The sequence below is a fragment of the Xiphophorus couchianus genome, chromosome 5 (genome assembly GCF_001444195.1).
Source record: "Xiphophorus couchianus chromosome 5, X_couchianus-1.0, whole genome shotgun sequence".
Lineage (NCBI taxonomy): Eukaryota > Metazoa > Chordata > Actinopteri > Cyprinodontiformes > Poeciliidae > Xiphophorus > Xiphophorus couchianus.
Window position 1 is genome coordinate 5,628,682 of NC_040232.1, and position 128,380 is coordinate 5,757,061.

Genomic DNA, 128,380 nt, shown 5'->3' on the forward strand with positions numbered 1-128,380 from the left:
CCTCTTTGTTCCTCTTACTCCAGTTCCTTTAAGCTGCTGTACCTGCTGCTGTTCCTCATCACATCCTTTCTGTTCTACCATGGTTCGCTATTTTCCTCCAGGCACTAAATGCAGCTGTTTAGAATCTACATAAAACAGGGTTATATATATATATATATATATATATATATATATATATATATATAGTTCAATGACTTTCATCTTCAAAAATCAGTCAGCCCCATAACACCTTAAAAATGTATTCAAAGAAGTGAATACCTTCTTTTTATTGGACAATCAATTTCACATGTTAAAAGCAAAAAGGTTTTTCTATATTTCAAACTTGGAATAAAGGCAAAGATGACGCAATGAAAAGATTAGCAAATACCAATGTCTAAAATGAAGAATCAAATATATTATTAATGAAACAATATCTGTTCACACCTGAATAATAATAAGAAGAATTACTTTATTCATCCCAGCAGGGAAATTATTTCGCAGTTACAGCAAGAATTTTTTATACACAGATTAACACACACACGACGGGAGCTGCGTCTGCAGGCAGCCAGCTGAGCCGGCGCCATTTTAAGGTCGTCGGGACCGGGAGTCGAACCCGCGACGTCCGCGTCGAGGACTAAGGCCTCCAAACGTAGGGCATGCTAACTCCCTGCGCCATCACAGCACTAAGAAGTCAACACACTTATTATCATAAGGGGATTTATTTTGCACAGAAAACAAATGTTCATTTTCCCCATATTTGGTTACCTGCTAAAAGCAAAAATCTTTATAAAACTAGCTGGCGCCAGGAGGTTCATTTGTGTGTACAGATAGATAGCTTGAACTACTTTTAAGTACCGTATTCACATATAAAGTCAAGTTAAAACACGACACAATGTCGATTGGGAGTCAGTATGTGGATATATTGGCGCATTGTTTGTCGCAGACTTTAATGCACAGGACCCTAAATCCCAATTTATCCCATCACTCAAATCTCCGCTTTTGTCGAGGTGTCTATAATCATTTGAAAGGCCAAAGCGCATAAAAATGTATTTGTTTTCTTAGATATATAGCAACATGAGGCATCAGCGTTTGAAATAAGCAAAATAATATTTATATAAGAACATACATTGACAGACAACGAGCATAACAACCAACAAAATCATCTTCATGCTTTTTCACCTGCATAGTTAAGGATTTACTTTGACTTGAAAAACAACCTAAGATTTGTTGTCAGTGAAAGTTCATCAGTAATATTCAATAAATATGTTTGTCTGAGGCTCGTTTGTTAGATGTTTTGAAAATAACAACCTTTAAAGAAATTAAAAATACTTTTTATTAAGCCCAGACTTCTGTATTTGTTGTTGTTTTTTATTGGTCTGATGTAATACTCTAATAACAAATGTCATGTTTTCTTGAGCTGCAAGCAGAAAATCACAATGGACAGAAATAAAGTCTTTACAACGAATTAATTAAGTCATATAATGTGCTTTGCTGAGTGAATTAAGTTACTAAAATAAGTTAACTTTTCAAATGTGTTCTTATTTATTGAATATGACTGTTCATTAACTGTTGGGTAGGCTGTAGGTTTCTGTTTTCTAAAGTAAACAACACACATAAATAATCAGATCACATCAATCAGTCAGTGTAATGGTTTTATTAGAATCTTGCAATATTTCTGCAAACACAAGTATGGCAATATCTGCATTAAGATATACAGTAGTATCTGGTTTCAAAAATTGCTGAAGGAGGTTTGGTGAAGGAGGTTCACTGTATGTTTGCTAAGAAAACTTGTACTGAGTAAAAAGGTATTTTTGGATCTGGAAAAAAAGCATTTCTGTATATTTTTATATATATATATATATATTTATATATTTATTAATAAATAATGCACTGCCATGGCCGTGGAGATATGGCTTAGACTGTCTACACCCGATTCACAACTCTGAAAAACGGCAATGACATGACTCCATACACACAATGACGTAATAGTGTCAGGAACAGCAGTTAGACTAATCGTGAGACAAACAAGCCAAAAAAGGAGAGTGAATTTAGAAGAGGACTGTTCAGAAGACAATGCAGCTCCCTGGAGTTTTGGGAAAGTTTTATAGCTGGCAGTAGGTAATGACTGATGACCAAAAAATAAACTGCACATTAATCAGCTTCCCTCTCTTGGAACTAGTTTGACAGTTGTGAATATTCTTGTTTACTTTTTGCTGGAAGTTGAATGAGAGTGTCAATACAGCTCACAGGTCCGTCTGCTGACAGAGAATTGCACTTACTTGCAGAAGATTTTCTTTTCTCTCACTTTGTTAAAGTGACAGTTGGAAATATTGAATTACTAACAATGCAGCTTGAGCACAGATAGATTTCCATGCTCACTTATTTCCAACACTCCCCGTGTTCCCGGTTCAATACTTTGCTGTCACACTTTAATCCCCCCACTGTTTGTAGCTCATATTTTGCCAGTAAAAATGTAAAGAATAGTTTGGGAAAAATTTGAAGTGTGGATTTTGTGGATTTGTCATTAGTCAGTATGTTACCTGCTGAAAGCTTTCAGAACTATCTCAGTTTGGGGAAACAGAAGTTCCCATGAAAGAGTCCTACTAATGGCTAGTCCAGATTGAATTTCTGCTCCAATCTTTGTGCTTTAAAATTGTTGTTTACTCTGAGATGTTCAAGTATTTGTATTGAACCACAACTATGTAGTTTTCACAGTCTGGGATAAACAAATTTAGAAAACAGTCAGGAGCAATCACAACTGTTTACCTGTTGTTCAGTAACAAAGCTTTGACATCTCAACATCCATTGATGCAAAACATATAAATGAAATGATTTCTAAAGTACTCTACACCAAAGCAATGCAACATATCTATAAATTATGTTACACAGGAACTTGAAATTCTGTGTTTTACCCAGCAGGGTGAATTGGTTTGAAGTTGTTTTTGTCCTGCTTTGAAGCTTCAAATAAATGTGGCTGAATAAGCAATTCCAGATACAAAATGAATCGCTTCACATTATTGCATTTGACATTTTAATGGTTGTTTTACAACTTTGCTTTGCATTGTATTTTTAAATTTCAATGAAATTATGGCAAAATTAATAAAACAAACTGTATTTTACTGTATTAATATAAACAGGAACAATATGTGGTTCAAATTGGACGACATTTTCTTTAAATGCTTTTAAAGTTAGTAGATACTTCCTGCATGTCTTTAAAAGAACTGATTATGTTCAAATCTCATGTTGTGAAGCATCCATCGCTCAGTCAGTAAAATGTGTTTCTTGAAAACATTACATGGTCATTTGAAATCTATATGTTCCTTAAAAGTTGTTTTTGAATCCACTTTCAGACTCTTTACTTAAGAAATTAGCTTAAGTTTCTCCCAACAGAGATTATCCAGATTACCGTCTGCTGAAGGTAGATACTGACTATAACTCCACAGACATAAAAACATAAAAAAAATAATAAAAAAATCACAGTTTTCCCTTTCACGTTTTCAAATAGCCTAATTTACAGTGTGAAGATAATTTTGTGAACACAATGGAATCAAACATAAAATTTATTTTATAACTAGAAACATTCCTATAATAGTTGTTTTTTATTAGTTTGTTTTTTCTTAAGTTTACTCACAGCTCATAAACATGTCCTATAATGAGACATCCAGTCTCACTTGGAGAGGTTGCAGAAGTTTCAACATCCTGCATCTACCTTTCTTTACGTCAAATTATTTTCTTTGATGGCCAAACCTTCATGCACATTTCTTTTCAATTGATAATTTGCAATAAAATAAAATAAATAATAATAACGCCAGCACAAACTTATGTTGAAGTCAGTGATTCTGTGTTAATGTGTTCACCTGTTTATATTTCAGTGCTAAAAAGTCAATAACTTCCTTTAACATGTCCCAGTTTCAACAGTATGTGACTCCTTGGTTTTTATTATTATAGTGCTTGTCATCTTTGTCACCATGGTTACGATATCAGATCAACAGCAAAGAGGATCCCTTTCTTAATACAGCTTGTTAGAAAATTTTTAAAAAAGTGCTTTTGATTTTTTTTTTTTATTTGTTTAAGGAAACAATAATGAAGAAAATAAAAAAAGCAAAATAAAAAATGTCCTCAGTGAGTAGATAATAAATGTACTCTCTCTAACATTCAGGTAGTATGCGCCATAAGTCTCTCACAATATATGATACATTCATTTCACTGTGCCAACCCTTACTCTGCGAGCCAACAAACAGAACATGGCGAGTGGGAAACACATTTTTTTTCCAACTGTTTAACAAGATGGTTAAAGTAGAAATGTTTTATACTACACTCAACATAAAGACTTGCCTTATTATTTACAATATATACTGTAAAACTGTAAATCAGGTGAGATAAAAAGGCACAAGTTTCCCTTTTTTTAAGTACATGTAAACATCTCATCAAAAAGCATGCAATAACATTTTGTTTTACAAAAAGGATATCATTTTTAGACAAAGTACTTAAATATTGTTTTCCTGCAAAATATAATTCTCTCAAAAATACTTTCCCATTCATTCTATGAACTGTTAGACATTTTTTATTCTTTAAAAAGGACAACAAAAGGGGGGCAAAATAAAGGATTAAATGAAGCCTTTCTGGAAAGGCGCTGAAAATTATTGCAGTGGAGAAAAAACATTGAAATAATATTTCTGTAGAGTATAATGAAAGGGGGGAAGTTAGCCCCACATTCTTACCCAATATATTTTTTTCCCATAATTTATGGAGAAAAAAACCCAACATGATGACAAAATTTGACACATCCACCTCTGATCTCCCAATTTGACAATAATAAGAAATAAAATACACAACCCTCTCCCTTTTCTGATCCCTATCATTAAAACTATATGTACTACACCTCCAAAGACAAACAAATTCTGGCTTCTGTTTGCCTGAAGATGAACTTCAACTCAGAACAGAGCTAAAAGTCTGGTGGAACGGTTCCAGAGCCGACCCAAGATTATGTGGGGCCAGAAGCAGAATTAAATTTGGGGCCCCAAATTAATTTGTCTGGTATCTTCATTTGGTTAGGCAGCTGCCAGAATCCTGCATTAAGTGAAGGTTCATTGCTATTTATTTATTTACAGCTACGGTGTTGATGAAAGGTGATTCCCACACAGACACAAGCAGGAGAAATGACTGAACTATGGTAACTTCAGTCACGCTCTTCAAAACTATCAAATTTTATTATTTTGATAGAACATATTCATATGTCAAATTAAATTAAAATGAAAAATTTTAGTTCGAGTAGAGATGCACCGATCAGATTTTTGTGGCCAATTTCAAGTTTTTGTGAAGCTCTGACCCTTCGAATACAATTTTAATTGATTTTGGTTTCTATTGGATAAACTTAATCACCACTCATTAATTATTTACCTTAAGAGCAAAGGAACCACCTCAATAGTTGAGAGGGCAGTTGCCCTAAACCTGATTTTTAAGATACAGATTTAATTTTAGCCTCCTAAATGTACGATTATCAGTTTGCTTTGTAACAACAGCTTCCCTAAAATGTGGATCATTTCAAAAGCCGACATTTCCAAAACTCACTGTGTTCCATGATAGAGGCTGAAAGCTACAAAGGATAATAAATCAGAGCAACTAGGCTACACCACAATCAGTCTTTCTGTTATCTGTTTAAATTGCTCTACTCGTTTAAATTAGAATTATGCCTAACATTATTGACATTCTTATCTTTAAAGTGAAACATTTCAATGTTACCTATATTTTTCTTCTAGCTGATGAAGTGTAAGAAACATTTTGAAGTGGCCCAGTCAAAGTCCAAACATGAACCTGATAGAGGGAGCTAGAGATTAGGGTGATGGCAAAGCTGCCTTCCAACCTCAAAAGACACTGAGCATCAAAGAGAGATTTTTTTTTTTTTTTTTAAGTATACTCATTTGACAATGTTTCGAATATTTTGTGAGATACCCATCTAATTTCCAAACATTTAAAATGCCCGTTGTGCTTCTTTAAACTACTACAAAATGCTAATGTTGAGTTTTCTGTCCTTAGTACACCCTTCCACACCAAAGGGTGTTGTAGCTTGCGCAGTCCAGTAGCATAGCATGTTTGCTGACCCAAAAATGATCTGATGTTTTAGTTTCCTGATTATGTCCTGTCAAGTTAAAACTCAGCTGATGGTCGGTGCATCCCTTTAGTGAATTAAGTCACTGATATTGGGGGCTGCTTAGCTTGCTTAAGCCTTGGGCCGGCTTTGAGAGGTGCTGGTGCTCTAATGCAGCACACCAGCACCAGGCTAAGTGGCTAATATTATGCTGTCTGATTTTAGGCTAGGTGACCATGCAGAAATCTCTCCCTCTGTTATGAGAGTTGCTTAAAGGAACAAACAGTCCCTGCTAGCTGCGCTAATGCATCATTTTACATTGTTCCTCCTCTGTGCAAATCTAAATGTGGAAACAGGATATGGTTAAAATCTATGACATGTGTGCATAATAACCTACACTGAAAGAGCAGATAAACTATTCACATGCTGTCTGAGAGAGAGAGATAAAAAAAAATACACACAAACTTCATACACACATGTAAATACACACTTACAGGGCACAATAACTGGATAACAATCACGCCTCCCCACACACTTGTTACCTTCTCTGTCGCTTTTCAGTAGCATCATCGTAGTTTTCCACAACCATCCGGAAACCAGTGGGGTGTGAGACTATTAAATGGCCCAGAAGACCGTAGTGAAAGTAATACGACTTGGCCCAAATATAGGAGGAAAAAAAGAGGAATCTACATTGGGAAAACTGACCGTTTGAGCAGAATAATCTGTTCTTCATTAACACGTACCTTAAAACATCTTCTGTACATCAACTGAGGAGAATGGTGTTAATACCTGTACAAACTCGCTCGGTATTGATGTGTTAGCTGTAAGCAGAGTAATGCTCCACGTTGGATAATATAAACTTTACAGAGTATGTGTGTTCAGACTTTGAGTCCATATATATTGTAGTGTCTGGGCTGTCTATTTGTTACTGTACATGTTACGTCTCGCCTCGCTTTGTAGAAATGAAGCACCTTAATGTAAAATGACTGGCTTGTCAAAAAAAAACGAACCCTTCTATAAAATGCTTTTTTATTGTCTCTGGGAAGAGTAGATAAGTGTTGGTTCACAAAGGGCTGGTTTAGCTTCATTGTGGGTAAAAACAGACATTTGGACAGCTGCTCTGGAGATAACACAAATGACAGCTATTACTGTAGATTCACCTCAGTCAAATCCATTATCAGTCGACTCTTACTGAAATTGTTTCTGTAAATGCATTATTTCATCCTGCAAAATTTTTTTTTAACTTTGTTTATTTTTTTTCTGCAGAAAAGGTAAAGTGTTGCATCAATATATAACACAATGTCTCTGAAGTAGTCACGGGAGTTTCATGTTCAAGCTTTCTTCACACTTGAGAGATATATTCATTTCAAAACAGCTCAAGCTTTGGACTTTTGCATAATAGTCTTGATTGTTTCACTACAAATATTTAAACTTGTGTATGTGTCGATGTCATTAATGGCCGTCACGATGCAGACTTGTGAACCGAACTTGGACTTGTTAGATCTGATGTCGTCATTTAGCTTATGATGATACCTGTATAGCCCTTGGGTTATCTTCACAGAGGCCTGCAGCCTCCACATGAAGTCCTATGCTGCTACACGCAGAGCTAACTTACTAGTCTAAGCAGGATATTTCCAAGTGTGATTATTCTTTTTAAGATTGCATAAGCTAGATTTAATATTTGCAATTTAAGAAAAACAACAACTTTTCAGTGGATTTGTAAGGGAATCTCAATATAGTGCAGGTGGAGGGCATTTACGGGAAGGCATGTAAGTGTGTTAATTTTCCATCTACTCCTGTGTGAATATATTCTAGGTGATGTATGGCTTTATCTCCACAGAATACTGTTTTCATCTTTGGGGCAGGGTTGCATGGGTGTACATCAGGGTGTTTTCGTCAGGTTTGTCAAAAGTCAATTTCGGCGTGTCGTGCTCGATGTCTCAAACTATTCACAGCTCTAAGATGCTTATGGCGACTTCAGGATCAAATCCTTCTCCTCACCACTCCGCTCGACTGCGATCCGAGGCGAGGATGCCGCCTCAGAGGGTGGCAGGGTGAGGGGCCGATAGATCAGGCCTTTCTTGCGCACGTTCCCTTCCCTGAACCTCGTTTTCTTCTTTCTTTCCCGGTTCTTAATGCCACTTCTGTTCCGGCTTTGCAGCGAGTCACTTCTTGTGGAAGTAGATAGTGTGAGTAAGGCCCGACTCCACCTTTGGTATCTGGTCACTGATGATCTCAACCAACATTTCGGGGAACTCCACCTTCAGGGCCTGCGACTCACGAAAGGTGTAGAAGCAGAAGTCCAGCAAGTTCCCAACGAGCTGCACATCACAAACACACAACTTAATGAAAACAGAACTCACTTTCTTAAACTGGCCTTGCAAAGATTTTATTACTGCTTAGATTTTTTTTTTAACATTGTACAACCCAAAATTTTTTTTATAAATTTAACACAAAATGAAGTGTAATGATACTTAATGCAGAAAATTTTGTAAATTTTTCAAATCTCTTATAAAAATTTAAATGTGTGGCATGCGTTGCCATAATTATGAGAATAAAGTTATAATATTACAAAAATAAAGTCTTATGATAAAGTCTAAATAACATGAGAATAAAGTCAGAACAATAGGAACATACAGTCAATACAGTTTGAATATTAAAAGAATGAAATTTTAATTTTCTGAGATCTACACAAAAAATTATTAAAAATATAAATGAGGAATGTTTGTAAAGCTTTGCTTTGGAATCGGTTTTCCAGTTAGGAAATACATATCAGAATTAAATTACTGTCACCAGCATGACTTTAACCCTTTCATGCATGAATTATGATCCTTTGTGTCAGAATTTGTTTTCCATTTTTTAAAATTTTTTTCTTAAGGCATAAAAAAGGTAGGAAAGTTTTTTTGTAAAAATAATTTTTTATTTTTTTTTTATTTTTATGTGATCAATTGTAATTTTGTCCAAATACAAAGTTGTTATTGAAAAATACATCAGTAGTATTGTTCTTAGGGGTTATCTGATGTCACAATATGTTTTTTACTTGCAAGAGTCGTCTACAGTAGAAGGAGGGACCGGGTCGGTTCTCATGCTTTTTTGTCTGTCGGCCATATTGTATTTAACAAAAATAATTTCTTGCATTTGCAGCTAATGGCCAGTAGTTGATGGTATATTTTATGATGCATTAATGTCCACTTCAGTGGTCTGTGTGCATTTATAACATAAAAATCCACAGGAAGCACAAGGAAATGGCTTTTAGATAGCTGTCCACTGTAGTGACCACTATGCATGAAAGGGTTAAAATGGTTGTGCATACATTGAAGAGAGAACAAGATGGACTTGCCAAGTACGTCACATCACATCCTGATTATTTTATTTTTCACCTTAAAACAATTTTTTTCTTATACTTTTACGCTTTTCTTCTGGCAATGTTCTATTTTTATTTTGCTAATAGTAAGAGTTTGTTCTCATAATATTATGATTTCACTCTTGTAATGTAAAAAAAAAAAAATCTTAATCTGGTCCTGATACCCCTCTGTACTCTAACACCCTTAATTAAATGCTGATTTTCTTTAGGATTTCCCAAACTAGTAAAAATCTGCCTGTGTGTAATTTAACCTCAGCATGAATCCAGCTGTTCTGCGTTAGAGAGAATTAGTAAACAAACAGCAGCATGAGGGCAAGTAACACAGCAGGCAGGTCAGGAGGAAAGTTGTGGAAAAGTTTAAAGCAGAGTCAGGTTAGAAAACAATATCCAAACGTTAAACATCTCACAGAAACGGAGAGGCAGACAACTCAGACTACACATCATATACACTGCAAAAACACAAAATCTTCCCACAGATTTTTGTCAAGTTTCCACTGCAAATATTTTAGTACACTTGAAATAAGACAAAACAAACTTACAAGTTACTTTAGCAATAAGTAGGAGATTACCTCAAGTCAATAATTTGTTAATATTAATAAAAAATATGTTCTAATCCAACTTGGTGAATTATTTCACTTATAAGAAAATTGTCTCATGTTAAAAGTGAAATAATCTACCAATGGAACTAGTACTTTTTCAACAATATTAAGGAATTACTGACTTACAATAAGCTCCTATATCTTGCTGAAAAGTTACTTGCAAGTTAGTTTTGTTGTATTTTATGCACACTAAGATATATAAGTAGAAACTATCCCAAAAATACCTGGTGAGATTCTATCATTTTACAGTGTACAAACCTTACAGTAAAACATGGAGGTGGCAGTGTCATGCCATGGGCATGGTTTTGACCTTTCAGCAGGACAACGATTCTGAATTAGATGTGCAAGGCAGGTAGGGATGTGACTTGCAGCTGCAGTTACAGCAAAATCTGGTTCTCCTAAATGTTGACTCAGTTTGGCTAAACTTAAAAAATCAGATTTTTTCTTTTGTTAAAAAAAAGGAAATTATAGTTGATTGTTTCTCTATTCCTCGATTACATGCTACCTTATTTCTGTCTATCACATAAAAAATCCCAGTAACTTGACAAAATGGGGAAACATTTAAATGGTCTGAACACTGTTGCAGGGCAGCTTCTTGTCTTTATTCGAAAACAGGAACATTTTATTTTATTTCTCCCCGTTCAGGAAAATTTCCTTCATTGCTCTATTCTGTTGACCACTTGGGGGCAGCACGTTTTTTTTTTTTTCTCTACCCAGCTCTCCCTGAGAGAAAGGTCATTCTGTCAGCACAAACCCCAATTACTTAATCATAAGGCTGAATTAATTCTGGTCAGTTATTTTTATGACTTCCCGCTTGCTGATCTTCACCTCCAGGCTTTGCTTTTGCACCAGCCGACCCCGTGCATAGAAACGTGACTGTCATTTAACACATTTCCCACAGTGACACCTCAGCGCCCTGATCCAATAAACTGAGAGCCGTTATCGATCCTCCTCTGTTCCATTCACCAATACAGCGTGGCCACTGCCTCTTCCAAGATAACTCCGCCTTCCCCCTCAGGGATGCAATTATCCTCACTGCAAACCACACAATGCTATTGAACCGCTAACTAAAGCATTAACCAAAATCCACTATGTTGCCATTTTACTCAACTTTTCCGCTAAGAGCAGAAGCCCGAAGTGGCAGCAGTTCAGAAAAGAGGGGCTTTGCAGGGAAGCGTGTGCGGCGTGGACTGGGTCAGGGGAACTTACATCATGCATGGCGTCCAGCAGCTTGGTGAGCTGGAAGAAGCGCTGCCAGGTTTGGCCGGAGTTGTTGGTCGCCTTTCCCACAGAACGCCGCAGCTCCTTGATGTAATTAACCCTCATCTCCTCGAATGCAGCCTGGTTCTTCAGACCCTCTTTGGGAACTGGAATAGGAATATTATTTGGACTTAGCAAAAAAAGCAAAAGAAAAAAAAGATAACACTTCCATACTGCAGCATTTTAATAATAATGAAAAAAGCCTTAATCTGTACGTTGTTGTTTGACGTGTGTCAGGATTACTTTTTTATCAAATAGCTAAAAAAATTATACTTTCAAAAATTTGTTTGGTCAAAAAACAGACATTTGATATTTTTACCTGTCATCTCTGGTAAAACAAATATTGTCAAAAAGAGTACAGCCAAGTACAGTATATATTCAATGGAAGCTGAGTGGAAGAAAAAAGTGTATAAAAAGCAAAAAGAAAAAGAACTAGACTGGTGCTTAGTGGTGCGACAGACTGGCAACCTGTCCAGGGTGACCGCGCCTCTCACCCGAAACATTCGCTGGAGATGGGCACCAGCACCCCTCCCGACCCCACTAGGGACAAGGGTGTTACAAAATGGATGGATGGATGGATGGATGGATGGATGGATGGATGGTGCTTAGTGGTTGGAAATCCTCTATTCAGGTGAAAATTAGGCATTTCGAGAGGAAGTCAAGATCTCAGAGTGTAGAGGAAAAGAATCCAAGTTGACTGAGGTTCAGTGTGAAGTTCGTACAGTCAGTGATGACATGGGGAGCCAGTCATCCACTATGTTTTCTCAAGTCTCAGGTCTAAAGGTAACCTTAGAGCACATCCTTCCTCCCTCTGCTGTTGAGGTTAATGGGCTTTCAGACGTCATTTTCCAGCAGGACTTGGACCGGCTGCCAGAAGAACCAGTACCTGCTTTAATGACCGAAGTATCACTGTGTTTGATTTGCCAGCACACTGGCCTGACCTAAACCCCATCGAGAGCCCATCTGCGCACAAGATGATAGGAGAAACTAAACCCAACAATCCAGACGAGCTGAACCCGAGCTTCTTCAACATCTCAGTAAATTCACATTTCTGTAATAAACACAGAGATTTTTTTTTCAATTGAATCTTCAAAAACACTTGAGTGTTATTTTAATCTGTTTCCCTCATAGAACAGGTTCAAAACTTCACAAATTCAGACATTCAGAGTTTGGAGAGACCCACTGCTTCAACCCTCAGCTCCTTAAGATGTCTTCAAATTACAAAAAAGAAAACATTCACATTTGAAAATCCAAATTTTAAACAACATGGAGTAAGCTTGATACAGCTTAGAATTGGCTGGCAAGCATTCGCTTAACACGATTTGCAGAAAACGGGCCAAGACATATGCAGCCACCAGTGTGCTCCTTTAATGGCGGGATGTGGAACTGCGTAAAGGGTAATTAGAGGTGCTTGGTGAATTAGGCTTCACCTCCCACACGCAAGCCTGATTTAGGGGGCATTTTCTCTCTGTTGGTGATTTAAGCCTTTTTAGCAACTCCCTATTATCACATGCACCATTTCAAGCTGTAATTAGTTCTCCAGTTTACATTTATGAACAAATTCATTCACTGAAAGTTCTCAGAAAACAATTATGTAAATCTAACTGTAAATCTTTTTGAACTTAGGCTCAGTTAGTGAACAAACAACTGCAACCTTCGCACTAAAGTTATTGGCTCAGTGCAAATAATGCATTTACATTTAATCAGCTTTAAAACAGGACAAATTCACTGCAAAAACACAAAATCTTACCAAGTTTTTTGGTCTAGCTTCTAGTGTGAATATCTTAGTACTCTTGAAGTAAGTAACTTTTCAGTAACATATATTAGCTTATTTTAAGTTAATTACTTAATATTGATGAAAAGGTGCTAGATTCACTGGCAGATTATTTTACATTTAATGTTTCCCATGTTATTTTGTTTACAGAGACTTCATAATTCATTTGATTTGTTGTTTCTTTTCTTTTGTTAATCTATTTTGGATATTTTAAATGTGGTAAATGTTCATAAGAATTAAAAGTTTATTGATCTTTCAGAATGTGATATTGCATTATTACGCAAATACCATTACATCACTTGTAAATGGTCTCAAAACAACAATATTATTGTTTATCGCAATAACTTCTGGGATCATTTATTGTCCAGCAAAATTTGTTATCATGAAAGACCAAGTGGAAATCTTGACTTCTTAATTGGAATGTTGTTAGCTCAGTCTGTTGTCTCACCCAACGTTCCGATTTCCAAGGTAACTTGAACGCAGCGTTAGTCCCTGCTGGTCCAACACTGGATTGCCTGATCGGCATGCAGCCAAGTTCTCCAGAGTCCTGCTAATGACCTCGTTATTTGATTCAGGTGTTGAAGCAGAGACATATCTGAAAACTGTGGGACACCTGCTCTCGAGGTTTGGAATCTGACACATAATCAGCTTCTCATATGAGACCCACATATGTTCACATGTTGGCTGAGGCAGAGAAGGCAAAAACTGAAACTATCCACCAAGATGCAACAGGAAGTAAACACAACGCACCGAGACAAACGCTCAAACTGAAACCTACAAACCCGTGGCAATTGTGTTTTGCACAGCAGACTGCACTATTCTCAGCTCTAATGGGTTGAAAGAATCGACCCCAACACACACACATCCAGTCACAGACGGTGTTAAATTGGATTATATTCTTCTGTACTTGTAAGTATCCCGTGAACCTCGGGTGAACTAAAACTGCTTGTAGAAGAATTTACAAAATAACACAACCGAAAGGACGTGTTTGAATTGCAAGTCTCAGAGGATAAAACACTGTAACTGTGAAGATGTGTGCTCTGTTGCCTTCTTCCCTCGCTGTGTTATCCTTTTCACTGTTTCTTTAACACACAGACACCTCCAGGCCTAATGTACATGGAGCTGAGAGCAGATAGAAAAACAGATTGTTCTCCTCTGCGGAGGCTGGGAGTCCTGCGCTACATTTCATGGCTGACATGATGAGAACGTGCTAAAACTGAGGGTCACATTCGGACCTTTTGTTTGTCTCTCACTGACCCAAATGGACCTTGCTGTGAAAATGGACTGGCATTCACAGGGTTTCTCCACATGTGGCCCAAAAATAGGGCATTTGTATAATTTGGTAGTAAATGGATTTTTGTTTCTGCATTACCCCTTCAACAAGGCTGTAGTTCTTATTTATCGACATTCCTGTAGGTCCAGTGAATTGCTTACTGGTTTTCATAATGGGCATAAAGGCCATTAATTTTGGGGTTTTAATGATTTCTTTCAATAAGCAGTGATCAAAGTTGCAGGGTGTCTGAATGTGACAGAGCCGGGGCCTTTTAACTTTTAGTATGTGATTAGGATTGACAGCTGCTGGTGGTTTCTATTTATCAGAGTAAGAAGGATTTGTTTGACAGCACTCATTTGGATTTATCACTCAAAGCAATAAAAGCACAAAGAACCACAGTGTAGATCTAATAAAGAGAATTTTATTTTTACACAAGATGGAAAAGCCATCTGAACTGCAAGTTAATTGGATGTGATATTATTTGGCAAAGCTTTATGCTGAACTCTAGAACTGTGCGTTTCATAGTGGCAGCTCTGATTTGTTCTTTTTGTGACTTTAATACATTATTTTTGGTAGAACCATTGGTTTTATGGACAAATTTTTCCTTTGGTTTTGGATATTGTGAGCTGGATGGATTTTTACTCTTACTTGTTGTTATGATGCGTAACTGTGGCAACAAAGTGTTTCTTTTAACTTTTTTTTAAATTATTATTATTTACAACTGGAGCAGGTAGTTAGCATCCCAAAAGCTCAAATAATACTTGAACTACAACCCCAGATCCCAGAAGAGTCTAAAAGGACGTTTTGAGGATGCAGAGCAGAATGAGAGGGAGGAGGTTAAAAGAGGAGGAAGTTCTTACATCGATCATGTCCCAAACTCTTACGTCTCTCTGCCTGGCATTCTAACCAGACGACCAGACAGAGTTAAAGTGGAGCAGCAAAAGCAAATGAGAAGGATTAGGAGTGTTTGTTAATAACCAGTGGTGTCATCCAGGACATTTTACTGTGTAATATCATCTTTTTTCCTGTCATGATAGTCATAATACTGTCATTCAGTCAGTGTCTTCCTGCACACACCATTACCGTCCGCAAAAACTCTTTTAGATGACACGAGTAACAACAACATTTTATTTTCCTTTGGGATAAATATTATTTTCAAATTGAACTGAGTTAAACAAAATTTCTTTAGAAGAAAGAATATTGGTTGGGATATTGTGAAACACCTGCATGATTCGCCTCTGGGAAGTCAGTTTTAAATCATTGTGGACCAAATCATTACCAGTTAAGAAATGAAGCTGCTCAAAAATTTACACCTTCAAGCACAAGTAACATTTGTTGCTATCCACAAGGAAAAGCTAAATGTTTCTACCCGAATCATGTGCTGGTTAAGGCCATACAGAAGACAAGTGAAACTCCTCAAAAAACAAAAATGTATTAAAAACACTAAAACCCCCCCCCCCCAAAAATAGTCGTACTTAGAGTACATAGCAATACTTCATTCTGCAAACACTGAAAAACCTACCATGATTTCTAGCAAGATGTACAGAATAGAGAAGTTGCTTCTTTTTTTTTAAAGGGTGATTTTCTTCTCGGTTTAATTACTATTTAAATGGAAACAGATTAAAAAACTGGCTGTGATTGTTCACTTCATACTATGTGATTTTGAGTGATTTTATTAGCAGGATTGTTTAAAGATCAAGGTTAGAGACCTAATGGAAAACAAACTACTTTAATCAATACCAAAGAAAAGGTTAGTCAATTATCCAGACAGAATGTATTCAGAGTCAAGGGCATCTTCATAAAATATATTTATACAAACGTCAGTTGGATTGTAAAAATCAAATTAAAACTTCTGGGGGACAAAACTATTGTTTGTTTGAGGTTAATGCAGCTTTATGTTGCATTATTATTCCACTCAGGAGAAAGAACAGTTCAAACAAAACATTAAAAGCCAGCAATTAATACAACATTCATGGTGACGATGACTTGTTGTAAACCTTTGACCTTCAGACTGTATGTGCACCTGAAGCAAAGGAAGAAATGTTCCTTTGTAAACAGAATAAGGCTGCAGTGTAATGCATGTAAGAGACAAGATCAGCTGTGTTCAGCAGTGAATGTGTGATGATCAAAGCTCTGTTGAGTCCAATAAAGTGCCTGAACACCTGACCCACCTGCTCTTAGCCTGATTAGTAAAAAGCACAAATTCAAGCACACGAACAAACCAAATGAATAAAGAGAATACTTTAAATGCAGACCCTCTGTGTTTGTGAGGAGACGAGGAGCTTAACTGGTTTGAACAGGCCACTGCTTTTGTACCAAATCCAAATAGGGTCATAAGACACCGCAGGCTCAGTGAAACCTTAGCCAAGGTCACAGAGAAATAACAGCCCTTGTCTCTTTTCTCTTTATCCCACTTTTCCTCTTTGTGTTTCGCTCGTTCACCTTATGTAGCATACAAATGTACTTTTACAAGCCCGCCCAAAGGCACACACACCAGCCCTGACTGTAGTGCGTCCTCAGCTGACGGGTTTTGACACCTCCTCTGTAAACAATGTCCAGCTATCACATTTGAACAAGGGCTTCCTACAATGTCTGCAGGGGAACCAAGCCAAACTCCTCTCCAGTACCAACACTTCGTCATGCGGGCTTTGGACCATCGCAGGATGATTATTTTCCTCATCTTAATCCCTCAGATTTCACAGTTTTATGATGACTAAATTTGAAATCACAAGTAGGGCTGGAACGATTCGGCAAATTATTCGAGTATCTCAAGCATTAAAATTTCTTGTGAAATTTTACTAAATTAGCTCACTGTGTTCCAGCCAGATGTTTTTTGGGTTGCAGAACACTCTCACTTCCACCAATGAGCTGTTGATGAATGCTAAGTGCTATTAGCAGCTAGCTATGGAAAAAAATGGAGAGGGAAAGAGAGCAGCGGCGTCAAGAAAGAGGCAAAAAGTGCGTGTGCAATGTAAAATTTTGTCATTGGGCATGATAATTTGTTTTAATTTTACTTTTTATTGTTTTCAATTTTTGTCTGTTCGAAATAAATAAACTAAATTATATTAAAATGTTAATTAACAATAAAAAAAAAACTGGTACCAGTTTAAAACACTTCCAGACCTCTGGCTTTGCTGCCTGCATGCTTAATAATGTAACTGTCTTTCCTTTTTTTTTAGTTTTTTCTTAATATATTTTAGCTCTATTTTGTTGCTTGTTGAACTTCCTTATGAAGAAAAGTAATGGCGTGGAAAAACATAGTAGATTAGAAATATCAATTTTATAACAAAGCTCTTTCATACTTCAAACTTTAGGCTGAAATTGTGTAATATAAAAGACTGTTTACTAATTCCTAATTTTATGTTTGTTTTTTAATTGTAAAAGTTAATGTGAAATGTTTAACCTTTTGTTGTTTTTGCACTTTAAAATACTTTTTTATACTCAAAGCCTGAGACTAAAATGGTTGTTTGAATGTTATTTTATTTTAAGCAATAAAATGTGTTCTTGTTTAAAAAAGGAACCAAATTGTTTACTTACCAGCGTTTTCTCTATCATGTAATCGTTTACTAGCATAAGTAGCTACTGCAGATTATTCAATTTGTCATCAGAATAATCAATAGATACTCAATTACTAAAATAATCTTTTACAGCAGCCCTAATCTGAAGTAAAATTAACCGTCTGTGAAGCACCTCCAATCCCCCATTTTCATTCTGCATCCACGCCTCTTTTATCTCCACTCGCTCTTTCAGAACTCCAGTTGGGGTTTTAAGGAAGTGCAGAAAAATAGCAGGTCTTGAAGCTTTGCCTGGCGCTTGACTAGCCTTTATTAAGTGCAGCGGGGCTTTCTGGAAAACCTCCAGAGAACCAGTGAGGAGAGGAGAGGGAGGCCACGGCAACAGAAGGAGCCGTTCTGCCATCCCGCTGCACTCATAGTCTTTTCTTTCTTCCTCCCAGTTCATGTGCACCTGTTCTCATTTACTAACACTAACTCATCTTCTGAACCGGTGTTATTTTTCATGTTTATATATTTTAGCTCCTTAGTTTCTTTCTCCTAATTAATCTCTCCCAAAACTTAGCACTTGTGGTTCAGTAAAGGCCACATGCTACCATGACCAGCTATAAAAGGATAAAAAAGATGTTACATTCAAATATGGCAAGTCTGTAACTAAAACTAAAAAATATTCAAACATGGGGGTGCTGTGGTGGCGTAGGGGGAAAGCACGACCCACGTTTTGAGGCCTTAGTCCTCGTGGTGGTGGTCGCAGGTTTGATTCCTGATTTCCCGTCAAACTACTTTCAAACAAAGGCCACTACAGCCAACAAAACCTTTTAAAAAATATTCAAACATGATATTTTGGGAAGAAAATGAAAATACAGCAAATATAACTGGATGAAATGAAAAATGCTCTTAAGGTATTTAAGATTTTGAAAAGAAATGGGAGTCATGACAACAGAAAAATAATAGTCAAAGCAAGAAAAGGTAAAATACTCCACAGCAATAAAGGACACTCATCCCAGGATCAATGATGTTGATTAAGTTGTACAATAAAGTGATAAAATAAATACAACAAAAACTGAAGAAATTGTTTCAGGAACACTATTGGATTCTCATAAAGTTCCCATTAACATTTATAATGAAAAAAATCTATCACTCTTCTCATGGAAAAAACATACTGAACCTGTCTGTGAAAAGACAAAACAATGGTTATGTTTCCCTTAATAAAGAAATTATTCCTTTGTTTTATACCTTGGTGATAATGAGTGTTTATCCATTTTGTAATACCATAGAAAACCATAAAAGTCTGAAAAACTGCTCCAACAAATGAAAATTTGTTCTACATTATAGGTATTATTATAGTACAATTCATACAGTTAAACTGTGAATACTATAATAATATTGTGAGATTAGACAAACACCTCGGCCATGCTATGAACCATGAATACCGACAAAGAAACAGTTCAATTAAGTGAGAATGCCATGATCTGCTCATCTTACATGTCTATTTTTTATGCTGTTGGTGTGTAAATGCCATCTTCATTCATATATCTGCACTGATCACCGATCTTTAAAAAGTTTGACCTGCCGACTAAAATTTTGTAGCTCAGATTTGCTCCAAACAAGGGGAATAACGACATATTCCCCCTGTTGCACATTAGTTTACATTCATTCAAAAGGACAAAAACCCACACAGTATTTAGGCTACTATGAGAAAAACAGGACAAAAACTCACGTTTAGCCTTCAGTATTTCTGTCTTAAATATACTGAGGAGAAAAGTGAAATACCTGGACTAATTGTCACCCTAAATCTTGTACCTGACATTAACACATTGTGGCTTCTGCAGGTGAGATATAACAGCACAAAGTTTGCCTAATTTACATCTTGAAATCACAAAGTAGGAGCAGTGTTAGTGAGAGGGAAGGAATTTGTGCCAAAACTTCTCTTAGCTTCAGGCTAAAGCAGACGCAGATAATGAAGGACCAAGTTCAACATAACTCCCAAAAAGTTCTAAAAAGAATATAGAAAACTATTGGAAATGGTTACATTGTTATTCTGTGATAAAAAATGTACAAAGATGTGCAGTTTGGCACATTTAGCAGCAGTAAGCATTGTCACTTGAAAGCTTCCAACCTCTTGTGTTAGATTGATTTTAACAAAGTACTCTTGTGTTAATAGTTAATGACCTGCATCAGACTATCCACAGATTTGCTCACCTTTTTGCACTCATAGATTGTTTTACTGTTGATTTAAAATGAGATGGATGAGAGTGCTTATAAACCAGTGCAGTGTTGAAGGATCATTCTTTGAAATATTACCCTCAATCAATTAAAAAATATAAATACCACACAAACTATAAAAGCTTAAAAAAATAAAATAAAGTAAAAAAGTCAGGGTCCTGACAAAATTTCAGTCTGTATTTGTACAGACATGTAGCAAATAACATGAGGCTTGCAGCACAAATGGTTCAACAAAGTGCAAACTCAGTAAAGCTGAATACAAAATGCACTTTACACATATTTATTTGTGAAAATTGTTGGAAAACCTCAAATCATTTTGCTTTCACCTCCCAGCTATGCATCTTTTTGTCTGTCACAAAAAAATCCAATTTTACATCTTGAACTTTGTGCTTCTAATGTGGCAAAAATATGTAGAAAAGGCACAGTAACTAAAACTCTTTCTTTTTTTGCCATTTAAGACATATTTATCTATTATAATTAAAATGACAATAACAGTCACAAAAGAAGAAACTTTATCTGAACAACTCTGTTCAAATATGGCTTCAGAGTTTGTAGGTGCACTTTGGCAGGATGTGGCATCAGGATGAGGCTTTCTGTTGGTTAAAATCAAACAAGAGCAGAAAACCTTTCCGTCATAGAGTGGCAAAATGTCGCCCTTTCCTTTGCAAACAGCTAACGTTTCTCTGCAACATCAGCTCTGTTTTCACAGGTTGGATCTTTGTTAACGGATTACTACGAATGAGATTAAAGTGTGACCTCACAGACTTTATAGAAGCATGATAGTGGGTGCAAGAAGAGCTGCTCCTGCCAAAACTGTCTCAGGTGTGCGCTGGAGCAGAACACCAAACACCTTATCAGTACACTTTCTATGTGAACAGCAGCCTTTTGGTAAAAGCAAGGTGGGAGTTTTTTTTTTTTTAACACAGGCATCCAAATTATAACTGCTCTAATTTTATTCATAAAGTTGAGAATTTTTTTTTTTTATAAATAATTATGCATAAATTACATACAGAGACATTTTTAGGCATGATTCTGCTAAAACAAATTTAACTTGTTTCATATTCAACATTGTGATTTTTCTTCTTTTTCTATTTTGGTAAAGTGGGATGCACTTGAAGCATACACCAGAGAGAAGTGGATAACAATTTTTTTTTTCTGAAAGCATAATTTCTTCCACCAATCAAAAAGCTGCAGACGATCCTCGTGTTAGACAATATGTACACTGTATCGCTGAAAACATTCACTAACCAGTCCAAATGATTGACCTCAGGCGTTCCAATCCCTTCCATTATGACAGGTGTGTGACATCCAGCATAGGGCTGCGATTATTTTAGTAATCATTTATTCTACAGATTTTTCATTCAACCATTTAATCTTTTTTATACAACATTACAAATACTTTAAAAGCTGCAAATAAACAATTCAGTTCATTTTTAAAATAAGAAAATAAACATTTTGTTGTCTAAAAAGCCAAAACAGAATTTCTTTAATGAATTTGAACTGGGTGAAGCTAAAACTATGTCACTTAAGGAGTTTTGGGCAAGCATCTTTACAGACAAAGGACTTTTTATCTTAAGTGCGAAATGTATATACATATATATTTTATACAGTCTGAATATGTCATGATTTTTCAGCAAATGGACCCTTTTTTGAGTCTGTATACTACAGTTAACAATAAATCAATTAACACATTATGTCACCTTTCTAAAATAATGGTCAAAAGGGAATTTGGCAAAACAAATCAACACCTCTTTTTTGCCATAAGATGATTTAGTCAAAAAGTAAAAACACTTCTGGCAAAAAAAAAAAAAAATGTCTTAGGCCATTATCTTAGGAAGGTGGTGATTATTTCAATAACTGTCATGATTAATCCGATAAACATTTCAGTCCTATTACAGCACCTTTCAAGTAGAGATGTAGATTGTTTCAACAAACTTGTCTGAAATACTGAATCAAAGCAGCCCAGTGAATTTCAGTATGGTACCATGACAGGATGCAATAAGTCCAGCTGTGAAATTTCCTCGTGACTAAATATTTCAGAGTCAACTGCAAATGATTTTATAACGCAGCCGAAGGAAATGGCAACAACAATCTCAGATGGGAGTGGAAGGATACATAAAATCACAGAGAAAGGTCAGTAGATGCCGAGGGTGTGAGTAGGCAGAGGTCACCAACTTTCTGCAGAGTCAATCGCTAGAGACCTCAAAACGTCGTATGGCCGTCAGATAAGCTCAAGAAGAGTGCACAGGGAGCAGCTTTGTCCACGCCGTACATCAGCAAGTTCAATGCAAAGCGTCAGACGCAGCGGTGTGAAGAAGTCTAGAAGGGTTTTAGAGGAGTGATGAATCAAGCTCCTCTGTCTGGATGTAGCTGTTTCCAGAAGAGCTGCAGCAGTCTGACTGCTGTCAGGTGTAAAGGTTGGTGAAGAAGGTATTACAGTGTGGAGCTGCTTTTCAGTAAAGAGTAACTTTATAGAATAACATCGATATTACAGTATTCCCTCTTATTCGCGGTTCAATATAAAAGTATTCACCTATTCACAGATTTTTCTGTGGAATATTACTCCAAATTATTTGTGGAAAATTTGCCTAGTTACAGATTTTTCATAGAGCATGTCTAAAATATTCAAAAGAAAGGTAGAGTAACTTGGTACAATCTGACTTGACTCGCTATTGGCAGCTAATCCAGCAGCGCCTTGTACTTTGCTTGGTGCTGATTGCTGTATCCTCAAGAACAGAAATAATAAACATTGAAGATATTAACATCTGCGGTTATGTTAAGACAGTTTCCACTGAATATAATGCATATTAAAGCAAGTCAAGATCTTGATGTGGTTTGAAATCAAATTTTGATTCCTCTGCTTTAGCTTCTCAACCTTTCGTGGCTAGCTAAGCAAAGTGGGTAGCATCAAGGTAGCCACGCCACCTGCCTTACATCTGCTTAAAAAATAAAAGCAACAGGGTGGAGTGAAGGAAAAAAATGAGAACACTAGCTTAAGAAGAAATAGTTGATAAAACAGGAATGGTCACATTATAATTTTGACTATATTTCAAACAAAAAAGTAAAACAATAATTATCAATATGGGCTGATATAAAATATTGTAATACATTTTTTACCCATGTCGTCCAGCTCTACTGTAAAAAATTTTATCCTTTTTCATCAACATTATTGTACAAAGAGACAATAAATGGAGCGCGTCGTAAGGCTGGCTACCTACCTGTGCTGAGAAGCAGAAGCACCTTCATTGAGAGAAACTCGTCGTAGGTTAGCTGCAACCGAACAAACTCCTGGCTAACTTGCCTCATGCCCAGACACAAGTCGTACATGGCCGACTGCCGCATGCGCTCCCTGTGGAGGGAAACAGAGAAAGGACACACTTACAAAAACAGTTTATTTGAACTAGGCTGCTGTGAGTTACTGTTAGTACCCACTCATCCATTTATTCTCTCCTAATTGCATGAATTATTTCTGTCTGTCTTTCCAGTTGCATTTAAAACAAAGTAGTTGAGTCCAGGAAAAGTGAATTTCCACAAAGTTTAGAGGAGAATCCTGCTTTTCTGGGCTGAGAGCTGAATACCAAATCCCCCCAGATTGCAGAGATCTGCGTAGAGTATTGCAGCACAGATGCACTTCTTTTTCCAAAGCAAGAAGACCCTATAACTATTCCTGGTCACCATGGAAACACTATTAAAGAGGATACATGTGATTGCTAACAGTAATTACACACATAAACTTACTTTGCTACATTCATGTTTAGTAAATTATGTATTAAAAATCCTTCATACAGCGCACCAAGTGTGCATGGTTGTTATACAAACACTTCCCTCCTCTCCTTCTCTTCACAGACATTTTATCAGTAAAGTAATCTTGCCAACACAGAGTCCACAAAAACAGGAAAGAAACAGCGGAGGGGATGAAGCACAAGCCAATGAGAAACGTGCTGTGCAGATGCCAAGGATTTTCTGGAGCTGCTATAAATCGCCACCACATCAGGGAAAAAGTGGTTAGAATCAAGCCGTGTGTTGGGACTTTGAAAAAAAAGGTAGGAGTTTTATCCACAACAATTATAAATGTTTGCAGCCAAGGAAGGAGAGATGATTCTGAAAACAGCTGCATCAAATGATGTAGATAGACCAAAAAGTATTTGATTGAAAACAAGTGTTGACATGAAGGCATTAAGTGCTTTGCAGAATTGAATGTAGCACAAACCCAATAAACTGTGACAGAAAGGAGCTGCTTCCCTGCTGAGTGGGACAACTTTGTGTTGAAGTTGGTGAAAGTCTCACACGTTTCCCTCCCTCCTCCTCTCTCTCTCTTCCTGAAATCAATTTTGCTGAATCACTGCCCAAAAACGAGCTGCTGGTTTTCAGAAGAGCCAAAAGAGAAAACAAAAAAACAAAACAAACATAACTTCTCTCTCCTTCCTCTGTCCTCCTCTGTCTTCCTCTCTCTGTTACTAAAGTAAAAATATTTATTAGAACACAAAATGCAACTTCAATTGAAAATAACTTTACAGTAAATCAGTGGCTATACAATTAGCAACAGTAACATCCGTCGTAATAAAAACAGATAAATGTTTGTGTAGATATATGAAGGTGTGTGTAGTGTCCAAGCCCCTGAGTGGGTTTGACTGACAGCTCAGCAGCAAGATAATGTAAATAATATTCCAGTTTAGCAGTTTTTTCAAGCATTACAAAAATATGTTTACATTTTCATCCACTGAGGTGTTAGAAATGCAGATTTTTCTGAGACATGTTTGCCAGCCATATATCTGGCTGAAAAACACAAAATGAGTCATTTGGGAATTTTTTTTATTTTATTTTCATGTCTCTCAATTCTTGGCAGAAAATGCTAAAAATCTAAATTTCTTTCCTAATTGTTGCACCCAAATAAAATTTCTTCTAAACAGTCCAAAGTTTTGAACAACTGATACGAAACAATCCATCTAACTTTATTTGTTTCTTTGCAGTTTGGTGGGTTTTTTTTCATTGTCAAAAGGATTGAGGAAATAAAGCTAAGACCATTATATGCTGATTATGGGTCATAAAAGCAATTACTGGTTTAAATGGTTGTTTTCAGCAACAACCATTGGTTGTTTAAATGGTTGTTGCAGTTGTAGTTGTAGTTTTATATTTGTTGTAGTTGTAGTTTTAAAGTAAAAAAAGAGAATAAAATTGGTTACAAGGAACTTGTTTCCCTTTAATTATCCTATTCAGGATATTGTCAAATCAAGGAACTAAAATTGTAACTAATGACTGCAAAGTATTGCAGTTTTATGCTTACTGTATAGTTTACTATTCTTTTTTTTTTTTTTTTTTTTACATATTTAGCTTTGCATGGATCTGCATCCTATTCTATTCTTCTAATAAATGTAAAGCAAATAACAAGCTTAATAACTAAAAGCTAGAGAATAATAATCCAACTGCATTCATTTTAATGACATAAATGAGGCTAGCACTCTAAATAGCCTAGAATATAATAAAATCATGTTGGATTTTTTTCATTGCTTGTCAGTGCAATTATACTGAAATTAGAAACGTTATGCTTAAAACCAAACCAGTGTCCAGGCAGACCTGATTGTTTTCTTTGTTTTAGCAGAGATTTGCTCTTTCTTTTAAACACATATATCAGCCAGTTAAAAGTTAAAAGAATATTGTCCAATGGAAAATAGAGACAAAAACAAACAATGCAGTCTTCCTTTGAGTTTAATGTGAAAGGATGATCTGATTATTTTTTACTTATGCTCCATCAAATGTAGATTTCAGTCTAACAATTAAATGGATCGCCTGTTAAAGGAATTGCCTTATAGCCCAGAGCCAATGCGAATGAAAGTTTGTAAAGACAAGTGGACATTATTCTCTTACCAGCAGACTAAGTGGGTTTAGCCAAATTACAGACTCACTTTGGCCCAATGTTTGACTAAAGCTATGAGTGACCTGAAAAACTCTGCTGCACATTAATCAGCATCAACGTCAAAGAATTAAAGAAAGTAGTGAAATCCAGTTTGGTTAAACAGAAACCATGTAGCTCTCAGCATCCAGCCTGCATGTCCTCTCCACTCTGCAGATAGATATTATATTATAAATATTATCTGCAGAGTGAGACTCACTCGCTATAAGAGAACAGGTGGTTCTGCACACATCTATAGATAAAAGCTCAGGCACACAATCACATTCAATGAAGTTGAATCTGACTCAGAGAATCTGACTCATTTCACAAAATGAGTGAAATGAGTCAGTTTAAATCATAAGAGTTGCTTAATTTCATATATTTTTATTACCAAAAATTAACTGCAACTAGAAAATATTGTCTTTAATTTGCTGAAGTATTAAACTATCTTGAATACCACAATATATAGATATATTTTTCACTTTTTTTGGTAATTTAGCTGTTTTGTAGTTGTTTTTTCATGCTATGACTGAATATTGTGCACTGCATGTTTAAAAATGTGATTCTACACAATCCCAGCTTTTTATTTTCCCACCTGGAATACTTTCCTCTCTCTTCCCACTCACTCAAGAAATAATTTAATCTATTAAACAATTCCACAAAGTATTGAGTGAATTTTCTTAGCAGTTAAATCAAAACTGCTACAATTTGTTTTTTCAAGAATATTAGATTGGATCTGATACTTCTTTTGTTTTATTGAAATTCTGGACTCTCGTATTGCAGTGAGCAGTTACACCTCTGCAGCAGCAGGAGACTATTTCCAGGTCCAATAGACATAGAATAAAATAAAAGATTAAGCAACACCAGTAATGCAAAAAAACCAAAAATAAATTCCCTAAAATAATGGTCAGGTACTGGACAAAAAATTAATGAAGAATGTTGTTGCATTTTAATCAAAAACTCTAAAAATATTCAGAAAGCCTGGAGGAACTATGCTTGGAAGCATTGTAGAACATAGCATGAATGTTTGTTAAGTCATCTGACAGAATGCCACAAAACTCTTAATGAACTGTGGTTGACTTGGCAAATAACTGAGAATCAAGTGAACAGAGATGCTCTACTGTAGTGTGGAAAACAACTGCTGTAATAATTCACACAGTGATAGAAACAAAGGCATACCGTTTGTGGGCGTGTTTTACAGCAATGTTTGCTCTGCCACTTCTTTTTGTTTCATTTATCTGGGACAAACTGACCCATTGACATTGACTTACACAAGCTATTAGCTGGAGCTTTTAAACCTGACCCAGACTGAGCCTCCTCTTCAGCCTGCAGAGGTTACTATTCTGCATTTTGATCCATTCCATAACATTTAAATGATCACCAGATTAAAGGCTCACTAACAGCAGCTTTTAACCCCCCTCTTCACACAATTAACACATATTAAGGAGCCTATTGTTCAGACCCTTTGATCATCTTCACCTGTAAATATTTAACCATCAAAAAAGAGCAAATGTTTCTAAATTTTTAAATTTTCTGTAAAGTTGCATGATTCTTTCTTTGCTTTCAGTGCTTTACAATAATCACTGACTCATGCTGATCTGAACACTTTTAATGAAAAATTTTCATCCATGGTTCTGGAGGGAACATCAGAATGTGACCACTGATAAAGTTAAGACTTATATAATAAATAAATAACACAAATGTGTAAACAAATAATCTAATACAAGTAAAAGGGATATAATGTACCTCCAACTGGTAATTTTTATGCTCTTTAAGCTTCAGATTATCTTAATTTGTTGGACTAAAGTTCCTCTCAGGGAATCAGGATTGGGAAGTGTGGCTTAATTAATGTTAGTTAATTAACTAAATTTTTAAAATTGAATCTCACTTTTTGATTGATGGAGAATATATATTGATTAATTATAATAAAGCAGAATTAAATCTATGACCATATTTCTTTACCAGAATTTGATAACAAGTTAGCTGTGCTAACCCTAAAGAACTAATCATAAACCTTAGTTCTGCTAATGCTAGAGCGCTATACCAACATGGTATTTAGCAGAAGCTAATGCTAATCAGCCATATTGACACTCGCACTGCACAAACACAAAATCTTACAGAGTATTTTTGGTCTAGTTTAGTACACTTGAAATAAGACACAACTAGCTTACAGGAAACTTGTTTTAACTAAACAATTCCTTAGTATTGATGATAAAGTATTACTTCCACTGGCAGATTATTTCACTTCTAACATGGGAAAAACATCTTGTTATAAGTTAAATAATCTGCCAATGTAACTTTAATTTTTTCATAAATTCTATATGTACATATAACTTGCTAAAAAGTTACTTGCAAGTTAGTTTTGTCCTTTTTCTAGTGTTCTAAGATATTTGCACGAGAGACTATACAAAAATACTTAGTAAGATTTGGTGAATTTTGCAATACACTGCCTGTTAATAACACAAAAAGTGTTTCAATGTTATTTTACGCAGGGCAGGATTCAGGTTGTTATTTTTATAGTTGTTGAGTTTTGCTAACTGTTGCTGATTTTGCCTAATTTAGTCAGAAAGCACACAGGACATCAATCAGAAATCAGGCCTGAGTGTGGCCGGAAAAATGGAGCCCATTAATAAATAAAACAATAATTTTAAAATGTGCTACTTTTTGTCAGTTTATATTAGTCTTGAGGAGCTATAACAAAAGAAATCATTAAAGGGCAAATACTTTTTTTTACAGCTCTGCATTTAATGTGAAGGTTTAAACTGTAATATATAATCTCAGAAAAGATAAAGTTGTTGAAAAAAACATTAAGTGTTTTCCTCATTTATTGTATAGTAATAAATTGATTTACAGTACAGCAGGATAAGGATAGAAACGTCTGGCTCGTCTCGAAGGTCATAAGCATACAAGGTCAAATGGGTCTCAGTGCTGCCAACTCTAATGCCCTTAATGTCTAATACCTCTTAATTGAGTTTGCTCAGGACTCTAATGCTCAGTGGACAGTGGATTGACTTGGCGAATTGCACATCCTACAGGGAATAATTTGGAGTTATTCCAACATGAGACCATCAAAGGCTCCGGATCTGCAAACTGTCTTTTTAAGAGATAAAACTAAATTACAGCGGAAATCATTACCAATTCCCCACGTAATTGTTGAGATTTAGTTTTCTAAAACAAACAACAACAAAATAAAAGTGTGGTCCTACTCGTTGAAGATGAGATCTGGGGCAAAGTAGAGCATCTGACCATTGGTGTGTTTGTAGGAGCGCCAACTGAGGCAGAAGGAGGACAGACACATCCATGAGTACTGGATCAGGGTGATTTGGTCCTCAATGGGCAGGCCCCGGAAACCTAGCACACAAACACCATAATACACACATCATAGGGCAACGTCTCGTTTAAAGGAAGCAGAGATCACTTAAAAATGAGTTAAAAACATTTGGAAAATCTAATTTAATACACAGTTTGTATGTGTGTTTATTTAAGTTACTGCATTACACACTGTTTATCTTTGCTAAAGTGTACCAGAGTTTGCTTTGACAAGATACCCAGTGATAAGTATTCACCCATTCTTTTTTTTATGCAAATCCCACAAGGCCTCTGGTTATTGGCGCTTTGTGTATGAAGCTCCAAAAATAGTCAAAGAGGAAAGTTGCCAAACTCTCAATCAAACTCTGGCAAGGATCTCCTTCTCATGCAGAAACGTAGGCCAACTGAGGACGCACAAGTGACTTATAGCGGCTGCGGGAATATTTCCATCTAATTACATGACAATCTGCATTTATTTGAGGGGGTTTGTGAAAAAGGTTTGTCGAATGGCTTGAAGGCATTTAAAATTATTACTTTCAAATTTTTCTTGAGGTGTAGAAAGTGTAACAGTTTTAAAAAGCAGCTGGGTTTTCAATAATGCAGCACTAAAATCCTGAACAGATCAAGTGTAGGAGAAACACACATTGTTGGCAATGACATAACTGGTTCATGCTCCTCTGTGTTTGAGGAGAGGGCAGAGAGTCTGCTCTCTCTGAACCGAGGGCAGACTGTGGCATATCTGAAAGTCGAAGGTACTCATTTTGACCCTTCTGTCTGGCTTCTATTTATACTTCCGGATATAGCAAGCAGACACCATTGGAGGTATCAAATATTTGCAATACAGCAAATTAAACATGCTCGAAGACCTACCTGTGATGCACCTTTCCATACTTATGCCACTGACTGGGATTTTAGAGGAAAATGTTTATCTCTTTCCAAACATTTTTCTCATTCTAGGTTGTGGTTTTATCCATAAAATTGAATAAGATCTTCCACACAGACAATGGCCATGTAAATGAGTTCTGTTTGGAAAGCCTAATCCTGATTCTATTTAACGGTAAAATAGGATTCGTTTATAATCTTGTTGAGCCTTTGAAGAATATTTTCCTGACCTAATATTCAAAATTGAAATTGTGGGCTCTGATAAAACTAGCAGTGCTGCATCTTTAATGGATAACAAGAAAAGATCTGGGAATTTAATTTTTTATACAGAGATGCAAAGGTTTTCAACTTTTCTGCATTTTATCACATTATCACCACAAACCCAAAAGTAATTTAGAGAGACTTTAAATTATAGACCAATGTGAAGTGGTGCATAATTATGACTTGGAAGGAAAATAATACATGGTTTCCAAAAGACAGTTCCTTTTAAATGGATACCCGTAAACAAAATTCAGTCCATCTTTTCACCTTTATAAGTCACCAAATTTTGAGCAGACTTTTAAAATGTCACAAAAAGGAAAAGCCTCTCCTTGGGCTGCCACCTTATCGTGGTGGAGGGGTTTGAATGCCCCAATGATGGTAGGAGCTATGCTGTCTGAGGCTTCATGCCCCTGGTAGGGTCACCCAAGTCAGACAGGTCCTTAGTGAGGGACCAGACAAAGCGCAGCCCGAAGACCTCGATGACGAACGGCAGCATTGGACTTCGTGTTCCCTCGCCCGGACGCGGGTCACCGGGGCCCCACTCTGGAGTCAGGTCTGGAGGGAGGACATGATGGCGAGCACCTGGTGGCCGGGCTTTTTCCCATGGAGCCTGGCCAGGCTTAGCCTGAAGAGGAAACATTGGTCCCCCCTCCCATGGGCCCACCATCCGTGAGAGGGGCCAAAGGGGTCGGGTGCAGTGTGTGATGGGTGGACGAGAGGGTAGCCTCCCTCCGCCTATGGGTGGGGGGACAGGTCCTGACTGTCATTTGTGCTTATGGGCCAAACAATAGTTCAGATTACATTACCCACCCTTCTTGGAGTCCTTAGAGGGGGTACTGGAGAGTGCCCCTCCTGGGGACTCCCTTGTTCTGCTGGGGGACTTCAATGCTCACGTGGGCAATGACAGTGAGACCTGGAGGGGCGTGGTTGGGAGGAACGGCCAGCCCCATCTGAACTCGAGCGATGTTCTGTTCTTCTGTGCTCGTCACGGATTAGCCCTAACGAACACCATGTTCAGGCATAAGGGTGTCCATATGTGCACTTGGCACCAGAACACCCTAGGCCGCAGTTCGATGATCTCCGGCAGAACTTCAAACACGTTCTGGGGGAGGTGGGGGACATTGAGTCTGAGTGGATCATGTTCCGTGCCTCCAATGTCGAGGCGGCTGATCGGGGCTGTGGCCACAAGGTTGTCGGTGCCTGTCGCGGAGGCAACCCTCGAACCCGTTGGTGGACACCTTCGGTGAGGGATGCCGTCAGGCTGAAGAAGGAGTCCTATCAGGCCTTTTTGGCCTGGGGGACTCCGGAAGCAGCTGATGGGTACTGGCAGGCGAAGCAGCATGCTTCACCTGGTTGCTGAGGCAAAAACTCGGGCGTGGACGGAGTTTGGAGAGGCCATGGAGAAAGACTTCCATACGGCTTCGAGGCGATTCTGATCCACCATCCGGCGTCTCAGGAGGGGGAAGCAGTACAGCACCAACACAGTTTACAGTGAGGATGGTGTGCTGCTGACCTCAACCCGGGATGTTGTGGGCCGGTGGACAGGATACTTTGAAGACCTTCTCAATCCCACCAACATGCCTTCCATTGAGGAAGCTGAACTTGGGGATTCTGGGTTGGGCTCTCTAATCTCTGGGGACGAGGTCGCCGAGGTGGTTAAAAAGCTCCTCGGTGGCAAGGCCCCGGGGGTGGATGAGATCCGTCCGGAGTTCCTTAAGGCTCTCAATGTTGTAGGATTGTGTTGGCTGACGTGACTCTGCTATATCGCATGGACATCGGGGGCAGTTCCCCTGGATTGCAGACTGGGTGGTGGTCCCCCTGTTCAAAAAGGGGGACCAGAGGGTGTGCTCCAATTATAGAGGGGTCACACTCTTAAGCCTCCCTGGCAAGGTCTATTCAGGGGTCCTGGAGAGGAGGGTCCATCAGCTAGTCGAACCTCGGATTCAGGAAGAGCAGTGTGGTTTTTGTCCTGGTTGCGGAACACTGGACCAGCTCTACACCCTCAGCAGGGTCCTGGAGGGTGCATGGAAGTTCGCCCAACCAGTCTACATGTGTTTTGTGGACTTGGAGAAGGCGTTTGACCGTGTCCCTCGGGGAACCCTGTGGGGAGTCCTCTGGGAGTATGGGGTACCGGGCCCTTTGATACGGGCTGTCAGGTCCCTGTATAACTGGTGTCAGAGTCTGGTCCGTATTGCCGGCAGTAAGTCAGGCTCGTTTCCGGTGAGAGTTGGACTCCGCCAGGGCTGCTCTTAGTCACCGATTCTGTTCGTTACTTTTATGGACAGAATTTCTAGGTGCAGCCAAGGTTTTGAGGGGATCTGATTTGGTGGCCTTAGGATCGCATTTCTGCTTTTTGTGGATGATGTGGTCCTATTGACTTCATCAGGCTGTTATCTGCAACTCTTGCTGGAGCGGTACGCAGTCGAGTGTGAAGCGGCCGGGATGAGGATCAGTGCCTCCAAATCCGAGGCCATGGTCTTGAGCTGGAAAAGGGTAGAGTGCCTTCTCCGGATCTGGTGGGTGCCCTGCCCCAAGTGGAGGAGTTCAAGTATCTCGGGATCTTGTTCATGAATGAGGGAAGAAGGGAGCGGGAGGTCGACAGGCGGATTGGCGCAGCGTCTGCCGTCAAGCGGGCGCTGTACCGGTCAGTCGTGGTGAAGAGAGAGCTGAGCCAAAAAGCGAAACTCTCAATTTACCGGTCGATCTACGTTCCCACCCTCATCTATGGTCATGAGCTTTGGGTCATGACCGAAAGAACGAGATCGCGGATACAAGCGGCCGAAATGGGTTTTCTCCATAAGTTGTCTGGACTCTCCCTTAGAGACAGGGTGAGAAGCTCAGTCATCCACGAGGGACTCAGAGTAGAGCTGTTGCTCCTTCACGTCGAGAGGAGCCAGTTGAGGCTCGGGCATCTGGTCAGGATGCCTCCTGGACGCCTCCCTGGTGAGGTGTTCCGGGCACGTCCCACCGGGAGGAGGGCCCGGGGAAGACCCAGGACACGCTGGAGGGACTATGTCTCTCGGTTGGCCTGGGAACGCCTCGGGATCCCCCCGGAGGAGCTGGAACAACTGGCTGGGGAGAGGGAAGTCTGGGCCTCCCTTCTGAAGCTGCTACCCCCGCGACCCGACCCCGGATAAGCGGAAGAAGATGGATGGATGGATGGACAAAAGGGAAAAAGAGAAGAAATGGCAAATTAAGTGTATTTCCATCTACTGGCTTGGAGTGAATCAACCAGGTAAGGCGTAATTTCTTCAGATGTTTATGTTTCGGATGACTAATAAACAGGAAGTAGTGGTTCAGCATGAACCACACATTACAGAAATATGGAGAGAGGTTTTCAGCTATGTTTAGCTATCGGACAAGTTGTAATTGTAACACTGTCTGGAGATGTATAGAAAGAAATTAAATTCTAATGATTCTTACAGCAGAAACATCTGATCAGTCATGTGAGGTAAATGTTCGAGATTATTCAATAACTTTCCCCTTTAACGCATCAACTCTTTTTCAAAAAAGTCAAAACAAACCCTGAAGTGAGCATTAAAACCTTTTGCGGAATTGAGAAAGTTTTTTGTCTCATGCTTTTCTAATGCGATACTTCAAAATACACCGAAAAATTGCTGATGGAAACACAGCTTTTGTTGTGTACAAGCAATATAGGTGACACTGTCAATATGTAAAAGAAGACGAAGAAGAGGGTCTGGTCACATGAGTCCAGCACTGATTTGTTTGGCCTACGTGCAAAATGCAACGTCTGGTAGAAAACTAACACTTCTCCCTAGTCAACCATGGTGGTGGCAGCAGCATGCTTTGGGTAAGAGCTTGAAATAATGGTTTAGGTCAATATTTATTAATGTATTAGAAGACCTAAATCCCATGGAGGAGCTCTGGCAACATTGAAATCTCTAATAACAAATGCTCTTCATGCACTCTGACTGAGATTGAGCTGTTTTGCAAAGAGAAATGGCCAAAACATTTCAGTCTCAATTTTCAAAGCTGGTAAAGATGCAGCCTGAAATACTTAGAGCTGCATCAGAAACAAAGGTTGTTTCCACAAAGTATTGGCTCAGGAGGGATCGACGCAATGCATGTCAAACTACTTAAGACTTTTCTTTGTGGAAGCACTTAAATACAATGCATTATTTTTCTTCCACTTCACAGTTATTTAATAGTTTGCCTATATATGCCTCTGTATCACATCCCAATAAAATATATTGAACTTTGGGATCTTGAAATCCCAAAGTTACCTAAGAAGGTAAGACATTTTATCTCTTATATGATTTCTTTATTTGATGGATTCATAAAAAAAGTAATTTCACGCTTTAATAGTAGTAATAAACTATTTAATTTCATGAGCCAATGTTAACCAGGTATAAAGCTGCAGTATGTATCTTTTAGAAAGAATATGTTTTTACATATTTGCTGAAACTGTCACCATGTCATGACAGTATGATATGAGACAAATCTGGGGGAAAATTTTATCTTATTCATCTCCTCCCTGAGCTGCTATTGTTATCTGAACAAATGCAATGTTCCCGACCCAAAACAACCAATCAGAGCCAGGAGGAGGGTCTTAGCGCTGTCAATCAACTTCACGTACTTACTGCTCAATTAAAGGCAGAACCAACCTGTTACAGGAAACCCATTTATTTGCTGTCATCAATGGCCATGCCAGCTATCTTTAATATTTATGACATTCTCTGCATAGCAAAAAGCAAACGGGGGAGGGAAAGGGGGATGAGCAGCGCCACACAGAGGGTGACTGACAGCACTATGACCCTCCTCCTGGCTATGATTGGTTATTTCTAGTTAGTACTAAAAGATAGAGGAACTTGATTTTTTTCACAGATTATCTGTCTTATAACAAACTGTCACGAATTGGTGACAGTTTCAACAAATATGGAAAAAGTATTTTTTTTTAATAAAAGTTACATACTGCAGCTTCAATGGCACATTTTAATCAGGATCGATAACATTTTTCCCCTCTTGGGGAAATATTTTTAGAACACATTTATTAAATGCATCTAAATCGTCCTATAATCCAAAATCTGCATGCATTTGTTTAAAAAAAAAAAAATCTAAATACATCAAATTGAGAGATTTTCTAAAAATATCTTTGAGCACTTTTTGAATCTTTTTTTCTAATCCCTGCACAAAGCAGCATTTAGACCTCTGCTGGTCACTAACCTGGAAGTACTTTGGCCCACTTCACCATGCGTACCAACTGCTTTCCAGCCAGGCGGTTGAGACTGGACAGCAGGTGGTCAGTTGTGTCCGGCTGTGCGTTGTCATAGCCAGAGTACACCTCTTCGGGCTCGATCAGCTCCAGCACGCTGCAGATGGAGGGCGGCAGAAAAGGTGTGACCACCCCAGGCCCGTGGGGCACCAGGGCATTGGCAGCGCTGGCAGTCAGCTCCTTCTCTGAGGACAGGTAGCCGCCTCCAACGCCACCTGTGGCAATCTGGGCATCTTTGGAGCTCTGCAGGTCCTCGTTAACTCCCTTCAGTTTTAACTTTTTAGACTTCCGTGCTGTGGGGAACAAAACAACCATAATAACGGAGAATTTATGGCTACATTTCTTAAAGCTGCAGTGTGTAACTTTTATAAAATATATATTTTTTTACATATTTGTTTTGTGACAGTTTGTAATGAGATAAACTGCAAATAGATCGATCTCCAGAAATGCACAGCTCCTGATCAAAAACAACAAATCAGAGACAGGAGTAATGTCTTTGCGCTGTCAATCATCGTCATGTACTCGCTGTTCTAATTCTAAGGAGAAACAACTTTCGTAACAGGACAACTGTTTATCTGTCACCATTGGCTATGCTAACTAACTTAGCATTCATTACAGGATCTGCTATATGGGAAGAAGCTGCACACCAGGATGATTGACAGTGCTAAGACCCACCTCCTAGCTCTGATTGGTTGTTTCTAGTTAGCACTGGGAGAAGTTAGAGGAGCTTGATTTTCTTCACAGATTATTTATGTCATACTTTACTGTCATGACATGGTAACAGTTTCAACAAATATTTAAAATAATATTTTTCATAACTGTGACATACTGCAGCTTTAATCTGGAATTATGAGATCACAGCTATTTAGGAAGCAGAGACGTAAAAAGAAACATCCAAATATCAATAAACATGACTTTTTTTTGTGGAACTTTTTAATTTTACTTATCACATAAAGTACATATTCCAGGAAAGGATTCAATGTTTCTTAAAATAATTCAGTTTTGCTTGAACTCATGTGATTTTATGGACAGCCTGGTCATATTTGAAAATATATTTTTTTGGAAAATATATTCATAAAATGCAACAATAGCTGAATCTCGACTTTCACTCCGCACATATTTTCCAGCTCTCATTAATAAGAACATTAGCTTGTTAAAATTATCAATAAAAAAGCTTATATTAAATCTCCTGGAGTCAAATTAATTATCTATTTTAATGTCAGCTCATGGTTAAAGTACATAAGTTTTCAATATATTTTGACCTCTATTTTGCTCCATAATTGAATTTATTAAGTTTAAGCTCTGTTATCGTGTATCAATAAAATACACCCACCAATTAAATCAGTGGAGGAACTGTGCAATTCTGGCACTCACACATTTTACAATACAGGTATAATAAATGAGTAGTATTTTGGTCTTTAAGTGTAATGGTAATGTGATTGTTTCACTGATTACTTTGCACGTATGAGACAAAGTGAGTTTATTTCACTGTGAGGAATGTCACAGCTACAGAAGGATTTCCAATAATCCTGAATGTCCAGACCTGGTTAAAATCTCAAAATAAAAAAACAAACCCACAAAAAAACAAACCAGACATTTAGGAGATGCTTTATATCCACCATAAGTCTGAGTTAGAGTTGTTTTTTTTTTTTTACAATAAAAATATAAATAAAAAAAGCTATTTGAGCACATTACTATTTCTCATTCAACTTTTTAACTGCTGCAGTAATCACAATATATATTATTACAAAAACTTTGTTGAGATTTTTAGTTTGTTTATCTTTTTATTTGCAACTTGAAACCTATTCAATGGACTAAAAAGCTGCTAAAATGATGGAAAATAGACACATTCATCATCCGCTTTAAGCTTTCATAATGACTCATACGTTTCATCAGCTCCTGTTTTATCCTCATCTATCACCTCAGTTGGAAACTGACTTCTGTGTCTTGTGTTTATTTAACTCAGCAGTCATGTGTTGTTATTCAGACTTTATTCTGAATCATGAGAGTTAATTTATGAAATATTTTATTATTGGTAGTTCCTGAACGTTCAAACAGTGACTGGAGGTATAATACCAGGAGAACTCTAGCAATATACTGTCATCTGATAGTTTAATTGTTAAATAATTGACAATATAGTTTTACTTCTGACCCTGTTGCATTTTTAACATTAATTACAAAAGCTTTGTTATGACTGACTGGGACAACATTGAAACCGATCATGTTGTTGGTATTGGTTTTCTGCTTCAGAATCCACTTTAACACTCTTCTTTCTTTGTGTACAATAACTAATAGCTTTAAGATGGTTTAGGTTTTCTAGAGTCATTATTGGTAAATCTACTCTAGAAAGATTCCTCTAAAAAATGCCTATTTTAATTTTTTTAATTCTTTGTTTGGGAGGATGCTCAGTTTTTCTTACTGCTTGATTATCACCAACGTTTTTTCTTGTTATTTTCCATTTATCTCCCAGTCAATCTCTCCAGTTTTTCACGATTCCATGATCTCAGAAATTCACACAAAATCAACAAATTCCCAATTTGTTCCGCGCCAATGGATGCTAATATGAGTTTATTGCTAATTTTCTGCAAAATTGTAAAAAAGAACAAAATTTAAGAGACTGCAGGTGGCAGTATTTCTTACGTTTACTACACCGCTCCCTCAACTTGACTTGATATCAAGTAATAGATCGATATGGTAACAGAAACCCAGCTATTCTTCAAAGAATGAAAATGTTTGTTTTTTTTGCTCATCCTTTTTCTTCTTTATGTAGACTTTGGAATAGGTTTAGTCGTATTTCTAATATATCACTGCAAAATCAGTGATTTTGACTGCAAAAAAAATCACAATAAATTGCAAAATCTTGAAGGGATTGCCTCGCTTATACTCGAATGCCAACCTTATTGGATGTGTTTTATTAAAGAAAGACTCTCCATGGAGGTAAAGAGAAAGAGTTACACTATTATTAGAGCCTTTTCAGAGATTTTAACAAGTGAGAATATTATAGAGCAACAAAAACAGAGCCGAGTACCAGAAAAGGAGTGAGTTTGTCTACTTGGTATTAGTATAAAAAAAATCAAATCCATTCACTACTACAGTTAAATGGATTATTGTAATATTTTACCAAATGTTTATTTAAATGTAATTGCAGCTGCAACAGTAAAATAAACAGATTTTTTTCTAATTCCCTCCCAGTTCTACAACAGAGTAATAGGGCCACGCTAAGAAAATAGAAAACATAAAGTTGCAAGAATAAAGTCGTACAAGAATAAAGTAGAAAAATACGAGAATAAAGTTGAAATGAAGTCATGATTTTACAACTTTATTCTTGAAATATTAATACTTTATTCTTATATTGTAACTATATTCTTCTATTATTTCAACTTTATTATCGCAAGACTTTGTTCTTGTAATATTATGACGTCTTTCTTGTAATATTATGACTTTGTTCTCATAATTTTATTCATTTTTCTTTCTATGGCCCCAACACACCATCATAGGACTCTTTTCAAGCAGTGTAATTTTGACTAAAACACAACACTGAGCCTTCATCAGAACATGAAATACAGTAGACGTGATTTAAACTCATGAACATCTAATGACTCAGCATCTCTAGGCCTCCTGTGACTACAGCCAGACCTACTTTTCCAAATCTATCACTCCCTATAAACAGACTCACGCTTCCTCAGGTGTTGACATGTGACAGAGCAAATCTGGAATTTCAAGCAGCTCACCTCCAAGGTTCATCCCAGCCTGAAGACACTTCCGTACACGACAGGCTGGGCAGTTTTTCCTTCGGATCTTATCAATGATGCAGTCATTTCTGCCAGCGCACAGGTAGTTGTGCTGACCTGAAAGCATAAACAGACCTTATGAATTTGGAGCCTCACATGATGCATCAAAGAAAAAAAAAAATGGTATTTGACAATCATGGAGAAGAATCACCTTGAATAATAATTTTAAAAAAGAAGTAAAATATCTGAAAATTCATAAACATCCTGGTGAAAATTAAATTAATTAGTTATTTTTCTTGTGCTATCAACCATATATGACTGTTAGTGCATTGTACAGTAAATAGCATGAGGGATTTGGTGGAAGCAGGGCACTGGCTGCAGCTCGGCTATTTCTGACAGTGATGCTAACATGGCGAGAATCCCTCCTGCCTCCTGCCTAGCCCTTAGCGAAACCCAATGATCTCCCATTGCAGAGTGCTTCCTTCCGCTCTACTAGCTCTTCACTGTACAGCTCCCCTCCTCCTCCTCCTCCTCTTTTCACTCGTCTTCTCCTCTATAACTGCGTCTCAATCCCTTTTTTCCCACACGTCCGCCAGCCTCTGAGCACCGTACACCCACACACAGGCATGCTCCTGCCTATGCACAAACACAGTCATTCACTCACAAATGCACGCATGCATGAAGACACACACACACACGTATAGATATTTTTTATATTTGAAATAAAACACACATTCAAAAAACAACACAGCGCTGGCTCAGACTGAATGACACGCAGAGGCATTGTGACCTCAGTGACCCCCAATGCAATGTTTACTTTCCCCAGGCTTTTAGTTGACATTGTGTTAATATAATGTTGTATAAATGTGTCCATGCTCATAAATACCTTCCTGTATGCTTATTTCATAACTTACAAGATTTTCGCACTGACTGAATGTCATGTATGAGCATGTTTGTTTGTTTACTTGCAGTTATCTGCAAAGAAGACATTCTGTGACTTATCCTTACAATCTACATCATGGGATTTATGTTTTTCGTGTACAGGACGGAGCAGAAGTTGTTTTCTGAGCTAGCAGGAGCAGTGCGCAGTGTGTCTGTCTGGCTGCTGCCAAAAGCCAAGGAACCGAGCTGCAGGAGGAGAGGCAGCAGCTGTAGCCCCACCACTATTTCTGGCTAAATCACATGACCGTTACATAAGCCCATTTTTCTTGCTCTAAAAAACAGTAAACTGCGACACAGGAAACACAACGGAGCCATATCCTTCCCCACCTCCCTCCTGCTCACATAGAAACACATGCACTTGGATAGGCCAGGATGGGAATTCTGAAAAACTCCAAAGCTTTCCATGTCAACTGAATTTGCTCACTCCTGTGAGTCTTGTCAATTACTGTCAGAGTGAAACACACTTGAAGAGGCCTAGTCAAACTGTGCCGCTTTGGATGGATGTGCGTTCGGCAGTGGGTGTATCTGAGAGGGAGAGAATTTGTTTATTTATTCACTGTTTGCATGCACTCACACAGCCTGTTTACCTCTGAATATATGCATTTGCCTATCAATCCTGCAAGTGGCAGGGTTACAGGTAAGAGGAACTTTTTCAGTCTTACTCTAGGAAAATGAAGAAAATTGATTTTTAGGATTACAATATCAGATTTTATACTTGCAATTTAATGTACACATTATTCTTCTAAATATTATCTCTATTTCTAGAGATGATATTAATATCTGTTTTGGTCCCAAAATTTAAAACAAATTCTAGGTCTGGTATTGTGACAATGTACCCAATCCACATTCAGTCAAATTCTATGCTTTATTAATTATTTTATGTTTTTTAGAATTCCCAACTGCACTTTCTGAACCATTTCAAAGAAGGTTTTTTTTCTATTTATTTTTACATGTTTCGCTAAAATAGTCAACTTGTTGTTTTTGTCAATTTCTTGATTATTTATTGTACTTTGGCTGTTATCCTCCTCATTGCACTGACTGAACAACTTAAAGTTGTTTTTACATGTTTCACCAATCTTGTGAAGCTGTTGATGTATTAAAGGGTGCTGAACTGGTCCAGAGTTACAAAATCAATTTGAAATTAAGTACATTTATGTCTGTGTTTTAAAAAATAAATGTTTTAGGTCATTTCAGCTGTTTTTCTGTATCGGATTGGGATCGGCCGATACTGAACCTCAGATATCTGAATCGGTAACCTCATGGTTATTCCACTAAATATACATTTCTTAACTTTTCCTGAGCTAAAACATTAGTATTGTTGTTTTTCAATGAATATGAACTTGTTTTCTTTGCATTATTTGAGGTCTGAAAGCACTGCATCTTTGTCGTTATTTTGACCATTTCTCATTTTCTGCAAATAAATACTAAATTTTTGCTTGGAATTTTGAAAACATGTTGTCAGTATTTCATAGAATAAAAGAAGAATGTTCATTTTACTTAAACATACACCTAATATCAAAGAAACTGATCATGTTAAGTGATCTCTTAATTTTTTCCAGAGCTTTATATATATGGGTTGGACAATAACAGGTTTATATCAGTTGATATCGATGATTATTGATTAAGGTTTTGTTTTATATCTCTTAAATACTACCAAACTAGTGACATGATCTTCCCTGTTTGATGCAGTTTCCTCTCAAGATGTTGGACATATTTTTCTCCGTTTGCTCCACACTGTTGTTTTTTATTTTTAAGAGGTTATGAGGCATGATGGCTGAACCCTAAACTGCTATTGCACAAGTTATTCAGCAGATTGTTGCTAAGCAACCAAAGATAGAGTGAGTTAGTTGATGCCACCAACCTAGCTTAGCTGGCAGATAGAGGTTGAGCAGCTAAAGCCTTTCCTCTGCCTACATCCCCCAGAATGCCATGCGGTCCTGGATCAGAATTTAGTGAAATTATTGAATTGATTATGTGTGTGTCTCTTGCAGTACATACTGCTATTGATTTATTGTCCAGCCTTAGGTTCAAAACTCTGTGAAAAAACAATTACCAGCGCTGGGTCTCCTCAGGGATGTGTTTTATCTTCATTGTTTTTTATTCTGTACACAAACTCCTGCAGAACTTTCACAAACATACATTTAATTAAATATGCTGACGACACAACCCTGGTCCAAAGAGGAGCATGGACGAGTCCTGGAGTTCTTCATTACTTGGTGCAAAAAAATTCTAACTATTTCAGAACATGACAAAAACAAAACAAATGACTATAGACTTCAAGAAGCTTCAGTCATTTTTCCACAAGCACCTGGGCGAGGTTCTGGACTGTCAACTAAACTAAGACTCATGGACTGACTTTATCAGCCCCAAGGCTTAGTAGAGACTGTACTTTCTAAATAAACTGGGCTCTTCAGACTCAATAACTCAATAATTTTAATATTTTATTCTGCTTTTATTGAGAGTATCTCAACATTTTGTAACACCTGCTGGTTTGGGAATGCTACAGAGGCTCAGAAGAAATCATTGAGAAGTATAGTGACCACAACCAGCAAACTTTGCCAAGCATGAAAAAATATACTTGGACAGAGTTTTGGGGAAGGAATAAATCCTCATAAAGACAATAAACACCATGTAAGATCCTCATTTGAGCTGCTTCCTTCAGGACAAAGGTACTGCCATTATCTATTCTTAAAAAAACTTGACAAATTTTTATTTCATACCCCAAGAGATTAAATCATTAAACAGTAAAAAGGTACCATAATGCCATTGTAATGTATGTGTAATTTCTCATATAAATGCCTGCTAGCAATATTTTCTGTATCAATGTTAGGAAATTATTGACTTAACACAAGCTCCTAGGTCTTACTGAAAAGTTACTTGTAGGTTACCTACACTAAAAACTAGACAAAAATACTTGGCAAGACTTTGTGTTTCTGAAGTGCAGTCAACCATTGAGCTCTTCTTCAATGTATGATGTAAGAAAGCTACATCAGAAAAGGTAATCCTAATCTCCATCAAATAACTGAAAAGAAAACAAAGCACCATAATGCATGTGATCAAAAATAAAATTAGTTTTTCTGGAAACCGAGAGGGCCCTCGTTTATGAAGATGAAATTGTTTTAATCTTCCAGCTTTTGAGCGTATTACCAAACCTTTTAAGAAATCAAGACAGGAGTTCACTCACATCTACTTCTAACTAATGTTCTCACAATGTGGCAGAAGCCTAATGAGTAATCCATGTTGTCTGTCAGCTGCAGCATACATCAGTTATGAGAACACTCATCTAAACACGAAACACAATACGGTGTCCCACACAGAGAGTCCACTTTAACTACTATGTGTGGTTTCACATTGTTCAGATAAAATACAACAGATTTACCAAGAAATGTTGAGCCTCAACCAGAAACATGCAAACGCAGCAATAGCCACATGCAACTGATCAAAGAGATACGTGGAAATGAATGACAACAACGCTAATGTAAGTCTAAAAACGGATTTGGCATTGGGCACAAATATGACTGTAGCTTTGAGCTGGCACTACTGACATGAGATGGCTTAAGATATATTTTAGGCACGCGTCACCGTATGTGTGGAAGAGGATTCAAGGAAAGAAGACATGTTGGAGATGCAAAGGTCCTGAAAATTGTTGCCATGTCGATGTACTGCTACTTTATTTAATTGGACATAAACAGCCACAAAATAAGGACAATGTTTTCATGCCTAGCAATATCACAGTAGCAACATAACATAAACAACCTTTACTCCAATTTGTTTACCAGTTTATTCTCGTCTACAATATATAAAGGCTAAGGTTTTTCCATTTTGCTTTACCTGCACTACATGAAATGCATCTAATCATCATTTCAGCCTCAGTGTGACAGGCGAGAAAGTGAAATACAAAAACATTCAATGGCTCTCATATACCACTTCCAAAAAGATTTAATTTCCCAAATATGTATCTTTAATTTGAAGAAAGGAATTAGGAGTATCTCTGTTTTTTTCTCCTTTCTTCCACCTTCTTCTACAGATTATATAATACATCCTAATGTATATCTTTAGAGCACAACATAACATGCTATTTTACTGCATTCGAACTGTGTCTTTAAAGTAGATAACAAAATGCAGCTTGAGTTTCAATAAAAACATCCGGTTGGTGCAGCTGATTTGGTTCCAGAGTAAAGGTGTAACCCACACTGATGTCAAAGAACAAAGGGATCACCGGGGAACAGGAAGAGATGCAGGTCAGATTATATCCACCAGAGAGACTCGTGGGTCGGTCCAGGTCAGAGGAACTGACGGCATGGAGGAAGCAGCGTTATGTTGTATCACTGCTTCTGAATCAAACATGGCAGACATAAAGTGATCGCCAGCTTCAAATTTTTTCAATTTAACTCTTTCTTTTTGATGAAAAAATACTTGCTTCATTGGCAGATTATTTCATGTATAATAAGACATTTTCCCATGATATAAGGGAAATAATCTGCCAATTGAACTAATACTTTTAAGGTATTAGATACTGAAATCCAGATCCTATATCTTACTGAAAAATTACTTGTAAGTTAATTTTGTTTTATTTCAAGTGTACCGAGATATTTGCCCTAGAAACTAGACCAAAAATACTAAAGATTTTGTTTTTTCAGTGCACATAAATAAACTGAATTGAATTGAAGCTAAAATGGAAGTAATTTTACTTGGTCCCAATCATTTCTTTTCCTGGAAAATTACAAATGTCTGATTTAGTAATGTCACAGAATATATTGTTAATCTAACCTTCAATCACGGAAAATTGTCAGTTTTTTAGGAATATTCAAGTTTTTTTCTTGTAACTATGTGACATTAGTCAAGAAATTCAGTTTTTTGTGTGTGTGAATATTTACTCCTCTATGGTAACATTTCTTTCTTTTAACCATCGGACCTCATGCACATTTTCTTATTCACCTTTCCTCCAGAAAACCTGGACAACCACTACGCGAGACAAATTTCAAAGATTATTTAAAAAGTAATGCAGCTTGAAAGAACAGTACATAAAATTTAAAGAGCATGTCATTACTGTAGGCCCACTTTAAGACACACATTTGTCTTAAACTCCTCCTGAAGCCTTTGACTTTCTTCAAACTTAACAGCTTTGAGATTTACAAACTAACAGGGAGAGTGGTGGCATGTTGTGCACGCTTTCTATTCAAACAATATTTGGTGTGAGACAAGTTAAGAGCAGGGATCCAGATATCTCTGTTAGAGTAAATGGCTCTTTTCCAGCTGCTGTCACGTGAGTGTCCTGCACACACAACCGGAAGAGCTTAGGCAGCAGTGGGAGGCTTCTTATAGTCCAATCCACCGCAGAAAATCACCTTATTGGACGGCTGAGCTGCCGTTCAAGCAGAAACTGTTCTGGTGTCCTCAGACGACCTTTTATGCAGAGCCAGTTCAAAGCTGGATTGACACAAGTGCCATGGAAACCGCAGCCCAGCCAGACTGTAGAACCAAACGAGCCCATAACAAAGTTCAATATATCTGATATTAGCGTTGGTTTGAGCAGAAGGAGCTAAAAGCAGGGTCTGGTGTTATTATGAAGAGCAGACATGCCAAGCCACTGATGACATGTGAATAATAAGCTGGCACTGAACTTCCCAAATGTGCTCCACATGGAGCTGATTATTGAGTGCAGCTGTTTTACATCAACAAACTTGTCTTTTGTTAACTAGAGGAGACAGTGCAGAAGCACGTAAGAATGAAACATGGATTAATGTTTAGCAATAAAAATAAAGATCCATATTATAAGAACTGGTCTTTCTAACCACGTTTAAAAATCAATTATACATTCAGGGTAATTATTGGTTTAATGTGACGTGGATACTTGAGCATGTAGACTGTAAAAGACATGGATTTGACCACAATGAGCATGTCTTGATCCTATGATGTATTATCAGTAGCTCTAGAACCTGATCCGCAGCAGATGCACCCAGCTCTGACAAACTCAACAAATCCATAGCATACCCAATTCAGAAACACCCATGGCAAAAAGAAAGTGCACCCCTTAAAGGGGACCTATTATGCTGCCTTGAACAGGTTAGCACAATAGGTACAACACATGTTCATCATATTTTTTGAGCCACTTGTTTTGAGCTCCTTCCAGACTGACCTGCTTTCTTTTGTCATTTTAAATCCAAATAAGCTGCAGCTGGCCACACCCCCCCAACTCGATGTTTACACTCAGACGTGAAAATGGCTGCAAACAAATGCGCAATAATGCAATCACACATCTTTGAAAAGCAAAAGTAGAGCCTCCTGAACAACCACTGTCAAGAATGAAGAATTGTGTACCTACATGAACTGAAAGGCCTTTCAGAGAGGAAGAAGATATTATCAAAAGAAACAAAAAATGTGATTAGAGTTTACAAATTCACACAGGGACAAAATCCTTCATTTATGGTGACCTGTTTTGTGGTTTGTTGATGGACAAAATGGAAGATGCTTGCAACCCTCAGTAAACCATTCCAACTATGACATACGGTGGTGGCAGCATCAGGATCAGTGGACCTGAGTTCCTTCAGATCTCAGTCCTGTAATAAATGAGCTAAAAATAAACAAAAAAAAAGGAGAGTGTGAGCAAGAAAGCCTACAAAATGACTCATTGATGCCAACTTTGTCAGTGGAATGGAACAAAACTCCAGAAAATTATTTTATTAGAAGAATAATCAGAGCTTTTGACCCAATTTATAAGGAGATTCTATGAAATAATAAGACAATAATAGCAAGCTATTAGATTTGAAAACAAGTAAAAATATAAAACTTAAAAAAATTATTTTTTATTATTCTGGAATTTAACAAACGGAAATAATTTTGGGTAATGGTAACTGACCTAAAGCAGGATACATTTAATCCGATTTAATGTGAGGTTTTAGCTGCATTTGTTGAGCAAACTTAAAAAGAGTGAATATTTGTCCCTTGGAGTGGGACTATATTTGGACGCTGAAAGGCCCTGGTGGCCAATAGATGCTCTAAACAGATGGTCTCAATTTAAATACAGCAGGAGAGTTCAGGTTCAGCTCTGCAATATGAAAGCCACCTAAAGCTAAGCTGTCTGCCACAGATAAAAGTGAAACAAGTTTTCCCACAATTAGAGCATTTTATCTGATTTGTTGTCTGCAGAATGCTAACCAGCTCGGCGGTGAAGGACTGGGAGCCATTCAGTCATTTAATGAACTACAGCCGGCTGAAAAGTTGCGTCCCCTCGGGGCCACTGTGCCAGGAGAAATTAGGCATGGGTCAGGATTGCACCCCATCTGCAGATGCCTACTCTCTCTCCTTCTATGTGCTGCATGCCAAGTCAGTGTTTTGGTCGCTTTTTAGAGGAAAGAGGAGGAGAAAGAGCAAGATAGTTGGGAAAGAGGAGGAGCAGAACGTCTCCTCACGTCCTAACTTACACCTCTCACTGCTGACACATCACTTTCCATCCCTCTCCTTGTTACTTAGTCTCCCGGCTCCTCCTCCCTTTATCTCTTCGTCTCTGTCTGACTTTTTCTTTGTCCTTCCTCCTCCCTCCCCCCTTCGCTGTATCCGTTTCACCGTCCTCTATCTCCCTTCACTTTGCAAAATCCTTCTCGCACTATTTTCATCCTTTGCTTTGCTTCGCCTTTCCTCTCGTTTTTTTCCACCTCAGCAGCAGCTGTGGAGAGGTCAAATGAGGTAACAGCTCACAAGTTGACATCACTACGCTGCACACTTTGCTTTCGGAGTTTGCATGGCTGCAGTTATTTGGCTGAAACAAATGTGGTTTTAATGCTATAATTACACAGATGGGAGCTCTGTTCAGGGCTTCACCTGACTAGCGCGCCGCATCGTTCACATCTTCCATGAGCTATCTGCCTGGCAGCCTTGAAGCTGCAGCTACGGCATGTCTGATTTAATAACCACAGACACATAATCTGGTTTCAAGTCTCGGCAATGAAAATGTGTAAATATCATTAAATTAGGGCATGATTTCATTGAGAATTACTGCAATTCCTCCAGTGGTCAAGAGATCACCCAAAGCGCTGGCAGGAAACGCATCTCTCCCCTTCTCCCAAACGCTGGGGTTTTCAATGTGTTTTGCATTCAAACACTCATCTAAATGAGTTAGGCCAAGGCCTCAGGCAGCAGGCGCAACATGAAAAGCACATTATGACTGTGGCTGATATTTTTCCCAAGCTAAATATAACTTAAGAGCTGTTCCCTACTGATTTTTTCCCCCGTTTTTCATTATGCTTGTGTAAAACAGGTCACACTCCCAAAATTAAAAGCTTATATTTGGTTGTTTTAGGAATAATTTGGGAGAAAAAAAAAGCACGCTTTCTCCAGAACCTCTCTTAAAAAATATGAACAACCTCTTAAATATTCACCTCATTAGTTTGAAGGGAAAGGACTGGCCCAAGGCTGTATAAGGCACTAAGCAGAGTTTTATTTGCAGGCCTGCAGATTAGGAAGTCGGGGAGTGGTGCCAACTTTAATAGATGCTCACAAGCATTGGGCAAAAGACTTAAAGGGTGATATAATAACAAATAACAAATGTAAACCCAGATTAGACAAAGGCTGCAGAAACAAATAAATTAACATTAAAATAGTAATATAAGCAAAATCTGCTTATTGCAACCGAGTATTAAGGCCACAGATATAAAGCTGAGAGACATAAAACCATTTTTGTTCCTGTTGCCAAAAGCCACCAAAATTCAGTTTAGCGTAGTTTTAATATAATTTTATTTCAAGCTTATTTTTATTCTTTACTCTTGTCCTAATGAAGATGCTGTTCTAGAGTTTTTTTTCATTTGTTTATTTTTTAAGGTTTTTAATCTTTTGAAATATTGAGACCAGATAATTTTCATATTATATTTATATCTATATTTATTGTTGATGTAAAGTTTCCTGTTTGACAAGAAGGCTGACTCACATCATTGATTGATTGATTCATTGATTGATTGATTGATTGACTTAAAGAAAATAACAAAAAATAACGAGAATAAAGTCAAAATAATATGACAATAATATTGTAGTATTAAGAGAATTGTCATAATATTACAACTTTAGTCTCGTAATCTTTAACTAATTTATGACTTTATTGTCATGCAAGTTTATTCTCATAATATTCTGATTTTAATGTTTTATAAATCATAACATTGACTTTTCTTTAAATTATAACTTTATTCTCGTAAATTTTGTACCAGAAAAGGAGCGGCGAAAGCAAATAAGGTGGATTAGCAGTGCTAGTATTTTTCAGTTGGTCTGAATTCAAATATTCAAAAATTACAACATCAAACTGTCACAATAATATTGGTATTACGTTCTGATTACGTTTTTTGTTTTTTATTCTCTCAATGAACCAAAACCAACCCAAAAAAAGACTCAATCCAGTGATAACGTCTGTAAAGATGGACACCAGGCTTACCTTCCACAGCTCTTTTGAAGAACACTTTGCAGCTTCCACACGTCACCACACCGTAGTGACACCCGGACGCTTCGTCTCCACAGACCAGGCACACTTTGGCCGTTGAGGAAGGTTGTCTGAGTGCTGAGCTGAAAGGACACACAGAAAAATATTTTTAGAGCTTAAGTTAACAAAGGATTTTTTTTAAAGATGTGAACCAATTCCTGACTGACTGTTGCCTCAATTTTATAATTCAAATGACAGCAATAGCACGATATGGCTGGTCATGAAGTTGTCTCTTGACAGAGAGAGGAAGAGAGAGAGAAGGGTCTCTGAGATCCTCTGATTTATAGCTCCACAGGGCTTACAGAGATGATGCTGACAGAATTATAGGGGAGATTATTTAAATTCAATAGGCAGTGAGACACAGACCAGGATGTCAAACCTAAACCGAACCACTCGTCACCTTTTTCAGAATAAAATGTGTGAATTACTCGAAAAAGTGTTGTAAAATGGACAAAATCTATATATATATATAAATATTATTAAAGATCAAAGATTATACAGCATTCTCTGTGATATGGCAGGACTGCTCTACTTTCTCATTCACGATCAATAGAGAGGTGACTGAACTGATGGATGTGTTGAATTATTTCCAGATCCAAAGCAACGTTTACTTTAAAAACATTTATCCTTTTCCTGACTGCATTTTTACAGCATCTGGGGAGGATTTCCTCCAAACACGGCAAATTTCTTGATGGTGATGGAGTGTCAAATATCAAAGTTGCTGATTCTTGGAGCCTTTTCAATATTTTCATAAATGATTAATTTGATTCTTATGTTACTATGTACCACAGTCTGTTAGAACAAGGGCTGAAATAATTACCTGATTAATTGCGATCAACCGATAATGGAAATAATCGTCAACTAATTTAGTAATTGATTAATTGTTAACTGGAGTAAATATACTCACAAACAGGCAAATTGTATTCAGAGCTGTGATGATTTCAAAACTGTACGTAAAATATATGCACATTTTACAATTGAAATGCAATTTAAAGAAATCTTTGTATGTAAATATGTTCTACCGAGAATTCTTCAAGTGGCAAAGTTTTAGCCTCGCACAGTTCAAATTCTCTAAAAAATAAATAAATAAATCTCCTACTAAGCACCATTTGCTATGTCGTATTTTTTTAATTTAATTTTTTATTTCAGAATTTTTTAAAAATTATAAGTTGAAAACGTTCTATCTAAGGAAACCCAGCAGATTGCATCAAGTCATTGACTTGCACCATTTGCTCCTGGACGTAGCAACAATAGACAAGCGCTTGCTTAGTGTTGTTGAGTCTCCAGTAATCTTTGATACTGAGCATGCATGTGGCGACAGTGGAGAGGAAAACCTCCCCTTTAACAGGAAGGAACCTCCATCAGAACCAGAACATGGCTCAACAGGAGCAGCCATCACAATCAACTGGGGGGTTGAGAAGACAGAGCAAATGCACAAAGAGAAACAGATGAACTGATGCAGGATTATTCCTGTTGATGGAAAGTAAAAAGTTAAAAGAAGAGGAAGACTGATTAGTTAATGGCAGCATTAATGGTTGGCAGTGGCTGTGCTTTGACTAGCCATTAGCTTTAGCCGTCAAGAGGAACCTGAATTTGTTGAAAGTGAAAATGCCTTATTCTATTATGAGATGCTCTAATTCCTATAATACCTGTATGTGCTTCAGCTTTAAAGGTGCGTTTACAGATAACATCTCCTGCCATGGACACTAATGCAACCCTATATATTATTCTGTTTCACTTGTTCATCGCCCATTAGCTGAAGAGGATGTCAAACCATAATTTTCAAAAACAAATTCACATTTTTAATCATTTGACCACGGGACAGTGTTTTCCACTTGGCCTCAGTCCAACAGTAAAAAGCTCATAACCAGGGAAGGATTTTCTGGATCTTTTTCAGATATTAAAGTTTCAAGGTAACTTTGTGGCTGCAGTAATTAGCTGTGATCACAGGATGTAGTCTTCAAAAGTGTTCCTGAAAGCAAGCAGTGATTTATACAAAAAAGAGGACTGTTTTCTGAAGGTAGAAAAATATCTACTGGTGATTTAGAGCTTCATCCTCCTATTACAGAAGCATCTCTGGAAGCTCAAAGTATTCTATTGACATAATGTGCCAGAGAAGATAAAGTCCAAACTTTTTTGACATTTTGTTGCATGATACATCCATGCATATTTAAGAAATCTCTCTCCATGGTCACCTACTGATTCAAGACAAGGTTGCAGATGAATCAGTGCTTAGAGCTTAGATCACTGTCCAGTAAGTCTTTGGTTCTACGGCAATAGCTCATTTTTGTCAGTCTCTTTCATATGGGAACTTTCTTCTTTATATCATGAATATTATGATGTGTATCTGCAAATTTCACCAACACAAATTAAAATTTTAAGACCATTATGTATAAAATATAAGACATGTATCCGGACAGAAATGTACAAAAAAAATGACATATTTTATAAAGTTGTGCCAAGCATTTTGCACAGAATGCATATAACATTGTATGGTTTGGCAACAGAAGTAAGGCGGTGGGAATGACAAATATTGTCCAGCCAACTGCCGATAAATTTGCACTTACCAAAGATAGATATAAAAAAAACCTAGCAAGCCAGCTTGAAAAGGCTCATTAACAGCTAGCGGTAGCCTCAACTGCCTCGTAATGAAGATGTCTGACTGTGAATCAAATGTTTGTCTGACAGAGAAATCCCGCAAGAAAAAAAATACATGTAATATAGGTAGATTGAATAGTCAGACCATATCAAAATTCAAGACCTCTGAGTTACATATTTGAAGCCAACGCACATATTTTCTATTGAATTTGTGACATTTTAAGACTTTTTAAGGATGCACAGACACCCTGTATCACTCATGATTGTAGGTCAGGGTCAAAATGTAAACGGACTGGTAAATTAAGAACTTCCTTTTCTGTATATACTCTTTCTTCGAGCAGATAGACCAAGACAGACAGACAGAGCACGCAAAGCCCTGATTCATCTCTTTATCACCTCCTCCATCCCACAATCAGCCATAAACAAGACAAGATCATTCAACACTTCTCTTGAGACAGAGTTTAACTCTTGAACAGGAGAGAGAAAATCACCTTTTGCCATTTGAGAACTTTGTAATCAGTAAGTGACTCGTATCCCAGCTGCTTTGCATTCAACAAGAAACACTCCAGAGCAAGCAAAAGGTACTGGTTTCACAACAGACCACATCAGCTCCAAAAATCAAATATGAAATCCTGTAACATCTAGGTTTGTTGGCAGACTGGAGTTTGCTTTTTTGATCATCTATTTGTTCTGCGGCAGAAGAACCTAGGGAGAAGACGTAAACTCCTTGCAGAAAGACCCCGGACTTTGAACCCAGGACCTTCTTGCTGCAACGGAACAGTGCTACCAACGTCACAACTGTGCAGCCGTGGAAAACAACATATTTGTGTAAAAGTTACACACTGCAGCTTTAAGAGCTTTGTGTATTTGTAGTTTGTTGTAACCATAAAGTTATAGATTAATCTTAGGTAAAGCATTTCCCATCAAGCTGACACACAAAACACACAAACATGTGGATGGGTACAAGGAGAGAACACTTTGTATCAAAACATCAAAAGTGGCCTCAGCTTCTCCCTCTTTTCTGTGCTAATTACCTCTCTTCCATCCCAATCAATAACATGCAAGGTGATTGTCTGGTTAAAATTCTCCGTACAGCCTCCATCAAACCAGCTGCTCGGCTCTCTCTCCCCATCCTCTCTCTGTCTCTGCTCCCTGCAAGCACATTTCCTCCAGGGGACGAGCTGGTAAGGTGTACCGCAGCACACTCAGATACAATCACGACCACTGATCTAATTCCCTCTTGTCCGTCTACACACACATTCAATTTGTTAGGACGCTTAGAGGAGTCTCTGGTGAGGTGTTTGTCTGGCTTGATCTTTCTGGCAAGGGGCCTCATGGTTTCACCTGAGGTGAGTGTTTGTGTGTGCAAATTCAGTCCATGTCAAGATGTGTTTTTCAGCATGTTAATGCACTGGATCCTTCTCTGTACTTTGGCCTTCTCACATCAAAACAAAGTGGTATTAGGAAGGAGACAACACAAGCCAAGAGAAGCAGTCCTGGAAAGATTTCCAGCCAACAACAACAAGAGCAGCAAAAAACGAGGTCTGTTTCAAAGTCTGCCTGCAATATTGAGTCGCTGGTCAACTCCTTTAATAGTGCCGCGCATTAAAACCTCTTCGCAAGCTGCATGCCTGTTTCCTGGTCAACCAGCAAGGTGACTTCCCCTCCCTCAGAGAAGTATATAGGTCATTCACTTTCTGCTTATGAAACCGGAGCAGACAGGCCAGGCTGCAGTGACTGTGCACCAGGAACAGCTGCCGAAAAGCAACCAAACTAAAGTGAGCAAACAATCACAACATAGTTATTTTCTTTTTGCAAAACGAAAACTAAAACTACAGAAAGAGGTGGTACAAGATCTCAAATTATTAAAAAGTCACCATATTTCTCATCAAAGGTGGTGAAGCACTGTCTGAACTGGTACCACTTTGTCTGGGGAACACCACGACGAGCTAATGGTTTGTCGCTAACAAAGCTAAAATTAGCATCAGAGCCTCCTGTCGACATTAAAACTGAAGCTCTTTACTGAAATGGTTTTTTTTAAAGATTCTCTAAAATACATGTTTGGATTATAAAATATTTTCTTTACTTGTGAACCCCTGAGACTTACAAATATTGCTAAAATCTCATCTTTTACAATTGCCTCCTATCATCAACTGGATATATCATACCTTTGTTTTTATTTGTTTTGTAAATTTGAAAAGGTCTGGTACATTAGCAGTGTTGTGCTAGACTTTTAAACTCTGTACAAATTAATAAATGGCCACTAATGGTTCACTGAATAAAAAAACAATTAAGAAAAAGATCAAAGAGCATAAATGAACTACATCATATTAAATCACACTAACTGCAACATCTTTTTCCAAGCTCTTTACATTCAGTGGTAACTGACTTAAAGATGTTCGCTACACATTTATGCTTTCAGAAAATTAGTGGAAAGGTACCAAGAATTTAAAGTTCTTAATCTAGAGGAATCATTGGGTTGAGTTTGAAAAACAGGATACCTATACTTTTTATACCTTTAAAAATAGTTTTAAGCATAACATCAAATTAAAAGAGATATTCAAAGGGGAAAACATGCATAAAAATGACATTTTAAAATAGTTTTAATGTCTCCTAGGAGAGCCCCCATTACAAATTCTTGTTATAAAGTGACTGGATTATTTGAAGAAAGCCAGCAAATCAAAATAAAGCGTCAAAGACATACAAAGGCTATGATTATTAGGTCTCTGCATCACAGAGCCACTCTGAGGAAGAACACAAAACAAAAACAATGTTAAATTTAGGTTTAATTTTGTCTGAGAATAATTTAGGTAAAATTCACTTGGACATCAGCTTGAACATCAAAGCTGTACTGGGATTTTACCTGGAACTGTTTGTTTCGGTCAGGTGAGATTTTAAAAAGTATTTAGTTCCAATGACGTAGAACAACATTATACCAGCATCGTCTTCCTACACATTTGAAAATATACTACTCAAAATTGATCACTCATTAATTTACACCTTTACACACCGCTTGTACTCTGCAAACTTCAGCTAAGCTCCTTCTAGTATCCAGGTTTGCATTGCTGGATAGAGTAGTATAAACAAGCTAATAAACAATGGTGTTTTTTTGGTAAGGTATAAATATATATGCAACTTTCTTCTCAAAATCATTTGGCATGTGTCTTGGAAAACCTTCCCTGAAATAGTACTCAGAAACACATTTATGATGTGATTAAATTCTCTGATTTCTACTGGCTTGGAACTCACATCTGCTTCCTATATTTACATCTGGTTCTCCTGCTGCAGACACATCTGTTTGAGAAGAACCCAAACCTCCAAAAAATGTTACAGGTTAACAAACTAATCAATTTATTCATACCAAAGTAAACAAACTACAGATGTGAACACACCCAAAGGAGCTTTAAACTAAACATTTTGACAGCAGGTGTCCCAATAACTGTGACACCAGTGATATTGTGAAAAACAATAACTACTTAAAATTGGATTTTTGTTCCCTCTTACTGAATAAATGTTCTCAAATTAAAAGTTGAACTTCTCCAAACTCACTGCTGCTTCCATCAACAATTAATTTATGTAATGGTTTTGTACATATATTTAGGAGAGGTGCCAATAAATGTAGTATACATTTTTGCAGCAGGTATTTGTTGAAGCGACTCCATACTAAACCTTTCCTGAAATTTTGTTAATCAAACAATCAAGTTTATTTGTACATTTCAGCAAAAGGGTTTTTTGTTCAAAGTGCTTTACATCACAAAAACACAAGAATAAGAAATCATAACAGAGAAACCAGTGACATTATTAGTTGCAGGGGATTGGTGACTACATCCAATTCATTTCAATTCAAAAATACTTTATTAATCTCAGCATAAATACATAAGTTCTGTATAAACTCATGCAATTTTTTGAAAGAGTTGTTGTAGATGACTGTGGGCAAGAAGGATCTCCTGTAGAGGTCAGTATTACAGTGATCCATAGAAGCCTCTGACTGAAAACATGAAAACAATTAAGATTGATGAAGAGAATAGTCAGAATGGCTCTTCTTCATTTTTGACGATTCCTTTATAACACAATCTCCTCCATATGAAAAATTAGTCCATGCATTTCTTACTTCAAGGCTAGACGACTGTAATTGTTTGCTGTCAGTAAGACCACAAAATGCAGCTAAAACCCTTTAAGCTGATTGAAAATGCTGCAGCAATTATTCTGAAGTTCCTATTTTTCATATTTTAGCTTCCCTTCATTGGTTCCCTGTTAAAACAGAATAGGATATAAGATTTTTGTCCTTTTATCCTTTTTATCCTTTAATAAGGATCAGAGATCTTATTGTTCCTAACAGACACTTCGATCTCAGACTGCAGGTTTACTGGCGGTTCCTAGAATTTTTAAAAGTGGAATCCTTTAGTTATAAAGATGCTCGTCTGTGGAATCAGCTCCCTGTTTTAGTCTAATAGGAAAACATCCTGTTCACTTTTAAGACGAGGTTTCGGCTGTCCAGAGCTATTTCTGTAATGGATGCTGCTACAGGTTTAGTCTACCAGAGGACAAACTGACCACTTCTCACTTTCTTTTTCTACTACTCTAAAATTTATTTTCATTTCTGTCATTTCAACTATTAACTTTTTGTTTGCTCTCTGTATCTTCTCTCCATTGAAGCGACACCTGGTCTGATGTAGCTGTGATGGTCAGTTTTGTTTGCAGAGACTTTATTTATGATTTTGGCTGTAAGTGTTTCTATTATTTCTGATTTATTTATTGCTTTTGATTGTCATGTTTTTATTTTCGATATTTCAAGTCTCAATTGTGGAATGTTCTGTACAAACTTAAAGTTTATTTGTTGTTGAGTGGAAAATCATGCAATATTATGCCCTTTTCAGTACATTACTTAAAAATGATCTCGAAATGCCAATATTATCATTTTTCACAATAATTACTGGGACAATTTATCATCCAGCAATATTTGTTATCGATAGGCTTTCCTTAGAATTAAACATTTTAAACTAACTTTATTACTCTACTGTTTGATAACTAGGATTAATTGAAATGTATGTCTGATTGAATTTAAATTATATAAAAAAAATGTGGACACTTGTGAGTTGGCGCTCTATACATAAATTGAATTTAATTGGGGAAAACATGCAAACTCCATTAGGAAAGAGCCCAGGCCAAGATTCAAACCTTCAGATTTTCTTGCTGCTCCACAGTGCAACTCACAAAATATTCGCCAGGTAATATTCTGCACTTTGGTTGTGGACAGTTCAATGCACAAAGTGTTTGAGGTCTTTTTTTTTCTGGGCTGCTCTCCTCTATTTCTGGGTACGGTCTAAGACTCATTCACTGCGACTAACTACGCAGATCAAAGAGGCCTCCATCTTTGCTCCTGTTGCTTTTTTCGCTCTCTCTCTCTCTCTCCACACAGAAAACCCCAGGGCAGCAGTTTCATTGTTTTCAGTGTCCTTTCATCTTTAGAGATAACACACAAAAGCTAACAACTGATTTAGTTACTGTTTATTTCCCATGAGGGTGCAGATGAGTACACAAACGGCTGTTTATATTCACCCAAATTTACAAGCAGCTGTTTTAATCTCCCAGCTCTTTGACACAAGCTTTTACTGCTTATCCGCTTAGGGGAAATATGAATGAATTATCAAAAGAAAAAAGGAAATTGGTAAGGACGAAAAACTTTGGACAGATGTTTGGGCTTAAACTGCTCTCATGTCTTTCTAGAAGCAATACAGATGTCACACTGGGGGGCATTCTTTAAATGGCCGAAATGTCTGCACTGTCTTGCAGCAGTGGAGAGAAAGCAAAAAGCAAAACAGAGCAAAAAAGATCATCATTAAAACAGCACTGGTTAAAAAAATGAAAGCTATTAAATGTATTCATATTTTATTGCAGCAGCTGAAATATACAACTTTAAATTGAGTCCATTGAGTCTGAAGAGGACAACTATTTTACTTTTTTTAATGGAGGTAAGTGGGCTATAACATTTTGTACCCCTGCTGCTAATACTGCTGACCAACAAAAAAGCACTTAGTATTCTCTTTTAACATTTTTCACAACATGAAGAGAAAAACTCTTTTCTTTCTATTATCTTTTTATGAAGCCTTTCTGTGCCTATCTTCACTTTTCTAGGAGAGCACACCTGATTTTTTTTATTAGAGAAACAGGCCCACAGCATCACAGATCCACTACCATACTTAACAGTGGACACTTTTGCTATAAAACAAAACCATTTGTGATGGTAAGACAGAAAAAAAATTTCCCTTTGTCTTACTCACAAAAATCTGGTTTATACAGCCTGCAGTGCAGTTCTCTGAAGAATTTATGGCATTTGGAGACTTTTCATTTTTTGCTCTGACTATGGAAAGCTTTAATTAAGCAGACGATCTGAGATCTCTCAGAGCAAAAGTGTCCAGTTTTACCATCAGGCACAGAGTTTTGCTTCTCAAACCTTTCAAAAATCAAGACAAAATATGTGCGCATAATAAAAGCAATTAAAGCAAAAGCGAACCTATTTTAGAAATGGTTTGCTTTTGCTTTAATTGCTTTGTCCCTTTTTCCTGATAAACAGACCAAAACAGTAAGGAAAGGTTTTAATTGACCATGTGTTTATTATGCTTGCTTTCTGAAAACAAGCATTACAGGTTATTGCAGCTATGTGCTGCAGATACTTTTATTAATATTAAATGTTTTCATATGGTCTATCATTAAACTGTCATTTTTGTCAATTTAAATGTAGAATCTGTTTGATATTTTTGTCCATAATTTTATTATCCCAAACAGGTCAAATAAAAATGCCTATTGTATTTTTTTCATGCAGCCATTTTCAGATTTAAAAGCATCAAGACAGTTGCCTTAGAGTTGAATGTGATGTTATTTTGTCTTTCCTATTTTGAATAATGGCTAAACAGGTCATATTTGTTGCTATTTGTTGCCAAAGAGTCCTGGATGACTAAATAAAGGTTCCTGGAAACTCTGATGAACTTAATAGAAGTTAAGAATGAAATAATGAAACGCTTCAACAATATTTAATTTTTAAGACTCGTTAAGGAGTGCTAATAAATGTGTTACTGGTAATGTTATTTATTAATGAGTTATTATTGCACGGTGAATAAATGTACCCAAAATAAAGGGTAGACTTTCCTAATTTTTTCAGTGTGAGCAAATGTAGCTGCAGCTAAAGATTAATTCGCTTTAAAGGTTGCTAAAGCAAGGAGGTCTCTGAATTTATTAGGATATCATCATTCCAAGTGAATATATGTAGCAAATTGGCTACAAAAAGTTGTCATAGTTAAAAAAGAACTGAGTGACCTAAATAAGTACATTAGCATGGCGGCGTCAGTAAACAAGCAGCTGAACTGTACAGAGAGCTCTGTTGTCATGAAAAACAATGTCCTCATCATGCATGTAACACTGCCTGACACACACACATGCTTGATAGCACATGTTCAGTGCTTTGTTTGCACTGCTGCAGAGCCAGCCGCCCACTGTAAAGATAAATGTGTGTGTGTGGGGGTGTGCGTGCGGGGGGCCGTGTGTGTGCGTGTTCGGGCAGACACACCGACTCCCTCACTGTAGAGGCTGTTATAGCTGGGATAGTTCAGATTAGGCGCCACAACCTCCCTGAACCAGCCTTTCATGAAAGAAAAGCATCCTTGACTCTGACAGGAAAACACACACAAACACACAACTTCTCCACAGTCTGGCCTGCGATTTTTATGTAATACACACTCCTGGCACACTGAGAAACCTTATGCTAGACCCGTTTCAAAGAATATTTACGTAACACACAACTTGGCATGTTGGAAAGGTAAAGGTAGATTAGTTTGAAAGAGGACAAAATGGCTTACATAACCATGAGCAGACAGTATAAACAGTAGGTTGACACCCACTCACCACCTCTCAAAGGGAGAGAGGTCTTATGGGTAGTGTAAGAGAGCCACAGGGGATTTATTTTTCCTAGCGAAGGTGACCCTGGCATTGGGCACTGCACCTGAGCCATGCAAAAAGGAAATATGAGATTTCCTTTTTGCATGGCTTGTTTTACACTTGTATTAGGGTTACAGTATAATCTGTGCTGATTAAAAAAAAAAACTATGTTGCATGTCTAATAAATCAACCGTTTTCTGTGCAGGGTTTTTTTCATTTCCCCCTCCCACGCTTTTGCTTGCAAACTTTCAGTGACCTTCCCTTATATTGGCCAATCAAGATTACCTTTCCCCTATAAATCTCCTGCTTTGACTGTAAACAAAGAAAAGAGACAAGCTAAATACACACACACTCCTTTAAGAAGTTCATGCAGGCTCAGTTTATGTGCTGAAAGAAACTAACTACAGTTTGATTCCGAGCTACACAGTACCCAGTTTGGTCCCAGCATGTCTGAACATAAACATCCACTGCCTGCCTGTCTCTGCTGCTCTTTCTATGGAGCAGCTGCAGCTGAATTAAATAATTAAGGCCAACAGGAGTACAAGTCATCACTTTCTAACTAGCTGAGTCACTTGACCATTTTGACATAAATTATGTACTGTCATACAAAATGAATAAAATTAATCACCTGCGATATTCTGGCCGTGCTTTTAAAACTGGCGAGCATAAATCTGTGGGAGACGTGGCAGGATGTTATTACGGGGTGGGGAGGATCATCAGGGATGGGAGCAATCTTAATTTGTGCCTGCCAAGGGCAGAGGAACCGATCGCATCCAAACAGTGTAAATTTAGGCTCAAGACGCAACTGAGTGCCAAATGCTCCATTCATACTTTCCATGTAGGAACTTAACTGAGTCTTTGTTAGTGGAAATAATAACTATATACAATAAAATTAAAGAAAAGGACTTGTCCTGTTTTAATCTCCCACCATTATGTTGAACATTATGGGTGCAATTGTAAGAATATTTTACTTATCTCTGGCATAAATATATAGTATGGCATAAATATAAAAAAATATGTAATCTCTAATTTTTTTCACACAAGATGCAGTTTTATTAAATTATTTTCTTCTTTGTTTTCTTTTCTGAAAAATAAATTACAAGTGGTTTTTATTTCGATCATGCCTTCTGTGAGGTCATTGAAATTATTATACCCTCGCCTCGGAGTATCTGGGCGAGGGTATAATAACATTTGTTTAATTACAAGAATGTTGTCGTAATATTAACAGAATAAAAACAAAATTTTACCAGAAGAATGTCCTAAAATTACAAGAAAGAAGTTGTTTCAATAAGAAAAAAGCTAGTTTAAAATTAAGTTTTAAGGGTTTCAATGTCAGAATTTTAAACTGGATAAAGTTGAATGAAAACTAAGTTGTGATGATTCATTGATCTTTTCAGTTATTCTGTAATATTTGTTTTAAATGCATCAATGGCCAATTTAGTATCTAAACCCAGCTTAAAAACTACAGATCCAGCTTAAAATCAAGATTCACCATAAAACTGTCAGAATTACAATTTGCACGAACTCCAGATTTTTGATGTTCCATTGAACTTTTTAATTGTTCAGTACTGAGTAAATATTGCTATAGAAGATCAACATAACTTACAGAATTAAAGGATTGAAAACATCAGTCTGTGTGGTACTAATTTATATGTTTCACTTAATGAACTGTATCTGAAATAAATGAATTTTTCAATAATATTCTAATTTATTGATTATGATTGTAAGAGTTCTGTCAAAAGATTCTCCCAAATGAGTTGTGGATCTCTTCCAGAGTTACTATGTCTGCTTTACAGATTTATTTAAATAACTTTTGAATCCTGAAAGACGTAAGCAAAAATGTTCAATAAATGAAAACTCAGAACAGGTTCAAACAGTCCACAACAAATCCATGTAGTGTCATTTTGACTGACTGAAGCGGAACAAAAAAAGAAAAAAAAAACAGCTTTAAAATTCTTCAAGAGCTCAACTTTCCTGTTTTAGAAGCAAGTTTTCAAGATCATTTGATCTACTAAACAAAGCCAGCTGTAAAACAACGTGGAACAAAGCTGACATGCTGAGAAATACTTAGTCAGGCATCAAGTTGCTTTCCAGACATGGGAAATCGAGAAACAATGCAAACAAGAGGCGGGTGATAAACACAACATGTTTAACACATGAAAGAACATGAGATATCAGCTCAGTGGCCTAGATCACGTCCCCCATCTGAAGCTAAGCTATGTGATCACAGCAAAAGCAAGCACAGTAACTGGTTTTGATCTCACTAAATACACACAAGAAAATCTCCAATCGACACCTTTGTGGACCATCAAAGTGACACTTCTTAAACTGGTTTTGTTACACAAGCAAATCCTTGGGTTTTGGTAGCGTGGATGAACTTTAGGCCTGATCTCCCCCGCTGTTCATGTTTCAGCTGTGTTTACAGCTGACTTTGTTCCCTCCCACTAGTTTCACACAATACCTGGCACCGCACAAAATTTGCCAAAAGGCAGATTTGGATGTCTTTGCATGTGCAGGAACTGACCTCTAAACCGGGCTAAGAGGCCCTGGGGCAATTGAGAAAAACAAATCCCTTGATAGGGAGATTATCTTTAAGGGATCAGCCCTGACCTGAGCCACTTCCACACACAACTCACACTCCTTACCACTGTTCTCCGTTTTCTAACAACAGCCCACCAACACCTGACTGCCGTTTATCCTGACCTCACATGCGCCTGGAAGAATCATCTGGTCGATAAGAAAATACACAGAAAGCTAAAAGTTGGCATTTAATGTATCAGACCTTAAGTTTAAAGGGGTAGTATTATGAATTTTCCAGCCACACAGTGCCATTTTATGGCACACTCAAGTGACTACATTATGTTATCTTTAGTTGTTATAAAAATGCTGTATATATAAAATATAACTTAAGAGAAATTTGACTTCATAAGTTAACGCCTCAAAATTGGGCCTCTGTCTTTTTAAGAAGTTCCTGCTCTTCCTGAGTTTCTGCCTTCAGGAAGTCATCACAACATGGCTCCTCTATTAACTCTTTAACAACATTTTTACCAGTGTTGAAGTAAGAAGTAACTCATATAATGAACTCAGCAAATTCACAGTTTCACCAGGTGTTTGCTAATTGCTTCTGGCTAGTCTGAAGGATTTGAGTGAGGGAGTCGCAGGGAGGGCTACTCTGTGAGGCAAAAGTTTGGAAGCTTGGAAACTGCAGCTCAGAGGAGAAGCTGTGTTTCAAAGGCGTGGGTAGGTCCTCCCAGGCGTTTGCACAGCTGAATGGTTGCCATGGAGATTAGGGGATTTCTCAAACATGCATGCAAGAATCAAATCAACACTTCTGGTATGTTTTTGATGAGGAAATAACATTATAACACAATGTAAAGCTCAATAAAGTCTGTCTAGTCTTACATAATACTGGTCCTTTAGGTGATCTAGGTGATCTAATATGCTTCTTTGTACGAGTTAGAATAGGTCTATGGGTGATAGAAAAGAAATTCATCACATTTTTGCACAAAATCATTCTTAGATAAGAAGATTTTAGTCACATTTAGCTACATTTAGATTTTTTTTTGCTGCCAATGTTGAGGTGTTTTAGGGCCGCTTCTCACTTTAAATTCAAATAAGCTGCTGCTGGCTACGCTCCCCAAATCAACATTTACAATGGTTGAAAACAGATATGCAATTATACACATACATCATTGAAAAGCAGACGTGGAGGCTCCTGCACAATCAACAAGAATGCAGAAACTGGTTTCTAGATGGCAAGTCAACAACAGCAGCCATTGCACAGTAAAACCAGCTGATCAAACATGTTGGAACTCTGGTTGGGTTGCCCAGGCTGTTACCTAAAAGTAACGGTGCAGTGTGACCCAATAATTGGCAGGTTCATTTTCCAGACACCAAAAAACATTAACTCATTGCAAAAAACGGCATTGTGGTTTTTTTTTTAAGTGTTTGGCTTGATTTTAGAAACAGTGAGATCCAAATGGAAAAATAAAAACATGCAAAAAGTGAATTTTGCATAATAAGGTCCCTTTAAGTCCAAAGAAACAAAACATGCCAGGTAATATTTCATTCAAAAGATGACCTTTTCTTTTCGCCTGCAAATCAAAAATGGTCCGATTCTGAATGTAGGTTAATGTACACTGGCACTAACACATATTGCCAGCAACCCTACGCATTAAATGTCACATGTGATCTTCTTCAACACCCACAAGTCATTTACAATTCCGCATAGGACGAAAAGGGAAGACGGGCTCTGAGTCCAGCACATGCAGAAGGCAGCTGCGGCACACATGAACCTCAGAACGTTAAGGTATACGCCGAGGTGTGAAATTAGCTGTGCAGCTGTCAAGTAAAGCAGTTTATTATGTGTGTACTTAACAGTAAAGTGGTTCAGTAAAGTCACTGGGTATGAAACCACAACCTCAAGATGGTTGCTGTGGGAGCCAAATCCGAGGCGCCACATGGCAAAGATCCAGAAGTTTTAACTCCGCAGCTCATTTCTCCATGTGCGCTCCATCAAATCGCTCTCCAGTCACATTTTTGTAGTATTTTAGAGGCCTGCGATATGGCAAATTGTGAAAAATATTCTTTATTTTCAAAATATAATTAAGTATTGAGGGTACGTTTGAATTTGTTTTCCAAATTTGAATTAATTCTTTGTGATTATTTTTGGGGTTTCAAGCCCACACATGATTTACATTGAACAAAAAATGTCTGCAAAAATATATATATATTAAAATATATACTATATAATTACCCAAACAAACAGGGCTTAGTCAGATAACACAAGATTAACGACAAGAAATAGTTTTTTCTTCCTCCATTCTTAGGAGCAGGCAGAACTCTGATTTGCATGATTTTATACAACCCATAAAACCTTTTGCATGGAAAAAATCAAAGGTTTATGGGGCAAGCATACTCACATATTAGATACTCCCACACAGTCCACAGAGTTCACACAGAACTCAACACAAGTATAATTGCATGGTGTGTGTCCTTTGCAAACCAAACCTATGCCCACTAGAAATGCCTCGGGGTCAATTCATTGCCCCATTTCATGCCAATTTACTTTATTTTTCCTGGAACTTAGGTGTTTACAATGAACTATGGAGATTAATATGTACAAAATATCCCCCAATCATAAATGTAACTGAGGGCATTTTTAAATATGGCTGCCAGTTCTCATAGTCACTTTGCTGACCATGCACCACATATGGTCGTTCTGTTTCCTTTTAAAAACAAGAAGGTAAAAATAACATCTGTCCTCATAACCTTGGTTCAGGTGAGTGCTGGCTAAGAGGTGTAGCTAACGTTTGATTTATATTTAATAGGCTAAAAGATTTGCAGTGATGCATGTGAATGCCCTTTCACAGCTGGCACCCATGCTGCTTTTTTTTTCTGGTTACGCTGCTGCACTGTTGCTGAGTGCGGCAAGGATGTGGCGCTGTGGAGGAGTGAAAAGAAAATATTGGGCACAGAATCCCTATCTTGTCCCAGATGTATTCATGGATGGATTATTATGCTGAAATGAACAGTTAGGACATAGAGACATCTGAAGGCATCACGAGCAAACTGATAAGAAACTCTGCTTATTGTGGCAAAGAGAAAGTCTTTCAGGACTTCCTTCCTACCCCAAAAAATCCAGGTTTGTGGTCTAAATTATTATGAGATGTCAGTCAACAGATTCTCCCACCTGAGCTGAGGATCCCCGAACTCTTCCTAACCTTGTGCAAATTGTTGTTGCAAATTGTGCAGCCTTTTCAGATTATTTTTATTTGTTTAATATCTGAGCAATGTATGATTTTTCTTTCACTTTACAACTTCACTCCGGCACATAAAATTCCAATAACAGAATTTTCTTGTTTTAACCGTACTTTTTCGTTATTCACACAAGACTTGGTGTTCAAATCAGACTTTTACTGATATTCAATTTTTTTTTTTTGCACGGTTATTCATATTACTAATTAAATTCGACTGCAATGAGACTTCAGTGTAAATTGTTTACGACCCCAAAGTGAGACACATGCACAGAAAAAGAACATAGACGTCACACAGCAGCTCAATGTTTACATAAGTAATAACGGAGGGAGCCATTTATGAATCGATTTTAAAGTAATGAGAGCCAAATGTATTGTCATAAGATCATAACAACATGAAGGAAGCTAATAAAAAGAAAGCACAACTCATAGCAACAACCCTTTGTGGAGAACTGAGTGCAGCATCTGGACAGAAGTCAGTTTGGATGTGTAGTCGGAAAAAAGGAGTGGTAGGATTTTGATGCAAGGACACAGAATTCTTTCAGAATTTCATAGTTATAATTTTCAGCAATTATTTACTTCTGGATTTACTGTGTCTGCAGAATTATGATTCATGTCTCACATCAATGAAGTGAAAATCAGATGAAATGCTTTCAAAAGTATCAGATAAGCATCCGATTTAATACAACACGTAAAACTGGCACAAATTAGATTTTTTGCAGGGTGAAAAATTGGATTTGGGTCACATTTGCCTGCTGTGTGAACGTAGCCAAAAAGGCACTGTATATGAAGAAAGACGGAGTAATCTTCCTTTTTAAAATCCAATTTAACATCAAAGAACTACCTGCAAAATGACTGTCAGTAACTGATGGCCTCCATGCTTCCACTCAACGTGTGTCCAACATGAAATCTGGGCACACATGAAATGTCTCCTAGTATGCAACATGAATGAAACATTACATCATAAGGCCTTCATAACCTAACTAAAGTTCGAAATACTTTCAGAAAAATACTGTTGATATAGAAGTGACTTTTCTTGCCATCCCCTGATGCCCTTCCCTTCAGACAAAGTGTCACTGTTTGAGATGCAGTATGAAAGGGATAGGAAATTAATGTAATATTAAGCTTGAGAGGAAAGCACTAAGAATAGGAAACATGTCCCAAGAGAAAAAGAGAAGAGGTCTGAATTTATCACGGTCTAGCAAACATTTAAAATAACAGCATTAAAACAGAATCCTGATGCAAAAACAGAGTTCCTAAAGTCTCCCCATTAGAAAAGAAGTTTAAAGGTCTTTAAATTAGTTGTTGTGAACAGCAGTTAAGTCTCAAGTGACTTCTGAACAGACAGCTGTGGGGAATTATTCAGTGAACAAAAGAAATCCCTCTGAAACGCTTCTTTTGTGCAGCAGAAAACCAGATTGCAGCTCTGCATTTTGATACTATTCACTGTTCTGCTTCACGTGGCGAAACCCATCAGTGCTAATGAGTGGCTTTACAAAAGGAAATAGAGCGTAATAGCTTTTTCTGGAAAAAAAAAAGACAAAAGTTGAGGATGAATTGGAAAAGATGCTTGTCAGTCTTTTTTCAGTTCTATAGTTCCTATGCCTGATTATAACGCCAAAGCTAGATCTCTGACAGCGTGTAGGTTGGCTCCTCTTTATGTTCTCTGCCCTCAGGATCCTTCTGTCCACAGAGGCTTTATTTGAGAGAAAACCTTTCATCATGGCCATATTAAAGGGTGAGGTATGTCCATTTGATCAAAAACACCCATCAAACCATCTTAAATTCAGAAGAAATGCTGTGATCTGCCGTCACTCCGTATATAAAACAAAGAAAGTTTTCCAGACAATTAAACTTGCTTTATAGTGTTTGCTTCACACTTAAAGGAACATATATTGAAATATGAAATATTGAAATATAAAGGTGACTTTCACATGTGTGAAAGTCACCTTTATGTGAATTTTCAATCAGCACATTCACAAGAAGCTTTTTCATGAACGGCAACTTCAAGCCATTACAAGTCATATAACGTCTTGTACAAATGTTTTATCGCCAAAGTTTTCCAAGTGAAAAAGTTTATTGCAAAGAAAAGAAGATTATAATAATAAGCCACCGTTAACGAGTTTTAAATTCAGATGATTTTCTTAGATCCTAATAAATGGAAGTTTCCATTCAGAACTATGTTTTGATTTTAGTTGTTATTCTTCCTTATTAACCCATCCATCCATCCATCCATCCATCATTGTGATGGTGAAAAGTTGTCATTATCTCTTAATTATGCCATCTGTTGCTACGTCAGACATGTTAGGCAGCACAAAAATATTTCCTCAGAGTTGATGTGTTAGACGTAAGAAAAATCTGCAAGCGCATGATTTGGGATTTAATTATGCCTAAGTGATTGAGTCTAAAGAGGTGTTTTTGGTCTGCAGAAGTTTATAAATCTATCTATCAAATGTGATTCAAAGATGGAGGACGACAATGTTATAACTAAGAATGCAAACAATTAATCGATGATTTATTGTCAGTTTTTGGTTTATTATATTCAATCAATTAAATAATAATATCTGGTTAGACCTTGTTTCAGTGTTGTAGTTTGGCCACCATCCATTAGAGGGTATCCCAGGTCATCCTAAAGCAGAGCCAGTTGATGCAGAAATAAAGATGGCAGGCCATACCAGAACAGGAAAGAGAAATGGCAGTGCTTCCTTCAGTTCAGCTGAGTTGCGGAACAGCGGCAGAAATTATCAAAAAACTGAGGTCATAATGCAGAAAAATTGTAACATGACGGGAAAAAACATTGTGCCAAATAGCACAGTTGATTTTGAGGACTGTCGGGAGTTAATGCCCTGCATGGAGCGAAGTTATAACATTCCTTCAAGAGCAACTACAGACTTTACTTCTGTATGAACATCTCTCTGTTCATGAGGAATTAAGTGTTTCACATATTTTTTCCTTTCTGCATGTTATTTTTCTATTCAGCAATCTTAGAGGTTCCAGTTCTGTTATGTTTGTATTATGTCTAAGTTTAATAATATGAGAAAACAAGCCTTTCCTGTTTACTTAATCTGTATTTAACCAAAAGTAATGTTAAAATGTAATGGTTTTACTTTTATTCAGCATATTATGACAAATTTAGCCCTTCACATTATGAAAAGATGTGATGAGTTGACAGATTAACTCAATAATTGATTACTTACATTCTCAGTCATGACTTCTGAAGCTCACTGATCCATGGATCCTCCAAGGCCCCACTTTGCAACTTAAAGTATTTTTAAAGGACAGTATCTAATCTCCTGGCGCCAGATACCACAACATGCCTTCAGGGGTTTAGTTTAGTCTGCCTCAACTAGTCAGGGAGATTTCAACAGCAAAACTAGAACTTGATGACAGACAATGACCCTTGACCCTGACAGAACAATTAAACCCTTTCCAGCTAAGACCCATGGCGTCAGACGTAGCTGATTCTCATCTTGGGCGATTTCACACTCGGCTCTGGTGCTTACGAAACGTTAAAGCTTAAAGATGTTTTCAGGAAAACCTCAAACTGATACTACCATGAACATCCTTGTATTGTGCGATCTTGTTCAGCAAAAACCAGCAGTTACAAGACATATTTCCAGGTCATACCACACATGAGATTTTGCATTTCAGGACAGATCGGATTCTACCTACAAAACCCCTGTCTTCAGGTCGACGGCTAACACTGGCACGCCTCTGAAAAGTCTTTTCTCCAGCTGCTGCTTTCACAGTTCTTCCGTAAACAATCCCGCTTCCTCAGCTGTTTTTGTCAAAGCCTCCCTGCTTCTCTCTCTCCCCTCTGTTCCAAAAACAAACTGTGTGCATTATCCTTGTAATCTCTGCCTCCTGCTGAGAAACTTCCACAAATTTGAGTGGATTAAAGCCATTTGTTGCACAAGGGGAAGTTTGCCATAGTGGAGTTGAGTTGACCGACTGCCTGATTTGATAAATAGCCCCGTTTTGACTACTCACATCATCTGCCATAAACTGTATGAAAAGTGAAAGAAAAATCAAAGATCCTTTAAATTTTAATACTTGGAAACATAGTACATTTACCTCAAACCAATATAATTTACATAAAATCCCATGCAACTACCTTCAAAGTCAAATATAGAAATTAAATGTGTAGTATTCTCAGAAGTGGGCAGGCTAGCGAAAGACCGAAGAAGTAGTTTATCTGACTTAATTTGCTAAATTTATTAAATTATATGAACTACCTGCAAAATGACATTTTTTAAACGGCACATCGGTTAAAAAATGTAAACGATGTGCCGATTTGGGCCATAATAATAATGGATTTTATTTAGAACACATTTCTATTTCTTATACAGACATGTACAGAAATCTCAAAGAGCTGCAATCAATAGAACAGTTCAAACAGAATTTTAAAAAGCAAACAAAAAACCCACGACAGGGACCTTAAAATACTCTGAATAATAATATAAAACTCAGTAAAAATAAACTATAATATTGGAAAAAGCTGATAAAGATACGCCCCAAAAGATCTGTAACTTCAGTGTTTTGCCATGTAATTTTAAAAATGCATGTTTTTCTTTTATTCTTTCACTCACACTTAGGACACATTCCGTATTGATTTAGCACATAAAATCCCAAACTTGTAGGAAAAAACAAGAACACTAACACTTGTAAAAATAAAAATAAAAATAAAAAAACTAAACATACATTAACAAAAACTGTTACCATCCTTCTCCTGTATTCAAGTTGTTTCCTTACCCACAGTTTTAAAAACTAAACTGAAAAATAAGCAGAGTAAGGGTGTAATGAAAGATTTTCACCACCGCTTCTGAAGCTGTGTTGCACACTGGGGAGCCTAGTCAAAGCAAATCTATCCTGGGAGACAAGGTAGCTGTAAATATAAACCCTCTCTGGTCTGTATTTGCAGTATTAGCAAACATTTTGTTGGTGTTTGGCCAGAGTAACAAGAGAAGTCACTTTTCTCATTCAGCTCCAACAAAATCAGCTGCTGCTGTTTGACAAACAAAAGTATGAGCGATACAAACTAATTCGTCTCGACTGGGAGGTTAATGCTAGACACATAGCTTTAGGAAAGGTAAATTTAGCTTTACTTTCAATATGTTTTTCTCCTTTTCTTTCTTCACATTACACACAGTCACATAAGAGTCCCTTAGAGATTTTTCTCCCTTTCAATCGCTCGCTCTCTCCGACCGCTTTATTTTTCTTCTCCCACATCAGTTGTCCCATTCATTCTTCCTGGTTGTTAGTTTTTCTCTCCACTACTTCTCTTTTTTTACTCCATCCTCTATATGCATGCAGAGGAACTCTTTCTTTACACGCCACAGGGACTCAGCGCGATCTGTGTTTACAGCGATAACCAGCAAATGAATGTGAGACAGGATCAATCTGAAAGGAACCAATACAAGTGCCAGCTGTTAAAGAAAGCCAGCTAACAACTTGCTTTTCCTGACCAGTGAGTTCAAGAAGAAATTGAGGTGATGTGTCAATAATTAGTCATTCGACATCAAAGAAATGTTGCTCCCTAAAGAGCGGTGGATGTGGATGGAAAGATGCTGCACGGCTTAAAACAAGCTGCATGGTGAACACAAAAGTCTGTCGGTGTTTTTTGTAAAATAGGCTTGAGTATTAATGTCCAAATGGACATTTGTGCAGTAATCTAATGGACGTCTGTTTTCAGACGGTAGTGTAGTGGCGGCCTACATTCAGCAGCAGCTGAATAATAAACTGAGTGTGTGTAACTAGGATAAAGGAGTAAGGTGCTAATAAAAGTTTTAAACTCCACTGTAGAGCAGTGACAGCGATTAATATGATTTTCCTCTAAATTAATCCTTGATAAATCGCTCTGGATAAACATCCAGATAAAAGGAGTAAAAGCGGGGAACAGTTTGGAGACTGGAGTTGTCACACAAAGGGTTTTGAATTCACCGTTTTGGAATAAACTGTCCCAGGCCATGCCAGGCCAGGGAAGATTATCCCCCTTTTTGAACAACTCTTTAATAGCCGCTGTTACATTGCTGCGCTAAAAGCGGGCAACTGAGTGCATGCCAGTATAAACAGTGGCGGCACTGTTGCTTTAAGGGCTTTAGTATGGCTCCCTTCCCAAATAGGGGCCAAAGTTTTTGGCATGATAAATCCCCGTGAGGCACTAGAGGCTAAAAGCTTGGGACAGCCTAGTCTGAGGGATTCTCAAGGTGAAAGGCAGGGTTAACCTGCACAATGAGACCGGGATAAATCCTTAAGGGAAAGTTATTTAACAGCAACATTCAACAGGATGCCAATTTGCTTTTACTTCCAGCCACAACACAGTTTCTTACTGTAAGAAACTGTGTGAGTACATTCGTAATAGTGAGTACATTTTTAAGAGCCAACATTTTAAGATGTAATTGTAAGAAGCCACTAAATTAAATGGAGGAGTTCCAGTTGCATGACAATAGGTTCTAAAGACCATCAACATTGATGTTTAGGTGAGTTTGACACTAAATTTATAGAATACAACCATAAAATTAAAGACAATAACTTTTGAGTTCCCATGCATTATACAGTAAAACTTGTAGATACTCATCTATGCACACAGTTGCTCACACACTTTAATTTTAATTGATTATATTATGCGAGACAAAATCTGCGTTTCCATTACAAATGTGTGCAAAGATTTGTCAACATTCTTCTAATATAGAAAAAACACAATTGTGCAGTTGTTTCCATTAAATAAAAAGAGAAATTAAAATCACGTGATCTGGTTGTTGATCGTGTGACTTATGTGATACCAAAAAGGGTTTTTCCATTGCAGTTTTGCAAGACAAACTAATTTTGATATGGCCAAAAAACCAGCTCATCATGTCGCCAACACTTTTTATCGAAAAACAAGAGTTTTTATAATTGCCATGTTTCCATATAGCAAATTTGAAAACGCAGTTAATAAAACCTTTATGCCTACTTGTACAATGCATCTGACACTTACACACATACACAGTTCGATCACCAACAAAGCCATGCTGCTGAAAATATTTTAGACATGTTGAAAGATTTTGCTGCATGGATGCTGCACACCTCACATAGCACATGAGCACAGAGTCAGGACAACTGTCCACTGTCTTTGCAATGAACCAATCACAATATTATTCAATCTCATGCTGCATTATACAGATGTTTCACTAACCTCAGGATGCTGTGTGCTTAAAATTAAAACTGGTTATGTTGCTTCCCATCTGATTAATTCTGCTTACAATTGTTTACTTTCCCGAAGGTGTTCATAACTACACGGTTTGGTGATCCTTTAAGATAAAAAAATATATACAATCACCGAGGCAACAGTATCACAGGATAGTAACATACCAGCTCATTATGCAACAGAACACTATGAATACCACAAGGCTGATCCGAATATAAGAGCATTATTTAGAAAAATTATAGAATCAATATCCAATTTACATTAAAATATATGAGAGATTTAAATCTTTATATTTTAAAGTGAGTTACCTACCAGTTAAACAGAGTCTCAGTCAAGTAGCTAAAAAGATCAACAAAGAGCTGCCATTAGAGCACTTAATGAATTTAATCTCGGAAAAACCTAAATACCTCCTCCCTACGTCAACAGGATTTATAAGGAAAAGTGTGGCAGCCAGGTGCTGCTATTTAAATCCACTTGATTAATTTATCAAGTTAAACAAATCAAGTGGTCACACTGCTTTATAGCAGTGTGACCACTGCTATAAAGCTAGATGAAACAAGAGTGTGTTGACAAAGATCCAATGAGCAAAGACATCAGCAACGACCCTAGAGAAGCAACTGTTTCTGCTAATCAATTTGAGAGAGGTTATGAATATATTTCTAAATGGATAAGATCTATAATTTTACAAAGAGAAGGGTTATTATAAAGGACACAGTTAGCATGCTATATGTTAGCATGCTAACATATAGCATGAGTAAGGTTTGCAAAGTTTTCTCTGAGTAAACCACCCCACTTCTGGCTCAGTGTCATTTGAAGAAATTAGAAATGTTTAGCCATTATTGCACATGAGTATGTCTGGTGAAAACAATAATTTTGGTGTTGTGGAAGGCTAATCATGTAGACTTTTTGCACCTCCACATTACCTGAATCAATAAGCGGACCATGAACTTCTCTGTATTACAAAGTATTTCAGAATAAGATGTGCGGATGTCTCTCTGACAGCTGGAGTGTTGTCCAAACTGGATTGTCAACAGAACCGTCTTTGCACACATGCACTGCATGAAAATCATATGGTGATATGTTAAACCTGCAGTATGTAACATTTAAATAATATTAAATATACTGTATATTACATACTTGTTTAAACTTTTCAGTATGTTGTGAAAGTATGGCATGAGACTAAATCTGTGAATAAAAGTTAAGCTCCTCTGCCTTCTCCCAGCGCTAACTAGAAACAACCAATTAGAGGCAGAATGCGGGTCTTAGTGCTGTCAATCACAAAGTATGTGGCGCAGCTCATCACTCTGTCCTTCTCCCCTGCTTGCGCTCTTTTACCCTGCAGCTAGCAGATTCTGTTATGAATGCTAATGCTAGTTAGCAAAGCCACCAGTGATGGCACTGGTGGCCATCCGTAACATTAAGTTGTTTCTTCGCCATTACCACATTTAACAGCGAGTACATGAGGATGATTGACTGCACTAAGACCCTCCTCCAGTCTTTGATTGGTTGTTTTTGGGCAGGAGCGGTACGTTTCTTCAGACAGCAATAATAGCTCAGGGAGAAGGTGGAGGAGATCAATCTTTTCACAGACTATCTGGCTCATAGCAAATTGTCAAGACATGGTGACAGTTTCAACAAATATGTAAAAAAAAAAATTCTTTATAAAAGTTACGTACTGCAGCTTAAGAGAGTTGTGCTGAAACAATTGTTTGCAAATCTCACTGAACTAACAGAAGGTTGTAATGAATGTAGACTCCTCCACAACGATGTGACAAAGTAATTTATAAATAAATGCTTTTTTTCTTTTCTTACTTTAATTTTTTAATAAAAAGAGTTCATTGGATTGTCTTCGGCTCTCCCTTTCAACGTGAACAAAACTTCGACACAGTTCTGAAGAAATAAAAATGTTTAGGCGTACAACACTGACTAGCTCAAAGACTTTTTGTTGAACTGCATGTCGCTTTTTCCAGGTCAGGTGAACAGACAGCAAAGTGTGGACCACATCCAAAGTTTACCGCAGAAACCTGCTTCCCTAACTCTGAACTTCTGCTGTGCAATACAAACATTGAGCTTGTACCTGTCTGTCAGCTAGGAGCGAGAAAGGCATCGATTAAAACGTCACATCGGAGCTGACATGCAGGCCGTCTTTTTGACATCCCGGTTCACTGTCTCTGAGCACGCAGTCACTGAGACCTTCTGACTGCTTTATTTCTTCTTCATACTCTTTGGCTTTATCCCCCCTCAGTCTTTTTCACTCTCTCTAAAACCCCTTATACCATCCTACGGATTTAAGAGCTTAAATGTCAGACTTATGATATCAGTGCCACTCAGATTAAGCGTCTTAAATACGATGTAAATGTAGAAATGTGGGCCAATGAGTGGGCAGCATTCAATCCAATTAGCCATAATGAAGGCCGCCTCATAGAGTCTAAAAAGAAATAGTATCTAATCATTTTTCTTAAGTCCTATTGACTAATTCACTCCAGTTAGGAAGATGAAAATACCCTAATTTCTTAAATAATTTTCATCTATGAGCCAGACATGTGAATACAGTGCAAAAACACAAAATAATGCGAAGTATTTATGGTCTAGTTTTTAGTGCAAATATCTAAGTAGACTTGAAATAACACAAAACTAACTTACAGGTAATTTTCAGAAGATATAAGCAAGCTTGAGCTTGTTTTAAGTAAATAATTCCATAATATTGATTAAAAAAAAAAGGTCATTGGCAGATTATTTCACCGACAAGATATTTTTCCCATGTTGTAAGTCAAATAATCTGCCAATGGAACAAGTTCCTTTTTTTATCAGTCTTAAAAAATTATTGACATAAAACAAGCTCCTATGTCTTGCTGAAAAGTTACTTCTAAGTTAGCTTTGTCTTATTTTAAGTGTAATAATTCATGTACACTCAAAACTAGACAAAAAAAAAAAAACTCGGTAAGATTTTGTGTTTTTGCGCTGCATCTCCTTAAAAACTGAAAACATTACAATTAAAACAACATTTCATTTAAGTAGGGTGGGAAAGTTAAAGAAATGTGCAGCAGAATGAGGAGTATTTCAAAAATGACAACTACAATTCTTTGTCCTGACATTGAAGTGATAACTAGTAGATCCAGAGCGTTCATTTTTCCGCAGTGTTTAGCTTTGCTCTGCCCGTCAGTTCTGGCTTTCGTAACTTAACCTAGAGCCGTGAGGAAACATCAACGCTTATCTGCAAACATTTTATGTAGCAAGTGGCTCTGCAACAAAAGGGAAAGGATCAAGCCTCAAATTCTTACAGTGAGATAGTAAAACTCAGCGCTACAGGAAGATTTAACAGCATACTGCACCAATCAGGGGTGTAACACCACATCCTGCTCACAAGACAAGAAAGAGAATTTTAAGAAGAACAAAAAATAAAAATTTCCCCTTTTTTCAGTTTTGTATACTGATTTGTAATAAATGTTTTACAAATCCCAAATTTTGCAGAACAAAAAATGCACTAATCAGAGTTTTCTAAATTGTACTTTTTGAAATTTGACCTGCTGATACTGAGTTTAGCTGATTCAACATTTCTAATTTCTAAAATATCTTTAAAACTACAAAATAAACTTTCTAGTATTCCTGCTTTGAGAGGGTATAAATTAATCACAATAAGAACACACACACATGTGAAAGTAGCCACTTTAAAAGGCTTTATCTAATAATAATAATAATAATAATAATAATAATAATAATAATAATAATAATAATAATAATAAAAACATTTAATAATTTCTCAGTTAACAGATTGATTAGTTTTTAATATCCTATATTAGAAATCACATCAGTTTGGCTGTCATGACAGGCTGTAAACTTTGATTAATTCCCTTGTGAATTTATTCTCTTTAGATTTACTAAATTTGCCAAATCTTGTATTTTTAAAAACGGATGGAGGTTAAGCAATAAAAATTCTCCAATGAGGTCCAAACTGTCCTTCAATGTAACCTAATATGTTTAGCCATGATGCAAAGTCAAATTTATTTTAAGTTGTTTGATATATGCAGCATTTTAATTAGAACTGAGTGTTACTTGATTGTTCTATAAAATGGAAAACATAAAATACCTCACCCTTGCGTTTGTTTGAAATATCTCACCAACACTGAAAGTAGCGTGAGTCTTCCATCCTCAGCAATAGTTTCCACACCAATGATGTGTTGTTGTTAGTGTTACCGGTTAGCACTTATGAAAAACGTCACATTTTTGGGTTTTCAATTGGAAAATATTTGACCATGGCTAAACCAAACTGAATATCAGATTTTTGGATGGAGTTGGAGATGATCAAATGCAGTATTGGTCCAGATAAAAGTGGTAAAAGTACATAAAAAAATACCAAAACTACGTTCATGGGTTAATTAGAACATATTAAATTAGACAACTCTGCATTTTGACTTTCTTTTTGTTTAGTTTTTCCACTCCAAAATGTAGAATTGCTAATTTTATCCAACAAATGAGGGAAAAATGGATTAAATCCATTCAAGTCAACACAACTTTTCCTCCGTGGTGTCCACATGATATTCCTAGCAGAACAAATTACCTTATTTTCAATGTTCCACAGTATCTGTTGAAGAGAGTGAATCTCTCAGTGTACACTGTCTGTCAATGGGAGGCTAGGGTTGTTTTTTTTTTTTTTTGGAAAATCAAATATTTGTAGGCTGCATTGATTTTGGAAGAGTTCTCCACACTCTTGTGTGAGCTCAGTCTTCCTGCCAAGTTTGTCTGCTCTGTCTGCACACAATTCCTTTCCAAGCTGAGGAGTCACTTACGCTGAGAAAAAACTGCTCTACGCGTTTTTCTCCCATTTTCCTCTGCAATGAAATTACTTAGCACTTGCTGAAAAAATATGCATTAATACATCTTTTGAACTAGCATCCTTTCTGTCATTTGTAAGATTAGGTGTCTGTTTGAAGAAGTTAAAAAGGTAAAACTGAAGGAGTCGGTGACGGCTTCTTCTGAGTTACTGGAAAATAGACTGTTACATTTAATTGGAACATTTTTTAAGTCACTAGCAACCAGGAAATCAAAGAAGACGACAGGAAGGACAAGAGACTTTGTCTGCCTTATTCCCCTCTCTCCCTTCAGGCATCTATTATGAAGGGCATTTCCTCTTTCAGTTTAAAATAAACACTATACAGTCTGTGCTTTAATAGTTTCTCTATTGGTGGACTACAAGAACAAACCAGCAAAATCATTCAGAAAACTTAAACTGACCAATTAATTCTCTGATTGCTGCTCTCTTATTAAAATTCATCCCACTTTAGTTTCCCCAATCTTTCTCCTGTTAATCAGAATACTTCTCTAGATATTTCAGAAGTAAATACAAACTTGATCCCCTTTTAGGTGATTGTGGCCTGAGTGGAAAATATGTAATTTATAGTCAGATTCCTTAAGTAGTGTCATTTTTTAAATTTCATAAAAAATATATTATTAACAAACACTTGTTTGTTCCAAGTCTGATTTGTTGATCCTTAAAGTAGGCCTTTTGCAATAAGCAATCCATTAATTAATCATGTGATAAAATAAAGCAAGCTCAATATTTTCCATTTGCATGATTTATTGTTTTTCTCTTCTCTTTGTTTTTCTACCAAAAATTGGATGATAAAAGTCTTCAGTCTGGTTCTATGATCTCAACTAGCATCTTATTTGAAGGACTATTTTGTTTATAGAGACTTCATACTTCATTCTATTTGTTGTTTCTGTTATTTTGTTTATTCATTTTGGATTTTTAAAACGTCTTCCAGTTCCAGTGGTTAAATGTTCTTTAAAATTTAAAGTGTATTCATCTTTCACAATGTGTTCTTGCGTTGCTATTCCATTACCATTAAATTACTTGGAAATTGTCTCCAAACAACAACATTATCATTTATCACATTAATATATGTGACAGTTTCTCGTCCAGTAAAATTCGTTACAGACCCACGCTTACCTTAAAGAATGTTGGATATGATGCAATGTAAAGAAATAACGAAGCGTGTCATTGGGCCATTTAAGTTTATGAAGAACAGAGAAATATATTTGCGACCATAAATTTCAAACTTCATCCGGATGTCATGAGCTGGAAAAATCCTGCCACATCAGGGCTGAACCTGGACATTTTGTCCAGCTGTATAATTCAGTTTAGACAAGTGGTGAGAGTTAACCCTGTAAGGCTGAGGGTTAATTCACAGTCTGAACATTCAACAAAAAAATAAAAACTGATCAATGATGGAAGATATAGATGTTTCAATGTCCCATGAAAGCATGAAAAGAGAGAATTTCACCTTTTGTCTCACTGAGACAAGGCATGCAGGCTGTGTGCTGATAACAAGGGGCATCTGGAATTTCACAAAGACTGAAATTTCTTGCAGACGGATGTTATGTGGTCTTTACATTGATGTGATGCCTGTTGGAGGCCTTTTACCCCAGATTGTAGTCTGCAAAACCTCCAGAACTGTTGAAACAACAATTGTGGCAAAGTGGAAAATCTAATCTTGGTGTGAAGGAAATCATGGGTCTGATACATTCTTAAGATTTGCCAAAGAGGTCTTTCGCTGGTGCTTTTCCAATCATCCAACCTTACTGTTACTCCAATGGACTAAAATGTTTTCTAAGCATTTGTTTGGGTTTTCTGCATCTCTATGTTCAGTTTCTGCCTGGTTGTGGAGGAAGAAGTTTTGTGTGCAAATGTGAACAAAATGTTGTCGATATCCTGGCAATGTTGAAAAAATACAATTTCACAATTACTGTGTTTCCATTAAATGCGAAATGCAATTAAAATCACGTGAATAAATTTGTTAACGCAATAAATCATTAAAAAATAACAACCCAAAAACTTCCTTTGGTCTCCCAGCAAGGAGAGGTTCAGCCAATCAGCACCAAGGAAACTGAATGCCGCTCCTTGATTGGCTGCTTTGCCAATAGCATATCAAGTAGCTTTGCACCTTGATGTTTCAGCTTTCCAAGCTGCATTTTGTTTCAAATATTTTAGAAATGCTCTGCAAAACAAAATCTACAGATTTAATTTTTCGTTGCGTTTCATAGAAAAGTTCATGAATACTGAACTTCATGTTTTCACCATGCAACATCGGTGTTCGCAAACACCATCAAATACTCTCTAAAATATCAATGCTCTACCTCTCTAGTGATGTTCTGCAGCTTTCCTTGGAGCGTAACACTTCAGTAAAGAATCTTAAATTTGTCTCATTCAGATAAAAATCTCCACCTCTTTTAGCTGAACGACAAACTGAGACAAATTCAAACTGAGACAAATGAAATGCAAGCAAGAGCAATAATCAGCCAACGAAGTAGCAGAGATGTGCTGACCCACATGAGCAAGCTGAAATCTTCCCCACTGGCACACTCTTGTGTCTACCACAAACAGCCTAATCTGATTTTAATACAGTGTAGGGTTAACAGATGCTGGAGGCAGAGTGAGCTGAACTCTGTGAGGACAAATCAAATCAATTACCTGATCCACAGACAGCCACTAGAAACCGCCTCTTCTCTCTGTATCAACGGGCTGAAAATGTGCTTGTTTAATCTGCTACTCCAAGCTTTTTTTCTCTGAGTAATCAGGTGCAAGAGAAAATAATTGGAAAAGACTTAAATATTCTGGATTATTATTTAATTATCAAGAAATCTGTTGTCACATATTTACTTAGTTTAATCATGTTAAACCAGGACTTAAGATTTTGAGATATTGTTGCCAGGTGTGCTCATAAGTGAATATTTGAATGAATAAAAAGTCAATATGAAATCTAATTCAAAAAGTAAAATTTATACTTTATAGATTCATTCATTAATTTTTATACACAGAGAGAACTTGACCAGGCAAGATCCAGTAAGTTACTGTTCATTTCTCTTTTAAAATATATAAGTATCCATCCTTCAAATATTAATTCAAACCTCTTTCCCAGAAAGTCTTATTTAAAAAAGTGCAAAAAAGTAAAATATTGGCATTTACAACTAAAAGGTGTAAAACAGAAAAAGCATATTGAAATATTAAAATGTCCAGTTAGCAGCTGGGGTTGTTTACAAGTATGCATTTATGTATGACAGCGTGTGTGTGTGGGGGGGGGGTGTGTGTGTGTGCATGCACACCTCGAAAGGAGCCACATGGGAGATAAAAACCAAAAGGGAGCCACTGATGGGATATAACTAAATCACATAGCTCACAGATGTTTGCTGAATACCACTAAAACACAAACAAGATGGTTTAAAATGGCAGATTGTTGAGTGGATATTGTGTTTATAAAATTCTGTTCTGTAAATAGTTGTCTAGAGGACAAATGTCCGTGCAGATAAGACTAAGCAGCCTTGTCCCTGACGTCTGCAAGCTTGCATTTGTTACTGGTTGGATTTAAGCAAGAGAATAGAGTCAAAACTCCAGAGTGAAAACAAAGTCTATAGTTTAAAATTGTTTCTGGTTTATGAAGAAAGCATGCACATAATTCAGGGCAGTTTATTTCAATCACATTTAATGAGATTCATTCCAGATAAGTTCAAGTTTGAGATGGCATCTTAAAAAGAGAAACTTGTTACAGCCAACGTATGCAAACATGTCTGAATGGACAACAAATCCTTAGGTAGACGAGCTACAGCAGAGGAAGATCACAGTAGAAATGTGTGCAAAACGTTGTCACTGTTCTGCTAATATAAAAACAACCCATAATTTTGCAATTGCGGTGTTTCCATTAACTAAGAAATGCAATTAAAATCACGTGAATAACTTTGTTTACATGATAAGTAATTAAAAAACATGCCATGTTATGATCATCCTCACAGTACTTCTTGGTTTGCGCCAGTTCCAACATCCAGTTGTTGATCATGTGATTAGTGTGATTTTAAAAAGTGGTACCAATCTTTTTCTGTGAAATAAACCAATTTTGATACGGCCACAAAAAAAAAAACTCCCTCATCCTAGTGACAAAACTTCCTATAGAAAAATTTGTTTGTTTCAAAGTTGGCAAAGTTTTCCTTTAAGTGAACTTATTTTCAAAATGTCAAATTGTGCAATTGTATCGTCAACGAAAATGTAGATAATGTATGCCATTTCTATCATCATAGAACAGGAAACTGAGGCTATAATTCGCACAGGGTCGTTAGATGATAATTGATTGAAAAAAATTTGATGAGTCTCAGTTTGCAAAAAACAGAAACATGGATCCGACCCACCTTATATTCGAAGGTTATGCTACAGTTTTGTAATGTGGTGGGTGATGTTTTTGAGGCAGACTGTAGGCTCTGTAATACCAACTAAGCATCATATAACTGCCATAGTCTATCTGAGTTTTGCTGGTCACCAGGTGCATCCCTTTCTATCCAAAGTACACCTGTCTTCTGACGGCTACTTCCAGCAAAATGATACTAAATCATGTCAAACTAGTTGCTTAAATTTTTCAATAAAGTAACTCAAATGACCTCCAACAGGACTAATGGGGTGTACCTAATAAAGTGGCCAGTGACTGTATCTCTAGAAGATACATTTTAGCAGAGTCCCTCTGACTCTCTACAGTACCAAAATTACTATACTAATATAATCATTTACAGCGACTCTTGAAACACTTCAGAGTACCTGACTATTAATTTGCATTTCATGGTGTGAGTAGTGCTGCATTGTCCTTCGAGGAAATAATGCCTGCTGTTAGAAACTCTTCTATACGACTACTGGATGGGAGCTGTAATGAGTAATACCAGTGTCAAGAGAATCAAAACAATATAATGGGATGTTGTTTGCTTTTGTTATTTTAAGTTGGCGAGGATGCAGCAAAGGCAACTATGCTGCAAATCCCAAATTAAAACGTTCTCTGTTTTTATTAGTACCAAGAACTTACTTCAGTGAGCATTTTTATAAGCTTCTTTATTTTCACCTGTTGTACTCATTTTCCTACCTATACACAACAAATCCTACGTAATTCTCACCCTCACTTGGGGTTTGGTTATGCATAATCCCCTTTGATTACATATGTTAATTTAAGTGTGTTTTCACACCTCATAGTCCGGTAGAATCGTTTTGATTGGAGACCAAAATTACAACATTTGTTACATTTTCAGCTGCTGTCACTTTCACACTGCACTGTGCCAATTGAACCAAACCCTTTGGCCACACGCCATTTCTCCAGCTAGCGCTAGACTTTAGCATTTGTTTTGGTTGTATTTACCCAGAATACCCTGCTATGTAGTCCACTTCCTGCTTTTGGAGCAGTCTCCGGTCTGCTTGGCGTTCACATATGCATTCAAACTGCACCAGAGTCCACTTCAATTGAACTGAGAGACCAGACCAGAGCAGAGTTTGATTTTTTTAGTCCACATCAGAGTTTGATTACTCGTTTACACCTCCACAAATGAACCAAACATTCATGTCACACAAACTAGAGCTCAATTAAAGTGGACTAAACAGGGCTGGTGGGAATGCACCCATTATTCTGGAGCCCTGGATTTATTTTGGCTGCATTGCTTCGATTGGTTTCAAGGTCAGATGAAGGAAAAAGTGGACCATTAGGACACAAACCAAATATTTATCCAACATAGAGCTCTAACCCTCATAAATACCACGGGTTCACTGTAAGTTGAGTAATTAGGAACTCCAAACACAGATAATTTAAAAATCGTTTTTTGCATTTAAAACAATCTATTGCACATTTTTAACTTTAGGTATATTTGGGCAAAATACCATAGTAACTAAGCAAATGGGTGAGTTGCACTTCTGATGAAATAGTGTCATTATGTCACACTTTAATGATAGTTTGTTTTAAAATAGGCATCGATTTCATTCTCTTTAAGAAATTTATGGACTATGTCAGGGTTTTGGGTCAGGCATTCCTAACCTAAAATAACTTTGCCTAGGATTGGTTTTAAAAAAAAAAAATCCTAATCAAAATCTCAAGACTTTTTGTGGAGAGACATTATTAACAGATAACATTCCCCTGACTCCTGTTTTACAATGTATTAAACTCCAATCTTATGACGACTTGTGGCTTCAGACTGAGAACTGCATACTTCCCACAGGCAAATGCACTTGTAGCATCCAAACAATGCAAACAAGAAAAAAAGTATTTCATTTAAATAAATACAATTAAACACCCAAACTTTAACTATTCATTCACAGTGATATTTAACTGAAAGTGGTTTTATTCAGTGGATTCAGAAGCACAGATGTTAAGATTTGATCACTGATTTGAATGTGAGAATGAAAGAAAAATGAAGCCTCGGCTTTAAATAAAGTGTTGAACTTGTCTATTTTATGACTCTGAACTTAATTAAAAATATGAAATACATTTCAACACACTGACTGTAACTTCAACATATTTATTTATCCAATACAAGCTGCTAACTTAAGGGAATCAGCGAAATAAAGTAGAACACCAAGTGTTAAAGTTTAGTTCAAACAAAAACTGTTAGAGGCGTATTTACACAGAGCTACAACACAGTGGCTCTAAAAAAGGTGTTTTGTAAACATCCTTTTGTTTCCATATTCACTTGTTTTCATGGCAGAAAAATGATTCATAATTACTACACCATAGATTTTCTTATATTAAAAACTGTAACCCATACATGTGTAGGTGGATAAGGTGCTACTGAAAATAGTTAAATGTTTGTGCCAAAGGTTTGGTGATGTTAAAGAGGAATATCAACAACAACAAAGCTAAGTATTTTTTTTTTTTTTTTTGGCTTAGCACACACTTAAGTACCCAGTATAACCAGCTACTGCACTGTTTTGTAACTGGGACGTCCACTATCTGCTTGGTTCTGATTTTACTTACTTTGTTTTGTTTTTGTTCAGCTATTTCATGTTTCTATCTATAAAATCAAGGTCAAGTAAATTTAATCAGATAACTGTGCTCACCGGGAGTGGGAGAACACCGGGAGTGTCTCCCGGTGGGGAGAACAAGTTCTCTCCTTTACAAAACCACCACAGAAATAACAGGCCTGGCTAAAAACTAGAACTTTTTTGGTTTTGTTAAGTTTCAGCTTGGAGTTGAGAAAAATTATTTATTTAACCAAAAAAATATATAAATATGGTTTAAGCGTTTAGTATTACCTTATAGCAATAACTCCCCTAATAAGGTTTCTAACATGTTAATCAATCCTCTACATGAAATTATACGAAATGTAATATTTGTTATATGTTGCACTATGTTGCTTTGCTAATATTTTTCATTTGAAATCTACAAATATTTTTTTCTAGAAACCTTGCAATGGTTTTCCATTTGGGCCTCTGCCTTGCACATCAAGGTGTTCAGCATTGAGTCCTGAAAAAGTTTTCACTTGTCGACTGCTTGAAAGAAAGGCCACAATGGCTATGAAGGGAAAGTTTAGTAACTTTTTCAGGTGTAACATGGATCACCAGCTTTTCATTGTATGATGATGACCTTCACATATTGTGAAGCTGGGAGTCACAGAAGGATTTTATTTTATTTTGCTGCTCTAGAGCCTGAACCATTGGGTGAGCTAATGTCTCCACACAAATCAATTTAGTAAAGAACAAATTGAAGTTCTAATTTAGTAATTCGACAAATGAAAATCTGTCGAGACGCTATGCAAGTGATTAAAAACTGAGCAAATACTTTTACATGATATAAGAAACATCTGAAATAGCATTCCCTTGAGAAAATGTAAAAATATATATTTAAAAGACCCAGGGACAGAGTTGAGTTTTCTCCATGAAAGCAATTTACAAAGAATTTAAATGAAAAGTCCATGAATTCACATAAAAACAAATATTTTAATCGAGAAAACAGCCTGAAGTATTTTATTTGAAAAAGATGTTGCATTAAAACGTGAAAAACATATCAACTGGAAAGCAGTTCAACAAGTTTTTTTATTAAAGTAGCAAAATCAAGTAATCTCAAGTATGTATGATTATATTATATATGTAAATATTGCACAACTAAATCAAAACATAGAACAAATAATTTGCTAATTGATCAATTCATTTTTAAATTAATAGAGGACATTTTATCAATGATATTCAGAATGGTTGAATAATTTATCCTTTTTTTAATGGCATACTAGACAGGTACTAGTTTGCAAGAAAGACTGTCTTTGGTTAGCCAAAGAAACAAACAAAAAAAAAATGAAGGTCTGAATGCGTGCTTCTTCTTTTGCTTTGCAGAAAATCCAGCATTACAGCATGATGATGAGTCAGCTCCCTTTATTTTCTCCCAGGTCCAGCAGCTGTGCAAGATTAGGACCAAAAAGAGAAAGTTCCTGCTTAACAGTCAAAATCCAAAAAGGACTGACTCTCTTCTTTTCAGAGCAGAGTGAAACAGGCAGCTGTGGCCAAGTTGAAGGAGGCCAAGCCAAACAAAAAGCAGACACTGAACAGGGGAATGTTTGTCTATGCCAGCTACAGTGCTCCAAACTCTGGAGGGAGAGCTGCTACATTTGAGTGAATCCCGGACCTGCGAACGTAAAAGACTTCATGCCAAATGAACAGCTGAGAGCCTTTCTAGTTTCTTCCATTTTGAGGCCACTTTGTCTCACAATGATCGGTCTCAGCGTTCATTAAAATAAAATAATGATGTCTTCCAGCTTCATAAATTTGCTTTTGCTGTCAAATTCACCTTCTAAGACACTTGATTGAAATCTGGAGCAAGCTGATCAAACCAATCAGTCAACAAGATTAAAATATGGCACTCAGTTGCCAGCTGTAGGGGCTTAACAGACTCCACTACTCTGAGCCAAAGACATATTTCTGCTGGAACAAAAATAAAAAAGATATTTGATAAAAAAGCAGTCAGTTCTGGAAGCTCAGACTAATAGAGGTAAACAGAAAATCCCAGATCTGTTTATCAAAACAGATTTTTATAGGATTTGAACAGAAAACCGTTCCTTTTACACAAAGCATTTAAAGTAGACCAACTAAGCTGAATTAAATACAATATGTAATACGTACATTGGTTCAAAGTTTCACAGTAAAAGTAATACATAAATATTTTACAGTGTTGATTACCTGAGTGCTTCAGTGGCTTAGGAAGATATGGAGCTTTATTTAAATAGCAGTACAGCATCGCATTCCTTCAACATACAAAGTTTGATCATCATCTTAAAAAGGATGCCTCCAGTGTTTTTCAACACTGGAGGCATGAGCATCACAATTCTCTCACTTCTTTTACAATTTAAATCTGCTTTTCCATTAACCATAAAACTACCCAGACTGAACGGAAACACGGCAATTTAGAAAAAGACACATTTTGTTAGGTTTTTGCACTATGATGAAGTGGTTTTTCAATTGTATCAAAGCACATTTTTCACGTCACATGATCAATAGACACTGAACAGGGCCACTACTGTTACTACTGGCAAAAAACAAAAAAAAGACGACAGGAAGTGGTAGGATGATGATGGTTTGTTTTTGTTTTTTTTCTGACAATGTGCAGCTGGCTTTATCAGAGCTCTCACAGCATCACACAGTTCATAAAATGTTGAGTCATTCAAACATGTTGAATCCACAGCTCTTCTGTAAAATCGGCAACTACAACTTCCCCAAAACGCCGCGTGCGTTCCCAAGTATAGGGAGACTGTCGCTCCAATGCCTGAATAAGATGTCGACATCTCCTCTGATTGGCTGATAGATGATGAGCGCTAACGCCATGACTGAAATACAAATATATGTCTGTTTACATCCGTTTCTACCATGGTTTTTAATAACTTATTGCATGAAAAAGGTTATTCACATGTGATTTTAATTTCATTTCTTATTCAATGAAAACACAACAAATGTGAAACTGTTTTTTTTTTAGGGGGGTTCAAAATTAGCAGAATATTGACCTAAAATTTGCACATATTTGTAATGGAAATGCAGCTCCTGCTGCAGAACAAATGTAACAGAGACTAAAATATCACAGCAATGACTCGATGGTCAGGCTGCACCAAACCCAACACACCACCCTGCGGTGTGTTGGGTTGCGGTCGACAGTCATTTTCCACCTTAACCACTGAAACACCCTCCTAACTGGTCGCCCAGTCCTTACCGTGAAACCTCTGCGGATGGTCCAGAACGCTGTGTCTTGTCTAGCCCTGTTACTGGTTTGTACAACTCACATAGTTTTTCCCCAATAAAACAAGTAGAATAAACTCCAGCCTGGAGCAGATCTACCAGATCTCTTGGTCCAGTTCCAATAAATAGAGACAGTTTTACCAGAAGTTAAGATGCAATGGGTTGAATCCTCTCATCTGATAATTCAATTCATACCCTAAAGCCATTTATGCAGGCCTGCGGGGGGCTGAAGGGACCAGTGGGGATTCCCACACTCTATTGGTCGGAACCTGCTGATATTATATTTATTGTTACAGTCACATGATCTTTCACCATGGTTTCATTTCATTTTAACACTCCATCTTGGTACTTGAACGGAATATATTATGCTAAATTTACATTTTGTACATTTTTATACATCCATTTGGGTCTTTTGTAAAAAGAAATCACTCAGCCGTTTTTAAACAATAAGTTATTGTTTTTTGGTGTCTGGAAAATGAGCCGTTTCAAAAACCTCCACAATGTCACACCACAAATCAGCAGGCACTGCCTGTTACGTAGCAACCCCAGCAAAGCCCAGCCCGTTAACCAGCAACCCAAGCTGAGCTCCAGTACATTTGATCAGCTGGTTTTACCGCTGTATGCGCTGTACAATGGCTGCTAGAAAAGACAAGTGTTTTGTGGTTGACTTTCCATCCAGAAACCACATGCATTCTTTTTGGTTGCGCAGGAGGCTCTACTTCTGCTTTTCAAAGATATATGATTGTATAATTTGCAGCCATTTTCACATGCGAGAATAAACTTTAAGCTCGGGTCCTGACTAGCAGCAGCTTATTTAGATTTAAAGTGACAAGATGCCCTAAAACAGCTCATTCCGAAAGAATTAAGCAGACAATTTTGGACAATCTTATTGTCCAAAAATAATTTTGTGCAGAAAATGTAATGAACATGCTTAGTATAGGCCATAAACATATCCTAACCTGTTCAAAGAAGCATTACAGATCACCTTTAAACTAATCTTTATATGATTATTCAGGTTTGACCTTTTAAATGTCAATGTTTAATGCTAGAAAAAGCAAATAGACTTTTATATATAATAGTACAAGTCAAAATATTCACCATTCCTTTTCTGCCAGTAAAGTTAACCACAAAGTTGTCCTGATACAATTTTCGAATCATTGTTTTCATCGGTATGTCTTGGTTTTTCCTAACAATTTATTCTTCACCCTTTAAAATGATTCATATCAAACATGACTGAATAAAGTGGGATGATCATTGATCATTGATGGGACTACTTATTAAAAACTCATGCTGTAAATACTTTGCAGATAATATTTGTGCTTTTACAGGTTTTTTCCAGTGCAAGTTATACAACCAGGTAATTCTACACCAAACATAGGAGAAATAGTCAAACAGGTCTTTGTGTTTGTGTGGGTGTGGCTGCTCTTTCACCAGGTTGAGGCCACAGCTCTAAGTGACCCTGAGCTACTTTAAAAAATGGACTTTTAACAATGAACGCATGAAACTGCACCGATCTGCATGACAAGACTCAACCTCGGGTTAGGGAGGAGAAAGGAAGTTTCTTGTTTTCTTTCAGTCTGTGTGTAATTTGATCCTTGACCTTTAACAATCGGTTCAGTTTTCGTTTTCACCAAAAAGTTGAACTCCAGATTATGTTGCACCACCTGACAAACATGTTTGCTGTGAAACACAAGCACATGTCCACTGCCGCAACAGGTTCGGCTTTTCTTCCTCGGCTTTTATAGGTCTTCAGACGCTTCCTTTTAATATCTGGGTCAGTGTTTCAATGGGTGCTGCAGGCTACATTCATGATCAGTACTCTTAATGGCACCGAGTTCTGAATAACAGAGGTTCTGCGGGACAGTGTTTTATGGATTCAACTAAATACTTCAGAAAGAAGACCCGTACATACAGTTTTGCCCTCTAGCTGAACAGGAGACACTAACTGCTTATGTCAAAAAAATACATGTGAACAGTAATGGTTGTTTTTGTAATGAATAGGCAAGTGGTTAATAAGAATGTTTCTCTTTTAGCTTGTCACGTACAGTGATATTGAAAAAAATTAGAACTGAAATGTTCATTTATTTCAGTAATTCAATTAAATAACTCAAACACATTATATAGATTAATTACACAGAGTGATGTTTTCAGGCGCTTATTTCTGGTAACTATGATGACTGTCTGCTTAAATATAGCGTGTTATTTAACATTATAACATTACACTTCAAAACAGAATTGTGAGCTTGATGAAAAGTATATTGAAAATCTGCTTAAAGGATGGTTTTCTTAAAAAGTAGTTTTAATAAAAATGAGACACATTCTAATTTACTAAACTAATCAATCAATCTTATTTGTATAGCACAATTCAGCTACAAGGCAGTTTAAAGTGCTTTACTTCATAAAAACACAAAAATAAAAAGTCTTAAAACCATCATAAAGTCACCAATTCAGAAACCAGTAACAAACATTGCATTTTGTTGAGTGTCATCACCAAAATCGTCAACGCACATCAAATATGTTACTCAATGTTCGATTTATAATGGTTCAAATACAACTCTACACAGGTGGGTTTTTAGTCAAGATTTAAAGGAAGTCAGTGTTTCAGCTGTTTTGCAGTTTTCTGGAAGTTTGTTCCAGATTTGTGGTGCATAGAAGCTGAATGCTGGTTCTAGGAATTCAGTGCAGACCAGAATATGACTTTATAACATTTCTCTGACTGGTTTGAAAGAAAAAAAAAAACTCTTGACACAATTAATTTAACCAAATCAATTTTTCTACCATTGAGAGTTTGCAAAAGACAAGAGCACAGCTTTACCTTGAACTAGGAAAATTATAGAAACAGAGAGAGATACAATGGAATTTAGATCAAATTGTTTTTACGTGTTAGAATGGCCCAGTCAAAGTCCAGTCTTAAATCCACCTGGGAATATGTCCCATGACTTTCCAATTTGACTGATTTTAAGGCAACATTTAAAGAAGAATAAGCAAAATCTTCAGTCTTTAAATGAACAAACATATCTCAAAAGAATGCTTCTACTTTTGCCACACTGTTCAGATTTTTATTTGTTAAAAACTTTTTTTTAAACTATGTCTTCCATGCATTGCACAACATTGTGTTCATCTAACACATAAAATTCTACTATTATACATTAAAGTTTATGGTTGTAATGTGGCAAAACGTGAAGAAACTGTGTGAATACTTTAGCAAGGCATATGAACTTAAGAATATTTAAATGTTTTGTGTCTGTTTAGGTTAGGATACTTTTTTTAAAGAGAGAAATGGAGTGTTATGTAAACGGCGCAAGAGGCCATTAATTCCACCCCCCATCCCTTCAACACACACACACAGCCAAGCCTCTTTCTCTCACCAAAACACACAAACAAACTCTCCTCACTTTATTTGCGCCAACTATGCATGACCTACTTTGGGAACCTTTCAAGCAACAATTAGCATTTTTGCAAAGTGTCTTCCTCTATATTATCCTTTCCATGGAGAAACTGGAGAAACAGTAAGCTTAATTATAGAAGCTTGGCGCAAACATTTGGGTGAGTTCTTGTAAAACATGAATGATGAAGGCATGCCTTGTTCGATCAGTCAAGTGTATCAGGCACAAACTCCATTTTGACTTAATGTCTCAACGATACGCCGAGAGTTTGTCACAGCACACAATAAATCAATCTAATTGTTCATAGCTCTAATTTATTACAATGAAAATCAAATCTTTGCTCTGTGTGACTGATAAACAAAATCGCACAAGCCACATGAGTGCAGAGCTCTTGTGAGAAAACTCAGAGACTTCCTGCATGGTAGGTAAACAAAAGACAGCCATTGAACAACACAGATTCACACTGCAGCTTGCCACGGTATTCATCAGCAAACAGAAGCACGCACTATGCTTTGTTGCAGCCCTCGTATTCAGTTTCCACCTCCTTTATGCAGTTTGTTAATAACCTCGACAACATAAGGGAATGCCAGCAGTAGGTAACAGAGAGAGGATCCCCAGTTGCAAGCCAGGACTTAGAGGATTTCTGGCACTCTGTCGTCCAGCCTGTGAGTCGGGAAGGAGTTCAACTAAGGACAGGACAAGTTTTCAAATCCCAGCAGCGTTGCCTCTTGTAAAGCATCACACTTTTATTATAGTCTTAAGTTTGGCCTAGAAAGTGAGCTGTTCCTGTTGTTGGCAGCAGTGTTGTGCACTTGTGCATAAGTGTGGGGGAGGCTGTGGAGATGTTTTAAGACGCCTTATTCAGATTTACAACAAAAGCATCTGGTTATTGTATCATCTCTTAAAAAAATAATACATTGTTTCCACAAGCTAAACAAACAGGTTCATAAAACTTTCTTCATTACAAAACAATACGCCTAAGTGTCGCTTTTGAATATAACTTAATAGGATCAAACATAATTCTTAAAAACTACTGTTTATTTGAAAGTAAAAAAGGCATTTCCACATTAAATCAAATACTTATACCTAATAAAAAACAATGAGTCTACTTTTTCCTCTTTATACCAATGCCACAATGCATTTCATTGTTTTTGTTTGATGCTTTTCTTTAATTTTTCACTGACTATGTAAAAAATTGTAAATCTGGCAACTTTAATGATTAATATTGTTCAGCGGTTCACTGATTTGCCATTTGGACTCTAATGTGGTTTAAAAAATGCAGCGTATTCCCAAAAAATTACATCATAAATAAAAATGACTACCAGCTTTATATTTTACCATTAATACAACAATTTTTAAATTCATTTTGTGCTTGTAATAGATATCTTTGTGCTTAACCTAGATATCAAGAAGGTTATTCTTGTGTCCCAAGCTGAAACGTTTGCTAACCATAACTCTTACAAAACATTTTAATCTGAAAAAAATAATGGGATCAAAGATCTTGTGTAATGAATCAAAAATCAAAAGTGGAAGAATGCAAAGGAGGCTCACCAGAAGCACAAACCCCACATAACTTAGATCAGATGAATAAATCACTAATTTAAGCTCAACCTTGCTTCTCTCAAATTAATATTTGTAGTGGTTGTCCTTGTCCCCTCCCCCACCTCGGCTGCCCCAGTGGAAACTTTAATAAACCCACTTTAACCTGTAATTAGGCCATCAATCAGTTTATGATATGTTTTATTGGGTGCAAAATCTGTTTACTAGTGTGATTGCCATTTTATCATCTGACTTGGTGTCAAATTTGCACCTGTTAGACTTTGCACCCTATGAAAGTAAGTTCATTATTTATTGGATGGTTTAAAACACAATCACTTAAAGTAAATGAATAAAACTAACAACGTGTTTCTGTCTGTTTTAATTTGGTATATTAACAGTTAGTGTGGTTTGACATTTTACTGCAACAAGCAAGAAAATGTGTATATAATCTCCTCATAAAGACATTGGTCAATGTGTTTGGAAAAGTTTATTCAACATATAAAGAATCAGAACAAAATAGTTAAGGACTTTTTCTTCACTCTATTTTGTTCGCAGAGAAACGGCTTTAATGTTTCTATAGGTTTTCTGTAACACCATACAGAAAACTGTAAGCAGCTAAAAATGACCACAGGTTAGCAGGTCAGTTGTTAGCTGTTCGACTAGTTCTACTATTTATAATAATAATAAAAAAGAAACTGCTTTTAAAGGAGAAGTATTGAGTATTTTCCAGGCACAACGTGACATTTTATGCGGAGTCAAGTGACAATGTTACCTCCAGTTGTTATAAAAATACTGCATATCTCAAATAAAACGCTATCAAGTGCTCAGTAGCATTTTTACCAGCATTTTACTGAGAAGTAGCTTGTAGGTTGCGCTTAGCCGATGTGCAGATCCACCAGGTGTTTGCTAATTGCTGCTGCCGCTAGTCTGAAGGGTCTGAGTGGGGAAGTCATAGAAAAGGGATGCTCTGTGAGGCAGAAGCTTGACATGGATTCTGCAGGTCCAAGGAAGAGCTTCATGGATAGGAAAGATCTGATGTAGTGGTCTGTATTACAAGAAATTTTTATATTTATATTATATATTTATGTTATTTTTTGTTATAATTTGTTCTATAGAAAAAGACATTCAAAAATTGTTTACTTAATTGAACTTGGAGCATCGCAGGTACGCAGAAGACTATTTGAGATACTATTTTATTATAAAACAAAGGTGTAACACCAAGATGTGCAACCCGGTTGGAATAAAAAAAGGAAATTGTCACGTTGCTGGGGAACAAAGAGAGTCAACTGGTGGGGCTATCATGAGATATCATTTATCATTGCAGAGATAAAAAGTTCTCAGATCTGGTGCAGCACTCTGCAGCAGTAAAAATCCACCTAAAACTCACCACTATTCTTCTCAGCTCTGCTTCAGCTGAAGACACAAACAGTCTGGACATCAAGCATGACCTTAACCTGCATTGTTTAGTTATCAGATGCAAAAAACTTGCAAAAAAACTCCAATTTATTCCTGCAAATTCAGATTTATGACGTTAGCGCCACAAATAAGTTTAAACTTTGTTTTGCTCAAGTTATTTCAAAGCATAATATTTTATTTAAGTAGACAAATCCTGAGCAGCTGAGAAAGCACTGCTCTATAAATGTTAAAATTTTATCCTTCAGACCCAGTTTTAGTATTCAGAAAACCATGCTGAGGGGTGTTATGTATTCATCTACTTCAATCCAGATTGTTTAATGAATTTTAAAAGAAGTACAAAAGTCCAACACCTCCTCTTGCAATAAAAACAAGATAAAGGTCTGTTTTCTTTTTAAAATGACAACAAAAGTCTGGAAACTGAACAAGATCTTTACTCTAAATATAGGAAGATTGTCTTTTCTGTTGAGTGGCATTAGTTTAATCAGTACATTTTTCACAGCTAGACACAATGACTAACGAGTTAAAAGCATTTATTGAGCAACCTACTATATTTACTTATGTGCGCAAAATATGTTGGAGTGTCTGAAATGACACAGTTGCTGAGAAACTGTTACATCTACAATTATGCAACATCAAAGTCAAAGCAAGAGAACAAAAGAACACTTTCTTTTTCAAAAAGCAACATGACATAAAAAGAAAATACAAACCTGTGACCTAAAGTTTATCTCAGGACCAGATTAGCACGTTTTAAATGATTAAATATTCTCCATCTTACACAGGAATGTGTATAATTAAAATTTAAAACGTTGACGAGTCTGTCATTTTCTCCCTCCTTCATCTGAAAGGTCGTTCCACCAAGCCAAAGATGCAGCTACCCGTTTTAGAGTCAGGAACACATAATGCACTGGGAGCCCCTGTGCATGCCTGGTGTCGGGAATGTAATTGGATATTAGTATCCAATGGTGTCTGAATTAATCAAATCATTTCCATCCATTAATTTAGTGGAGGAACATACAATTAAAGTCTTGTTAGTGTTCTCTCAGGAGTGTGCCTTTTCATCCCTCTGCAGAACATTGAGAGTTGGCCAAAGTCCAGGCGAAAGCATTTTTCCGGCTCAAATCTCATACTTTCCTGCGATGTCAAGTTGCAGAATCTGGTTTCAGGCAAAGAGCACGGAAAAATGTCAATCTGTTGTGTGGGTTGCTTTTTCAAAGGCTGGAGGACATGTTTAGATGTTTTTATTAGAAACTTTAAAACTAGGAAAATTGTTGAAAGCTTCAGTTCAAATTGTACAATTAGCTGGATTATGAAATTAAAAGATGAAAAGTTGTCTTGGATTAATTCCGCCTGGTAAAATATTAATTTGTAAATTAGAGATGTCACATGAAGAGAAACTTCAAGAGACTGGATCAGCAGGTAAAACACTGAAAAATCAGATTTTTCTTTTCCTATGCTTGAAATTCATCAAAACCATTTTCATTGAATGCATTAAACAGCAAAATGCTCCATTCTGGTTTAAAAAAAAGGAAAATAACCAAATAAGAAGTCATCCATCCGTTTTTTGTCCATACCCGCTAATCCTTGCAGGGTCACGGAGGGCATGTGTCTGTCTCCAGAAGTCATTTGGTGAGAGATCACCAGTCCATCATGTTACACACAAACACAACAACCATGCATGCACACACTCACTCCTAAATGCTAGCTAAAGAAACCAAAGAACTTCACAGTGAAAGAAAATTGGAGTACCTGGTGAGAACCCATAACCGTCTGCACAACAGGAAAAAAACAGGAAAAGAACAGAAAAAAACATGCAAACTCCCTGCAGAAAGAGCAAATTACTGCAACTCTATTCAGCTGAAATACCTCTATCAACTTGTTTTGTGTGTTGTAGTCCATGGACAGCCTAAATCGCTAACAAAATTGTCCATGATTGTGTAAAAAGAGATTTGCGGGTTTGCCAGGGGCCAAATTTCCTTCATGTGATCATTTTGCAACAATTGTACTTTTAATCATCTCAAAATATGTGCATCCATTTGCTCAAATGTATCAAATTAGTTACACCAGTGTAATGCTTAAAATAAATTCTGACGTCTAATGACGGCACTTGGAAAAATGTAATGTTTCAATTGGTGATTTTTGTGTTTTTATGATGTAAAGCATTTTGAACTGCCTTGTTGCTGAAATGTACAAATAAAATTACAATTTGATTTGATTTGATAAATGAATTCAAGTAATAAAATTATGCAAACCCAAAAAATACAAAATGACCTTCTGGCATTTTATATTGCTTTTTTTAGGTAATTACCACTGTTGGGATATAAAGATCAATAGTTGTGCTTTTAATGGATGTAGAAGCTTAAAAGAAAAGACCACAGCTGGACATCTCTCCTGAAGTTCTAACCTGACCAAATCAAAAGTTTTATATGTAAGGTAACACTTCTGATATGGACGGATGAGGATTAGGGCCTATAGAACAATAGTTCTGATTTTAATTTCAGTATTTTGTTTTATTTTTCTCAGAACTTGCGCCACATTCTGATTTATTTCCTCTGAATTCAGACTTTTGATGTCAGAAAAGAGTCAGAATTCAAAGACTGAATTCAGAATTCAGAGGAAAAAAAGTGGAGAGTTTTGAGGAAAAAAAAGTTACATTGTGACATTAAAGACAGAATTTGGAAAAAGGAGATTCTGAATTCTTGGATTTGGAGATTGAAGTCAGAATTCTGGGATTGAAGTCAGAATTCTGGGATTAAAGTCAGAACTCTGGGATTAAAGTTAGAATTCTGGAATTAAAGTCAGAATTCTGATATTAAAGACAGAATTCTGGGATTAAAGTTAGAATTATGGAATTAAAGTCAGAATTCTGATATTAAAGACAGAATTCTGGGATTAAAGTTAGAATTATGGAATTAAAGTCAGAATTCTCAGGGAAAAAAGTTAAAATTCCGATTAAAAAAACTCTAAATTTTGAGATTAAACTGAGACTTTTGAGAAAAAAGTCAGAAATCCAAGATTAAATTCTGAATTCATTTTTTTCTTCAGTGGCCCTAACCCTCTTCCATAGATATGACAAGAGACTTGTAGTAAAATAAGCTAAACATGTTGCTGTTTCACTCTACCTGGAACATATCTGTATCTATCTATAGTTTCTATATGTGTTTTATATTTGCATTGTATTAAAGTATGTATATTGTTTTTCCCTTCGTGGGCTCCTGCCTCCCCGCCTCGCTGCCATGTGGCCCACCACTTCCTGTCATCCTGTCTGACATTAGGTCTAAGCTGGATCTCATTAGGACCAAGGTGGCAGTGATCCCGTCAACATCGCTTTGGCTCCTGCCATATGGGTTGCCTCCAAGGCAACGGGGCTGTATCAGTCTCCGCAGAGCTGCAAGCCTTGTTATAGCACATGCACAAACACACACAGACGGAGTATCTACTCTTTAGACAAGTGTGCACAGCTCATATAAAGCAGAATAAACACGTCAAACCCAGAGGATAGAAAAATCATGATAAGGTGAAATGCAGTATAAATAAACTCAAACACAGATACGTCTGAGCAGCCCCAGAGCTCGCTTCAACCGAGCCACGAGTATTTTATAAGGAGCGCAATAATTAAATGGATAATCAATCAGCTCAAGATTTTCAAGACTAAGAATAAATCTAACCAGGTGAACTTGCTGCCAAATATATATTTTGCACTGCTTTGGAAAAGCATTCAACTCCTATACTTAAAATTTTCCTTACAACCACAAAGTTCAAAGCAATTTTTTAAAGATTTCACATGGTAAACCAACACACGAAAGCCCAAAATTGTAAAGTGAAAGGAACTTGAACTGGGGGCTGTAGTCTTTAGGCAAAAACCTGGTTACACCCTGAACCGGTTCATTGCAGGGCAACACAGAGACACACAGGAGGACAAGCAACACATTCATACCTAAGGGCAATTTAGACACCAATTAACCGAACAGTCATGTATCCGGACTGGAGGAAGCCAGAGTACCCAGAGAGAACCCGCCCATTATTCATGCTCTCGACAAATTTGGCCATTAATATGCGTTTTCCAGCCACATAGTGCTATTTTATATCGCAATCAAGTAACTATGTTAACTTCAGTTGTAAAAATGCTGTATATATCAAATATAACTTAAAAGAAAATTTACTTTGTAATTCAACATCTTGAAATTGGACCTGTCTGTTTAAGAAACTCCTGCTCTTTCTGAAACTCTGCCTTCAGAAAGTCATCACAATATTGCTACTCTATTAACCCTTTAAAGTTTTTACCAGCGTTACACCGAGCAGTATTATTCTACATATGGAGGCACAACATGAAGGATTCTACTTTTTTCACCCACTAATTTCACTTCAAATAAAATTTCATTGCTTGTTTGATTTTATTAATCATTTATTTTCATTTGTTTTAAACAAACCTATGTTTCAGATCTTAATTATTTATAGCTCTATTTTCTATGCAAACTTCTTTATTTTACCAAAATATTTAGTTGTGTTAGTCATGTAAATAATTTTTTCTTGATAATTTTTTTCTTAGCAATCTTTTGTGACCCTCAATTACTTTCAACTTGACAGTTCTGGACCATGACGTAATAAGTTTGGGTACCACTGTCCTCACAGGACAAGCTGAATAATATGTCCAGATCAATGATTGAATGGTTCAGATTTATATGTATTATTGTAATAAAATGGCTCAGTTAAAGTCCAGATTACATTAAACCACAGAAACATTAGTAATTTTTCCCTCTTTAACAATTAAACACTTATCCTATCGCTTAAAATCTAAAGTAAAAATGGAAAATGTAAAAAGTGTATAGATATTTTTGTAATGTATTGTATCTGGCAGTTCGTCCTGCTAAATCAGAACCAAAAATAACAGCAAGTGAACTAAAAGCTAGGGTGAGCAGGACAATCAGTGAGCTCTTCAGGAGAATAAACTGATAATGTGTTTATCACCTGTCCAACTTCCAGAACATAATGACCTTAAAGTTCAGCGATTTTACTGGTATTTAATACGCTCCTGTTTAAACTTTTTCATTGATGTTTTTTGGGTTTAACGGCTCAGGTTACAGCTTACACATTAACACTTTAATTATGTACTTTCTTCAGGTGAATCTGGTAGACCAGAACAAAACTGAACCTCAACATCTGGGTTTGATTTCTACCATCTTAGCAAGCTAACACAGATTTGTTTTCCCCTGGGCCTCAACGTAATCAGCTGTTTATTACACGTGTTTGGCAACAAAAGCTTGTAATGATCAGACATTTATTATTTATAATGCTTCCAACAGACTACAATAAACAGCTATTTGCATTGGAGGAGATCTCAGCTAGACGTCCTGATAAGAAACCAATAAAATGTGTCTATATTTATGGATTGCTTGCAGATAAGAGCTAAACTTTGTCTTGGTGTTGCAGTGCAGCACAGAGAAATGATGTCATGTCTGCGACCTGAACCTTGTTGTGTAATTCCAGTTTCCACTGTGTCACAATGCATTTTATGTGCTTTAAGTGTTACTGATTCCATTTTGCAGTTCTCAAGGTACACATCACTTATGAAACATTCAAGAGGAATACTCTGAAAGACATGAGTAAAGCTGCTCTTCAAATTTCAACCAGAGACTCCTTAGAGATGCGTTTTCTTCCTCTTACCTTGACATGCTGTCAGCGACGCAGTTCTGACCCGAGAAGCCTTCACTCCTGGCTGACAGCGAACCCTGTGACATCCCTGGCCGAGATTTCCACGACTCCATTAACGCCGTTACAGGTGAAATTAGATTCAACAAAGGGTTGGACGGGTCTCTCATGTCATGCCGCGTGAATGACATTGTTCCTTGCGCTCCAATCTGGTAATGGAATGAGTGTCCACCGGAATTAACTCCAACAATGGCGGAGGTGGACATGCTGTTATTCTCTTGGTAATAGCTGCCGTCATTGGACTCCTGTTTGACCCCTTTAGACAGTACATTATTGGAGAACAAGTCTGTCTCATAGTTCCCATTCACAGAAGAGACTGGGGGCCCTAGGATCCCAGAGAGACTGTACTCGTCTATGTTGTTCCTCAGGGATAAATATGTGGTCTCGGATGCGGGGAAGAGGCCGAGGGACGGCGACGTCTCTCCGAAGGGCTGCGGGTTCATGCAACCCTCGTTTTTGTTTGGCTCACTCTTAATCTGCGTGATTAATGGCGCGCTGCTCACGTTACATTTGGAGCTGCCGAGACACATGCTCCGGAAGTCAGTTTCAGGTTCATTCTTGATGTACTTAACCATGCCCATCTGGTCCAGCCCCACGCTGAACACCTCCCCGTCCACCATCTCCACTTTAGGGAACTCAAAGTTCTTGAAATCTGTGTCTCTGGTCATCCCCTCCGCGTCCGGACTGTTGGTGTCGTTCTGAACCAAACCTATCCCACCAGCCGGACTGGACACAGGAAACCCAACAGAGGAGGGGTTCTGGGGGCTGCTGGCAGCCATAGGGCCCCCAGAGGCCGGACTGGAGATGGACAGCCTTGCTGCGTTACTGCTATTAGTAGCGGCAGTACAGCTGCCACAGGTGGGGCTGGAAACAGACGACCTAATGTTACATGTAGTGCTGCAGGATGGAGGGGATCGCACGCTGCTCATGCTTTGTGGGCTGGACATGGGGGACCTCATGACATTAAGCGGACTGGTCAGCGGAGGTGAACCGACTGTGCTGGACTGTACAGGGCTACATGTGACTGAATTCCTGCTCTTGATGTTGGCTAGAGTTGCTGCGCACAAAGTCTGGCTTCCAGGACTGCTGGCAGATGAGCAAAGTGGTCCAAAGCATGTAGGGCTGGTTGTAGATGACACCATGTTGTTGCTGCCTCCGGGGCTTGAGATGCAGCTGGACGTCTGGGGACTGCAAGACAGGGAGGACACGAGCATGGACGCTGAGCTAACTACAGTCCCAGTGGTGCATTCCCTGGGAGTGGAACCTGGCTGTTGAAAGCCAAAGGGTTTCAACTTGGGACTCTTTTTGGAGCCGCACTGGTTCTCCTCCAGCGAGCGCCCACACACTGGGTAAGGTTTCCCTGGGCTTGAGCTGCCTCCATGATGGCTGAAAGCAAAGTCCGCCTCTCTGGCAGCGTTCATATACAGACCCATAGACTCAGCCACAGTCTTGGAAAGCTCCTTGGAGTCCATTTCCTGTTTAAGACCATGCAGGGTGTTGTTGAAGTGTGGGAGAACAAATGGCTGGCTCTGGCTGAGCTGAAGCGTTGGCTGCTCCTGCTTCTTGGTATTCTTGTCTTTGCTGTTGGCTGCCAGGCTTCCAGCACAGCAGCTGACATTGACTACATCCATCAGGATGTCGCTGCTAGTCAGACTCGAATCCTCCGTGCTGCAGGAGTACTCCATCGTGCTCGGGGCTTCAGACCATTTATTCTCTGCGTCTTCTCCATCAAAGAAACTTTGGTATCCTTTGGTCTCCATTGCTGGCTCATTGAGTCACCTAGCAAACAAACACAGCACTTATTATGGATATTAGATTGCAAACTGCTTAGTTTAATTAGACGTGTCACAATAAGCAATAAATCAATTAAATGTATGATAAATTGAAACAAACTCAATAATTTCCATTTGGATGATTAATAATTTTTCTCTCTTTTTTTTCTTTCTACCAAAAACTGGATGATAAAAGTCATCTATCTGGTGCTTTGTTCTTAACTAGCTCTTTTTTTTGAAGAACAATTGTGTTATTATGTAGATAGACTTTGTTCCTTTGGAAGACTTTAAACTGTTACTGGCAGTTTCAGTGAAATGTTCATTGTAGTTTAAAGTTTATTGATAATTGAGAATGTGTTCTTCAATTATTATGCCATACGACTACTTAAAAATGGTTCCAAAACCACAATATTATGGTTTATCAGCATAACTTTTGGGACAATTTATCATCCAGCAAAATTTGTTATCGTAATAGGCCCAATGAAAGTAACCACCAAAGTGGATTATACTGTATATTTTTTGCCAGACCAAGAGAAATTTTAAAACAGTAGTATAGCTGGTAATTATTCCTGTTTTATTGATATTTGTACTGATATTTCATACAATTTTCCCAATTCGGTTGTATTTAGGTTTTTGAAAAAAATTCCACCTTGCTTCAATAAAAATTTAATGTGCTGTCTATTAGATTTATAACAATATTAATTTATTTGATTTCTCCTCAGAAAGAATAAATACTAGAATCTCTTAAAACAATAGATAAAAGAAGCAGTTGAATCTGCCCAAGTACCACTAAAGAGTTGCCATCACTTAAAAACTTGATTTCTTTTTCACCAATAAATACCCTGATTTTAAATAAACATTGCAGCAAATCACTAAATGATCCACTTTAAAAACTATTTTTTAAAAACAGTCAAGGCATCTTGAAATAAAATATATTTAGATCAAAAAAATATGCACAATAGCCTACTGTTATTGTGCATATTATGCACAATAATATGCTGTTATTGTGTATATAACAGTAGATTATATACACAATAATATAAAGCATCAAAAACAGGCAAGTTGCTGTTTTTGCAAAAAAAAAAAAAGGCATTCTGAAGTTATTATTTTTTAATGCTTTTGAAAATGACTGGTACAAGTATGTGCATTAAACAAAAGTTGCACAATTTTACATAAAGATTATTGAACTACAAAGGCCATAAAACCAGGGATTTGTTATGATGGTATAGATATCTTCTTATATATATATAAATTCTTAGAAAATGAATGCCTGATTTTTCTTTTTCTTTCTTAAAATGTGTCCCCAGAGCAATATAAAGAAATAAGACTTATTCTCTACAAGTCTGGATCATATTTTCTCTCTCTATAAATCGTCTTGTCGCTGAACTTCGGCAATGTGCAATCTGACAGCAGTACGATAAAAGCGCAAACTGAGGGTTAATTAATTTCCGTGACGTTGTCAGTTTCCCACCTCATCTGCGCCCCTATTGGACGGCTCAGTCTAAAGTCCCTCAGCTCCATCAGGTCGCGCAGTGATTGGACCGAAAGCTGTCACTCAATAGTTCCTGCTTAGGAGACCACAACATTGCTGCGACACAACTTCAGCTGTAGTTTGCATACACCGGGGCATCAATATGATGTTTGAATAAAACAATCTAACAGTTAAAATCAACGCATTTGCAATCATAGCACACCGCTGTGTGATATATATTTATCGTAGGCTGCCATGCACACATTAGATCACAGCAAGAAGGAAAATTTGACTGAATTAAACTTCGATTTCGACTTAATGCAAAAAATATTCCGTTGCATTCATTTTCACTTTTGGTTACTGTTGTACCCTGTTCGTTAGCGCCCAGATATAAAAATGTGAAGACTAAAACATACTTCATATTGAATAATCCTGTTTATGGTCCGCGGCGGAAACTCTGCCTCTGGGACTTTCTGCACATCTCTCCATTTTGACGGTGCGCAGAAATTATAAAGCACAAGGAATACAGGCGATTTGCTCTTTTTTTTTTGTTGCAACTATGAAGTTACTTCTGCGACTTTTGCTACTTTATGAATGAAACAAAATATTTGAGCAGAAAAGAGGAAAATGTAAATGATTTAAATCAAATTTTTGTTATTTCCAACAATCTCCAAAACATCAATTCATACATTTGAAATCTATTTCAAAATACCACTTTGCTGTTCATGTCTTAAGGATGAAACGGTGTGCATAAACTTCTCGGAGAGTTTTATTATGGAGCAGACGGAAAACTGGCTGCCCCGGATGAAAGTTGTTAGATTTCTCTGTCAGAGTAATCCGACCTGGGATGCGAGTGTTTAAACATCCGACCAGACAGCGTGTTCCCTTAAATTATCATCCAAAAGCAGCGCCAAATTAAAATGCACACTGTGAAACGCGGAGCTCCGTCCTTCCTTACCTTAATTACGACATTCAGAGTTGTCAGGTGGCTGTGTTGCTGGGCAGCGGTAATCCAGAAGACAGGGGAGGACAGACGCGCACTGCAAAGTGAATAAATATCAACAAACGTGCTCTAACTACTCTTCCTGACACATAGCTGTCAGTTTGACAGCTAAACGCACACCGTAAAAGTCTACTGCGTATTATCTCTAGTAATCCTCAACGGCGAGCCGCTGTTCCTGACAAGACGAGCCTCAGCGATGGGTCGGGCGGCAGCGGCGCATAATCTCACATTATGGCTGTAATTTCGCAGATTAACGAATCTGGGGCCCTGCATTTTTTTAATTTTTTTTTTTTTTTAAAGAGGAGTAATAAAATAAAAAAAACGCAGGAGTCGGTTGGACTTGCAGTCAGAGCGACGTCATTCTGTGCACATGGACCCTCCTACTGCAACGAGTGCAACATAAACTCCGAGGAGCAAGAGGGGGTGGGGGAGGCGTGCAACGGAGGGAGGGGCTCTCCGAGCGCAGGTAGACCGAGCAGTCTGGAAATAGGGCACCGCTCTCAGATCAGAAAAAAAGCTCCTTTTCATTACTGATCTGTTTGATTTCACTTCAACATAACGTCCAAGATTCTCTTCTGCTTCCCATTCTGTCTCATGTAGACATCACAACATGAAATGCTGCCATATTTTTTTTGTTTTTTTCCGTTTCCCCAGCTTTAAAATAGATTGCCTTGCAGTTGCAGAGGAGGTGAGTCGAGAGCTGCACTTAGCAATTAACACCCAGTTTATGCGACCCACAAGTACAGAGAGAGAAGTCATTCAGCTCATGTGATGCTTTAGTTGCTGTCTCCACTAGGTGGCGCAACATTTCTATTGCAGTTCAGGTCTGGTAATCAGGAGTTAAAGCAGCTGATGTCAAATTAAGACACAATACCCAGACTCATGGTTAATAACTGATAAGTAAATATTTAAGTGATATAATAAATAGGTAACATTTTAGATGAGGTTTCAAAACCTCATCTGCAAGAACAGAGGCTCACAATAAGTTCTGTATGAGCATCAGATATCAGCCTGCCAGCACTTTTCACAGAATGACAACCTTGAAATGGTAAATGAACTAAACTAATATCAATCAGTAAATTAATCAATAATAAAAAAATAGATTTCATACTAAAAGCATCTTAAAGCGATGTACAGAATTATAAACAATAAACTCTCAAGATAAAAACAAACAATACACTCCCCACTCTCAACATGAAAAACCACAAAAATGTGTGGAAATGTGTGGAGTCAGCAGCGAATACCTAGTTCAGGAAATGCAGTTAAAATAATTTAAATAATATTTTGTATATAATGTACTTTACAAAATGTGCATTTTTACAATAGTACTTCATTAATACGCACTGTCCCATTTGAATAAAATCAATGAAAATCATAGTTTTAATGTAAATATGTTCTTTTAGGAGAATATACCTTTTTGTTCAGTAACAGTTGCTCATGATTTGCAAACTCTAATAAGTTCAGATAACAGCAGGGTAAGTTTCAATAAGTGCAATAGAAAACTTCACAGTACTTTCCAGAGTTCAAAAGTTACTTTCTTTAAGTTACCAGATATTTTCTTTAAATTGGTACCTTTTAAGTTTTACGGACGTTTGAGGAATGTATATGGTGCATTGCTGGTAAGTACCTGGTGAGTTCTGGAAAGTATATGTGCAAATGAAAGATCAGTACATATTTTGTTTCTATTATTTAACCTTCACTACACTCATGCCACGTTCCTGTCTACTGTAATGTAATGCATGGTATTATCGTCATGTAATACCATGCATTACATGACAATTGCTGGTTCTTTGGAAAGTTTTTTGCAATTTGTGGACACAGTGCTTATTTATCTTGTGTATCTTAGAGTCCTATTGTGCCTGAATGATTCATAGGTCAAAGTTAATGGACTTAACAAAAAGAAAAAATGAAAATAGCTCCTAAAATGGTTGGATAAAGCAACAAAATATATCTGCATTGAAATATATCAAAGAGAAACGAACTACAAAGAGAAACAATGTTTATTTAAATTCCACCAGTATCATCATGGATTAAATACAATTTTATGGAGGTACTTTTGCACCAGGAATACCTCCAAAAATATCTCCATAATATTCAGCCTGCTTTATTCAAAATCAATAGTCTAGATAGTAATTTGTGACTTAGTTGAGATAAGATCCTTAAATCTCATTGATGTCGACTAGTGCATTATTGAAAAAAAACATTGTGTTTGTGCTTTTCCAAAACGTTCTTCTGATTTAGTTATTCAGATGAAATCATTATTTACATTTTACTGCCTATATCTCATGGCACCATCACGAGTGTAGGCTTTGGTTTCACTCCAGCAGCGGTCCAATAATCAGTTTAATCTCTGGAGTTGTCAGTCACATTCAGCCGCTGTTTCATGTGGCTGCACCACAGCCTGCAAGTTGGACTTAGGTTGTGAGAGTTGTTTTCTATAGATTAGCTTCCACATTCCTCTTCACTGCTTATCTGGATGCTCCATAGTAACCTTCAGCTGTTCCCAAAGCAAGGAAGCATTGATCAGCCAAACTAGTCAAAGATAACTTAGCCTGCTAACCGAGGTTGTTGCTATGATTTACCTGTTAATGATCCATGAATAGGAACTTGATTTGGAAAATCAGAATTAAATCTGAACAGATTTGTATCTCATATTTTGCTACCTTGTTGAGTTCTCTGTCAGGATCCTGGTGGATTGATCAGTTTTTGTGTGCGTGTGTGAGATCTCCCCTAAACAGAAGATCTTTTGTTGGAGATCCTCTGTATCAAGTGTTTGCAATATATAGCAATGAGCTTTTAACATTATTGTGGAAGATTTGTTCCCCACTCTTCCTTGCAGAATTGTTTTAAATCAGCCATATTGGTGGGATTTTGAACACAAATGTCCTGTTTGATAAACTTGAACACCACATTAATTAGATTTAAGTCCAGATTATGACTCGGACATATCTTTTTTTCCAACTTGCTGGTATATTTTGAACTATCATCCTGCTGTAAAATACTTAGCGGGTTTTAGCTTTAAAAAGATCCTGAAGTTGGTCTGGTCAACTTCAGGACCAGACCAAATCAGAGCGTTTGTCAGCAGAGCATTTGTCAACTGACAAACGCTCAGTAGAAAGGAAGAGAGTAAAAACTTCCTTAGAGATCTGCACCTGAGTTCTTGTAAGGTATAAAATGTCATGTGGAGTATCTACTTAAGGTCTCAAACTGGTGGTCAGACATTCTCTTTCAGAAAAGAATCCATAGTTTCATTAATGCAAAGGCAACAGTAGCTCCGTTTTTGTTGACCATATATTTGAGCAAATCAAAATTACAAAAATATTGTTTAATGAAAACATGCTAATTAAAAAAAACGTATGTATTTTGATAAAAAAAGTTTTGGTGCTAGGACAAGGTAATTTTTTGCATCACACAAACGATGCAAAAAAGCACAAGGAATACAGGCGATTTGCTACTGGTGAACTGGTGAAAACGGCAAAAGAAGACAACAGGAAGTGGTTGGTGGATGATGGTGCCGCATGTTTTTCAATGACTTATCACATGAACAAACATATTCACCTACGATTTTAATTGAATTTCATATTTAATAGAAATAAAAAGTAGTGTCTTTTTTTGTTTACTTCAGCTGAATATCGACACAGTTTTGCACACATTTGAAATGGAAATGTAGCTATTTTCTGCAAGAGCAGAGGAGCGTATTTAACTCAAGGTGCCAAATAAATAAAAAAAATACCTCACAAGAATAGTGCCAAACTCTTGGGAAGTCCTGATAGGTCCCTGCCAAAGTTACATTTGTACATCAAGGTTGTCAAACACAATAAAACATTTCTGCCCAGTTGAAGTGTAAATAACAAGCTGAGAGAAACCAGGACTGCAAGAACAGAATCACATGACCTCTGACTTGACCTGAGGTAAATCCTGCAGTGCTTTAGATGTTGCCATTGGAGTAACTTTGGTATGCCGGTCACCTGTGGGAAAGTTCAGCGCTGTTTGATGTTTCCTCCATTTACTGATCATGATTCTTATTGGACTTCACTGGAGTCTCAAAGTTTTAGAAATGACTTCCTACATTTCTCAACTTCAAAAATATTTGAATTAGAAAAAAGGACAGTTTCTGATGTCTTCTTGGATTTCTTTGTATCTGAGCATATTGTGTTGATTTTTAAGATCTTTGTGCCTACTTCATGATGCTAGACAGGTGCTACCTTAATTTAAAAAAATATATATGATTTTTATGAGTCAGGAGGTAATCAGACATGGGCATGGCTACTGAAACTGAACCAAAACATAATATTAATTATAGATAACTGACTTAAAGTTGGGTTTTTGTATTTTCTGTTATGGATGCTTGGCTTAAATTACTTTTTTCCATTAATAACAAAATAATCTATCCATCCATTTTCTTACACTCTTGTCCCCAGTGGGGCTGGGAGGGGTGCTGGTGTCTATCTCCAGTGAACGTTTCGGGCGAGAGGTGGGGTCACCCTGGACAGGTCGCCAGTCTGTCGCATAGCAACACAGAGACAGACAGGACAAACAACCATACACACACACACTCACACCTAGAGAGAATTCAGAGTCATGTTTTTGGACTGTGGGAGGAAGCCGGAGTACCCGGAGAGAACCCACGCATGCACAGGGAGAACATGCAAACTCCATGAAGAAAGACCCGGGGCCGGGAATCAAACCCAGGACCTTCTTGCTGCAAGGCAACAGTGCTAACCACTGCCCCACCCTAACGAAATAATATGCAGCTTTATTTAAATAGCAGTCCAGTTTATATTTCTACAGCATACAGAATTTGATCACCACCTTAGTAATGGTGCCACAAATCATCACCTTACTACACTAATGGAAAAATCATTTTGTGTCAAAAGTGTTTCAGGCAAAAAAAAAAAAAAATTCACTTTTGGCAAAAAAAATGTGATTTGAGAACTGTTTTTTGTATGTATTGAATTTATGTTTAGTCTGATACATTCACTGCAAAAACACAAAATCTTGACAAGTATTTTTATTCTAGTTTCTAGTATCTTAGTACACTTGAAATAAGATAAAAACCAACTTAGATATAACTTTTAAGCAAAAAATATGACATTAAGTCAGAAATTCCTTAATACTGATGAAAAAATACTTGATTCATTGGCAGATTATTTCACTTATGGGAAAAATATCTTGTTACAAGTGAAATAATCTGGCAATGGAACTAGTACTTTTTCCATCAATATTAAGGAATTTTTTACTTAAAATAAGTTTATATATCTTGTTGAAAAGTTGCATGGAAGTTAGTTTTGTCTTATTTCAAGTGTACTAAGATATTTGCTTTAAAAACTTGGTAAGAGTTTGTGTTTTTGCAGTGTTTAACAATAAAGCAAAAAACAGAATAAATTTGTTAGCTATTATTTCACAGTACTTTACAATAAAATAGTTCCCTCTTGTGAGTCGTACACAATTCATACCAAGAGAAAACTTTGATATCTGCTGTTCTTTTATTTATTCAAAGACTGTAGATCAACAGAATAAATAAAATTACCAATGGTTTGCTGATTTATTATCACACAGCTCCCTTGAATCTCTCCAAGCTTTTAAAAGCGCAGCCATTTTAGAAAACCAGCTTTCAAACACTCCACAATTTATTACAGCTTTCCTTGGGGGAGGAAGAGGGGTCCTTTCAGATGAGTGATTGCTATGATAAGAAGCAGGCTTCCACTCCAGTATAGACACATGGCTGACAGCTCCAGAAGCTGAAAAGGCCAGCAGCCTACCACGGAAACGCATGGTGTGCCTCATGGGGACAGGTGAATTGGAGCGTGTTAACGCTGAAGCAAAGCACTTGTCAGCCCGGCAGAGGATCCAGTCCCCATCCTTCGTGGTAATTACAGAGGTAAATTCAATCAGTGAAGACGGTTGTCACCAGTAACCTCCTTCAGATGCTTGCTCCTGTTCTACTGGTTTTTCCCCCTGTAATTTACTTTTTTAAACAGTTATTCACATCTAAAGAAATGAAGTGACTTTACATAGTTCTGCTGCTGCTTAATCCCACTCCCACTGGTCTCCTGACGATCACGGCTCACTCAAGTCATGCATTCCTAGTTCTCAGTTTGCGGGCAGACATGCCATTGATTTAGTGCCATGCCTTGTTCTGTTACAACAGAGAAATTTGTTTAGATGTAGGATTTTTATCTTCCTTTCAATTCAGCTAGATGAGATGATTTACCCAACGAACTACTGAACTCGAGGCATATTTATTTTTGATCACCAGTTACATATTTTCCAGCCACATAATGTGATTTCATGGCACCATCAAGTAACCATATTGCCTTCAGTTGTTATGGAAATGCTGCATTATGTAACAAGGTTTTATTTTGACAATATAATAAATGTAAAGTTTGTCAAAATAGTTTATTTATTAATTTTTGTTTAGTCAAAAACTAATTTTCACCTGACATTTATTGGTGCATAAATATTGTTACGCTGCTCTTAATAGTTGGTGGTTACCATAGCGACCAGAAACTGACAGCTCCTCCCCCTTTTTTCTGTTGTCTGTAACAGCTTTGTATTTTCTTTACAAGTATTATATTTCAGCATATATTTTAGACAAATGTAATTATATCCAGGGTTTCATGTGTAATTTTGCCATGTTTTGTATGTGTTTTTTTTACTGATACCATAATTAATGTTGCGTATTTTAGCTATTTAATTTTACAATTTTTGTTTAAGAAGCTCCTACCGTTTCCCACACTCCCCTTTCTTCACATCATCACAACAGTGCTACTCCATGTTGCCTTTGAAACGGAGCGTTGTAGTCTGCATGATAAGAACAGTATATACTTGCAGTTCCACCAGGAGTTTTCTGATTGCTGCTGCTAGTCTGGGGGAGCAAAGTGAAGGAGGAACGCGTTTTAACTGTATGTTCATATCAACAACAGAACGATAAGAAACACCTTGTGAAGATACTGGTTTAAGCTAGTAAAAGAGCGACATTAAAAATGATTGATTCCAACAAGTGCAAGAAGTCATTATTCCACAAGTAATATAAAAATCCAGATTAAAATGTGAAAACAAACTCCGGGAGAGATGTTTGGTGGTCAGACGACAGTGAAACTGAAGTGTTTGGAAATAATGATCATTGTTCCACTTGTTACATTTAAAGAAAGCGGGAAAAAAATCTCAACTCTGAAGTGGAGGCAGCATCATGTTATGGGGCTGTTTTGCTGCAGGAGGGACTGGTGCATTTCTCAAAATATGAGGAAAGAACATTGTGTAAAATATTGAAGCAAAATCTCAAGACATCGGGAAGTTACTGGCACAATCGGATAAAACTATCTTAAATTTTGGAGTGGCCTAAGCCACGCAAAGGTTTGTGTCCAGAAATTTAAAAAATGTGGGTGATCATGACATCCACAAACTTAACCTAGTTGTGGCAGTTTTGGTAGGAGGAATTGGGCAAAATTCAAGAAAAGGTATTTCTAAGACACAACATATGAAACTCTGAATTTTGATCAAATTTAAAAAGGAAATTCTTACAAAATTCTGTCTGTATCTTATTACTCTTGCATTTAGTAAATATTAATAAATTTAGTGTTACTAATTGATCCAAAACAAGAAAGGTCTACGAGGAAAAAAAGAAGGTATTTGCTTTCGTACAATAAATATAAGTGGTCATTTTCAGCTGCAAAAATAGATAAAATTGTACAAAAGGATTGCAATTGTTTGTATTTAGTGTATTTGGTATCAGCTGGTTGTGGTTTGATTGTATTATGGCCGTTCAGGGTCTAAGCTCTCCGCCGCAGATAAAAATCTGATTAATTAAAGCCCCCAGAGACGCATTAATCAGACTCACCTGGCACTGTTCCCTGAGCCTTGGTCTCAGTTCTCTGCCCCACAGCTGAACCAAAACCACACCAGACTGCTTCTCATCATCAATACACAACATTACGCATGCTAATGACCCATTTTACCACGTTAAACAACAGTGAAAACAGCAGGATACAGGCTGAAATATGTTGTCTGCAGATTCATATCCAGGAATCTTTTACAGCTGAGAAAATGAAAATAAAAATGTTAAAAAAAATTTTATAATTGCTTCATTTATTCTGATTTCATAACTTTGTCATGATTTAACCACAAACCTTAATGAATTATATTCAGATTTGTTTGTTTTGGATCAACAAGACATAATTTTTAAGTTAAGACATAATTCTGAAGTGGACAAAAATAGCTATTTTTTCAAAGTTTTTTTATGAATAAACTCCTAAAGTAGGAGGAGTAATCAGTCAGCAAACTGTAGAGCAATATTTCACTATATTTAAGATTGAAAGTCTGTTTGTGTTTTGTCGACCTCTGATTGGATAAGGAGCTTCTGAGGAACAACTTTCAAAAGCTCAGATTTTGAATTGAATTCAGATCAGAACTTTGACTGGACCATTCTAAAATAAATATACTTGATCTAAACCATCCAGTTTTTTAAGAGCTTTCAGTGTTATTGTATAAAACCACTTAAACCTCCAATAGATTTTATGTCCATTTATGTCATGTATTCCCATTGTGGGAATTCAATGTCTTTAAAAAAAAACCTTTCTATTTAGGTTTTAAAACAAAGAAAGATGCAATAAAGTGGATGGATACTTTTTTTCTTTAATTGACATTTGTATAAAATGATATAAGTCATTTAATTCCTCTAAATTTATATATTTATGACTATTGTTTGACAGACACTACAAGTTTGATTTGTTTGACTATTTGGAGGCCACATTAAAACAGTAAATTTTTTTTAGTAGATATGTTTTGGTTTAACGGGAAATCTGGTTTTTATTGGGTTTGTTGGAAGTGAAGACTGACATGTAACTGAAAAATCCTGCAGGTGGATGAAAAGACTGAGAATGAAGGTCAGACATGGAAAATATTCTATTGGAGTTTAGGGAGTGTTGCCATGGAAACTCATATGTTTTGACAGTGTAGGGAGGCTGCTTGTGAAAAAGAGTCCTGGGCCATAAAGAGGTGTTAAGGAAAATGGATTGATTATTTTTGATGATGGACTTCCTCACATTTCACAGGAACATGTTTTCCATGGATTTTTTTTTACATTCTTGTTAGTTTTAAGTAAACTTAAAGTTTTTAATTTCTTGCTTTTTCTGTAATTGTTACCAAATGTAATACAAACAGGAAAGCAAAACAAAGCTGGGTAATTTGAAACTTCCACTAGCAGGATGAAAGTTTTTTATGAATTAATGAAAAAATTACTTTGCAGTTTGCTTTTCTCTGGTCACTCTAAACACAATCAGACACGTTCTAATGTCTAACTCTTTCAGACTGCATGTTTAATGGTTTGTTTGTAATATTCCAATAACACAAAAACATGTTATTTAATAAAATGTATGCTTTAATGTGGTCACAAATGCAAAGAGGAAAGTGGTGTATGAACTACAGCCTGACTTTATATCAGAGAGCTGTCAAGTGAATGATAAATGAATATTTCTGATTCCATCTTTTGTCATTTTGCTGCTCTTCCTCCATGTTGAGCTTAAAAGCAAATACCCAGATTGCTTTATAGACGAATGTTTTGGTACTGACACAGTGGATGTGTTTTTATTAATATGTTTGCTTTGATAGTCTTTAATGTCATTTATGCAGTTGTCTGCAAGTGTTCACTGTACATTCATGGTGACGTTCAGGGGACTTTCGCTCCAAGTTTAGTGCTAGCTGGGAAGCCACTGCACAGAAGAGGATGATGGTGTCACATACAGCTTTTGCTAAAGTGGATAAAAAAAATTTCTATACTTTTCAATAAAAATAATGCAAGTGGTGTCGACTAAATCAAGTTATAGTCTCTTTATTTCTTCCTCAGTCCACTAAAATCCATGGTTCATAGACGACTCCATGGAAAGGCTCATTAGACAGAAACTCACAGTCTGTTTGGAAAAATTGACAGAAGCTGAAAATGTCTAAAAGATATATTTCTTACTAGATAATCCCTCCTTTAATGCCCCCAGATAGTTCATCAGGTATGGGGACAATTCTTCAGAAACTTTTAAAAAATGTGTTTTCTCCTATTTCATAGTTGAGTACCAATTTGCCTTGGCCTATTACACACAAATCCCTCATAAAATCCCCTGAAGGTTACAGTAATCTTACAAAACTATGGAAATATCTGAGCAAAAAACAAAGAAATGTAAAAAACATTAAAGGAATAAAAATAACTTGTTTTCGTTTTCTCTGTGCTTGGACCGTGGATGTTCTGGTTCAGCATAGCAGCTTATATATTAGTGTGCAAAAGTTAAAATGCTAAAAATATCAGATGAAGGAAAAGAAACTTTGGGCTTATCAATAGAAAATAAGTAAACCTGCTTGTGAAATGAAAAGAATTGGGTTTTAGTTGATATAAACAAAAAGTAAGACATCAAATCAATTAGCCTGTGGTTTGGCCTACTTGGATTGAAATGATCTGCCACTGAAGCGGCAGAAACCAGCAGAAATGAGCAACTAGCCCTGGTGGAGGTTTGGGCACCGATGAGCTGCATGTCACATTAATTATGCCAGATCTGGGTGGGCTGTGTTTCTGGTGTCTCACTTCATCTATTTGTAAAAATAAAGTAACAACAAGGCTTCCCGCTAACTGGAAAGCAGCTCTTTGTATTATACATGACTGGATGTACTGTAAGTGCTTTCCAGTACAATGCTGTAATTATAAAAAGCTCTGTAGGCTTACAGTGTACCCAACTGTTTAAAATCGGTGTAAACATATACACTGGTGTATCCTAGGTGCACATGAACTCCTTTACCTTTTTCTAACCAGCAACAACACCGAGGAATTTAACATTGACAAAAATAGTCAAAAATATTGCATTTATTTTCTCTTATTTATTTTGCTGTGCTTGTTCTCTTCCTATCTGCACCTGGAAATTATATTTAAGTCTTTGGCATTTATTGAGACATCAGTGTCAGCGTCTAATCAGAATTTGTGTGCATTTGGTTTATTAATTACATCAGCTGGTAGGAGCTCAAAGCGCTTGACAAAAAAACAAAAAAAATCAAAAGCTGACGCCTGTGTCATGATTAATTTCGCAGTGAACAGTCTTCGCGATGTCAGTGGTAATTAGGCATCACCCATTGCATAACACACCATGTGTCAGGGTGGGTGGCATGTGTGTGTGATTGGGAGTGAGAGTAAATGAGGAATGAAAAGGGAGAAAAAAAGAATGAGATTTTATATATATATACTGTATGTAACCATATATAGATATAGATATGTGTATATATATAGGGGTGTGGGGGGGCAGGGTGGGGGGTTGTGTGTGCGCACGCGGGGGCGTGTGTGCGTGTGTGTGTCACAGCTTTTGAGTAAAAGTGATTAATTCATGAGAAAAAATTTTAATATGGTCTAATGGACTCTTACTGATTTATGGAAATGAAAAAGTGTTTATGCCCCTTGAACTTTTTCCACATTCTTTTACATCATAACCGTAATCTATAATGTATTTTTTATTTTATTTTATGTTACAGACCAGTATAAAGTTCATTACTGTGACATCAGAACTATGTGTATTAGAATAATTTTTACCAGTAAAAATTCAAAATATTGGGTTCGCATACATTTAGTCCCCTCTGAGTCAATACTTTCCAAATGAGTCTGAGATGTATAAAAAGAAAAAGTTTTACAAGTATGAATATGTTTGCAAAGCAATGTAACAATTTCAACACAAAAACATTTTCTTATTCAATGTTAATTTAATTCATAAAATCATTGCATGTATTTATTCAAATTGTTGCAGTTGAAACACAGCGTTTGTGGTCTCATGGCTACATGAAATCTTCATTTTCATGTAATTTGCAGTGACCTGCAGGGTGCCTGGCATCCTGCAGGTCTCCAAAAACCTATTGGAAAAACAGAAAATTCCATTAAACAAGCATAACTCTGGGTGCAATATTTTCCCGCTTTTTTTTTCTTCTTCTTCTCTCCCCTCCCAAAAAAATAAAAAATAAACAATGGCCCATAACACTCAAATTAACACAGATTGGGATTTGATGTGCTTTGCAGCCAGATGGCTTGCTCACTCACTCTCTGGCGGCTGGCAGAGCAGCTGAGGACGCAGGCACTTCCAGAGCGGATTTGAAAGAATCTAGGCCAGAGAGAGCGGGGCTGCTCTCGGAGACTAGCCGACAGTGCTGTCATGTTTTAGTGCACATTTTCTATTTGAGGAAGAAGCTGCTACATAGAAAGTTGTGCTCTGTGTGCGCGGGCGTGTGCAGGGGTGTGTGTGTACGTGTGTGGGGGGATGTGTTGGGGTGTGTGTGTGCGCGTGCGTGCATTGCATATTTGAGTAGTGACTGGAAGAGAAGGAATGCCTTGATAGAAATGCAGGAAAAAAAGAGTTTGTCACAGAGCCATATAAACAAGCTTAAAAAAAAGTGTCAATATAGACAAAAATCTGTGCAAACACAAATAGTTTGGAAACTCAGCTTTAAGTTCTGAAATCTGAAAAATTGCTTGAATTAATAAATCCACAATCAAATAAAGGTTAAACAAAGTTGAGGCGGAAGCAGGAGGCCGATTACTAAATATAGAATTTGCATCACTGTTTAGTAACTCACTTATGTGGAGATCAGCATTTTTGTAAACACTGTAGCACAAACATTCTAACGCAACCTTTAGAGCTAGTCATTATTCAAAAGCCAAGCCTCCATCTGGAAAGTGGCAAACTTGGCTGTTTCCCTGGCGTTGCTGTAGAGAAAAACTGGGTCTGTTAGAAATTGCAGGACTTATTGGCTGAGGTGTAAATTTGTCTGGCTTCGATGATCATTTTCTTCACAGACTCACTTCTGCCTGTGGGGAAGAGCTCGAGTTTACAGAAACTTCAGGCTGCGAATACAAGTTCTGTTTCCTGTAAGGGAATGTGGAAGAGCAAGCCCACAGAGGAAGGCACAAAAACCGTTCTGTCCATTGCTGCTTTCACAAGCAGAAGTCTTATTCATGAGGTAAATTGAATTTCAGTCCTTGAGCCCTTTTCTGTCCATGACGGTATTTCTACATCAAAATAACTTTATCGCCCCCGAACAGTTCATGTTAGCTCAATAGCAGGCTCACACTAATTACAAACTGGCAAAGTTATTCTTATAGCTCACGTTATCAAAGCCAGAAGTCTGTGGGAATGACCTGAGGTGCCAGACAACACCTTCTGTTTGTATTGATGCCCCTCAGCTAGGCTGCTCTAAAATATGTACATGCTCTTCGACTGCCTGAAAAGAATCACATTTAACTAACAAACTTTCTCTTTGTTATTATTGCTCTGATTCATTTGCAACCTCATTATCTCTGTCTTTATGAAAGGCTACAGATGTGCTGCATCTCCAGGGGATTTCACTTATTTCTAAGGCTTGGATTAAGAGAAAGGAGTAAAAAGTCAACATTTTGCGTGATTCTTGAATTTTTTTTAACCTCACTCTCTTTTGTCTGCATGGAGTTTTTAGAATATGAACCAATATGAACCCCTTCATCCAAACGTATATTGAGCTACTTTCACAGTAACATTGTAAATATTCAGCTAATGTAAAAGAAAAACCACAATTTCTGAATTGTGGTGGTTCCATTAAATAAAAGCAATTAAAATCACACATGAATAAGTTTGATCCCACAATAAGACATTAATGAACATGCAGCAGAATGATCCTCCATTTATTTACTGTCATCTTCTTTGTCTTTTCCGCCAGTAGTAACATCCGGTTCTTGATCATACGAGTCATGATGAATCATTGAATTTTTGCAAAATACACAAATTTCAATACGGCTAGAAAACAACCTAGCACAAAAACTTATAGAAAAGCAAATTTTTCAAAATTTTGTACTTCCATTGAGCAAATTTATTTTTATAATTCCAATTTGCACAATGATATGGTTAATGAAAACACAGCTAGTGTTACTTCTTGTTTTGCCATGTCGGTAAGTGTGGGGGACCAGTTACTGGGGACTTTAGATCAAATATGTCACTAAAATATGTGATTCTCTTTCCTATAAATATTTTGTTTTGTAATTATAAAGCACTATATTTCCTTTGTCCAGGTTAAGTTGTGTATTCATATGCATGTTGGTAACTAACACTTTGGCTGAGAGTGAAATGAGTTTCGAATGGGTTCAGCTCAAACAGGCGTGTCTGTGGTGGAAAACGTAAGCAGTTCAGTAGAATATAGCAGCCATCAGTGTGATGCATGTCGGACTTATGAATGTTGTTTGTATTTTCAGAGAAAAACAGAAAGTCAAGGAAATGTACAACCACTATCTATATTGTCTATATTGTTCAAGTGTGAAACAAAATATGTCTATGAACTCTTTATATGCTTTTTTAAAAATGTGAACATTTAAATTAAATTGTTGATCAAGTCCTACTCAAACTTCATATTTTGTATTTTAAATTTTGTAGAGTTGCAACAACAAATTATTCTTTTATTATTGTGATTTTATGCAGCAGACCGACACAGACTTCTAAAATATTTCAGTGAAAAATGAAAACTGATGCAACTTAAAAAATGACTGAATTTGGTACAAGTAATAAAATTAAGTTTATCCAAGTAGATATGTTGCTTATTATGTAAAACAAATGTAAATAAAGTAAGTTTGACAAACATAATTTGATTGCATGCATCAACTTAACTTAAATGTTTTATGTTGGAGCTTGATTATTGTTTTTCAGTGTTTAAAGTGGAAGGAAAAGGATGTTTTTTAAAAAGCTCTGAAAAGTGTCCTGTGTGTTCAAATTTAACCCCTTGCACTCTGACAAATATGAAATAAAATGAAACAAAATTCAGTTTGGGGTCAGGTATGTGATGCTTGACCATTATGATGGACGAGATGGTTTGAAATTCCTCCTCTCTCCGCTCTTTGGTCCTGTGAGATCTAGGGTCATAGTTCAGGTATTATTTGAGCTTTAGTGATGCTAACCAGCTGCTCCCAGTTGTAAAAACAATACCATGTCTGTCAGAGGAAAAAAGTAGGAGTACAAATCCTTTCAGCTACACAGCATCCAAGCCAGAGGGAATAATTGTCAAGGGAAAAATGTCTACAAAAGGAACAAATCAGAGCTAATGTGACAGAGCTACATCAGCATGTTGCCAATTCTAGAACATGAAAAGCAATGAATGAATGAAAAGCAAGTTTCTTTTAATGCTTTCACCGTATGAAACTAGCCAGAATGCAGGCATAGGTACTAAAGGTTTTATGACGATATTTTGTGGCATTTATTGTGACAACAATAAAAGTGAGGATGAAAAAGTATCTATAGCTTCTTTTAAGTTGTTTTTGGTAACTGTAGGGTCTGATCCTTAAAATAACATAACTGTTTTGAAACAGGCCTCACGACATCAGCTACATAAAACAGTGTGACTATTGTCACCGAACTGGACACAGTGACTTAAAAATAATTAAATAAAAAGCAACTCAGACAATACAGTAAGTTTTGTGGTTTTCAAACATCAATTGAAATTTATAGTCGTCTTTCTAAGAGTGAATTCTTCCAAGCCTTGTTTAGTAATCAAACTTTAATTTTTTGGCCTACAAAGTCTTGTTCGTTTGGGGAGGTGAGAAATCTGTTGTGCCTAAAAACTTTGGTCTGAGTTCAGTTGAAGTGAACTCTGGTGTGGTTCAAGTGGATAATGTGAACGCCAAGTGGACCAGAGACCGCTCCAAAAGCTGGAAGCGGATTATAGCACAGAGCATTCAAGGTAAATAAACCAAAACAAGTGCAGGAGCCGAGGATTAGTGGAGAAATGGCTCAAGGTCGGTTACCAAAGACCAAAGAGAAATCCTACAACTGCTAAAATCTGAAGCTGCTTCTTTTTTGTTTACTTTTCATAATGAAGGTACAGTAGTTGTACTCATGTTTTCTTCAGAGGTTCTCGTGTCATTTCATTTGGCTGTTCTGGATGCAGTGCCACCACATGAGAGGAGGTGAATAGGTTTTACAAACAAATGTTGGCAACTTTTCTTGATCGAACCAAGTCTGCTGGACTATCAGGCGTGAAAACACCAAAAATCCAAATTCTTCCAGATATAAACATATTCACAATTATGATAAATAATAATTATAAATGCCCAGCTCTAATGCAATGACCTGGTCAATTTTCTACAGCATACAAGCCTGTCTGAAGTCCAGGCAGTTAAATACCAGTGTTTCTCTATAGCCAAAGAATATGGAGACTTGATGACCTTTGTATTCTAGTGTAAACTTCTCCCTGTACTAATTTATATTATGTGGTAAATGGGCTGAGCACATTCAGCACAATTCCAGTCATATCTGATCACTCAAAGTATCTACACAACATACAAATTCACCCATTCATACTCCTGAGCAACCTTTTTTGAACAAATTTATACTCCAATACAAAGATCTATAAGAAACTTAAAGATTTTAATCACAATGTTTACAGCATTTGCTAAGTGAAATTATCCTCCCCTCATTTGGTTTGTGCATCCTGTAGGCTTTTCAGCCTACAGGAGCATTTTGCCATATAAATTATCTTTGGTTACTTGTGTGGGAGGAACATTTACTGTAACAAGGAACCTGGGAACAGGAATTACTGTTCCATATGCCCTCCAATGACATTACTCCAAGTTATAATGATGACAGCAATAAATTGATCCTGATGGCCCACAACGGATAAAAACTACAAAAGGGGTTTATTTTTGACACACTGCTGTCAACAAAGCATTTTAATAAACTGTTTTATCATGTTCAATCAAACCTTCGCTGTTGGAGTTCTGTGATGAAACATTTTTACAGCAAATTGCATTAAAAAACGGGATTTTTGTAATTTCATGATGAACCCTTGCTTTGTCCTCTGCTCTGCAGTGTTATTTACAAACTGCCAATATGCATTTCTCATACAGGCATCATTCCTCATCTACTGTGTCATGGCAGCACATGTTCCATTTACCACGCATTAAACTCACTCAGCTTCACATCAGCCCCTTGTCTTTTCCCTCGGGAAGCAACAGCGCATCCACCAAATTTGCCAAATTACAATGTAGCACAATACATGTAATCAATCTTAATGAAACTAGAAAAAAGTGTATTGCTTTCAAACAGAGGGGGAAAGTAATGGACACAACTCCAGTGTTAATACTACTTCTGAAGAAGTGCAAAAAAATGGAAATAGCCAGTGTAATGAAGTGGTTTGGTTTGCGTTTACCGATGGTCCCTTAAATATATTTCTGATGCATTTAATATTTCCATAGTTGGTCATGATGTTTTAATTCAAAAATTGCTGTTGTAAATTTGCTTCACTCATTATCCCGGGTTTGTTTTTAGCATTATTTTGCAGTCTACATCTATGCACATGTTTTAGTTAAAGCAAACACTTCTAAACCATTAGATGAACATGAATGTTTATTTTGTCTCATTTCTGGTGAATTAATTGCTCTTTTGTTTTTTCTCACCATTGTTTGTCCCTGAGCGGGTCTATAGAACAGGCAGCCCAGGATTTCCTGCTTCAGTTGGTGTGTGATGTCACTGACTGCATCACTGGGTTATACCAAATGAAGGGTTTTCTTTTTTTGTATTGTTTCTTTTTTTACGTAACCTTTTGAGTCGCCCTGTATTAAATGTTTTATTTTGCAGACCATTTAGTTATGTAGATTAGATTTTAACTTAGTGTAATGACCCCGTCAAGCCGAAGGGCGATTAACAACCAGAATAAAGTTAATTAACAATATTTAGTGTTACACAAATAGGAGGGTTTCTTGTTAACTTTATCCATTTGTTGTCAATCCGATAAAGTTCAACCCGAATTTAAACACCACTTCAGGCTTTCAAACCCGCATAAACCACTACAATGTTCACTGCAAACTAAAGATGCACTCGATTCACTGCAAGATGATCACATGCAATCCAAACTCAAGATGGATTCAAACTCAAGATCACACCAAACATGATCGGGTCTCAGATATTTAAGATTAACAGCGACATGGAATGTGAGTATTCAGGGATGTGACCCAGAGACAAACGGAGGACAAAACAAACAAAATAAATGGAAGGTTGTTAGACGGCCACACAAGTACTAAAGGGAAACAACCGATCCAAAACTGGGTGGACAAACAAAAAAAGGAAAATCAAACTCTAAAATGACAGCAGGAAGCAGTGATATAACTGTAAAAACAAAAATGAATAAATGCTTATTAAATCACTAATGAAATCAATATAAAACACATTAAAAACACTGCATGCCTGCATCACATAAACCAGCACTCTAAAGTCAAACTTGATGTAGCAGATCTGGTGCAGCCCTACCAAATAAAAACAAAAATAAAAAACAAAAACATACAATTCAATCTGATTAAAAGAAACAAATGTATAAGCCTACCTGCGGCGTTGAACAACCACACGCCCAGGTGACGCTACCACCGGAACGTCATTAATAATGCGGCCCTGTATAAAAACACTACATCAGCACAAACTTATTTAAGAGGATCAATTTAAAACAGTTTTCCTCCAAACCTACCACAGCCAGCAAACAGCGTGGGCCCAACACACAACTGGTCTCGCACACAGGAAATTAACACTTGGCCACCATCTTTCCAGCTTCCTTTTTATGGAAGCTCAGGCTGTGGAGGGAGCGAGACCTGGTGGTGCCGCCTGTTACATTAGATTAACTGCTGTTTCTTGGTTTAGATTTTGGTTTGACCTGTTTTATTATGGTATGGCCTAACAAAGTGCAGGTGTGTTGCCAATTTGGTGTAAGACAAGTAAGATTTCAGAAGCTCCAAATGGATGTCAAAGACTAAACAATAAAATTTACCAGAAGAACCTGTTCATCTGTTTTGAACCGTTGACTAAAAATATATAAACAAAGGTCTTAATGTGGGCAAAGGTCTTTTGTTTTTTTGTTTTTCAAAAGACCTCAGTGTTTGCGAATTTAAAGCCATTTTATGGCTAGTTGAGTTTTTTTAATGTGTTTTGGTATCTGGACAATGACACGTTACAAACACACCTTGAAACTTAACAACCTAACGTTACTTAGCAACCCCAACTAAGGCCAGCCTGTTACCTAGCAACCCCACCAGAGCTCCAGCACGTTTGTTCAGCTGGTTTAATGGATGTATCTGCTGTACAATGGCTGCTGGAAAAGAAAAATGTTTATATTGACTTACCCTCCAGAAAACCACTTGCTTCATTTTTGTTGGTTATGCAGGAGGCTGAACAAATGCTTTTCAGAGATGTACGGTTGTATAATTGCATATCTGTTTGCAGCCATTTTCATGTGTGAGTGTAACTGTTGAGTTGGGGGGGGTGGCCAACAGCAGTTTATTTGGATTTCAAGTGATCCTAAAACAGCTCAGACTAAGATCTCATCAACTAAGGTTTTATGCAAAAAAAATTAATAAACATATTTTGTATAGCCCATAGATCTATCCTAATCTGCTCCAGGAAGCATAATAGATCAGCTTTAATGAAGTGTTACGGCCCCCCCCTTTTTTTTGTGAGGAGGGGAGTAACACGACAGCCACAATCATTTGACAGAGTCCAGGTGAATGTTGTAAAAAAGAGGGATTTATTGATAACGAAAATCCCGGAAGGCTCACACAAACTGTGGGGGAGAAAGGGGCGGTTAGGGGGGTGCCAAATCATAGAAAATAATAAAACAAAACAGGGCCTAACTACCGTCTGAACTAAGGAAACAAAACGAAAACAAAAACCCTGTTTATCTAATCTAACAAAAGTTTCCACCAAAACTTTACATGGGTGGCACCCACCTCCTTACCTAGTGTATCTAACAGAAAATACAACTACGTGATGAAATGTACAGGGTACCCCAAACTTACCTCGCCCTCTAACTCCCACCACAAACCTTCACACAAAGAGCAACAAGACATGTGTCAGGTAACAAAGCCAGCTCCCGCTCTCCCCAGCTGGGCTGCTTAAATAAGGCCTCCCTGCATGCTGATTGGCCCATAGTTGATGAGGATCAATCAGAGGAGATTGACACCAGCTTTCCCTAGTACCTGTGAAGAAACAAAGAGGGAGGGAAAAAAAGAAACAAACAGCCTGCCAGGCATGTAACACCCCCACCCTTATAAGTCCAAACAGAAATGTTTGGAATACTCAAGGTAAGAGAAAACAAGTTTAAAAAGCACGTGACAAAGCATCTGCCAATACATTCTCAGACCCCTTTTTATGGCAGATGTTCAGGTTGTACTCCTGAATGATCAAAGCCCACCGCATGAGTCTTTGATTTTGATTGAACATCCTGGAAAGAAAGACAAGGGGGTTATGGTCTGTGAAGACAGTGATCGGTTCCACACTCAAGCCAAGGTAAGCTTCAAAATGCTGTAATGCCAAAAGTAGTGCAAGCGCTTCCTTCTCAATGGTAGAATATCTACCTTGATGAAGATTAAACTTCCTTGAGAAGTAGCTTACAGGATGTTCTATTCCATCTTTATCATCCTGCAAAAGGACAGCTCCTACCCCAACAGCACTGGCATCTATGTCCAGTTTAAATGGCAAACTAAAATTTGGGGCGGAAAGAACAGGAGAACACGAGAGCAATCCTTTTAGATGTTCAAAAGCATGCTGACATTCATCAGACCAAGTAAAAGGTGTAGAAGGGCTGGTCAAAGTTGTTAAAGGAGCAGCTACCGTAGAAAAGTTTTTACAAAAGCGACGGTAGAATCCTGCCATCCCCAGGAATCGACGGAGCTCCCTTCTGCTTGAAGGAATAGGAAAGTCAGAAATCACTTTGACTTTCGCATCCACCGGACACACTTTTCCTCCACCAACCTGTTGGCCCAGATAGACAATGGTACCTTTTCCAAACTCGCACTTTGAAAGATTGAGCGTCAGCGAGGCAGCTGAAAGACGTTTGAAAACCTCAAGCAAAACAGAAAGATGTGTAGACCAGTCATTTGAATATATCACAATGTCGTCTAGATATACTCGGCAGTTTGGAACATCTCCCAGTACTCTATTGACAAGCCTTTGAAATGTAGCCGGTGCGTTACATAGCCCAAAAGGCATCACTGTGTACTGAAGAAAACAGTCTGGTGTAACAAAAGCTGAGATATCCGAGGCCTGCTTGGTTAGCGGTACTTGCCAATACCCTTTCAGCATGTCAAGTTTAGTGACAAATTTTGCTGGTCCGATTTCATCAATACAGTCTTCAATGAGGGGTAACGGGTGTGCATCAAGGATGGTGACAGCATTCACCTTACGAAAGTCCGTGCAGAACCTTGGACTCCCGTCAGCCTTCATGTCTAATAGACATGGAGAACTCCATGGGCTGCAACTCTGAATGGCGAGTCCATTTTTAACAAGGTACTCCACTTCCTTTTTCATGATCTCCCTCTTTGTGGCATTGACACGGTATGCTCTCTGCTTTATAGGTGCAGGATTGGAAAGAACAATGTCATGAGACACCACATTAGTCCTGGTAGGAACATCCCCAAACAGACATTGGAAGTCTGATATGAGTTTTGTGATGTCCTCCACTTGATCACCTGCTAAATGTGACAAATAGTCAGGCAGTTTAGCCAGTATTTCACTATTACTAAGCCTTGCAACTTGTGGAGGATCTTTGCGTGTTACCATATCCTCCTCATCCGACTTTGACACACAGGTTACATGGGAAATAGCTTCAACCCGATTCTGGGTTGGTTGGTTGGTCTCTCTTGAATGATACGGTTTTATCATATTGACATGACAGAGCCTGGTCTTGCGGCGGCGATCAGGAGTTTGAATAATGTAGTTTGTTTCACTAAGTTTCTTTTCTACCACATATGGTCCAGAGAACTTTGTTTCTAGAGAAGAGCCAGGGACGGGCAGCAAGATCAAAACCTTTTCACCAGTGTTGAACTCACGAGTGACTGCGTTCTGGTCATAACGTTGCTTCATTTTGACCTGCTTTGAAGCCAAGGCTTTCTGCGCAAGTGCACAAGCTACCTGAAGGCGCTCTCTCATCTTTGAAACATACTCTGGAATACTTTTTACAGAGTGAGAGGGTGAGATTAGTTGGTCTTTAAGGACATTTAAAGGTCCCCTAACCTCATGTCCAAACACATGTCCAGCGGGGCTACACCCTAAAGTGTCCTGCACTGTTCCACGCACGGCAAACAATAGAAATGGGATACTATCATCCCAGTCTTTCTCGGTATCCATACAGTATTTTCTCAGCATCGCTTTTAATGTCTGGTGAAACCTTTCAAGTGCACCTTGGCTTTCAGGGTGGTAAGAGCTTGAGGTGACATGCTCTACACCCAACTGTTTTAGTGCCTGGGCAAAGGTTCTAGACTTAAAGTTTGTGCCCTGGTCCGTTTGGACAACTTTGGGAAGACCAAACACTGAGAAAAACTTTACCAGAGCTTTGGTAATCATGGGAGCTGTGATCCTCCGTAGGGGCACGGCCTCAGGAAACCTGGTGGAAGCACACATTATAGTCAAGATGAACTGGTTTCCATTTCTAGACTTTGGCAAAGGCCCCACACAATCTACAATCACCCTTCCAAATGGATCATCCACAACTAGAATTGGGGACAAAGGAGCAGGAGGTATAACCTGGTTTGGCTTGCCTGCAACTTGGCAAACATGGCAAGTACGACAATAGAGCGAAACATCAGATTTGAGACCTGGCCAAAAGTAGTGTTTGAGAACTTTGTTATAAGTTTTATTTATACCCAGATGCCCCGACAGTGGGCGATCGTGTGCTAATGCGAGCACCTGCATGCGGTACCTTGTTGGCACAACCACCTGATAAATGGTACTCCAGTCTTCCAAGCTTTCACCAGCCCAGCGTCGCAACAGGAGACCATCATCAACCATATATGCCACCTTCTTCCCCTGGGCTTCCTCCTGGGTAAGAACAGAAGAAAGACATTTCAACAAAGTCATGTCCTGCTTTTGAGCAGCGATGAATTCCTCCCTGGAAGCTGGTAATTCCATCATCTCCGGACCTGGAAGAGGAAATACATTTTTAGACTTGTTGAGTTCCGTCTCTGATCCGGCCGATTGAGTCTGCTCTGTAGCAAGAAAAGAGTCAGACAAATCAAGACTGTATTTCTTGGACTGGGCCCGCGTAACCACACAAGCAGGAAAAATGTCAGGCATTGGTTCAAAGACCACACTTGTATCAGGTGTGTCCAACACCTCAGGCACAGGCAATACCTTTCCACCTGCCAAGTCATTTCCTAGAATGAGATCAATCCCCTTTATGGGCAAGGTGGGAAGAACAGCAACCCTGCAAAAACCACTCACAAGAGATGAGTCAAGGTGGATATTATGCAGTGGTGCAGATACAAAGGTCATTCCAATACCTTGAACAACCACTCTGGACTGACAAGATGACATGATAGGTAAGGACAAAATACCCTCCCTAATGATTGTCTGGGAACCACCTGTGTCCCTCAGGATTTTGACTTGTCGGCCATCCTTTGGATCCCCTGTTAAAGAAACAAGACCCTGGGTAATAAAAGGTATGAAACAGGGATCTAGTTCATTCTCATCTTTAGCCGTTTGGTTGCTGGAGTGCGACACATTTTTAAGCAACCCAACACCTTTTGTCTGTGTTGCCAAAGCCTTGCTCTTTAATGAAAGGCAGTCAGCAATGACATGGCCTTTTTTATGACAGTAAAAGCACTCCCTTACCTCTCGTGGAGAAAGGGATTGCTGCTTAGCCTTAGCTTCTGACTGAGTGGGGTCAGGTTTTTGTTGACAACTGTTCAAAACTTTATCTGCACGAGGTACAGACACAAATACATTCTTGTGGGTCAACATGAACTCATCAGCGACAATGGCTGCTTTAGACAAAGAGGCCACCTTTTGCTCATTCAAGAAAACTACCAGTCTCTCCGGCAATGT

At 37.3% G+C, this 128,380-nt stretch overlaps 1 protein-coding gene across 1 annotated transcript; it reads right to left on the bottom strand.

Annotated features, from left to right (window-relative positions):
- Window positions 1–1,617: 1,617 nt before the first annotated feature.
- nr3c2 (nuclear receptor subfamily 3, group C, member 2) lies at window positions 1,618–104,933 on the bottom strand. The gene is made up of 9 exons (XM_028017787.1): window positions 104,508–104,933; window positions 100,262–102,085; window positions 49,742–49,869; window positions 39,382–39,498; window positions 35,602–35,943; window positions 29,172–29,316; window positions 23,294–23,424; window positions 11,240–11,397; window positions 1,618–8,388 (listed from the first exon to the last, which is right to left on the bottom strand). The coding sequence occupies exons 2-9, from the start codon at window positions 102,064–102,066 to the stop codon at window positions 8,233–8,235; spliced, it is 2,982 nt and encodes a 993-aa protein (XP_027873588.1). The 5' UTR covers window positions 102,067–102,085; window positions 104,508–104,933; the 3' UTR covers window positions 1,618–8,232.
- Between the last annotated feature and the right edge of the window lie 23,447 nt (window positions 104,934–128,380).

Bases quoted from the DNA above. Each gene is read 5' to 3' on its own strand.
- nr3c2 (XM_028017787.1), bottom strand. From the start codon at position 102,066: ATGGAGACCAAAGGATACCAAAGTTTCTTTGATGGAGAAGACGCAGAG. The intron at 35,944-39,381 runs GTGAGCTGCTTG...TGTTCCCCACAG, and splicing joins GGCTGGGATGAACCTTGGAG to CACGGAAGTCTAAAAAGTTA. The intron at 11,398-23,293 runs GTAGGTAGCCAG...TTCCTATTCCAG, and splicing joins GCTTCTGCTTCTCAGCACAG to TTCCCAAAGAGGGTCTGAAG.